This window comes from Mustela erminea, chromosome 7 (assembly GCF_009829155.1).
Source record: "Mustela erminea isolate mMusErm1 chromosome 7, mMusErm1.Pri, whole genome shotgun sequence".
NCBI classification, from domain to species: Eukaryota; Metazoa; Chordata; class Mammalia; order Carnivora; family Mustelidae; genus Mustela; species Mustela erminea.
Genome location: NC_045620.1, coordinates 88,285,140 through 88,397,466, shown reverse-complemented (window position 1 = coordinate 88,397,466; position 112,327 = coordinate 88,285,140). Strand labels below are relative to the sequence as shown.

Genomic DNA, 112,327 nt, shown 5'->3' with positions numbered 1-112,327 from the left:
TGGTGGGCCTTTTGGTCCTTGCCTCCTCCAGCTGATGACAGACACCTGGATGTCATAACATACTCTGTGTCCTCCTCTGTTATTCTCGGACACGGGCTGGGGAGGGTACCTGAGTGGGTCCCCTCTGACTGGGGCTGGACTTTCTTGCACCGTGGGCTGGCCTGTACCAGTCCCAGCGATGGATGCAGAAGGGTGAGGCACTGATCCTGCTCGTTGGGCAGGATGCTGGCAGGAGGGAGGGCTGAGCAAGGGCGGGGCTTCCAGAACAAAGGAAGAATGGGGAGCCCCGGGGGCCTAGGCTAGGCATCAAAAAGGCTCTGCCGATTGAGCAGGTCATAGTAGCTGCCTGCCTCCGTGCCCAGCAGTCAGTCCGACAGCTCGTGCCAGGCCCCCTCTGCCTGCCCCAGACGGGCAGCAAACAACACTCCGCTCCGAGAGGCCTTCTTCTCCAGCGTGATTGCGCCCACACTGCTCTGCGCTTTGCTCTACTTGGCGTGGGTCGGTGCTGCAGTTCCAGAGGAGGACAGAGGGATGGCGGGGAGCGGAGCCAGGAGCCGGGAGGGCCATCGGGAGCATGCCTTCGTTCCGGAGCCCTTTGATGGAGCCAACATAGCCCCACACCTCTGGCTGCACCGCTTCGAGGTCATCAACGACCTCAACCACTGGGACCACGTCACCAAACTCAGGTTCCTGAAAGAGTCTCTCAGGGGAGATGCCCTGGAGGTCTATAGTGGACTCAGCCCCAAGGACCAGGAAGACTACGGTGCTGTGAGAGAGACCCTCCTGAAAGCCTTCGGCGGGCCTGGGGCCACCCGCAGCCACCTGCCCAAGGAGATCGTCTTTGCCAACAGCATGGGTAAGGGCTACTACCTCAAGGGGAAAATTGGCAAGGTGCCTGTGAGGTTCCTGGTGGATTCCGGGGCTCAGGTGTCTGTGGTCCACCCCAGCTTGTGGGAGGAGGTCACGGATGGTGACTTGGACACCCTGCGGCCCTTTGAGAATGTGGTAAAAGTGGCCAATGGGGCTGAAATGAAGATCCTGGGCATCTGGGATACAGTGGTGTCCCTGGGGAAGCTGAAGCTGAAGGCAGAGTTCTTAGTGGCCGACGCCAGTGCCGAAGAAGCCATCATTGGTACTGACGTGCTCCAGGACCACAACGCCGTCCTGGACTTCGAGCATCGCACATGCACCCTGAAGGGGAAGAAGTTCCGCCTCCTGCCTGTTGGAGGGTCCCTGGAAGATGAGTTCGACCTGGAGCTCATAGAGGAGGAGCCCTCCTCGGGGGAGGGGGGACAGGAGCTCTCCTACTGAGAAGCCCCCTTTCCTTTACCCCCCAAACATCAGTGGGAGGACCCACCACAGTGGAAGGGAAGGGCAAATAGCCTCAGGGGTCACTGGGTTTTGCCAGCCTTCTGGAACCAACTCCCTCCTCCTCCATGTGCAGGGGCCGCCTTCTGTCCCTGGTCAGGGAGGCTTCCATCTGAGCAGGCACAGGTGAGGGAGAACAGGCTGGCTATCTCAGAGGGAGGGAAGAGTCCTCATAGTGGTCAAGCTGCTATTGGTGGCAAAGATTTAAGACCGGAAGGTTCCAAGATGACTAGAAATGACTGTCTTTCAGAGAGGACTGGGGTACCTCTTCAGATCCCCTGAGATGTGGCTCAGTCTCTTCCAGCTCCATGAGGTCCTTCTCAGCTGGGCTGGGTCTGGGCTACAAGGTCCTCACAAGCAAGACCCAGCCCTTGTGGGTGAGGGTCACAGCTGCCCTGGGAGTCTTCCCTGCTGGGTCTTCCCACCTACCTGTATGATGTAGTTTCCTTCTGTCATTTGCTCTGGAACTCATTGAGCCTTATGCCCATAATTCTTTACTTCAAAAACCAATAAAAATTGACTCATGGAAAAAAAAAACACCACATAATGTGTTGATTGGGGATGAATGGAATGGATGAGAGTGACTGGGTAAAACGGGGAGAAAATGTCAAAGAGAGGGAAGCTCCAAGGGCTCCAAGAGTGATTAGCCTGGAGATGTAAGACCATAGACACACAGTGCCTGTATATATGTCTCGGATTTTCTTAGCCTCGATTTCAAATATTTTTACTTATTTCTTCCATAATTCCTCTATAACTGAAAACTACAATATTTTCACACCCAAATTGCCTCTTCTACCCAAAAGTGACCCTAACGTTATTTGTGAGGTACTGATTGGGGATTGGAAATTGATGGTTCTTGTAAACAAGTGGGAAAGTAAGTGCATGGCAAATAGCTCTTACGGCAGCCTGGGAGACAGAGGCAGACCAGGCAGGGGGCAGGTATCCACCTGCACGGAGCAGCCCACGGGAGTCTGGAGGACAGAGTAGGGGTTTGGCCGTGGGTGCTCCGGCACCATGAGGGCAGCTTCTTCCTGGAGGGACGTGGAGCCTGAGACTAGAGAGATGGGATGGAGTGGTTAGGGCATTCCCAGATTTGGGAGTGGGGTGTTACTCTTTCTTTTTTTTTTTTTTTTTAAAGATTTTATTTATTCATTTGACAGACAGAGATCACAAGTATAGGCAGAGAGGCAGGCAGAGAGAGGAGGAAGCAGGCTCCCTGCCGAGCAGAGAGCCCCATGCGGGGCTCAATCCCAGGATCCTGGGATCATGACCTGAACCGAAGGCAGAGGCTTTAACCCACTGAGCCACCCAGGCGCCCGGGTGTTACTTTCTTAGGGGGCTTCCTCATACCCGCTCCTAAGTTCCTGTCCGTTTGGAACTCAGCAGGCCTGAGTAACGACGGAAACACTCAACCAAAAAGGATCTGCAGGGAAACGAGAGTGCAAAGCCTCAAGAGCTTTAATGGGAGGAAGGGGACATCTTCCTTTCCTGAGGGTGGGATGAGCCTCTCCTGGAAGTTTCCGCCTGGATGTCCCCAAAGGAGAGACAACTAGCTGGGCAGGCACCAGAGGCACGGTGGAGTCAGCTGCCTCAGAAGCCTCTGGGGACTTGAGGCTGGCTGTCCCGCAGCTGCTCTGAGTCCGGGTCCCTCGCTCCCCATTCCGACTCCAGCCGTGATTCTCCTGGAAACTGAGGCCCAGGCGCAGCCCCTCATCTTCATGATTACCGCAGCCCATTCCTAGGCAGCCAAGCACATTAAGAGGAATGAGCTCCAGCAGGCTCTGTGCACGGGGGCAGTGGGTGATGGGTGGTGGGTGGTGCTGGGTCACGAGGAAGTGTTTTTCAGGGCAAGTGAGGCCTGGAGAGGCCCAGCTGCGGCGGTGGGAGGAGCCGAGAAGGAGGTAGGAGAACCCTGCAGAAGGGGACGGTCTTCTTGTGCCTCCCAGGTCCCTTTCTCAAGCTCCAAACAAATTTAGGCTTCTCTCCTGCGCCAAACCCTCCCCTGAGGGGACAACCCTGGCAGCACCTCCCCGTGACCTATTTTCTCCACGTCCGAGGCACGCACGGAAGGAGGGAGGGTGGGGAGGCGGCCCGGCGATGGGGAATTGGGTGCCAGGCCAGAATTTCAGGGTGACACCGAGGTTGTCCCCTCTCTGCCCTTGCCCACATGTGGCAGGCTGCTGAGCCCTGTCCTATGGGAACAGGAACAGGGTGACCTGTGGCCCAGTGGCAGAGACGCTTGCTCCTCTGTTCTAAGCCCTGGGATGGGCCCGGTGGGGGTGGGGGCCCTGTGACTGCCTCAGCACAGGCCCCCAGGAGGAAGGAACCAAAGAGCGGCTCTCACGCGGGAGGGAGTGAGACCGGAGATCAGCACATGTGAGGTGGTTACAGGTGCAAATGGAGCCTGGGGTTCAGGGGGCTGAACAGCTCTGCTAGGAACGGAGCATCCAGGGGGGAGCCCTGGAGAGCAGCTGGGAAAAGAAGGTCTGGACCCATTGCGGAGGGACTGGTGCCTGGGGGAAGGGTTTGTGCATGACCTGTGTGCAAGTGCTTCAACCGAGGTGGTCGACCAGGAAGAGTCTTCCGGCTCCTGGGCGCCTGATGGATACAGCAGCAGCAGACAATGACGCTCTTCCGGAAGCCAGGGTGATATCCGGATGGAGGATCTCAATTTGAGATGATGGAAAGGCAGGAGTATCAAAGTAAGGAGTTAATCCCAGCTGCTAAGGAGAATCCGCTGGGAAGAGCAATGAAAGCCGGTTCCTCAGGGTCCCGCGGGGCAGCCAGGCTGGAGAACGTGTGGGCAGTGTCGCAGCTGTATTTACCCCCCGGTGTGACTCAAAGGGCAATACCGGGACCGGCAGGAAAGCAGCATCAGTGTCACCTGGAGCTTATTAGAAACGCAGGCTCTACCCCACCTAGAGCTGCAGGAGAGCCTCCACCAGGGCGCGTGGGTGTGTGTGGAAAGAACAAAACAACAGAAAGCCCTCTCCAGGTGAAGTTTGGAAAAGCTCTGGCGAAGAACATCTGATCATCTAGTTACGGGGCAACTCATGGCTCCCACAAGGCACCCATTTCTCTACGCATGACCGCCACACCCCCAAGAGCCGTTAACTCCCCAGACTACGCTGGATAATTCCTCATGCCCTTATCCCGCATTTATTTTATTTTATTTCTAAGTTTTTGTTTTGGAATAATTTTAGACTTTCAGAAAAGTTGCAAGAGCACTGCAAAGAATTTCCATCCGTTTTACCTAGTTCCCTAAATAGTCACTTTTTTTAAGAATTTTATTTATTTTATCTTAAATTTTTTTTTGAAGATTTTCATTTATTTGACAGACATCACAATTAAGTAGAGAGAAGGAAGCAGGCTCCCCACAGAGCAGAAAGCCCAACACGGGGCTCGATCCCAAGACTCTGGGACCATGACCTGAGCCGAAGGCAGAGGCTTTAACCCACTGAGCCACCCAGGTGCCCCTACGATTCTATTTCGTAGAGTGGGAGAGACAGATTACAAGCGGGGGGAGGGGCAGAGGGAGAGGCACAAGCAGACGCCCTGCTGAGCACAGAGCCCTCGGCATTAGATCTCATGACCCTGAATCAGGACCTGAGCTAAAATCAAGAGTCAGAAGTTCAACTGCCTGACCACCTAGGCAGCCCTACCCCCAAATAGTAACATTTTTATCAGTTAACCTTATTCTCTCATTCTCCCCTGGACTGTATCTACATGTATATGAACTGTTTGAAAATTGCAAATATGCATTTACTTCTAAAGACATTAGTGTTTATTTCCAAAAAGACAAGGAATTCTTTAAGAATAAAATCTTTTTTTTTTTAAAGATTTTATTTATTTACTTAGCAGACAGAGATCACAAGTAGACAGAGAGGCAGGCAGAGAGAGAGGAGGAAGCAGGCTCCCTGCGGAGCAGAGAGCCCGATGCGGGGCTCGATCCCAGGACCCTGGGATCATGACCTGAGCCGAAGGCAGAGGATTTAACCCACTGAGCCACCCAGGCACCCAAGAAAAAAATCTTTAAAATTTTTTTTATTTGAGAGAGAGTGAGAGAGGGAGAGCGAGCACAGAGGGAGTGGGAGAGGGAGAAGCAGACTCCCCAGGTGAGCAGGGAGCCTGAGTTGGGGCTTGATTCCAGGAACCCGGGATCATGACCTTAACTTAAGGCTTAACTGACTGAGCCTTAACTGACTGAGCCACCCAGATGCCCCAGGAATTCTCCTCTACAACCACAATACAGTGATCAAAATCGGGAAACTAACATCGGCATACTACTATTACCTGATCTGCAGACCTTATTACATTTTCCCAATCATCCCAATAGTGACCTTTAGAGCAAAAGAAACCACTGTTTTCCGTCCGGCATTCAGTCCAGCCACCTGCTGCATTTAGTTCCATGTCTCTTTGGCTTCCTTAACCTGAACAAGTCCTCAGTCTGTCTTTGTCTTTCACACCCTTGACATTGATGAAGAGGCCGGGTCAGTGACTTTGTAGAGTGTAAATCTACACTTGGGCGACTGACGCTTTCTTGTGACCAGATTCAGGCTCTGCATTTTTGGCAGTTCGCAGGACCGTGATGATGTATGTGTCCTCCTCTGTTCGCATCAGGCTGCCTGTTGGCTCCACTACTGGTGATGCTGACTTTCACCAGTTGGTCAAAGTGTCTGCCAGGTTTCTCTACCACAGACTGTTCTGTCGCGTGTAATTAGCCTTTTTGGAGTAGATGCTGTGGGACCGTACAAACAGTCTGTTTCTCGTCGGACTTACCCACTGGATCCATTGATGATCCTTGCCTGCCAATGGCGATTTTCTAGTTCTACTTCCCGTGTGTACTAACTGGCACTCAATTCTGAGCTTTCCCTTCCTGTTTATTAATTGGATTTAAATTAATTTACTTTCTTTTTTTTTTTTTTAAAGATTTTATTTATTTATTTGACAGAGAGAGATCACAAGTAGGCAGAGAGGCAGGCAGAGAGAGAGAGAGAGGAGGAAGCAGACTCCCTGCTGAGCAGAGAGCCTGATGCGGGACTCGATCCCAGGACCCTGAGATCATGACCTGAGCCGAAGGCAGCAGCTTAACCCACTGAGCCACCCAGGCGCCCTTAATTTACTTTCTTAAGTAGGCTCCACACCCCGCATAGAGTCCAATGCAAGGATGAAGTCACAACCCTGAGATCAAGACCTGAGCTGAGACCAAGAGTTGGACACTCCGCTGACTGAGCCAGCCAGGCCGCCCGCCTTCCTGCTGGTTATTTGTGTCCCTGTAGACTCGGTCTCTTGTTGTATTCAATGAGTGATCCTCTCTTACTACCATTATTTTGATACTGATGTTTTAGATTTGGTCTTGGGAGCCGCTTCAGACTGGCTTCGGTCTTCTTGGGCCATGTCGCCGTCATAATTTGAGCCCTTCCTTTCTGTCATGAGATGTTTCAGCTTCATCTGTATCTTCCTTGGACCAGTCTTGGGATCGGCCATTTCTCCAAGGAAACTGGTTCCTTCTAGTAGAATCTGATATTTAGAAACCAGGATCTGGTGTTTGGTGTGTTCATTGTTACTGGGGTGTCCTTACATCACTGGTGTGGTCAGATCTAAGAAAAAAACACCTGCTTCATCCATTTATGTTTCTACATCTGTCTCTCTGTGTATTAACAGTGAATTCATACTGATCCTTCCAACTCCAACCCAACTCCCTTTCCGTCTTCGCAGCTTTTTTCTCCAACGAGAAATCTAGCTCCAGGTGACTTATCTGCTCAGTCTCAGCATACCCAGAAAGTAGTTTCAGAATTGCTAACCCTGTGCCTATGAAACACAAACACACGAGCAACCACTTATTAATCACCTACTCAATGGGAAGTGTGGGTGGTCCTTGGCAGCAAATGAGAAGAAAAAGAAATGATGAAATCTGACCACAGTCATCTTAAGGAGAGCCAAGGCTCCCAGGTGTGTAAAGCCCTGGGTGCCAGCGTAAGGTTTTCTTTTGTCTTGAGGACACAAGGTACTCGTCAGGCGAGCAGCTGGAGTCAGAGAGACTCGAGGTCATAAATCTTTCTCCTGTGGCAGTGCTGAGACCGTGGCTGGCCTCTGTGCCCCATAGTGGTGACCTAGCCTGCCCACCTGGTCCTCCGCCACTGAAGAAACACCGAGGCGGCTGTCAGCTGATGCCACCACACGTTTTAGTCCCATCAGTGGCTGTGTGATTCAGGGCCCGCTCTTGCCAAGCAATCCCGGTAATGCAGGTGCCTTCGCTGGCAGGGCCACCAGGAAACTCTGGTCAGGTCTTCACCCCCTCTCCTGGCAGTTCTGGTCCTCACTGGGGGTTCGCATATTGGCTCTCAACTTCTGACTGCTCGGATACCATGGGCCAGCTTTCCTGAAGCCTGGACAGGGGCACTTCTCCAAGGTACAGGCTGTCGTGGGACTCGTCTGTGGCCAGCCTTGCCCTGCCTCATTTCTCCGGGCTCCTGTTAGAGCATCTTCCTGCCCTAGGAAGTGTGTGAGAGCTGAGCCGTGCCCTCTGGGGATCTGCAGTCTGAGGAAGGAGGCAGCCCAGCAAAGGGACCCCAGGTCTTAGAGCGGCCCAGCGCTGTGCCCCCTCCTCACTGCCCTCTGCACAGGGCCAGGAAGGGCTCCAGAGAGTGGATCTTTAAGCTGAAGACAAGTGGTTATTTCCCAAGAAGAAGCGGGGGACAGGGGGATAGGTAGGAAGGAGAGACCAGTGGGGCTGGCTAGTGAGGTGATTGGGGGTGGGGAGAGACAGAAGGCCAGTGTGGAGCGTCTTGTATGACTTTTGAGGTGACTCCAGAAGGCCAGAGATAATTGATGGTGGATTTTTTCAGCTTTAAGATGCACTCCATTAAAAAGTACACTATCAATTTATTTTAAAGTTTAAAGTTACAGGTTTATCTTCATGTGTATGAGGAAAAAATATACATATACTAATAGCTTGTCCTTTTGTGAACATTTTGGGTGCACTGGGCCTAAGGTAGATAAAACTGTGACTCCACCATCCATAAGCCAGAGGAAGAGGCAGTACGATGATCGGGCAATGGGCATATAGGCCAAAATTTTGGAAGCAGTATGCAAATGACTGAAACTTGGGAAATACGTTGACAGGTTTCTCCTCATTAGAATGTAAGTGCCAGAAAAGAGCTCTTTTGTACCCAACCCCCCAGCAGGCTTGGTGCATTCTCAGGGACTTGATAAACAGTTGTTGAAAGACTTGACAGGTGATTGAGCAAGGTAGTGACTCAACAGGTGTCCCTCCTAAGTGACATCAGGAGTGACCTCAGCCGTAGATCAGACAATATGACGGAAGGCTGAGATTTCTCTTGGAGATCATCCATACAGGCTCTCTGACACAGCACAGAAGCTTTGTGGAGAGAGGGGCGACAAGTCATGGACACCCCATGCACCGTTACCATGGAGAGGACCATGTCCCTGGTCACGTGATCCCTTTAGGCCACATGGCTGTGCTGCTTTATGCCACACGAAGGAGCACGAACAGGCAGGGCCTCAGGTCTTGCCTTCCAAGGGACACCAGGCAGCCCCTCCCTGGGATGTCTTGACACCTTCGGGGCCACTGAGCGGTGTGTCGGTGTCTATTCTCTCCAGGACTATCCAGCCACCGTGTCTTCCTCATCCCCTCCCTTACGTTGGAACCCACCCTACACTTCCCTAGCTGGGGCAGTCAAATAGATTTTTTTTTTTTAATTTGACAGAGAGAGAAGTCACAAGTAGGCAGAGAGGGGCAGGGAGGCAGGCTCCCTGCTGAGCAGAGAGGCCGATGCGGGGCTCGATCCCAGGACCCTGAGATCATGACCTGAACCGAAGGCAGAGGCTTAACCCACTGAGCCACCCTGGCGCCCCTTGAATAAAGTCTCATTGCGGGTTTAGGCAGATACAAAAGTCGAAGAAGTTAGGCAGGTACAAAAGTACCATGTCTTCTGGTCAATGCTGGCTGGTAGCCCAGGACCAGAAGCAAACCCTAAAGAGCTAAATTACTTGTCTGAAATGGAAGAGTCGGGGGAAGAATCTAGAGCAAAAGCCCACACGTTGGTGTTTTCGTGTCCCGCGCTGATGTGCATTCCAGTGTCCTGTGGACAGGGAACAGGCATAAGACTGGATGGGAAGGGGTTGTCTGCAGGGGAGGGGCATCTGCGCTGGCCGGGGTGCAGGCTGAAGAGCCTGACCAGCAGCCTCGGTGGTGAAGGGGGGCCAGTTCCCGAGGTAACAGGGGTGGTTTCGCCCCTCAGGGAACACTTGACAATGTCTGAAGACCTTTCTGGTTGTCACAGATTTCAGGGAGGTGGAGGGGAGAAGGGGGGTGCCACTGGTGTCTAGGGGGTAGAGAGAGGCCAGGGATGCAGCTCAGCCTCCCACAGTGCACGGGGCGGCCCCCCAACAGGGAACTCCCCAGCCCTGAATGTCAACAGCAGGTCAAGGCTGAGGAACTGGCCTGAGGTAACTCACAGTTTTCTGATTTGGCAATTTCTAGGTCTTAAAAAGCTTCTGGAATGTAGGTTTTATCTCCATTTAACAGGTGGGAAAACTGACATTAGGGGGGGTTGGTTGGCTCAGCCTTGTTCAATGGTCGATGGCTGAACTGGGAATGTAAGCCTGCCTGCCTTCAGAATGTGCAGTTCAGTCTGCTGGGGTAAGAATGATTTGTTTTCATCTATTATAAATAGACCCAGGAGGACAAAGTGGGTGGAAACGAATTTAGAAAGTGGAAATGTTCAACAAATGGGCCTTGGTGAACTAAGCAACATGTAAAGTATTTGTAAAACTTTTGAACGTGTCCACTGTGGTTGACCACCGTTCAATTTACAAAAATTAAAAATCTATAAAAATTACCAAATGAGTAGAAGAGACGTGATTGGCTGAGAATAAACTTGGGAGGTAGAACTTCCCGAAAACCTTCCCTGAAGGAGGAGGAGGACTCCCCCAGGGTCCTTTAGTTACTTCATTGCTTGGTTAATTTGTCATTGTTTACATTCCTTTTAGTAATTGTTGTTGTTGTTTTTACAAATGCAGCGTGTGCTCATTACAGGAAAACCAGAAAATTAGGTCAACCCAAAAATAGATAAAGAAACTTCTTGGGTACCTGGGTGGCTCAGTGGGTTAAGCCGCTGCCTTCGGCTCAGGTCATGATCTCAGGGTCCTGGGATCGAGTCCCGCATCGGGCTCTCTGCTCAGCAGGGAGCCTGCTTCCCTCTCTCTCTCTGCCTGCCTCTCCATCTACTTGTGATTTCTCTCTGTCAAATAAATAAACAAAATCTTTAAAAAAAAAAAAAAAAAGAAACTTCTTGAAGAACCTTCTAAAAAAGAAACTTCTTGAAGAACCTTCTACCTAGTCACCCTCCCGAGGTCAAATATGGCCCATTTTCCCAGGACCTTTCCTATGGACATTTATATGGGTGTCTTTTCCTTCATCCTTTCACTCCCTCTATTGTTTTTTCTTTCTTCCTTTTTAGCAAAAATTTCAGCAAAACTTTAGTCTTCTTCCTTTTTAGAAAAAAAAATTTTCTTTCTTCCTCTTTCGTGCTTTCTCCTCGCAAACTTCCATACTTTATGTAACTAATGCCCTATTTAGGACATGCGGATTGTTTCCAGCATGTTCCTGTTACGAGCCTCACCTTCCAGTGAGGAAAAGGAAGGGATTCCAGCCACACACACCACAGATCTCACAGCCATGATGTCAGATGAAAGAAGACAGACCCAAACATGGCCTGTGTGAGTCCACGCACATAACCTAAAACCAACGGCAAACTCAGCCACTGTGCGTAGAGATGCACAGTCAGGAGGCGAGGGAAGGGATGCGGTTATGACAGACGCGGGGCGGCCAGGAGGGTGCGTCGGGAAGGGCATCTGGGGACACGCGGGGGCCAGCAGTGTCTTGATTCGTGACTGGGTGGGGCTGGTGTGGGCATTTACTTTGCAATAACTCACTAGGCAGAATGTGCATGGTCTACGCAACTTCATCTGTGTGCATGGCATTTCACAAAACACTTTTAGAAATGAGCAGAATTAAGATAGGTGGCAGAAATATTAAGTAGAAATTTAAAAGAGGGCAAAACTATTCTGAAATGTAAGCAAAATCCTTGAGGCACAAAAAGATGCATTCTGCCTCCATACTACCTCAAAATCCCAATTTTTGAAAAATGTGGACCATATTTTTATTTTAATTTTATTTAAATTCAATTAGCCAGCATAGAGCACATCATGAGTTGCAGAGGTGGAGTTCAGCTAACCATCAGTTGCATAGAACACCCAGTGCTCCTCACATCATGTGCCCGCCTTCCTGCCTGTCACCCGGTCACCCCGCCTCCCTGCCCACCTCACCTCCAGTGACCCTTGGTTCGTTTCCAGTATCCAGAGTCTCTCACGGTTTGTCTCCCTCTCTGATTTCTTCCCATTCAGTTTTCCCTCCCTTTCCCTATGATCCTCTGCACAATTTCTTATTTTTGTGGACTGTATTTTTAGACCAAATTGTCCTTTGGGCTGAAGTGTGTCTCCTCCCCTGTTCTCATCCAGATTGTTTTCTATCAAATTGCTTTTGCTTGTGCCAAGTCATGTGGATTATTCTAAAGCCCAGGTATTTTTCGGGGCCCTCTGGCCTGCCTGCCGACAACTCTGCCAGTGTTCAGGTCCTTCATTTGTAATAAACGCCTCACTCGCTGGCTTTCACTGTCGGCCCTCTGGGGTACAGGACACTGGAGTCATCGTCCTGCCTCAGCTGTGAGCCTGAAGTCTGTCTCTGGCTTGTGTTCACTCATTTACTCACTTGTCCATCCGCCTACCAGTGTGGATGGCTGAACATCCCGTGTGCTGGGCACAGTTCTAGGTGCTGGGGCAACACTGTTCTGGAGAGTTCTGTCTCTGCTCTTACAGAGCCCCCTTTTAACATCAGACAGACAAAACAGAATGTCCTGTGATGAGAAGAAAAGGAGTCAGGATGAGAGGGAGAGTGGGTAGAAAGTGAGGAGGGTTGTGTCGTTTGTACAGATGGAGTCCTGGGGACCTTGTGGACATGGTGACCTCTATGCAGAGACCCGAGGGGAGCAAGGAAAAAGCCATGGAGGTGTTGGGGGAGGGCATTCTGGGCAGGAGTAGCAGCAAGTGCAAAGGCCCTGGGTGTTCAGGGAACAGTCCATGGGGTGAGGTGGTAGGACCTGAGGTGTAGGAGGGTGGCCAAGGCCAGCTCAGGTGGGGACTTGCCACTGAAGAGATCTAACATTGTGCTGAGAGATGGAGTTCCACAGGTAGATTTTTTCCTGAGGAAGGCTGGGGTCTGATGGCTGTTTAAAAAGGATAATAGAGGGAGGGGGGCCTGGGTGGCTCAGTTGGTTAAGCATCTGACTCTTGATCTCGGCTGAGGTGGTGACTTCAGGGTGGCAGGATCAAGCCCTGCACAGGGCTCCACTTTGGGTGTGGAGCCTGCTTAACACTCTTTCTTTCTCCCTTTGTCTCTGCCCCTCTCCCCCTCTAAAAAGATGGTGAGGGGTATTGGGGGGGCGGTTCCTGGGGACAGAGAGGGGAGAGACCAGCTTCCTGTGACCTAGGGGCTTCACTCTGTGGTGGCCCCTTCTTTCTCTGAGCCTTGGCAGTGGGTGGCACTCCCCTCTGGGACTGGCAGGTCCATAGCCAAGGACGGGGGCGTGTGCTCATCTCTGAAAAATGCATCTTGTCTGAGATGCCCCCTCACTTTAGCGGTCAAGAAGTTTTGGATCCTGATTCTGTTAGGCAATCAGGGTGTCATCTTACCACCTTGGGGTCACCCTCAGATGTGGGGAATGTGCCATCCATACCTCAGTCCAAATTAGTGTATTTATGTTGACTAGGACAGGATGCCTTCCTGTAGCTAGGCCAGTGTCCACTAGTCTAATCTCATGGGACCACAAGTTATTTATTTATTTATTTATTTATTTATAAAGATGTTACTTATTTTAGAATGAAAGAGAGAGCGAGCACAAGTGGGTGGCAGAAGGAAAGGGAGAAGCAGACTCCCCGCTGAGCAGAGAGTCCAATTCAGGGCTCAATCCCAGGGCCCTGGGATCATGACCTGAGCCGAAGGCCGATACTGAACAGACTGAGCCACCCAGGCGCCCCAGGGACCACAAGTAATTTATTAATACCGAAATTTGCAAGTGATTTTCTCTTTATACAACAGAGCAGAGTCCAGGCTAGTCCCGTGAAAATAATATTCTCATTTACTTACAATCTGATAAACTTTCTTGAGTTGAGGAGAAAGGGTGGTGTTCCTTCTGCTTCTGACAGGTGACTCAGACCCAGGCCAGCTCTGCTGCTGCCCCTGGTCTCTGTGGAAACCCCCAGAGGAGCCCCAGTTCCTCTAGACAAGTAGGGATTACTTTCAGCCCTGAGGCAGCTCCCTTCTATTCTTTGGCAAGTTTATTTCCACTGCTTTAAAATACCCCACACTCCCCTTCCTTCTCCATGCTTTCGACCCCAATTACCTTACCCTTGCTTAGCCAACCTCACTGCCCTCTGCTGCCAAAGAAGGGACCAGAGTGTTTTTTGTTTTAACACACAGGCTGCCCTCTTTATAATTGTGTTCTTGTTCTCGAAAAAGGTGATTCTGAAATGACTTCTAAAATTATATATCTTAAAATAGAAGAAATTTAAATAAAAATGAAGGTCAAGAAAAGGAGTAGGGGGAATTTATTTATTTTTTTTTTTTTATTTTTTTTTTTTTTAAAGATTTTATTTATTTATTTGACAGAGAGAGATCACAAGTAGGCAGAGAGGCAGGCAGGCAGAGAGAGAGGAGGAAGCAGGCTCCCCGCCGAGCAGAGAGCCTGACGTGGGACTCGATCCCAGGACCCTGAGATCATGACCTGAGCCGAAGGCAGCGGCTTAACCCACTGAGCCACACAGGCGCCCAGTAGGGGGAATTTAAATACACATAGACACACAGACACACACAGACACAAATCAGGGTCTCACATAGTTACTAACGGTGAGGTGTGAATTTGGCTCTGAGCTTCCTGGCAGCCTAAGCAATAAGAGAAAGGTGACCCATTTAATGATTCACTTTTTCCTGAGGAAACACACACCCATTCTTCAGGGAAAGCAATGGGATTCCTGCTCTGAGTTCCAGAGAAGTAGTTTCACCCACCATTGAGGGCTGTAAGTGTGGTAAAGAGGAAGCAGTGCCCCACCCGAGTCCTCTCCTGGTCGTCTGTCTCCACTGATGACTCTTCTGGGCCCCATGCTGTTCCATGTCCTGTGCTGGTCTGTGCTTGCCCCGTAGCTGCCTTAACCAATGATTTTAATTGCAAAGTTGAAGAGAATTGTCATAACCTCTTGGTTTATACTTGAAACGTGGGGTCTCTGTTGACTGGTCAGGGCTTTGGTGACTGTTGTTCTGAATTTGCTGTTGGAAAGACACGTGCAAATGCTGGGACCCAAGGCACTTCCTGCTCTTCTGAGGAGATGTCTACAAAATGGAGGCATTTTAGCTAGGGGGTCTCTGGCTTCGCCAGCCCTGTACTTCCTGGTTTCTCTTTGAGAGGCTCTGAGCTGCTTTGCCAGGCTGGAGGGGTTTTAGGATTTGTGTTTTCACTTTTTGAACAGCAAGCAAGTGAGGTGCCACCTGAACAAAACACCCCTTTCCCCACCTTTGACCACAGTCCATCCCTGAGTCACCCTCTTGTCTCTCCTCCTGTCATTTTAACCACTTCCTGCTTGCCCTTCGTTGTCTAAATAGCATGGTCAGAGTGACATATTTGAACACTTCCCTGCCATCTCATGTAATTTTCCCTTCCAGGCTGATTTCTTTTCTGAATGTTGGAATTTTGTCTTCTGGAGACCCAAGATACATTTCTGACCGTGGTATTAAAATAATGATCGCTCATATGTATTGAATGGTCCCGAAAGTCAGGCACACCGGGCTGGGCTCTTTCCATCTCCTCTCTCACTTAATCCTCCCAACAGCCCCAGGAGATAGATATTATTATTATTATTATCCTCCTTTTTCAAAATGGGGAAATGGAGCCCAAGACCAGTGGCCCCACGTCACCCGGAGTACAGTGGGTGGAGCTGGCACTGGGCCTTGGATCCATCCGACCAGAGTCTGTGTGCTTGACCGTCACCCAGGACCCCCTTTTGGGGGACCCCCGAGGATGTCTCATTCCACTGTCGATCAGGATCAGTGCCAGCGCCGTGATAAACAACTCCCTTCTGGGCGATGGGAATATTAGCAAGGCAAGAATTTATCAGACGTTTTTAAACTAGATGACCTTCTCAGCAGATGGTTTGGGTCTCTCAGCCCTACTGGCCACGAGGCAGGTTGAGGGACGGCCCCCAGATGTTATCCAGCCTGGCATCTGGGTGACCAACAGGGTTGGTTGGGCTGGTGTTTCTCCCTTTCCCTCTGTCCCCTAGGCCCTCCCAGGTGTCTCCTTGAAGGTAGACCTATTCCGGACACGGAGCTCCCTACCGTGGGTGTCCCCACTCACCTTTGCCCCCAGGTGAGGCTAAGAGAGTCCTAGGAAAGCTTCCTCTCTCTTCCCTCAGGGCCTTGGTTCCCTCAGAACCTCTCCAGCCCTGAGTCCCCAGTCCCCAGCTCCATCCTGGCCTTGGGGCCACACCATGTGCTCTGCACTGGCTCTGGCCTCCATTGTCCCACAAAATCCTCAGCCTGTCTTTACCAGAGATATTGTGTTCATGCACGGGGAGGGCAGACCCCAGAAGCTGCAGCCTGGCAGAGCCTGTCCTCCTGTCTGCTGAAAGCATGTCTGTCATTTGCCTCCATCACGTAGCTGCTTTTTCCCCTGGGCAAATGTCCACCCCTAGTCAGCTGTGAGAGGTCTTGTCTGCTTTGTGTAGTCTCTGAAAGAATGTTCCATGCATTCCACGTGGGGCAGAGTGGCCACCCGGTCAGTGCCAAGCCCAGAACAACACTTCCTGCGGCGTCCCTGCCTGGGGGGCCCTTGGCCACTGGAAGCCAGATGCCCTTCATGGATGTGAAGGCCCAAGTGGGCAACGGGAATGAAAGGCTGCTGTTCCAGAGACGCTTGGCAGACAGGCTTGCTATGTCCCTCCTTGTCTAGGTCTTGGTGACATCTAAGAAGTGGGCTGAAGTGTCACTGGATTCAAGGGAACGCCAAGGCTACGTGCAAGCGTGTTAAGGAAATACTGGCTGACTGAAATGGTGTCCCAGGGCCCCTAGCGCAGAAGACATGGTGGAGAGAGAATTTCTTCAAGTCCCGTAAGAAGGTCTTCCTCAGCAGCGTGCTGGGTTCTTGTCACCAGAGCCCCAGGAGGTTCAGGAGTCGCCCCCCCACCCCGAATGTACGGAGAGGAGCGTGGACGGAAGTGAGGATGGCGACTCAGCAGTGGTGACCCGCTGTTGTCTCATGTGTTCCCGGGTTCGGCCTCATCCCCTGGACTGTAAGGTCCCTTCACGGAAACTAGATCGCTGCGTCCAAAGGCTTGGAAAAGAAAAGATGCCAAATATGGAAAACCAACTGGGGTGGGCACCGCTCTTGCAAAAATGGAGGCGAAGGAGTGTGGGCTCTGGAGTCCGAGTCCCCCAGCGCCGCGGACTCAGGGCCAAACACCTCACCTCCCACTGCCCGTGTCCCCCATCCCCACAGATGGGGCTGATGACCGCAGTCACCCTCAGGGCTGACATTGGGACTCCTGGAGGTGCTGAGGCAGAGCCCCCAGCAGTCGTGAGCTGACCATCAGGGTGATGTGGACCCGGACGGCAGAAGCGAGGCCACTTCCTCGGGCTCCTGTGAACAAGCAATGTCAGGAAACCTTGGGAGTAAGATTTGTCACCGTGCGGGGGAGGCTGTCTGTGCGAGCTGCCTGGGTGATTATCTGCAGCCCGGAGCTTCCTGTCATCTGCTCAGCAAACGGGGGACCGGGACCGGCACCGGCCCCTTGTGCCGTCCACCCCTGCTGCGGACCGTGCGCTCTCCGGTGGGTTTGCTCTGGAGCCTGTCCACGGAGGTCCTCGACTGGCCTGGCACATGGCCCCTGCCTTTGAGACAAAGCAGAAGGGCAAAGCTACTTTTCCCAAGTAGGAGGACCAGAAAGACCCATTTTTTAATAAGCCCCACGGGCTGCAGACCATCCTAACTGAAACCACTTCTTAGGTGGTTTTAAGAATGAGCGGTCACTAGTCAAGGAGAAAGCCCCCCTTTCTCTCCTCTTGACTCTGAACAAGTGCTTTCTTGAGGGATCAAGAAGAGGCCATTGAGGGGGCTCTGAGCTCAGAGGCTTGCGGGGCAGGGTCTGAGGGGCAGAGCCAGTGGGTGACCCTAAAAAGTGGCATCAAAGGGCAGGGTTTTGTGATCTGTCCCTATGTGTGTCCCTCTGCCCTATGACAGAGCCAGGCTCAATTTTGTTAAATGAGTGAATGTAAATTAACCAAATGGGTTCACATGTGAAATAACCAACCCCCTAAAGCAGGTGCCTTCTCTCCTCTCGACCGCATGCATCCTTCACAGTTGGCTGTCCTCCCTGCACCTGTCCCATCACACACCACATGCTCTGTGCACCCCTGCCCCTGCCATACTCCAGCCCTGCGGGGCTGCCCTCTTTCCCTGCACGCTTGCTCCTGTCCTAGAAGACACCTGCTCTCTTCAGGGCCCATCTGGAAAGCTGCCACTGCTGTGATGGCTCATGTACGTCCCTGCCCAGCTTTAGTCCATAACTGACCACCTGGCGTTACACTGTGACTACATCTCTGTCTTTTCCAGCAGAGCGTGGGCATCAGCAGGGGTGTCAGCCCGGTGACCAGTGAGCCCGGGGCGAGTGCAGAGCAGGGACAGGTGAGAGCAGCAGCCGCACGATCCGTGCCCGAGCCACACCATCTCAACTCATCCGGGAACCCAAGAGCTGAGAACTTTTGGCCAGCGAACTTCCCATGAAATTAAAGAGTCTGCTCACCTCAGTTCTGTAAGTAAAACCATAAGAAGGTACAAAACATCAGGAAGACCAGAATTTCTTTAATAATGAAATAATTTATTTGTTAACGGTGGAACAGTACAGAAGTTTACATATACACAGCAAAGATTCTCTAAAACATGTAGTAGTTCTAAAAATGCATGTGCTAACTGTAGTAAAAAGCACCATTCTCTAGATCTTGACACAGGATTTACATTGGCTTCATTATTTACACCAAGAAATAAACATCTGGAAACAGAATTCCATACTCTCTCATCTGCTGCTCCCCTGTTTAGGCTGTGTTTACTAGAAAGATGGCCCCAACATTGATGGTTAACAGCAATATAATATTCCCAGAGCACCAATTCTAGGGACAAGGGGTAAAAGGCAAGTTTGGTTCTCAGGTAAATGCTAAAATGAGGAATGCCCCATCAACTTACCACCCTTCCCAGAATAAAAAATCAAAATAAAAAATTTTGGATAAACCTTAGAATCGGGTGCCTCACTAATTCTCATTTTATGATTTTGAGAGAAGACAAAGATACTCAATTTCTTCAGCCAGTCAAGAGCTGACTTCAGAAGTGCCAGTTATTTCTTCTTTCAGAAGAATTAAGAAAAGCGTCCATGGAACAAATATTGAGGAAATCATGATAAATCGCATATTGCACACACACCCCTCCCCATCCCCAGATAGCTTTGAGAACAAAACATCCCATAGTCACAGAGATCTGAATGAGAAAAACCACCCCGTCTGCAAGGGTCTTTGGGTCATCTTCTCCCAGAAAGGATTTGAAAACTCAGTAGCCAGCTACCTAAGCATGCCGTATCCAAGAGTTAGACACAGGAAAACAACGACAACAACCCCAAAAAACAAAACCCAAGTTGACCTGCAGGAAATCGCCTTGTGGCACTGGACTTCCTGGGGTTCTATACACAGCAGGTAGAGGAGGAAGGCAAAGAAGTTTGGGAAACAAGCAGAGAAGGAAGAGAAGACAGATTCAGGAACAGATTATAAAACACAAAGTGGTATTCTTGCTGATACAGTATGGTATAAAAACCTAAATGTGTATGTATATACTTTTCAAAAATAAGTTTTCTCTTTAAAGGATAGAGCAGAGGCAAGAAGAAAAAAAGCCCATAACACCCATTTGCAACCCCCCAAGACCCCGCTAGACAGTTATTTTGAGCACCACCATCCTACCTAGTTGACACTTTTTTTTTTTCACCCCACAGCCCAGGATCTGTTCTTGGCTACTCTGGGGAAGGATCAGAGAGGCCCAAGGGAAACCCAGGTAAGGACCCTTTGTTTCTTTTGAAAACAAGCAGAGGTTAAAGGACAACACTTTCCTTAGAAGAAACCTGCTCCACGGGCTGAATGCCAGGTCAGGGCCCTACCACAGTGCTCAATTTTGAATTGACCCTGAAATTGAGTCTGGGGTACACTGGGAGAGGAATTTAGATCCTGCTCAAAATAGTGATTCAAAGGGCATCACAAACTAGCATTAGGTCTGTGACTAGACACAGGAGTCAGCGGTCACTAGCAGCACCTTGAAGAATTCAAGATCTTTGCTCAGCAGCAGAAAACCCACACAATCCCCTGGGTGCTTTGCCGTGTTAAGCCAACAGGCGGAGAAAGCTAGGCTTTCTGGGCTGTTCACAGAAGCACACAGACGTAGTTTTCTCACTGCACAAAACTGGACTACATACTCTTCTTATCCCATCTGCATTGCAATGGTATCGGTGAGAGTATAGATTTCTCTTGTCTTTTAAAATCAATTTTACATAAAAATATGCATGTGCCTATATTTACACACATCTATAGTTAAGTACAATTGTCAAAGTCTTAAAGGCTGGGGTTTCTATCTTTGCCCATCCCCTCCCCCCAACAACCCTCATAGAAAGGTTTTTCCTTTTTCTTTAAAAAACCCTAAACAACCAAAAAGACTTTATAGCTCTGAACAGTCACGCTGGTGGATCAGTGAATGAGAGGACAGGTTGGCAAATCAGGGCCGCTGATAGCCGCGTGGGGAAGGGGAGTAGCTGCCTCGGGCTGAGTTTGCTGGTCCTGAAGGTTACAGTTTTGGTCAGAGAGAGGCCTGGCTGCCATGCCAATTCGGTCCACCTCGAGCTTTTGCAAAGTAAGGTCTAACCCTGGTGTCAGTTTATCACAAGTGCATTAAAAATATATTCATTTCCACATTATATATGCAGTCAAATTGAAAAGGACCAGACAAACAGTGCAAAGGTCAAATAATTACTGTTTTATATTGGGACAGTACATTTCAGATTTCAACCAAAAGACAAAAATGCAGTTTAACTTAAACACAGAAAATAACGGCATCTCTCAGATGCCTTATTTCTAAATCGAACAAATACACAAATTCTGTTCCCTTCCCTCCCCCAAAGCAAGCCCACCAGCTTTGCCCAAAGTCTTGAGTTTTCGATGCCATTTGGCATCCAGCATCTTGGCCTTGTGACGGGCTTCAATGTAGCAATTAAAACGCTTGAGAGGTCTAGCGAATGGCATTCGAAAGGGACCTCAAAGTGCAGATACATCTTTTCAAACATGTTACAGGCTGAGCTGGCTCTTTGAACACTATCACTCTGCTTAAATTCAGGAAGCAGGCTTTAAAAATGCGAAAGGCATACAAGTTGTATTTCAGTGCAAATCTTCAGCTGGTCATTGGAAAAGATTCCAAAAAAAAAAAAAAAAAAAAAATCCTTTGTGTCACCTACCCCGCCCTTCCCCCCCACAAAAGCTGAAATTCAGGAAAAAAAAAAAAAAAACCAGAACAAAACAAAAACAGAAGTACAGATGACTTTGGAATCATTTAAAGAATCGACTATTTCCAATTAAAAATTTTAATACATTAGAATCATTAAAATGAAAGAACAAAAACAATCTTGCTTTGTTTAGACCACTCTAATGAATGAGCTTCCGCGTGGAGCGCATTTGAACTCTGAGTCGTGTAGAAGTTGGAGGCGCTGGAGGCGAGGCGAGGCTGGGGGGCCAGAGACCACAGGCAGTGGGGGCTCAGGGTGGCCACCCGCCTGCCGCTGCTTCAGCCGTGGAGCCCTTAGGTTGCAGTGCGTCTGTGGATTTTAGGAATGTTCTTGTCACTTTGTGACACACACTCTGTTTCAGCATCACAGGTTTTACAAATGGTTCAAATTCAATGAAAAAGATTTGCCAGAGGCTGAAAACCTCGACCTCAAAAATATGAATGCAAAAATATTAAGGGGAATGAACCAATTTTGTAGATACCTACATACAAAGTTTCTAGAACATCTATAAAAGCACAAAGTCATAAGAATTTGTTTTCCATTACATTAGTTTATATAAAATGAATAAATAGTATTTATAGATTTAATGTGTCTTATGTACATATACATGTGCTCTGTTTTAGCTTAAATAAAAATGCTACAAAGTGGGATACCACTTTAGGGAGAAATCATAACCAAAAAGAAAGATCAGCCTTTTAAACTAGCAACCCCAGAAGCCTCCATAAAGAGGTTTCTGGGTGTATCCAAAAATAAGGAGAGGAATTCTAATAACACTGTACCATCCCCTCCTGTTCACCTGCAACACAGGGTAGAAATGTGGACTTTTCCTTTCACTGATGATGGACACTAGCTCAGCTAGTGCCAAAGCTCAGTTATTGCTGAAAGTTAAATAGGAAAATAGATTAGAGTTGGACCCAATGTCACTTATTTTGGGGTGAAAAAAAGGCATAATCACTTTGTGTTAAGTGGGAAATGGAGATCTCGTTTATCTCTGAGGTAGGAAAAAAAAATGTTCCAGAGACAAGTAGCATAACAAACTTTGAGGGGAAAACGTGCCTTGGGATAGCAGTATGCAGCGCAGTCCCAAGAACATCGCACACAAAGAGATTGTACCGTCCTGTTTGTGACAACAAACGCTGCTGGAGCTTGCATGAGCTGTGCGACCCCAAAGACGTGCTCTAGCACGGTGTCCACTTCCAGGCGAAAACTACTGCTCCCATCCACACGCGGCTGGGTGGGGGGCGGGGTGAGCAGGGGGAGCGGGTGAAGGGTGTGTTTTCTGGAGGTGTTCCTGACTCCTCACTGGGGTGAGGTCCACGGTGAAGTGCTCTTAAATGCCGCTTTCAAAGCTTACTTTGGAGTTCTGAGATCAGGATCTCAACTTTAAAAGTTTGTTTCCTTCCATTTCCTAAGCACAAGACACATTCGGACATTCCTGCTAGGTGAGTAACATAGCCAGAAAACTTTAAGACAGGTATGCTAGACTACCCGGGGACAGTAAATAAGGTGGGGGAGAGTGCTGGGTGGTGAAAGTTGCTTATTCGGTCTGAGAATTCTTGGGTGCTTCAGAGTGATTGGAATGTACAGTCTGGCAGACGGATTTTTATGGAGAGAAAGAGAAACTAGTGGATGCAATCAGAAACCCACCATCCTAAGCACTTCCTGGAAAACGTTTACAGAGCTGGTTCTGGTACAGGTGGTACACGGAGGCTGACGTGCAAGGGGACTGTGGTTGGGTCTGATACGCTACCTAATCCGCTCGGCCGGCAGAGCCCTCCGGGAGGCAGCCGCGGCGACGCCGCGCTCTCAGAGGCCCAGACACGTCTTGTGATTGTCCTGGAGCTTTATTCTCTTCATGCTGGAGCTGGAGTAGCCCTCGTCACTGCCCAGGCTCTGCATGCTGCCCCGCTCGTCCGAGTCGCTCACGCTGCTGCTGCTCCAGTCCAAGTCGCCCGTGAGATAGTCTGTGCTTTCAACATCCACGTCGATCTCTTCTGCGGGAAGGACAAGAGACACGGGTGGAGGCACGCCACAGGATGCTCAGGCCCAACCGCCAAGCCAGCCCCGCCAGGCCCTGCACTGGAGCCCCAGCCGGAGTGCGAGGAGGTAAGAGGGACTCGTCACTGGGGGTCCAGTGATTGGACATCGCGACAGCTCAAGGGGGCCAGGTCTCTGTTCCTCCCTGGTGTGGCCTCTGGGGACAGACAGATACACACACACACACACACACACACACACACACACACACACACACGGCAGGTGCTCACCCCTGTCGGAGTCTGAGCGCTCCGAGGAAACCGTGGAGCCGATGCTGTCCATCCGTATCCTCTCGATGCCCAGCTTCTCCAGCTGCCGCTTCAGGTGCCGCTGCTCTCGCTGAAGCTGGTCTATTTGGTGAATGGCTTTTCTGTCACAATCTTCAAGTTTCTGCAAGTCAAATGGGGAGCTGTTGGAGCCCGCAGGCCAACTTCCAAATGGGAAAGGACTCTGCATCTTGCCTTTGAGCCCCCTGACAGGCTGGTTTTCCTCAGAAGCCCTTCAGTGTCTCTCGTCTGACTTCTCCCAGGGCAGGATGGGGGCCTCCTGCCTTTGGCTATGCTCTGCGGCACCAACCTCGCTGTGGCTACCTGCACAGTCACAGGTAGGGATCTGGGGGCTGAGCTCGGCCCCTCTAATGCTGGGGAAGAGCTAGCAGCCCCCCAGGTCTGTGGGGAACACCCTGAGCACCGCTCTCTGAACTACAGCCCTCCTTGGGCTGGGAGCTGTGACACGGCCATGCAGAAGGAGGGTTCATCAGCTCCGTGTTCTAATGATATCAACACCTGAGTTATTCCAGATCTCAATTAACTTCTGTTCAGTAGCAGGAAACAGTCTTTGCAAGTCCTGATTCCAAACTGTCCAACATAAGAGCTTAAATGCATTTCCAAAGACCACTTGTTTTTATGAATCTGTTTAACTGTGGTTATGTTGCTCTAGACAGAGGTTCTTTTTCCCTCCAGAACTGTCATGAAGGCAGGTCACTAACCATAATTAAGGAGACATTTGTCCAACAGTGACTAAAGGGTTATTGCTAAACAGTGAGCTCCGGCTGTGGCTTGCGGCTGTCTGACTACCACTTTACTCTCTCACCTTTTGCTCTTCAAGCTACGTGCTACACACGGCCTGTTTCAGACCCTCTGGGAGGTGCTAGGGATACAAGGTGAGCATAAAGACCTCGTCCCCTCCTCCGACAATGGAGACAACCAAACAGTCACACAAACCATGGTCAGATGACAACTGTGATAAGTGCTGAGAGAGAGAAAGATATCCAATAATAGCTCAACTGTCGCAGGAAGGACGTAAGCAGGTCAAGAAAGGCTTCCCTGAGCTAGTGATACCTGTGTTGAGATCTAAAGGATGACAAGAAGTTAACTAGGTGAAGAAAGGAGGAGAAAACATACCAACCAGAGGGAACAGCACGTACAAAGGCCCTGTGGTTAGAGAGCATGACAAGTGCAAGGGGCTGAAAGGGCACAGGGCCCAAGATGCCACTGTACAGGCAGGTAAGGGCCAGGTCATGCAGCCTGGGGCAGGCCTGCTGACAGTCTGCCCTGAGCCACTGAAGAATTTTAAACAGGGTGACATGCTGACTTTGGCTTTGGAAGGATTACTCTTGGGAAGCACAGAGCTTAGCTCAGAGGCAGCTAGAGGAATACAGGGAGGCCTCTGAGGAGTTCACTGCAGTAGATGGTAGGGTGAAATGGGAGTTAGCCTGTGAAATATTTAGGTCTTGGAGAGGACTCAGATATGGCTAACAGAGCAAGGGATAGCAAGGCTGACCCTGAGTTTTTGGCTTAATCAAACGGACAATTAGAGGACCCTTTAACTGCTGCTACACAAGGGTGAGAAATACTGAGTTGGGTTCTGGACATGTTTGGTTTGGGATGCCTGAGATCATCAAAGAGGCAGGCTGGAGGATGATACACATTTGCTACCCCTCATCAACAGACAAATCCTTAATGGACAGGTAAAGCTAAAAACGAATCCCAAGGATCTTCTTACCTTTATGTGCAATTTGGCTTTTGTCAATAAACTCAATGTAGTGTGTCGGTTCGATTCCGGCCCAAGCGGAACCAGCCCCTTCAACTTCTCCAGGCACAAGCGAAGATGGGCCCGCCTAAAAAAACAAGGTCACGGTAGCATTGAGAATTTCACAGTGCGCCAGAAGGCCCTCTGGAAAAACAAGTTCTAAAAGAGTAGGAAGTTGCCCAGGCCCAGGCCCAACACCACCAATGACGTCTGGTCAAACAAACATCTTTGGACATTGGACAACTCTGGTGAAAGCCATAGAGAAGCCAAAACTGGGGTTTTCTCATCTCTTTATAATACAGGTGTGTTAGGGAAGGGACTAAGATCTACTCTTATTAGGCATATTTGTCAGGTTATCTCCAAGTTTCTGGGTTTGAATGTGACCTGACAGCACATGCCAGGGTTTGAATCCTTTCAATCCATACTTCTTCTTTTCCCATTCATGGGCCACTAGAACTCGAGCACTGCTATATGTAGCATTAACACACATGAATGGCCTTTGTGGTTACTCATTACAGCTTGCTTTAGAATAGTGAAGATAAAATCCACTTAAGTCACTAACATTGAGACCTGGTTAAAAAAATTATCGTGTAGCTATCCGGCGGAATACTATGCAGCTATGAAAAGAACCAGAATGTGCTCTACTTACTACCAGGAAAGAACTCTCAGATACATTGTGAAATGAAGAAAAGCAAGATACCATACCATGCATACAACATGCCATCTCTGGACAAAACAGAGGAAAATTAATTATGTTTTTTTCTATAGACATAAAATCTTGAACAATAAGTAAGAAACTAATCTAACAGCAAGGAGAGAGAAGTCAAGGAAGAGGTGAGAATAAGGTAATATTCACTGAATGACTTGTATCTTTTGGCTTTTCAACTATGTAAACTGTTCAAAAAGTACATTAAAGAAAATGAGGGGCGCCTGGGTGGCTCAGTGGGTTGAGCCTCTCTGCCTTCAGCTCGGGTCGTGATCTCAGTCCTGGAATCAAGCCCCGCATTGGGCTCTCTGCTCAGTGGGGAGCCTGCTTCCCCCTCTCTCTCTGCCTGCCTCTCTGCCTACTTGTGATCTCTGTCTGTCAAATAAATAAATCTTTTAAAAAGAGCAAGCACATCATAAGCATTGCTACACTACACAGCCATGCAGAACAGCTAGAGATAACCACATGTGGGCCCCGGAGGGGGCCCAGAGGCACAGTGGGACAGAGCGGGAAGAGAGAAAGCCCGGGGGAGGCAGAAGCTGCAGTGAGCCCCTCAAGAGAGATCTTTAGTCACCGACCGGAGTCCCTAAAGTTTTGGAAATTAACACTTCATTTCTTTGTGCTTTAGTCGGGAACCTAGCAGATCCCGCGAGTGGGAGAAACACCCAGGATTCAGAGTTTTTGCCTCAGCCTACCACATCCTAAAAGCCTTCACAGGCCATTCCAACCCACTGTGATTCCTCCACTTTCTGAGTACTTCCTGGTTTATACTAGTCAAGGGGACATTCACTGTTCTGCTGGAATCATTTGGTATTTGCTACTTAACCACTCATTCATTGCAAACTCCTCAGAAGGTTGGACTGCTGCTTAATCTCTGCTGAGTTACTATGGTGCCTCCCCCTCCCACTTCCTTAATAAATGTCTGCTGAGTGGGCTGTGTCACTATTCAACTAGACCATAAAAGTTTCTGGAGGACACAGTCCATCTCTCCTCCACCTCTGCTCCTTCAACAGTGCTCTGGCTCCTGGGGTTTTTGATACATGCCCACAGCCCACACACAACCACCCAGAGCGGAGTTCCTGGGGGCCTGGGAGGCTACCAGCTGAACTGGGAGACAACCTTAAAGCTTAATTTGCTCCCCTTACCACTTAAAATTTTTGACCATATTAGCGAAAGTAAAAATGGCTTCAGAAAGCTCCAAGCGGTCCATATGTATGATAACAACCAAGGAAGTCCCTTCACACCCTTCATACCAAGACTTCGGGATGTTCCTCCCAAGGCCAACCTAACAAATGGTACATTAGACATCCTGATGAGCCCGTGTCTCATCTGCTTCCAAGCCTCCTTCCTTGTCTAGCTCTCAGAGGAGCTGTCCTAGACTCTCCGAGGGCCCTTGAAGCCTGGACAGATTTGAAGAGCACAGCATTTGCTCTTGAGCTAGGAAGATTTAATGGCACAAAAATGCCTTACTCTTTGGTAAGACTTCCACTTGCCCTGAAACCCTGTCCGTGTGGAATGGCCACAAGCAAAGGGTCCCATTACAGGTATGCTCCACCTACCACTGCAGGCGGGAAAAAGCAAAGCAGAACCTGTGTGTAAAATGGACCTATTCACCTTGGATGATAACATTCAAGAAGAGTCATGAAAACAGATCATATAAGAAACACCATGAGAAGATAAAGTCAATTATACAGTTATCCAAATTATTTCTCCCAAAGTTTACAAACAAACTGTCAAGTGAGGAAAAAGAGTTCAAAAATTAGATGTAGACATTTTTCAGTTTAACTTGTTACCTGCAAAGACAGCATGATTCAGAACAGAGTCCTATTAGTCATTTTATGATGTGGGTTTATTGCAAATATGAGTATGTAAATTTTTTAGGAAGTTTGTCTACTGATAAAAATATAATAAAGTCATCTTTCCATGCATCGTCATTTCTAGTTCTATAGGGAGTCTAGCCCAGAAAAGTATAATTCTCACTACCCAAATGTGGGTTTTTCCAAAGAACACTTCAAGTTGTGAAACTAGAAATAAGCCATTTGACTAATTCAAGCTAAGGATAATACGTGTACATTGAGTGTGTTTTTTTGGCCTGGTTCTATGAAAATAAGACCAGAACTTTCCCCATAATTTTGTCGAGATCCAAAGCCAACTTCTGTCCTTAGTAGTGCCTGCCTTGGCCTCCTCAAGTGCCCAATGGCTGCCCTGCCCACCTGCCTGCAGACATCCCCAGGCTGGCACCTGGGCCAACCATAGGGGAGGGGTGAGGTCTACGGAGTGGGCTCAGTTCTGTCATGTAATAGCAAAATTCGACTCCCGAACCAGATAAACAAGCCAACAGACCCCTCTGTAAAAGCTGCCCTTGAGGCTCCTCAACCCTGAGACACACACGGGCATGCTGCACCCAGGATCTGGAACCCTTTAGCCGGCCTTGAGAGCACCCAGGAATCACGGGATCTAGAGCAAGTAACACAAGCACCTGCCTCAGCTCTTCCTCCCCAGTCCGGACAACTCCCCTGGCCAGGGCTGTGGTCCTCAAGGAGGGGGATCAGTATCCCGTTTTGAACCAGGTCTACCTCCCCCTTGGGGAACCAGCAGAGGTTCTACCACTCGTACTTAACAGGAAGCTACTCCATACCCCAGTCTGCTCCCCACTGAGACCTCCTCCCGTCCCATCTTCTTCAGCCAGTCCTCTACCAGTTGCCAAGAGCTGCCTCCCAGCTCCCCGCCCCCAGGAGAAGAGGGTTGTGCCGAGTCCTGGCTCCCTCCTGCTCCCAGCTGCCTCTTCTGTTTGTGCAGATCCAACTGCTTTGTTCCCAGGTCATAAACTTTGACAAACTTCATGTGCTGACTCTTCAGAAATACTGCTTTAATTATTCTGAAGGGACAGATACACCTTTGGTCTACAGTGGCATAAAGAGACCAATCTTTGATCTGAGCTATAATCAGTAATGCTTAGAATCCAGTGTGCCCTGTGACTAGGGATAACTAAACTAGATACAAACTACAGTTTTTCTTAAGATTTTGAAAAGGATCTCAAATTCTATTTTTGTTTTTAATTCTCTTAATAGTCACCATACAACCAAATGCCAGCGTCGTATGTAAGAAGAGCAAAGGTTTGGGACCTTGGCTTTGCCACTGACTTCCTGGGTGACCTTGAGCTAATCCCTTCCCTCCACGTGGCACCAACTTCCTCAGCAGCAGACAGGAACACCATGCCTGACAGCACCGGTATATTAACTGGGACAAGGTATGGAAGTCCCTGGCCAGAGTCTGACAGGAGTGTTCGCTATGTGGTAGCAGTTATTCTTTCAATTCTAGCTTCTTCTGTAGACCAACAATTACAGGGAACAAACAGATTTGGATAGCACTATAATATTCCTCTGAAAATCAAAAGGGGACTCAAAGTGTCTCACTAGGTAGATAGAGGCTATCTGGTAAAAATCCAAGTCTTCCTTAAAGTAAACACTTGTAACCTATTTTCTATGGCAATACAGATCTTGCTTATGCTAAAGATACTATTTTACATTAAAAAAAAATCAAGGACAGTGAAGGAGACCATCAACAAAAGCAACCTACTGAATGGGAGGAGATATTTGCAAATGCCATATCCAATAAAGGGTTAGTACCCAAAATATATAAAGAGCTGATATAACACCACCCCAAAAATATAATCAAATTAAAGATGGGGAGAAGACACGAATGGACATTTCTCCAAAGAAGACCTACAGATGGCCAAAAGACATATGAAAAGGTGCTTGACCTCACTCATCACCACCTCGTATCTCAGAATGGCTAAAATAAAAAACACAACAAGTGGGGGCAAAGACGTGGAGAAAAAGGAACCCTCTTACACTACTGGTGGAAATGCAAACTGGTGCAGCCACTGTGGCAAAGTGTGGAGGTTCTTCAAAAAGTTAACAATAGAGCTACCCTATGATCCAGCAATCGCACTACTGGAGCAAAACAACTAAACACTAATTCAAAACAACTTATAAACAACAGCATTCTCTCCAACAGCCCAAGTATGGCAGCAGCTCAAGTGTCTATGGACAGATGAACGGATAAGGAAGATGTGGTATAAATATACACACGACACAGTATTATTCTACCCTAAGAATGAAATCTTCCTTTGCAACGGCATGGATGGAGCTAGAAAAAGTCAAAGAAAGACAAATACTGTATGATTTCACTCACATGTGGAGTTTAAACAAAACAAACGAGCAAAGGCAAAAAAGAAAAAAGAGGCAAACCAAGAACCAGTCTCTTAACTAGAGAGAACCAACCTACAGTTACCAGAGGAGAGGCGGGTGGGGGAGGAGGGAAACCAGCAAGGGGCATTAAGGAGGGCACTTGGGACGGATACTGGGCAATGTGTGGAAGTGCTGAATCAGTCCTATTGTACACCTGAACCTAATTATTACACTAGGTTAACTATACTGGAATTTAAAAAATTCAAAAACTCAGCAAGGATCTTATAAAGCTAATGCATGCAATAGAAAAAACTTCTTGGCCACCCGTCATGTGGTGTTGGGTAGAAGGGAGCCCAAGGCTGGGGCGGGGGGCGCTGAAGAGCACCCGACCCTCCCTGCTCCCGCTGCCCTTCAACAGCCCAAAGAAAATACAGCTGCAAATACTGACCTTGGAAAGCCAAGCACATCTCTGGGTGTGCTGTCTATAGCCAAAGCACCTACAATCTCTCTCAAACAACAGCAAGAAGAAAGGAGAGCATATTTAAGAATGAACTTAAAACAGCTTTGGAAGGAAACTATAAAACGTTGCTGAGATACATAAGAAAATCTGAGTAAATGGAAAAAAGTGGCACCCTCCTAGATATGAAACTTAAAAGCAAAGAAGCCAATGTTGCCCAAGTCTGTCCACAAATTAAACCTAGTTCCAGGAAAAAAAAAAAATCCTAAATGTTCTTCTTAATGCTGGGACTCATGTAGAGTTTAGACTCCTGTAGATTCTACAGGAGTCTAAACTCCATCTAGAACAACACACGTATAAGGGAGTGCCAGATTTTTGAAAAAGAAGAATGAGGAGGAATGTGCTATACCAGATACTAAATTGTATTATAAAGCTTTAATAATTAAAAAATAAAGGAATGGGCAGACAAATCAAGTGAACAGAATAAAAAATTCCCAGAAACAGACTGAAGATATAGGTATGAATTTAACATATAACAGAGGTTAACACTGCAAATCCTTGGGAAAGGAATGAATTATTGAGAAAATAGAGAAGTAGGGAGACGGACATCAAAATAAATTCCAAATATATTAAAGATTTAAATATAAAATATTTATATTTCATATTTAGCACACTGTTGTCTGTTTGATAGCACACTGTTGTCCATTTTCCTTAAATCTTGTCAGCCATGAATTATGGAAAACTAAACACCCGAGTGAAAGGAAGTCATTAATGAGGCGGCTCTGGGCTGCTTGAGGCACTACCACATACCAGAGCTTGGGCACTGACAGAAGGCACCCGGGCCAGCCAGTGTGCTCTTAAGACAGTTCTGAATGTGGGGCGCCTGGGTGGCTCAGTCGGTTAAGCGTCTGCCTTTGGCTCAGGTCATCATCCCAGGGTCCTGGGATCGAGGCCCACATCGGGCTCTCTGCTCAGCGGAGAGCCTGCTTCTCCTTCTCCCTCTGCCTGCTGCTCTGCCTACTTGCGTTTTCTCTGTCAAAATAAATAAATACGATCTAAAAAAAAAAAAAAGAAAGTTCTGAAAGCTTCTCACTTTATTTCTGCCCCCAGACTTAAGCTCCCTCTAGTCTATCCATGTCTCTCTCCCTCTCAGGCCAACAGATTTGTCAACTGGGGAATAAACTGGGAAAAGAGTAAGATCAGAAGTAGACTGTGCCATCTGATAGTGCTCCTGAATCTGCCAGGTTACCCAAAAAGTTCTTCCTGACTTGAACATGGTCAGGAGTGGGAATGGTATCCAACAGGACATATGTGCGTGTCTGCGTGGTAAGGGAGGACTACTGTCAGAGATTTTTTTTTTTAAACTGAAGGTCTAACTGAATGCTTTCCTTTCATAGTCAAGTATAGGACAGGACAAAGAATTAGAAGGTGACAACAGAGTGTACAGGATGGCAGCCAGTGAAGGGGGTAGATAAGTAAGTTCACAGGTAGAAACATACACTTGACTCTTTCATTCATTTACTCCAACTACATTTCCCAGGGAGGATTACTGTGTACTGCTACTTTCACAGGTACTTGGATACAATGCTCAGTTAGATCAAGTCCCTGCCTTGGTGCTTCTTGAAATTTAGTTGGACAACAAAAGTAAACAAATTATTGAAGAATTATTGATCTGAACTACCTTCAGGCTATTAAAAATAGCAGCTCTCACCAAAAGTTCTAGAACAGGCTCCCCTTTGCCCTCTATAAAGCCTATTCTTTCTTTTCCCTCACCCATATCTTGACTTACAAGGTGTCAAGCTTCCACAGAACATCAGAACCTGTTTTTTTCCCTTTCCAAATAGATCACATTCATTTCTTCATTCATTCACACACAGACTTCCTACATAGCCAATTGTTCTTTCATTACCAAATAATAGGAAAGATCAAGACCTTCATTTCATGTTAATCCACTGGAGCCCAGAAATAACAATGTATCTGCAGTTGCTGATCTGAGAGTAGCATCTGGTATCTTAGGCAATCCATGTCCCTTCTCTTTGGGAAAATCCCTACCTAACAAAGATACACGGTACCTCACTGAGTACTACTTTTCATTAAAACTGGGCTTTATGGGGCGCCTGGGTGGCTCAGTGGGTTAAAGCCTCTGCCTTCGGCTCAGGTCATGGTCTCAGGGTCCTGGGATCGAGCCCCACATCAGGCTCTCTGCTCGGTGGGGAGCCTGCTTCCTCCTCTCTCTGCCTGCCTCTCTGCCTACTTGTGATCTCTCTCTCTGTCAAATAAATAAATAGATGTCTTAAAAAAAAAAAAAAGAAAAAGAAAACTGGGCTTCATATTCTTCACCAAAGGAAAAAAAGCAAACAATAAACAATAGCTGATTTAACTGTAAAGTTTCACCATCTTATTTCCTAGCTTTGTATAGGCACAGATTTAGCCAATTAAATAGCTTCATAAATTCTACAGGATAAATGGAGGTTTAATAAAAATTTCAGATATGCTACATATGAGCTGTATAGTGAGAAAAAAAGGTTTGGTATAGAATAAGAAGAAACAAGTCATCTCATGGGGTCAAAAATTACTCCCTAAAAGTGATTACAGGTCACAAGAGATCCTTTCTCCAGATTTGGGGTTAAGAACAGAGCCTTACCTGGTCAAACAAAAGGTCCGGGTGAAGACTACAAGTCATGCTTTGAGGGGAAAAAAAGGACTCTCCTCCTTTCCCGAAAATGATCCCTTTATAAATAATTGCCAGATGCATCACTATTACCAACTTAATTAGAACCTAGGAAGGTTTTGAAGATTTTTGATAATTGTGATAAGGAATCTTTATAAAAGATACAGAGATAGTTCTATATGCTAGCAGTATGGGAACAGGTCACTTGATGAACAAGGCATAAACAGCAATTCACGGTGGCTACATTTTGAAGTTATAAGATCACTTCTCCACTAAAAGTATGAAATCCATAGTATATTCATTAATATGTCCTTTCCAGAGACCAATTTTTAAAATGGACACAATATATATCATGGCTAGTACCTGCTAGCTTTCTCACCCTTTGACTATTAATGCTTATGACAAAAAGTCAGGCAGTGCCCCCAGTGCTCCAGCGGGGACTGGAAATTAGTTGAATAAGCAGCATAGGTCTTTTCTCCAAGTTTTTCCAAGGGCAGATGCCATCTATCCAAGAGGTATAGTCCAAGGAAAACAGATTCTAGAGGTACAAATCTGGGTGTTCTACCTTCAATGTAGACCAGATTTGCACACTGATAACTACATCCCTTCTTTGTAATAACCAGGCCATGCCCTTAGCCCCATGTGGCAACAAAGCAATGCAGATTCGTTACAACACTCTAGAGTGAAATCTGAATGTGGTCAAGAAAGTTCAGAAACAGTAGGAGTGGCGCAATGCCTACCACAACTTGGGCCCGATGCAAATGTTACACCCCTACCCTCTTCCGATAGGAGGAGCTTGGCCATTTGGAAAGTGGAAATAATGACAGGGACCTGCAATCAATTAGAATATCGCCAGAAGAGACCTGATTGCAGGGATTTCTCATTCCAGACCAGAGGCTACTGAAATACTGTTAGACCAAATGAAAATAATAGCTTAGATCAGGTTGCTGAGTCCTCCCCACAGAGCGCACACAAAAATCTTTTGTCATGGGGTCAGAAGACTCTAGCAGAGGTAATCTCTCTAGACCAGCTAGCTGCCTAATTCCAGCAAGGCCTGCAAATGTACCATTCCAGAAAAACGAGTGCCTATTATTAAAGAAGATTCCAGAGCCTTCTTTTGAAAAAAAGTCCAACCTAGCACCTGACTCCTGACCCACTGACTACAGCTTATATGCAGTCAGTGTCCATTTGCTAAAGTGCTATTGAAAGGCATTGAGACCAGAGGAATTCCCAGAAAACAGACAAATTATTATCAACAAAGCCATATAACAACAAGATTCAAAATTTTCCTATATTCCAATAAGAGTTAATTAGTAATTACAATGGGAATACAATAGTGATTTAAAAATTGGGGTGCCTGGTGCCTCAGTGAGTTAAAGCCTCTGCCTTTGGCTCAGGTCATGATCCCAGAGTCCTGGGATGGAGCCCCACATAGGGTTCTCTGCTCAGCAGGGAGCCTGCTTCCTCCCCTCTCTCTGCCTGCCTCTCTGCCTCCTTGTGATCTCTGTCAAATAAATAAATAAAATCTTAAAAATTTTTATATATATATATATGTATGTGTATGTGTATATGTGTGTGTATGTCTGAATACCTCTTAAAAGAAATATGCAAGATATACAGGGAAACACTATAAAACTTCAGAGAGAAAATGGATCTGAATAAATGAAGTCACATACCAAATCCTGGATGGAAAGAGCTAATACGTGAACATGAACTTTTATTTATTTATTTATTTTAAAATATTTTATTTATTTATTTCACAGACAGAGATCACAAGCAGGCAGAGAGGCAGGCAGAGAGCGAGGAGGAAGCAGGCACCCTGCTGAGCAGAGAGCCCAACGTGGGACTCATCCCAGGACCCTGAGATCATGACCTGAGCCGAAGGCAGAGGCTTTAACCCACTGAGCCACCCAGGCACTCCATGAACATGAATTTTTAAAAGGTTCATTTATACTAAAATTATTAGATTTTGATTTTGAAAGTCCCAAAAGGATTTGGATGTTGTGGAGATGGGTTGACCATACAATTCATAGGGAAAAATAAACTAGTGAAAACAGCTAACAACATGGTAAAATAAAAAAAAGAAATAAAAGGAGAAGGGAGTAGGGATTTGCTTTACCAGATCTCGAAGTTCATGGTAAAACCTCAATGACTGAAACAATATTCACTGGCAGAGGAAGAGCAGAGCAGATGATCAGCGGAACAGAAGAACCAGTCTAGAAACGGACTCAGCCACAAACATGAATTTAGTATACAATACAGGCAGCAAGTTCAGACAGTGAGAGAAAATGGATTCTGTTAAACGAGATGATAAACTGGACAATAATATGATACTCAAAGGGGCAATCTCTTTCATATATATCCTTCACATATAAAATCTTTTCAAAGTAAGGGGAAAAAGAATGCCCGAGTAGAAAATTGGGCAACGGTTATTAACAGGCAGCATAAACACAGAAAGGTAAGAAAATGATTTGATTATGCTAGTGACGTAAGAAATGCAAATTGAAACAAGTTGTCTGTTTTTACTTTTTACGTATCAACTTCATAAAGGTCTTCAATTATAATACCACCTTGTGAAGGTGTAAGGAAAATACAGCCGATAATCTGCCGGTGGGCAATCAGCAGTCACATCGAAAACCCTAACAATGTGTCTATCATTATTTCCACAACTGTAAGTTCACCTTACGGATGTAATTATGGTGGACAGTGGTTTATCTACGACGTCGTTTAAGGAAGTACTGTGTGTATTAGCCAAATACAGGAAAGAACCTAAAGCAGGGGACTGGTTATATGAGTTACCGCCCATCTGTAGGAGAGAACATTACTAAACATTACTAAAAGTAATGTTAGAGGAGACTTGACACTGGAAAATATTGATAATGTAGCTTGAAAAGAAGATAGATATTATTTACTGTGGGATCCCATGTTGATTAAAAAAAAAAAAGGCATGCACAAAACCTAGATGGGTACAGAACTTAGTAGGAATATTAGCAGCTGTTACTACTGCAAGACCTAGGACAGGCGATTTTTATATTTTTTGTGCTTTTTGGAACTTCCCAATTTTCTACCCTAAACTATATATATTTTTTTTAACAATTTTAGTTATTATGAGAGAGAGAGAGGCAGAGGCCGAGGGTGAAGCAGGCTCCCCACAGGGAGCCCGATGTGGGGCTCGATCCCAGGACCCCAAGATCATGACCTGAGCCAAAGGCAGATGCTTAACCATCTGAGCCACCCAGGCGCCCCCTAAACTATATTTTTAAGTCATTTTCCAAAAGCAACTTTGGTGATACACTTCAAAGTTCCACTGCTGTCTTCTGGCAGCTAGAATTATGGATGATTTAAATTGTTCTTAGACTCTCTATAGTTCTCAAAATTTTCGGTAAGATCGGTTTTTTTTTTCTTTTTTTTTAAAGATTACATTTATTTGAGAGAGAGAGAGCAAGTGTGAGAAAGATCACAGAAGGAGAGAGAGAAGCAGACTTGCCCCTGAGTGGAGAGCCTGAGATGGGACTCCATCCCAGGACCCCAGGATCATGACCCGAGCTGCAGGCAGATGCTTAACTGATGAGCCTCCCAGGTGTCCCTGTAAGATTAGTTTTTGTTTTTTTTAAAGATTTTATTTATTTATTTGACAGAGAGAGATCACAAGCAGGCAGAGAGGCAGGCAGATAGAGAGAGAGGAGGAAGCAGGCTCCCTACCGAGCAGAGAGTACGATGCGGGGCTCCATCCCAGGACCCTGAGATCATGACCTGAGCCGAAGGCAGCGGCTTAACCCACTGAGCCACCCAGGCGCCCCTGTAAGATTATTTTTTTTTTAAAATATTTTATTTATTATTTATTTGACAGAGAGAAATCACAAGTAGATGGAGAGGCAGGCAGAGAGAGAGAGAGGGAAGCAGGCTCCCTGCTGAGCAGAGAGCCCGATGTGGGACTCGATCCCAGGACCCTGAGATCATGACCTGAGCCGAAGGCAGTGGCTTAACCCACTGAGCCACCCAGGCGCCCAAGATTAGTTTTAAAAAGAAAAACCATGGGCACCCGGGTGGCTCAGTGGGTTAAAGCCCCTGCCCTCGGCTCAGGTCATGATCCCAGGGTCCTGAGATCCAGGCCCGCATTGGGCTTTCTGCTCAGCAGGGAGCCTGCTTCCTCTCTCTCTCTCTCTCTCTCTGCCTACTTGTGACCTCTTTCTCTGTTAAATAAATTTTTTTTAAAAATCTTTAAAAAGAAAAACCATACACTCAAAAGTGTTTCCTGAGGAGGCTGGATCCACAAGGCCTAGTCACAATTCTGGGAAGCACTGGCAGAGTGACAGCCGCTCCCATCTAAACTGATAAACTGAACCCTCCACCCCGGGAGCATGGGCTTCATCAGACTCTGTATTCCCAGCACCTTAGGACCCAGAATCTTCAGCCCTCCAGAATGCCTCATCTAGAGAACGGAAAATACAAGCCTTCTAGAATGGTGGAGGTGGGGTATTTTCCTACCAACACCAAGGATAGTGAAGTGGTAATGTTGAGTATATTGTCCTCATAGTGGAGTCCTGATGAAGACCAATTACTCAGAATCTCTAAAGTGCCACAGAAAAGGATTCTGTTTAAAAATCTAACCCAAGCATAATCAACTCTGCGGTATCAAAGAGGAAAACAAATTCCCATTGTTGAAAGCTCTTTTCCTAGGTTTTTGTTTTTTTTTAAGAGTCATGTCAATCTTTCTATGTGATGTTTTAAGGTAAAAAATGGCTAAAGTGCACATGCACTTGGCAAAGCAGGGTTCTCTTATGGGAACCAACTACTAAAACCAGGAGACGACCACAGTGGCTGCTCAGCCGTCTTCAAAACCAAAGATTCTTAAGCATCTACACTCATATGGGGAGAAAAACGGAGCAACTTTAAGTTCCTCTCCTGGACTGCAGCAACCAATGTTTGGTTAAATTAAGAAATTTGAGTCTTTACTTCCTTCTTTTCTGTTCACATGCTCTGGACTAGAGAAAGAATTATCAAGACCTTAAAAGACCGAATTCCAAAAAAGAAAGGACAGTAAGGAAACTAGATAAGTCTTCAGCAAGCAAAAGTGGACTGGTCACACGGAAGCTGTGTGAATTAGAAGCAGCTTGCTCAGTGGGGGCTCCAAATCTAGTTTTCTGGATTCTTTGCCTCTACAGCCTCTCATGTATACCTCAATCTGAGCACATAGTGTGTTCATTGAGATGGTCTCTCCGTCTTTCCCATTAGACAGACTACACTTCTCACGGATGGGGATCATGCTGATCTAATACCCCCAGTGTGAACTCATTTAATACCTAGTACTGAGCACAAGTTCTGGAGACACTGTAGGCAAAAAATAAACGCGGCTGAATGGCTAAAAAGGAAAACTGACATTGTGTGGCATTCTTGCATAGGTAAAAAGCATAAAGTAGTGGTAAGTGCAAAAGCCCTTACCACAAGGGGTAAAATTTTCATAACAAAATGACTGTCTAATGGAATAATAAAAAAGTAAATGCCTAAGTAAGGTGGGGGAGGAGAACTAGAAGACTTTTCAGCAGAAAGAGTCCCAGTTTACTCAGTTCACCCCCAAGGCCGAAAGCTGAGAATCCAAAGATGAGAAAGAGAGGCTACATGTGACTACCTTTCCACCTTAAAAGATACTTTTGAGTTCCCAATTCATGAGCCAGAAATCCCTAAAGCATAAAGGAAGCTCTGACTTCAAACACAGTCCCAATCACAGAATAATTAAAAGGGAAGAAGAGGGATGGGAGCACGTGTGCGGTGCGGCACACACGGAATTCTTCAGCGGAGTCACGCTACGGGTTCACCCTGTTCCAACCTTCTCCTTTCCAGTAAGTCAGGTCTGCCCTTTCCCAGTGGAACGGGTCATTCAGATCCTGACTTTCAGAGGCAAGCTCCCTCTTCAAAGAAGGTTTGCATGAAATAACCATATGTATTTGCAGAACCATCACTACCCATCATCATCTCGCTCACGCAGAGCACCGAGAAAGCCACTCAGTCTGAACGGGTAGCCTGTATTTCAAATTGATGGGCGCTCGGAGACCAGAATGAAGCTTGTTCAATGGTTCTCAGCCCTGGCAGCACATGAGAATCACCTGGGGAGCTTTTAAAAAAAATACTAGAGCAGAGTCTCAACCCAAACCAATTAAAGCAGAATTGCTAGGGGTGAGGTCTGAGCATTGGTTTCTTTCTTTCCTTTTTTAAAGCCCTGCAAGGAATGACTATTAATTCTCCCTCCCACCCCAGCATAGTAAAAGTGGTTATTTCTTTTTTTAAGTCTTTATTAGAGATAAAAGATTTGCTTTAAAATACTCTACGGACAGGCGTAGTTTTGATTATCTAAGATTGACAAAATGATAATGATGGTTGAAGCTGGGTAATGGATACACAGAACTCGATTACATTATTTGTTCTCATATATTTGAAGATTTCTAGAAGTTCTTTTATAAAATTGGCAGAAATAAAATCTGTTCCTTCTCCCCAAGTGAATAAATGTAATTTAATACAAAAATATTTTTAAGAAAACATTAAAATAAAAACTTCGCAAGTGACTAAGTACAACCAGAGTCAAGATCCACTAGGCTACATCATTGAAGGAGGGGCAAACCAAATTTAAAAACTAAAGATTCAAACAAACAGCAAGAGGCAATCCAGGTGAGAGAGATCAACTCAGGCTCAGCCAGATGGATCCCAGGGAGGGTGGCAGGCCTCCACTAGTGAATCACCATCTCCAATTTGTGCTATGCATATATTTGCCTGAATTTTGAGAATCTTTATTCTCAAGTAAACTGTAAATACACACACATATGTATGTATATTTATATATATCTGGGTGTGTACACGATTTAAGACAGAACTACCAATTATATTCAGCAGCATGTCATTTTTTTAAAAAACACTATTTGTGGAAACATGGCTCATGACCTAAAATGCTTTGGCCTGTGAAACAGTCACCCAGGAAGGCGCTCCTTAGGAGAAGCAGGTGGCAAGAGTGAGGGGTGGGGGTGTGGTTTCTGGAACCTTGCAAGCCCTTCGTCTACCTAAGTGATTTAGGGGCAGCGCTGCTCAACCGACTAGAGGAAACTCATATATCAGGTGTTGCTTGTGGGAAGAGCCAAGAAAAAACAGCCAAGTCTCCAAAATCAGAGGACATATCAAAGAGACCCCCATCCCACCCCCAAATCCCCAACTCACCTATTCTTCTCCATTTCATTGTGAGTTGATCTGAAAGAAGGAACAGTAAGAAAAGAGTGAGATTCTTCTGCTCTTAAAGGACTGCTTCAACACCAATACAGTTATTTTAACTTCTTTCTCTCCAGAGTTGGCAGGAGAGAAAACAGAAAGGGAAGGAAAACTCAGTGGGCTCTGCTACACAAATCAGTTCCTTTGAGGAGTTAGATAAACGTAAATGTGTAAAATAGAGTTCAAGGACAAGTGGCCAACTTAAGAGGCATGCAATCCCTGGTGGAAATGTAATCCATTTTAAGAAAGGAAATAAAAGGGGTCTATTTATACAAAGAGAAAAACAGCTGTGCCATGTGATGCGAATTCGGGTTCTAGAACAGTGAAGAAGCTTTCTTCAGGCTGAGGGTAGAAGAGTGGTGGTGTCACCCCCCTGAATCCTGCAGTTTTTCTAGATGAGTAGATACACCAAATTTTTATGCTAAGTTTCTTAACAATAGGATACAATTTTAAGTGGATAAAAATAATCCCTCATCCCTCAATCTTTCTACTCCCTGACGTAATTATCTGATCATGTCCACCCTCCTGAAAAACGCTACTGGTGAACAGCTCCCAGAGGATTTCGGGAAAGGGCTTCTAAAACTGAGCTCCATATAAAGACGATACGGATTGGTTTAAAGCTACGGTGAGGGTGAATTGTGAAGTCTAGCTTTGCCACTGACTGGTGCTGTAGAAGAAACAAAATCCTTTACCATCTTGTCCTTGATTAACCCCTCTGTAAAATGGGAGTAAAAATTAGTGTCAATTATCTACTCAACACACATAGATCAATGAGGTAGCAACTGTAAAAGTGATTAGAGAGCCTTGGACGAAAGCTGTGGTGGATGTGAAATCCTGTTATTAAAGTGTTTATAGCTGACCCTGAATATAAGGCCTGGTCTAAGAATTTATAGACAGATTTCCACAGAAGTCACAGGAAGCCAGTCAATATGGCCACTACAGTGTCCTCCTCACACAACTCCTCCCTAATTATAAATTTGAGGAACCTCCCAGCGTTATAAAGGAGCTGAATCTTGACTTTTCTTCATGGAAATTCTCTGGAATCTAAACAGTTCAGGAGACAGTGCCCTGGCTCAGGCCAGAATCTTCTGGGCCTACAGAGACATTCTCACGGTAATCACAGAGAAACAGGACCTCTGTGAATGCTCCACCACTCATTTATACCGGGGAGGCAATCACACCCAAGTTCATTCACACCAGAGAAGGCTGGTGGGGTGTGTGTAGGGGTTTGTAGTCTCAGAATGAGACATTTCCAATCCTGCAATAAAACTTCTCTTCCACAAGGCTCCTGGGACACCAATTTTTATTAATGAGGAAAACTGAGAAAATAATGACAGTATTTGTTTTCTAGGTAAAGGACCTCAAAATTGGTTACTGTAAAAGCTTTATATTGATTTGCTTGGTTTTCCCTTAGCCTTCTTCAGTTACATTTTTCTGAAGATTTACTTCCTGCAATGGCTGGCAGGATATCACAGTTAACAAGTTGGGCCCGCGCTACAAACCTTTGGCTTTAAAGCATGTGGCATTTTAGTTTTAACAGGGAATAACAAGTTCAAAGTCTGACAGATTTTTTAAATGCATGAAAGTATATGACAGCAGTTGGTCAGGATTTCCCTATTTAATTGTAGGCAAGGACCATCCCAGGAAGGTGGTGGAGGACAGAAGGCTGGGTATTTGAAAGCATATCATCTCTGATTACAGAGAATAGCATGCAGGGCACTCTTAGCTAAAATTTCTGGATTCTTTGAAGCTACATACAAGAAAAATTCTGAATCCCCAAGATAAACTTTTAAACAAATTCCATAGGAAGGGCAACTCCTTCTAGACTTTGAACAGTTTTGGAAACTACAGATCTTATCTGATTACTTAAGAGTCTTGAACACAGGGACCTAGGTGCCTCAGTCGGTTGAGTGTCTGCCTTCGGCTCAGGTCATGATCCTGGAGTCACAGGACGGAGTCCCACATCGGGCTCCCTGCTCCGTGGGGAGTCTGCTGCTCCCTCTGAACCTACCCCCCTCCATGCTCTAACTCTCTCTCTCAAATAAATAAATAAAATCTTAAAAGTACTGAACACATTATGATTTTTACAAGGGGACTTACATCTAATGTCACCATTTAAAAATATATTCTTACAAGGGGCACCTGGGTGGCTGAGTCAGTTAACATCTGACTCTTGATCTCAGTTCAGGTCTTGGTCTCAGGGTCGAGTTCAAGCCCCACACTGAGCTCCACGCTGGGCGTGGAGCCTACTTAAAAAAGAATATATGTATATATATATGCTCACAAAAAGATAACTAAGCCAAACTACAGAGTGTATGAGAATGGGGAAAGTTCTTGGGTTCAAAAAGAGTCTCCATGTCAGCTCAGCTATATACCCCTGTTGCATAGAAGAGCTAGGAGGCAGGTCCTGAACTTCCCGTTTCATGAGTGCCAAAGCTTGCTCTACAGTTTAACAAAACAGACCTTTAAAAACAACTCTGGATTTCAATTCTAAATGATTAGTAACTCATTTCAAAAATCAGTAGGAAAGAAAAAAAGATTTCACTCCCTGTATTCCAGTAGTTCTCTGGATGATTCTGAAGCGATCAATATTTAAATTTCATTTTTTTTTTTTTAAAGATTTTATTTATTTATTTGACAGAGAGAGATCACAAGTAGGCAGAGAGGCAGGCAGAGAGAGAGGAGGAAGCAGGCTCCCTGCTGAGCAGAGAGCCCGATGCGGGGCTCGATCCCAGGACTCTGAGATCATGACCTGAGCCGAAGGCAGCGGCTTAACCCACTGAGCCACCCAGGCGCCCCATCATTTTTGTTTTTTTAAACAAGCAACTAGAGAAACTGGATTAAAATCTGCATTTTTAGTTCCCAAGAAGTTGGATATGTGGCTAAATCTTATTTATTTTTTTATTGTCCAAGTAAAAGTAGTCCCCTGACACTACAACCAAAGAGCACAGCACTTGAACCTGAATTAACAAGAATAAACTATTATCTGGTGGTTATGTAAACCAGCAGTAATCTCGCCATCGCCCTTACCTCAGTGCAAAATCCTGACCATACATGGCCTTGGAGAGAAGTCTAATTCAAATCAAAGGGGTCAAACTGCATTCTCTGGGGCGATGTCTCACTGCTAAGGTAAGGGTCATTCCTTACCTGATCACATTTAAACAAAACCACCTACTCTTGCTTCATGTTTGCTTGGTGCCATGTCCAGGTTTAATTAAGGTCTCTCTCAGAGATCCTTGCACCACTGAGGATATGACACTAATTCTTTAATCGTCAAGAACATGGGAAACTGTGATAGCCTCTGGTCTGTAACCATGGAAAGCAAACCAAACCCATTAACAGAAGACAGCTTTTCCCAAACTCAGTAGTTATAGCTATTTCTTCCATAATAGCACTGGATAGTAAAGAGAAAGAATCTGTTTCTTGGCTTGCATTTCTCAACTATCATTATTTTTCTTTCCTAATCACCTTTGAGGACCAGCCTGCTTCTCTTTCAATATCCCTTTCTCTTCCTCTCCCCACCACTGAACCTCTTCCAACTTTCCTATGAAACTTAGGGAAAAATAAAGTGCTAAAGATTAAGCCTTGACTAGCAGAGTGGACAATTCCTTCCAAATCATGAGTGGACAAGAATTAAAGTAACAAATGGAGTACCCTTTTCAAGAAAAATAAACAAAGTTCTTCCAAACAAAATTCAAAGAATACTGTAACAAAATGCAACATAGCTAAATTGTCTTATCCCCCTGCATAATGCAAGTCAATATTAACATTCTTCTTATAGGCCCTTAATACCCACACACAGATCTATTAGCTACCACCTTCAGATAATGTGAAACATGGGAGGGAAAGGAAAAGCCACGAGGTTGTTAATTACCAGGTTCATCCCTCAGGTGCCTTCTTATTCAAGAGCTTAGCACATGTGTGCGGCTCACATCCTGTGGTTCTACCAACACTAAGTACAATGGGATGAGTCAAGGACAGAAGCAGCAGTAAGAGCAAGTGAGTTTTAGGTTTAAATGGGACCTCCTGGCTTTTAGTGGTCTGTATTATGCCACAGAGGCTAACCAAATACAGTTACCTGCAGCCAGGAATAAGGACTCTAAGTCAGTGATGAAAATGTGAATGATTATTGGAATGAAAGGTATAAGTAAATAGACCTAACAGATTTCCTAGCTAACTTATATTTTAAGGGCAAAGAAGGGAAAAAGGGGAAAGTAACATTAACAAGTACATCATAGGTAGCATGAACTATACTCAGGGTTTTAATGTGATTTCACTGATCATTAACCACATAATTCCCAGTGAAATTCACAGATTTTAAGAACTAGAAGGCTAACATAAAAGGGCTGTGGCATATTAATATTTTAATATTAATTTTCCATCACCAAAAAGGCAGGTCTTAACCTCCATCATTCCTCTTTGCCACTATAAACAGATTTAACAGTTTATGAGACAAACCACTGCATTTCATTTACATGTCAAATATGAAATCTTACCACCTACACTAAATTGAATACTTTAGCATGTTTATAAAATCTTCACTATGAAAAGTAAAAGAAATGGATAATGTCCAGCATTTTCAATTATAAAAAAAAACCTGCCTTTAATCTGATTTCTGAAGGCAACATATTGTCATTGTTCCTAATCTCACTGGAAGTTTCCATAGATTTTTGTTCCAAAAGGGAAGAAAAGCAAAATAAAGTTTAAAAGTTCATAAAGAAATGTAAAACACTTCCATTTCTCTCTTCTGTCTCAACTCAAACACAAGGGCTCCTTCCTCCAATGGCTTAAGACCATGTGTGCCTGACTCAATCATGATTGCTACTTAATGTATTTACTGGGTTATAATCACAACAGACAACTTCCATTCTGCAGTTTGTATCATCTGCAGTGTAATCTAAAAGAGAAAGAGAAATATTTACCAAATTACCTGCTACTGCTGTTATTCTTCTTGGATTTGTTCCTCCGTTTTAAGGCATCTCTGTCCTTGTTATTGTATGGTAACATGGAGGCATAACCATGTTCAGCTTCTAGAAAACCGAAGGATCCAGTTAATGAATGAGCCTAGAACATTCAATACTCTCTCCCCTCTACAGTATTTCCTTTTTAAATTTTATTTTTCATTAAAAGAATATTGTGTTAAGAAACAAACGATGCAAGGTGGAATTCTTAGAACAATGATTTTTTTTTTTTTAAATTGTGTGAATACCCTCAGTTCGGAGCAGGTGTAAGAAGCATTCCAGCTGCTCATTGTTGAGAAAGACACAGCAAGTCGCTGAGCTCATGGAGCTTGGGTTCCCCACTGGCAACGTCCAGCAGGTTGGCGTGCTTTAAGTGGGACCAGCCTCGGGCGAAGGTGCGGGGCAAACACCCGAAACCCAGAGGGCGGGGAAGGGGGCGCGCAGGGGAATCGCTGCTCCTCCAGCTGGGAGACGGGGCGCCAGGCCCAATTGGGGGCCGCTCCGGACAAGCCCCGGTGGGTAAACCAAGGGTCTGGCCGAGAGGACCCCAGGCACCCCATTTGCTTTGCGGTGGGGGGGCAGCGCTCGGGACTCCGGAGGCAGCGGCCCCTTTCCCCACCCTCATTCATTGCCTTTGGGGCAGCAGCGGCCTCCCTTCGGACCGCGCGTGGGGAGAGCTGGAGGGGTTGGGAGCGCTCGCGGTCGCGGTCTCTGCGCCTCCAACCACCCCCAGAGAGGCTGGGCGCCCCTACCCCGCGGCCGGGTCCCTCAGAGCCCCCGGCCCCGGCTCGGGATGGACCCCTCCCGTCCCCGTGCACCTCTCTCCCGCCGCTCCAGGTAGTCAGCCGCCTCCAGCAGCATCTGGATGTTCATCCGAACCGCCGCCGCCATTCTGCACCGGGGGCCGGAGCCACGGGACCAACCCCCACTGCCCACGGGCTCGCCGCCGCCGCCGGACACCCGCGCCCTGCTGTGGACCCCGCAGAGCAGGGTTGAGAGAGCCTCTCTGCCGACCACGCTCGCCGGAAGCGGCGAAGGGGGGCCGGTGAGCTGGGCACCGCCGACACCGTGACAGAACCCGAAGAAGAGCAGCAGCCGCCACCGCCGCGGAGTGTTTATCTCCGACTCACCATCCCCCCGCCCCCAGGCCCTTCTCTTGACAGGCCCGCTTCGGCTGCGTTCCTCATTGGGCACCCTAAAGAATTCCCCGCCCCTGGCCTTGTCCGATTGGGGAAAAGCATTACAGCCCCGCCCCCTAGAGTCCGCTCCTCTCTCCGGTTGGTCACGCTTGACAAGGCCCGGGCTCCACCCCCCCTTTCCAATTGGTGACAGGATTCGCAACTCCGCCTCGTGCTCCTTCCCTGTTTTCCATTGGTTCTATGCCGACAACCCCCTTTTGCTTTGTTAGTATTGGCCCAGAGCTACAGAAAGCGAGCCACTTTGCCTATCTCCCATTGGTGGAGCCGGCTGAAACCTCCCAGCTACGATGACGTCACCATCCTCCGGGCCCAGCGAGCCCTGAGTGGCTGGTGATCAGCGGCGCCGCCACTCCTCCCCTGATCTGGCATTGGCTGGGAGGGCTGACCTGGGCGCCGGCGCTGATTCACGGCCGCCGCTGGGCTCCGCTCCGTCCGGCCCATCCCGGCCCCGCCTCGGACCTGTTGCCCGGACCTGTCCCCGGGGAAAAGTTCCGAGAGCCTGCCGGTTATCCTTCGAGTGAAGGCTGGCACCGCGCGTCGCCTGGGCTCTTTGTCCTGCTCGGATTCCTGGCCGGAGCCCTTGGTCCGGCGGCCACAGTCCCAGAGGTTCCAGGCTTCCCAGCTCCCTGGCGGCTGTGGGCCCCGCTGCGAATCCCACTGAAGCGAGAGCGGCGCCGGCAACCTGGTGGGCCCGGGGCTTCCGCCGGCGCCACGTGGCTGTGGGGCTTGAAGGAAAAAGCTTGCCTTGCGTTGAATGCTCGCCGCCCAGCGTTTTTTCTCCTCAGAAAGCGGCGGAATGGGGCAGCCGTTTACAGCCCTGCGCGTCTCTGTTGGCACTCCCAGCCTTACCCCAAGTGCAGGCATAATCACTCCCTCAAAAACTTACTGCATCTACAGAATCCCCAGCGTTGGATCCCGAGATTTTTTGACCCAAATCTCGTTCAGGGTCTTTCCTTCCCTTTTAATTCTAGATGAAAACACTAAAAAACAAACAAACAAAAAAACCACAAAAAAACCCACGAACGAACAAACTTCCACTGTACAATATAAATGGTGTGTGTGGGGTGGGTACCAGTAGAAATACACAGAACTAAAAATTTAAGTATTATTCCCTAAGCCCATCAAGATTTATAACCCAAGTTATTGTTAATACATTGGCATCTCCATGTTAAAAAGGAGGAATAAATGTCTTCATAAGCTTGAACATATTTCACGAAGCTTTAAAAAAAAAAGCTTACTGTTGGCAATACATGAAAATAATAGCTTTGCTATATGTCACCTGCATTATCACTAATCCTTAATATGACTCCATTAGATAAATAATTACATTTTGAACACGAGGAAACAGACCCAGAGAAGCTAAATGACTTTCCTTGTCATCCATTTAGCCAGAGATGGAGACTGAACCTAGACTAGATCTGTTTCGCCTAGAGCCCATGCTACCAATGCCTTAAACAAGAGTTAAGAAAGAGATTTCCTGACTGAGTCACAAACACTGACACTCAAACACTTGGGGGGAGAGGAAGAAAAACATGTAATCATGGGAATTTTTTTCAAATGTGTCCTTCTTAGTGGTTGACAAATCCATTAAAATTAAAGTCAACAGAATTAACAAGTAGAATAAATGTAGTAAAGCATGCCTGACCTATAGGAAACATTTTCTGCTTTTAATGGTTAATTGAATCTAAAAGCCTATTTTTTTTATGAGTGCTAATACACTGAAGATAAATGTATTAAAGAAAGCACAAAGAGAAATGAGAATGGGGAAATGACATTTTTAACAAGTTTTTTTTTTCTTTTCAAGATTTCATTTATTTGAGAGAATGTGAGAGAGAATACTTGAGCAGTGGGAAGAGGGTGGGGAGAGGGAGAGGGAGAAGCAGACTCCCTGCTGAGCAAGGAGCCAGATGTGGGACTTGATCCCAGGACCCTAAGTCATGACCTAAGCCAAAGGCAGATGCTTAACCAACTGAGCCACCCAAGTGCCCCCATTTAATAAGCATTTTAAAATTGCAAGTTATTTGTAATACAAATTTGAAAGTCATAATGAAATGAGTACAATCCTACTAAAGTACTAAAACTAGTAATAGTAAAAACACTTATCTTAAATTTGGATTTTATATACTTTTATATTTTCTGTGACTTTATCATGAACATTCAGCATATTTCTTTATTCTTTGTCTTTTATCCTCAACTTTTTTTTTAGCCCAGTCTTATTTCAGTACCATGATCCTTCCCTTTGAATCAATGTGATTGAAAACCACTACATAAAAAGGGAAGAAAAGGTTGTCAGAAACAGAAAATTAATACTTTAAATATCAATGGGTTTATTTATTTATTTTTTTGAAGATTCTTAAGTAATATCTGCACCCAACATGGGACTTGAATTTACAACCTTGAGATCAAGAGTTTCATGCTTTTCCAACTGAGCCAGCCAGATGCCCACTAACAGGTTTATCTTAAACCATGGACAAGGGGTGCCTTGGTGGCTCAGTGTGGTTAAGGCCTCTGCCTTCGGCTCAGGTCATGATGGGGATCGAGCCCCGCATTGGGCTCTCTGCTCAGCAGGGAGCCTGCTTCCTCCTCTCTCTCTGCCTGCCTCTCTGCCTACTTGTGATCTGTGTCAAATAAATAAAATCTTAAAAAAAAAAAAAACACAAACATGGACAAAATACTAAGTCATATTACAATCACAGAATTAGATGGAACAATGGATTTTTTTTTTTATCCCGTGGTGGTGGTGGTGGTGGAAGAAATTATCAATTAGCCAGTACCACCACCTAGGAATTAGTATCATGAATTTTCAAGGGTATTTGGTGCCATCTACTGGAGATCAAGTAGTACAAAACAAAGACTTTGTTTTTCTAGAAATTATTTTACACAAATGTACACAATGTCTACTTAAGATAATCTAAAAGTATAGGTTTTGAAGAAAGAAGTAAAAATCCTAAAACAAAGTATAAGTGGTGACCCCAACACCTCGTCCCTCAAACACATTATAAAAAGCATTGATCACTAGACACAAACCCAAAAATAAAAAATGGGAATTCCAGAATGTTTCAACCTAAACTTTGTGACCAGGACTTTTAATAAAAAGTTATGCACGAATATGGGTTGTCGAACACTAGTTCACATTTTCAAGCAGGCATCAAGATAAACTAACAGACTTGGGAAAGAGAAAGAAAATGCTGAATATGGGGAAGCAAAAACACAGAAGGTATTATACTTGTTAGATAATCTTAACTGCATCTTTTAAAAGGCTAAGACCCAGCTTCCTTCCCTTGAGCGGCTTATGTTCCAGGACCTATGTTCCAGAACCGCATAGAATACTATGTAAACGCTAATGCCAAATGGCAGGTTCATTAAATGTTATGGTAATTGTGATAGTGATGCCTCTTCAGTGAATCCCTCAGAGTGGCAGCAAGATTACTGTGGTATTAAAATCCTTAAATATCTAAAAAGTTCCAAACTTTTGGGAGTTTGGGAGAGGGAATTAAAAAAACCCTACTTGTAACTGAGCTTAGGACCTAACCACTACGACATTAAAATAATTTTGTTTTTTATGTTTCTGAGGAACTGATTTTATTCTTTGAAGTATAAAAATGAATGAAATTTGCTAGTCCATAATATGAACATAATATGTCCATAATATGAACCCCTTCTTTGTGGCTACTTTGGATGCTCTGATATCATATTATGAGATGATCTAATATCATGATACAAGCTTTAAAAACCTTTACTGCTTTCCAAAAATTAGTTACTCCATGAATATTTGTGACTTTAAAAACAGAGTAATATCTTAACAAAGTGGTAGTACATTTTACAAAACACTGTGGTAGCAGTTGAAAAAAGCAGAGGTGTATATATATTGGCATGGAAAGATCTCCAAGGCGGTGTTGAGTAAATAGGCTGTAAAATTTTCCTGTAGCATATTATTTATGGGGAAAAAAAAAAAAAAGAACCCAAACTATGTACTTTCCTCCTTTGCAACTTTGTTACATATACAAGTATATAGTCAAAGGTCTGGAAGGATACACTGCAAAGGGGCAACAGGACCAGGACTGTTCAAAAGGGGTTTAGCTTTGTCTTAAAGTTTTAAAATTTTAACAGGAAAAAAATGTGTCCACTTATTACTTGGGTAACTAAAGGTTAACATAAAGATCAAAGGAAGTGGTTAAATGAAAAAAAGGTTTCTGAACTATTTTCATGGATTGAGCAGATATTTTTGGGTGCTTTACTCTGTGCCAAGCACTATGTGGTGCTGGGGCTACAGCAGCAAACAAGACAGAAGCCCTGATTCTCAGAGCTGGATGTCTGGTGTTTAAGAACCAGACTATAATAAATGAATTCAGTATGTCAAGCAGTGATAACTGCTACTAGGAAAAGGAAACTTTGCAGAACATATGAAGAAACTGGAAGCTTCACATATGCTGGTGGGAATGTAAAATAGTGCAGCTGCTTTTGAAAACAGTTTGACAGTGCCTCAAAAAGTCAAACATTAATATATGAGCCAACAATTCCACTCCTAGTTATACACCCAAAAGAACTGAAAATATGTTCATACAAAAATCTGTGTACTAATGTTCAAAGCATCACTACTTATAAAAGCCAGAAAGGGAAGTACAAATGCCCATCAACTGATGAATTGTAAAAATGTGGTAGATTCACAGACTATTAATTGACTTTAAAAAGGAATGAAGTAATGACACATGCTACAATGGGAACAAACCTTGAAAACATGTTAAATGAAAGAAACCAGATATAAAAGGCCAAATACTGTATGATTCAATTTATATGAAATGTACAGAAGAGGCACATCTTTAAGATTTTATTTATTTACTGGAGAGAGAGTGAGAGAGCATGAGAGGGGAGAGGGTCAGAGGTAGAAGCAGACTACTTGCTGAGCAGGGAGCCCGATGCAGGACTTGATCCCGAGACTCCAGGATCATGACCCAAGGCAAAGGCAGTTGCCCAAACTGAGCCACCCAGGTGCCCGTTTTGGGTGCCAGAGGCACATTTTTAGAGACAAAATGTACATTAGTGGTTTCAGGGGTGGTGGGAATGAGGGTGGCGGGGAAGGATGAAGAGCGACTGTTAATTGGGTATGGGATCTCTTTGGGGTGAAGAAAATATTTTGTAATTAGACAGTGATGATACATAACTGAATATACTAGGGAAGCCTGGGTGGCTCAAGTCATATTCCCCTATGTTGGGCTCCCTGCTCAGTGGCTCAGTGGGGATCCTGCTTCTCCTGTCCCTCAATCCCTCCTCCTGCTTGTGCTCTCTCTCAAGTAAATAAAATCTTAAAAAACACACAAAAAACCCCCAAACCCTGAATATGCTAAAACCCACTGAAATGGTACCACTGTAAAAGAGTGAATTTTTTGGTGTGTGAATTTCTCAATTTTTTTAAATGTTAAAGTAAGTAAAACAGGGTAAAGGAATAGAGAGGGAAGCAGGGTTGCTGTTTTGGATAGGATGGTCAGGAATGACCTTTTTGGGCAAAGACATAAAGCCACCCCTGCAAATCAGGGTGGAAGTCGGGGAGTAGAAAGGAACATTCCAGGAGGAAGAGCAAGTGGAAAGACTCTGAGTTACAGTCACACATGTTCTCAAGGAACAGCAAGGTCAGGAGCTTGGTTAAAGGAAGCAGCAAGGAGGTGAGACTGTGGGAAGCCAGGGTTCAGACTGTATAGGGTTGTACACTGCAGTAAGGACTGGACTTTATTTTTTAAGAAGATTTTATTTATTTATTTTAGTGAGAGACAGAGAGCAAGAGCAAGTGAGAGTGAGTGCGTGGGGGTGGGGGGATGGGGTAGGCATGACAGAGGGAGAGGAGAGAATCCCAAGCAGACTCTGCAGCATGGAACCTGACACTGGGCTTGGTCTCATGACACTGAGATCATGAATTGAGTTGAAATCATGGCCTGATGCACATTTTAAAAGGTTTGCCTCTGCTGCTTCAAGAGAAGCTATTGCAGTAATCCAAGCAAGAGAGATAATTTATGTTAGTCTAGATGGTAGGTGGTCAGATTCAATGTCTATCAAATCACCATGACGTATACTTTAAATAACTTAAAGTTTTGTATGTCAATTATACCTCAGTAAATCTGGGGGGAAAAAGCAACAGTTGAATGCAAAATATACTGAGGTTAGAGCCAAAAAGTTTGCTAATGAATGTGGGTATGTGCACAAATGTGGTCAGAAATAGTCCTTATTGTGGATAATTTAAAGACAAACAGCTCAGGTGGCAAAACTCCAAGCAAAATAATCTAACTACCTGGGGGCAGGAACATTCCTGCAATGGGTATTACAAACTGTGCAACTGATGCAGCGTAAATTGTAGTATTTCCTGCTTTTATGGTTTGAAGAGCCTCAGCTTTCTCATCTGGGAAATGGAAATAACAGTACCTGCTCTATCTCTTACGGATTAAATAAATAAATAAAACAAACCAAGGTGCTCTGTGCACTGTATTATGCAGTGCAGTCACACTACTATTATTTTCTTTGCAGGAAATGAATTTGCCAGGAAAATTTTTAAAGAACTACAACAGGTGATCAAATCTTAGATGTAATAATGATTTATAATCCAGCTAAAAATGCTTGTAAAATTATTTACATACAAGGATGGTGATCATAGAATCCTTTTTTAAAGGTTTTTTAAAAAGGTAATCTCTATACCTAATATGGGGCTCTAACTCGTAACCCTGAGTCACATGCTCCACTGAATGAGCCAGCCAAGTGCCCCCAAATTTTTAAAAACAGCGAAAGACTTAAAATATGGGTGCCCATCAATAGGGACTACTATAGTCCGTCCTATAATGAGCTGTGACTGCTGCCCTTACTAAACAGAGGCAATGTTACATGCACTGGTAAGAAACAATCCTGGGGCGCCTGGGTGGATCAGGTGGTTAAGTGCCAGACTCTTGATCTCAGTTCAGGTCTTGATCTCAGGGCTGTGAGTTCAAGCCTGCATTAGGCTCTATGCTAGACAGGAAGCCTACTTAAATAAAAGATAAAAGAAATAATTTTAGGAGGTACTAGTAAATAAAAAAAGGACAGGTGCAGAATAGTGTGTAGAGTCTGCTTATATTTGAATAACAAAGATATGTACACATATACGTTTGTGTATATATGGAATATCTCTAAAAGGATGCACAATTAGCTCTTCCCTATATACCCTTTGTTCTGTCTGAATTGTGTTCCATGTGTTTATATTACTTACTCAAAAATAAAGTAAAATAAAACTAACCACAGAACCTCAAATATCAGCAAGGTATGAAACAGAATGGGTAGTGGTTGTTATCTTTGGTATAAAAAGGGTTCCCCTCAACTAAGAAAAAGAAAAGCTTGCCAAAAGAAGCAGCTCCAAAGGGCGCATGGGTGGCTCAGTGGGTTAAACCGCTGCCTTCGGCTCAGGTCATAATCTCATGGTCCTGGGATCGAGTCCCGTATTGGGCTTTCTGCTCAGCAGGGAGACTGCTTCCCTCCTTTTCTCTGCCTGCCTCTCTGCCTACTTGTGATCTCTGTCAAACAAATTTTTTAAAAAATCTTTAAGAAAAAAAAAAAAAAAAAGAAGTGGCTCCAAGACTTGGAATAAGCATTTCACACGAATGTATGTATTTATATGTGTGTGTGTGTGTGTGTGTATGACCAACACATTTTTTAAATGTTCATCCTCCTTAGAAACTGAACAAATTAAAACCAAATACTATTTTACCAGATTGGAAATTAAAAAAGTATTACACCTGACACCGGTGCCCACATATGAAAATCGGAATGCTCATACTTTACTGGTGAGAGATGGTTGTTACCGTTCTAGCCATACATATATCAAAAGCCTTAAGACATGCACACACACCCCTTTATCTCACCCAGCAATGCCACATCTAAGAATGGAACCTAAGGAAATAATGCAACAAGTACAAAAAGATGTATGTAACAGGAATACTACTCACAGTTTTAATTAAAACAGCAAGTCATGGGAGGGAAGCCAATGTTTGCTCATAAAAGATCAGTTAATAAATTATGGTACAACTAAGTAGCTAAATTTAACTAAAAGTTAAGTTTCTAAATAACACATAAGTTTAGAAACTGTTCACAGTACATGGGAGAAAAAAGATCAGCAAAGGAGAACAGCATATAAATTCTGATATAACGGGTAGGGACAATAAATATATACCATAGGAGGCTGGAAAGACATATACCAAAATATTGTTTCTGGGGATAGATATAGGTGATTTTTGGCTCTTCTTTTTGCTTTTTGATTTCTCCCAAGTTTTTATATAATAAGCATATATGGTTTTTAAAATGGGAAAAACAATAAATGGAGGAAATAATTGGGGCAACCCCCCCCCCGTTATTTCTAAGTTACTAATGAAATCTAAATCTACGTAGCGGAAGAAAACTGTGTAGGGGGAAAATTTTATACAGCAATACAAATATTTATCAAATACAAAAGGGTAGAAATATTGCTTTATTTGAGAAACTTACATCCAAATTACTTTTATGTGTTTAAAAAAGTCCTAACGTGCACCCAAGAAAACATATACAGATTCCACAATAATAAGAACAAAAAAATGGGGCTGACTGCCTCAAATGATATTTCCTAAAAGAAAAATGATATTTCCTAAAAGAAAAAAATTCAGTATTTAACTTTCCTTTTTGTGAGTCAGGGTATGTGAACTGCATACATCATAAATAAAAATTTTCTTACTTTAGAAGGAGGAAGAACTGTGATCCTGTTTTTTATGCATATTAAATATGAAATACAAAATCCACTCTTCTGAACAAGGTAAAGGAAAAAAATCATTCTTTATCATTTCGGTTTTCATGCAATGAAATCCAAAGGTCTGTTGAATCCGCCTTTTCGATTCATGTATTGCCTATGATGAGAAGAGAAAACTCATTGTGTATTAAAAAAAATTCTGGACTCCTCTTATAAAAAAAAATAATATAAATCATCTTTAAATTGGCAAAGTCTAGGGCAAAAAGTATTCATGGTTATTTAATGCACATTAAGGATATTATGTCATTTTCAAAATAACCTAAAGCCTTTCAGATTTCTTTAAAATCCAAATAGAAGGATGGAAATATACTTCCAAAATTATTTGGAAAGGTTCTACAGACTTTAAAAAAAAAAAAAAAGGTTTAAAATCCTTATTTACAGGTATAATAAGGAAATAGAGAAGAGCTCTAAAATAGGTACCCATCATGTAAATCTGATTGCATATTGTACTAGTTCTCCTCATTAAGACTTTCTTTGAAAATAATTTTACAAAGGGCCGTTAATGATGATTCCCATCCTCACCTTAACTCACAGCATTCTTAGATCACATTATACATATTCTAAGCTAACTGGAATACTAATCTTTTATCATTGGTAAAGGCTGAGAGAAAGGCATTTGAAGATGTCATTATGAATTCAGTGAAATTTCAGGTATGGATTGTTTATTTCTGTGGTACTGATAAAATATGCCTTAATATACTTAATATATTCAACAGAAAAATACATTTGTAGCTGAAATCCTTACACAATCATTCTAGGTTAATAGTTTAGGAGGGATCCAATTTAAATCTGTAAATGTAGTAAAATTAAAGCCCAAAGACTTGAGAATATGTTGTTTTGAAAAAAGAACAATGCTGAGTTTTAAAAAATTTAAGCCAACAGCCTTCTCTGTAATAGAACTAATACTCTGTAATTAGTTCACATGTAAATTGGAAATTATTCTAACACACCAGAATATAAGCAAAGATCAAAACAAGGAACTATATGGAAACTGCTACATTTCCTATAAACACAACTATCTCATAAATAAATTCTTTCCCAAGTACCTAATTTTTATCATTAGTTCAAACATAGTCATGGGAGCTAAGCATACCTGTACTTCCTCTTCTGAGACACATTTATGGCATAGGCATTTACAGAACCATCCACCTTTTTCCCCTAGAGAAAAGCAATAAACAAATATAAAAAATGGGAAGGATATATTAAATGCCTCAAAGAGCTGGATCCTATAAACATACTCAAATGGCAAAATTCACTTAAGAATGGTGAAGCCCAATGAGGGAATTTTCAGATACTGATGATATTCCAAGAACTCCCATGTATTAAAACTGTTCCCATTTTTACAGTCACACATAATCTAACATATTCAAATATCCAAGCCAACAAACATTCATGGTATATATATATTTCTATGGAAGCATGCAGAGAAATAGGTTCTTAACCTTTTTTGGTCCAAGAATTCTTTGAAACCAAATACCACTTATGGATATTTTCTCTAGGAAAATTTAACTTGTAACCTTAGCTCACAGCTCAAATCAAGAGCTGGAACAGTCACCATTCATTCAGATCTCCTTTCTTGCACAGGCCTTGAAATTTTGATTTTTCAATCAAGAATCAGAATACAGGGGTGCCCAGGTGGCTCAGTCGATTGACTAAACATACAACTCTTGGTTTTGGCTCAGGTCATGATCTCAGGGTCATGAGATAGCCACACTCAGCTGGGGGTCTACTTGGGATTCTCTCCCTCGCCCTGTGCCCCTCTCCCTACCTCCCCTCTCTAAAATAAATAAATAAATAAATATTTTAAAAACCCAGAATGCAGAATAACAGGTGTTAATGTTAAGTGTCACTTTTATCTTAGCCCTTCTTATGTGGCATCTACCTTCTTTTTCACTAACTCCTCTATGGGTCTTTTGATCTGGCCAAGTTAACTCATCATTTGCTGTTTCTCATGTCTAAACTGCCTTCTCTGGGGTGCCTGGGTGGCTCAGTGGGTTAAAGCCTCTGCCTTCGGCTCAGGACATGATCCCAGGGTCCTGGGATCAAGGCCCGCATTGGGCTCTCTGCTCGGCAGGGAGCCTGCTTCCCTTCCTCTCTCTGCCTGCCTCTCTGCCTACTTGTGATCTCTGTCTGTCAAATAAACGGATAAAATCTTTAAAAAAATAAAATAAAATAAAATAAACTGCCTTCTCAACCGTCATCCAAGAACCCCAACCATCTAGTTCTTATCCACCATTCAAGGGCCAATTCCAGTGGTTCAGCTGACAGAAAGCACCCTCTACCCTTCCCCAGGCTGTTAACTGTGCTTCCCTCATTAATACCTTCCATTTTCTACCTTCCATTTTCATGATGTATATACATGTTACTTTCTCTGAGACTGAAAGCTTCTTGATGGAGAGATACGGATACAGTTACCTTTGCATTCTCACACCCCAGGCCACTGAACTTGCAGGTGCTCAGAAAATGACTGTTAAATATATGAACACCAGAAATCAATGCCATCTCTTTCATACACACGTGACCTCCAATTCCCTCCCTCCCTCCCCCACCATTACTCATGGGAGTATCCCCTATCTGCATAGCACACTTACTAGGTATCTCTGTTAGGATAAAAAAAGAATTCTTTTCCACTGCCCTAAAGGTATGCACAGGTCAGGTATATATTTGAGGTGGAGCTAAAGTAAATGCACTTGGGGCTCAGTTGATCAAGTGTCTGACTCTTGATGTCTGCTCAGGTCATGATCTGGGGGTGGTGGGATTGAGCCCTGTGTCAGGCTTCACACTCAGTGGAGGTTCTGTTGGAGATTCTCTCTCTCCCTTTGCCACTTTCCTGCTTGCACTCTCTTCAAAACTGAATAAATAAATCTTAAAAAATAATAAATACATGTATTTGGTCTTACTTTTCTATTCCTGTTTTCACTATATTCTTGGGAGGGTGCGGAGAGTACAATACTGGGTAAATTACTTGAGGTGTATAATTTTACCTTCCCAAAAAGAGGAAGCAGGCATGGTTTCGAAAGACTGGCTTAGAAAAGAAAGTAATGATTCTAGCTATTTTATTAAGTTCAATTCCTAAAGGATTATCGGTTTTTGAAAACTATTTGAAGAGTTGTATATTATTAGCGTGTTTTGATTTACATGCTGAAATAGAAAATTACCCATTAACAAACATAACCGAACTCAGAAACATTCCAGAATGTGAAAATTTAAGGGAAAGTAAGTGACCACACTGGTACATGAAAAAGTAGCATAGACCTATGATGAAATATCACAAGATACACCATTACTGAAAAGCAAATGAACAGAGAAGCTTTACAACTGATGGCCATGAAACTAACTGCATATAAACTAGATTAACATCCTTGTAGATGTCCTTAAGAAAACAAATGACATCATTTGTTCTCATGGTAAGCCTTTGTTTTTACGGGATGTATGAATTCTCACCTATTTTTTTCTTTTACTAAAGATTATTTATTTATTTATTTGACAGACAGAGATAGGCAGAGAGAGGAAGGGAAGAGCAGAGCACCTGATGTGGGGCTCGATCCCAGGACCCTGGGATCATGACCTGAGCCAAAGGCAGAGACTTTAACCCACTGAGCCACCCAGGCGCCCCTATTTTTTTTCTTTTATAAATAAACACCTTCAGCACAGACTACATTTAAAAGTATGGCTCCAGGGTCATGATCCCACGGTCCTGGGATTGAGGCCCATGGGGGGCTCCCTGCTCAGCTGAGAGCCTGCTCCTCCCTCTGCTCCTCCCCACGGCTCATGCTCTCTCTCAAATAAATAAATAAAATCTTTAAAAGAAAAAAGTATGGTTCCATTTTTACATCTGATTCTCAGAATTTCAAATTTAACATCAAACAATAGAAACCTCTGCTCCAGCCCCAGCCCCCCAAAAATAATTCTGATAGATTCCCCTCCCTATTCTTCTAACAACAGCAAAATTACAGTTGCTTTACTTTGGAGATATTTTTGTTCACTCAGTGTACACATTAATAAACCATTTCACTTATAAACTACTCTTTGGTAAAACAAATAAGGATTTGGTGTACTCAAGGAAAAAAAACAGATAAACTGCATTAAATTCCAAAATGGGGAATAACCATTTGTGAGAACAAGAGCTCCTAATTTTCTTACCTCAAAACAGTCATGCCTCGGTATTCCTCTTAGGTTATATATACACTGTCATTTTAAAAACTTATGAGCTCTAGGGGCACTTGGGTGACTCATTAAGCCTCTGCCTTTGGCTCAGGTCATGGTCCCCAGAGTTCTGGGATCAAGCCCCAAATCAGGCTCTCTGCTCGGCAGGGAGCCCGCTTCCCCTTCTCTCTGCCTACCTCTCTGCCTACTTGCGATTTCTGTCAAATAAATAAAATCTTAAAAATAAAAATTAAAATTAAAAAAGAAAAAAACATGGGGCACCTGGGTGGCTCAGTGGGTTAAGCCGCTGCCTTCGGCTCAGGTCATGATCTCGGGGTCCTGGGATCGAGCCTCGCATCGGGCTCTCTGCTCAGCAGGGAGCCTGCTTCCCCCTCTTTCTCTGCCTGCCTCTCTGCCTACTCGTGATCTTTCTCTCTGTCAAATAAATAAATAAAATCTTTAAAAAACAAACAAACAAACAAACATGTGAGCTCTACACAATCACAACCATTAGTAAGAAACTTTTACAGATTCTGAGATTATCCCAATCCATTCACAAGATTTGGATAATTTTTGACATTTTTTCTTAAGAACCTATTTCCATTTACAAAACTAAATGGACTTAAAATTCTAGAGAATGTTTTTAAATTATATTCTCAAAGAAAATATATATTCCTTCCACACATACTCTCTATTCTTACTAGCTCCTTCTCTCTCCTCTCCTCTTTCCACATCCTCTATCTCCCCTCCCCCCATTTCTTTCTTTCCCATCTCCCTATCTCTTTCTATGCTTTACCCCACTCCCCCAACCTATAATCCCTTCTCTTCATCATCTTCTTCAAAAACCCTCCCTCTTTTTCCTCCCCCAGTTCCTTATTCTCTTCAGTACTATGATCAAGGCTAGGAAATTTCCTAGTGATTGGAAAATCACTTTCCAATTCTCCCCTCTTCTGAGCTTTGAGATATATATACAGCTACCCAATGTCATCTTTCTCTGCAGCTGAATTTCATTCTTGTTTAACAGCATTTCTCTGTCCTAGAACCCTTTCTTGGTTAATCCCATTTCCTAGTGTTTCAGCCTGTCACTTTGGAGTCCTCAAAGACTACTCACTCCCACCACCACCACCAAATCTGGCTCCTGAGTAGACTCGATATTCAGGCCTCAGTTCAGGCCTTCATCATCTTTCATTTGCATGACCCAGCAGTTCTCCTTGCCTCCAACCTAACCTGTCTCCTATCTGTCCTCCATGTTGTCCTGGCTCATCTTTCTTTCTTTCTTTTTTTTTTAAGACTTTATTTATTTATTTGACAGAGAGGGATCACAAGTAAGCAGAGAAGCAGGCAGAGGGAGAGGGAGAAGCAGACTCCCTGCCGAGCAGAGAGCCCGATGCGGGGCTTGATCCCAGGACCCTGAGATCGTGACCTGAGCTGAAAGCAGAGGCTTAACCCACTGAGTCACTCAGGTGCCCCCTGGCTCATCTTTCTAAATGCACATATCATTGCTTCTGTTCCTCAGCACCTAAAGAATCAACTCTAAGTTTCTTAGCATGGCTGAGAGTATCAAAAGCTTCCACAATTTGCTCCCTATCCCACTTTTTTTTTTTTAAAGATTTTATTTATTTATTATCAGACAGAGATCACAAGTAGGCAGAGAGGCAGGCAGAGAGAGAGAGGAGGAAGCAGGCTCCCCGCTGAGCAGAGAGCCCGATGCAGGGCTCGATCCCAGGACCCTGGGATCATGACCTGAGCCAAAAGCAGAGGCTTAACCCACTGAGCCACCCAGGCGCCCCCCCATCCCACTTTCTAACCTCATTCCTAGCCCATCAGCACCTCTTACTAGTCACTGAATTTGATATTCCCACAACACACTATGCTCCTTCATGCCTACATACATTCTCATGAGCTCTTCCCTCTATTCAAATGATCTTCCTCCTCTTCATCTGATCACCCTGAAGATAAACATCAGGCAAACACTCCCCAAATTCTAATGGCAGCTTAGTGCTTCCTTCTCTATGCTCTCAATGCTCTTCACACAGATACTTCATGTCTTCTAAAGGAAAAAACTTGAGTGAATGGAAGAAATTATGAGCAACAGTAAAATAATATGGAAATTTGTGGCAGTATGAACGGATTAATTCGAATTGGAATGTTTAACTGGCTACATGTTTTACTTACTTTTGTGGAGTCAAAAGAGGCAAATCCCATTAATTTCATCATTTCTATTTCTTCCTCTGTTTTGCCCTCTAAGTCCTCCTCTGCAAAAAAATAACACAAAAATAAAATTTTTTTTTAACTCCTATCACTTTAGATATAGACATCCCACCTTCCCAAAGTTTGTGGTATACCACTTTGCTTTTAGAAAAGACCTACATTAGGGGCACCTGAGTGGCTTAGTCAGTTTTAGTCAGTTAAGCATCCAGTTCGTGGTTTTGACTCAGGTCATGATCTTGCAGTTGTACGATCGAGCACCATTTCGGGCTCTGCGTTCAGTGTGAAGTCTGCTTCAGATTCTTTCTCCCTTTCCCCTCCCTGCTTGTGCTTGCTTGCACACACACACTCTCTAAAATAAATACTTTAAAAGAAAAAAAAAAGACCTATGTTAGTACTTTTTTTGCTAACCAAAAGAAATGTGAAGAGGATTTTTATTTTTAAGAAAAAAGCAATTACTGTACTAATGTAGGTCTTATTTGTTTTTTCTTTAAAGATTTTATTTATTAATTTGACAGAGAGAGACACAGCAAGACAGGGAACACAAGCAGGGGGAGTGGGAAAGGGAGAAGCAGGGAGCCAGATGCAGGGCTCGATCCCAGGACCCTGGGATCATGACCTGAGGCGAAAGCAGCCGCTTAACAACTGAGTCAACCAGGCGCCCCCTAATGTAGGTCTTTTGTAAAAGCAAAGTGGTGTACCACAAACTTTCAGAAAGCATGACTCTTTGCTTTATGCCATTTCAGCTTAGGAAAGGTTTCATAGGAAGGTTCAACTTTTGTACCCAGGGGCAGGGGCCAATGACATGGGACATGACCTGTATAAAAAGGGTGGTGGCAACAGATTAACAGTTATTTCAAGGTGCCTGGGTGGCTCAGTTGGTTAAGCTTCTGCCTTCAGCTCAGATCATGGTCCTGGCAAGTTCCCTGCTAGGCGGGGAGTCTGCTTCTGCCTCTCCCCTGCCTCTCCTCTCTGCTCATATTCTTGCTTGCCCTCTCTCTCTCTCTCTCAAAATTTACATAATATCTTAAAAAAAAAAAGTTATTCCATCTCAGCAGCAGAGAACACACAAACAATTAGCTAAAGACTTGGAAATTGGAAAAAATTCCTCCTCAGTTTGGACCCAATGTAACTTAAGATGCCCAGAGGAAATATGCTCTCCATCCTCCATAAGAAGAGAATGCTTAAAAAAGGACATGCTTGGAGCGCCTGGGTGGCTCAGTGGGTTAAGGCCTCTGCCTTTGGCTCAGGTCATGGTGCCAGGGTTATGGGATAGAGCCCTGCATTGGGCTCTCTGCTCAGCAGGGAGCCTGCTTCCTCCTCTCTCTCTCTGCCTACGTGTGATCTCTGTCTGTCAAATAAATGAATAAAATATTAAAAAAAAAAAAAAAGACATGCTTGGAGCCTTTGGGCAGGACCACTTTTAATGTCAGATACAACGCTACTTTTGAAGGTACTTCCAAAATAGAATATTCTCATTTTTAACTGTCCTTCTTATATTAAGAGCACCACAGAAAACCAGTAACTCACTAAGGTACAATAATAACAAAATCTCAATACCATATGCAATGAACACTATAAAAAAACTAATACTTAAATGTCCCCAAATTATGCTTTTATAATCTTATCATGACTAAAGTTATATGAATACAGCTGTGTTTTTCCTACAGTTATTTATCTAATAACATTACCAGTAATCTGGCGTTCTTTGCTCTTTGTTTCTTTTGTTTCTTTCTTTTCCTCGTCTCTTCTTTCTTTCAGTCGAGAAGGGGAAGGAGATGTGGATCTATGTCGTCTTGGGGACCTAATATTCAATAAGTAAAGATATCAGAAGCAGAGATATAACTGATGACTTGTGTTGACTGGCAAACATGTACATGAGCTCCAAAAAGGTAAAGGCTGAACAAAAGCCAGGTTCCGAGAATTCCATTCCCCATAGCAGTACAAGGAAGAAGGTTCTGCCTAGGCCCTCACTGTTAACAAAAAGCCAAAAGTGTAATTTATTGCTTTAATCATCAGTCTCAGTGCAGCCAGGGCTGAAAAAATTTTCTATAAGGCAGAAAAATAAGTTTCCAACAATTACAAACACACAAAAAAGTTGACTTAAACAGCAATTGATACTTAAGAATCAACAGTCCATTTCTAAGGTTCTTTCAAGATGTCACATTCTTGTTTATATATTTGAGTAAACCATCATCACCAAAAAGTTAGTAAAAACGCAACAGGGACACCTGGCTGGTTCAGTCCATGGAACATGCGACTCCTGATCTCAGGACTGAGAGTTGGAGCCCACACTGGGTATAGAGATTACTTATAAAAATGAAATCTTAAACAAAACCAAAAAAATCCTAAAACCAAAAAACCCCAAAATACAAAACCTTTACTTCCTACTCCTGCCAAGCACCACGCTAGTGTTTTTTATGTATTATTTCTCATTGCCTCCTCAAGGCAACTCTATGGCATAGTGTGTGATTAACCCCGTCTTACCAATGTAAATGTTCAGTGTAAAATAAGGTGGGCTTAAGTTCCCCTCATTTCATCAAACTGTAAATTCCTTGTAAGTGATAAAAACAAAACTAAGGGTAGCGACTAGTTTCTTTGGGGCTGGTACAACTTCTGGCTTGTTTCTGCACTCACCTGGAGCGTCTTCTGTGTGGGGATCGAGAGCGGCTCCTTCGCCGATCTCTCTCCCGGGACCTGGACCTTTCTCGGCGCCTGCGTTCTCGCTCACGGGACGCGGACCGGGACCGCCTGCGCTCTAACACAAACACACAAAATCTTTTTTGCAGAGGCAAAACATTACTTCAAATTTCTAGAGCTGCGCCGTCCGATGGAAATATAATGCCAGCCATTTCTAGGAGTCATATTGAAAAAATTAAAGGACACAGGTAGCATTAATTTTAATATTGTTATTTGACCCAATATATCCCAACTATTCTCATTTCGTCATGTACGCGATATAAAAATTACTGAGATGACTTTTTTTTTTTTTTTTTGGTGTTTAATAGGAAATCTGGAGTGTATTCTACACTTAAAAACAGCAGTTCCTAATTCGGACTGAGCACATTTTAAGTGCTCAATAGCAGTATGTGGATCGTGGCCTCATTCAACTTTGGAGTCTTGACTAGTTGAAAGTGATAAAAAACCAACCAGACGAAGAAGAACAGAGGGTCTAAGTGAGATCTCCCGACCGAAGTCCTGTTCTTTACTTTCCACTGCCTTATTTATGGGGGTGGGTGCCAGAAGATATCACGAGAGACGCTCCCTGGACGCAAAATTCTAAATATCGCTTTCCCTATTACATAAGCTGGGAAGGAAACGAACGATGAGCATTCAAGAACTAGCCATTACCAGACGCTGAGTGTTATGGAATGTGACATTAATTCTCAGGCCAGTTTTTAAAGATAGGTAGTACTACCCCAATGTCTAATGACGGTCATTCGGCCTCAGAAGGGCCGGATGACTTGCACAAAGCCACCCAGAAATTAAGTGAGGGAACCATGGTCTGATTCTCAATCCTTCAAGTATAAACAGGTTATTGTATGAGTGTGACAGAGAGTCCGCGAAACTCTAACTCAGAGAAGGGAAAACTGCCTTCACACCGGAGGGCTGAAAAGTACAGGGTTCAAGTCTTCGTACCCCCACCTTCCAACCCCACTCTCCTCCTCCTCAGGAGAATAAGGCCTCCTCCGCTGCGCTCGTACTTGGGGTGAGAAAAGGTAAGGGGGGCCACACCTCTGACCAAGGGCCAGACCAGCCAAATTCTTTCTGGACTCACCCCTCCGTGGGGAGCGGCTGCGACTGCGACCCATTCGTAATCTTCCTTCGCCTCACCCTGCCCCGGAAGCGACTGCGCAACAACTTCCGGGAAGATTGGGTACTGAGCTTTTTATCGCCGACTGGAAAACGTAGACACGACTCTGGACAGTTCCGGTTGTAAAGGAGGGAGGCTGGGCTGAGCCCGCCTAGAATCGTGCAGTCTGCCGGACTGCCACGACGTCTGAGCGTGGACGTTGTCACCTGAGACTCTTCAACAAGCGCCGTACAAGCTCCATAGCCCAGTTTTTGAGTCCTGCTTGCAGATGCTGCTTGCCACCAGAAACTAAAGCCAGATACCAGAAGCCATAGACTCCAGACAAGACCCCATGACACAGTTTTCCACCGGTTTGGTTCAGTTCAGCCGCGTGCTAACCCTCCACATAGCCTGCGGCTCACTGACATCTAATTGTAGTAACAGAGAACACAGCTATCAGTGCCATGATAGATCTGACTGCACCCATTTTAAGGGAAGAAAAGATTGGCGCACTCATTCTGACACGTCTCCTCTCCACACCTCCCCCCACCCCAAGCCCCAAGGTCCACTTGCTTACCAGCCCCTTAAGTACCTTAACCCCATAAAACGCTGACCATGAGACCTAATAGGAAAAACGTGCCTATAGAACATGAGCTCCCCTTCTCTATTCTCTAGCTACTGAATAAATTACCTGCTTGCCCTCAAATACTGTTTCGTTATTTGGCAAACGGTATTGAGTAGGAAAAAGAAAGAACAAAACCTTCCATTTTGGTAACAAGATTCTGGTGAGAACAGAGTTATCATCTCTGCTCCTCTAGCCCCGCTTTCCCAGTGGATTCCCATCTTTGCGTCCATGATGGGCTTTAAAATGTGCTATTGAAGGACATTTGGGTGGCTCAGTTGGTTAAGCGTCTGTCTTGAGTCAGGTCATGCATGATCCCAGGGTCAAGGGATCAAAGCCCACATTGGGCTTGTTGCTCAGCAGGGAACCGGCTTCAGCCTCTGCCTGCTGTTCTCCTTGCTTGTGTTCATTTTCTTGTTCTCTCTCTGACAAAATCTTTAAAAAAATAAATAAAATGTGCTACTTGATATTATATAAAGGCCTGGTAAAAGCTGTATATCCTCCACCCTGATACAGTTCTCATTTTCCCATTTTTCTTTCTAGTTCTTGCCCACACCCATAAAATATTTTATACCAAACCAATTCTAGACATACCATACACAAAGTTTATGTCCATACAGGGAAGCGCTAGGATGGGTCAGGGGTCAGCAGGAGCAAGGGGAAAACATGGGTGAGAGCCTTTATTGTGGTTTTTGCATGCAGGAATAGCAGAGGCGGGGAAGCCTAAGAGGTTTTTTTGTTAGAGAGGGAGAGGGAGGGGTGGGGTAGAGGAAGAGGGGGACAGAGAATCTCAAGCAGGCTCCGTGCCCAGCCCTCAGCTGAGTCCGACGCAGGGCTGCATCTCATGGCACTGAGATTATGACCTGAGCCAAAATCGAGTTGGATGCTTAATTGACTGAGCCACTCAGGCACCCCAAGGTACGAGATTTAAGAGGTAAGAAAAATTTCAGTGCACTTTGGGACATAGGGGCTATCCCGAGTTGTTTGGTACCTGGTCCTGGGGTCATTAGAGCAGAGCAGTATTGCCTTGGCTTGTGAAACTTTGATAAAGAAGGTGGTTGCACACCTATATACCAGAGGATTAATCAGTGAAAAAAAACACAAGTCTGCTCCTGAGTAATTTGCAGTCCAGCGAGGGCTACACACACCTAAATAGCATGCAAGTGCATCTATAGGGAAAGACTTAGATACTGCAGGACAGGTCCCTAACGGTTTCGAGGGGGAGGATTGGCAAGAAGTCTCTATGAGGAAATAATGACCAAACAAGTCCTGAAGAAGGAGTAGAAATTAGCCAGGAGAATGGAGTGACATTTGTGGGGAGAGATGGAAGAGATTGTCCAGGTAGAGACTGAATGTGTGAAGACAAGAAGCAAGAAAAGGGAAATGTAAAGGCTGGAGTAGGTTTGTAAACTGGGGTTGTGGTGTAGAGTTATTGCGGGACAAAGGCACCAGGGAGTCTTTGAGGGCTTTTAAGGATGGGAGGGAATCAGATTTGAGTTTATTCAGAGAACTACTGATGTGGATACTTGACTAAAGGGGGGATATAATAGGAGGCTGGTAAAATAATCTAGATTGGAAATTACTGGCATGTTCTAAAATGGTATCCGTAGGTAAGGTGGAAAGTGGCTGTATTTGAGAAATAGTTGCTAAAATGGGAAAAACTTGATGATTTTGGATACAGATGATGGGAGAATTAGAAGATTCAAGAATGACATCCAGGTTTCTGGCTTGTTAAAATTGAATAGCTAGATGGTAGCATCACTTGCTAAGATTAAGACATACATGAAAAATTCAGGAGAAAGATGATGTCCAGATCTGGACATGCTAATTTGAGGTGCCTCTGTGAACACTCAGGAGGAGATGCCAACTAGATGTGTATCTGAAGCTCACTGGAGAGATCCAGGCTGGAACTACAGAAAAACAATCAATCAGAGGGGCGCCTGGGTGGCTCAGTCAGTTAAGTGTCTGCCTTGAGGTCAGGTCATGATCCCAGGGGTTTGGGATTGAGCCCCATGTTGGGCTTCTTGCTCAGTGCAGAGTCTGCTTCTCCCGGTCTTGTGTTTTCTCTCAAATAAATAAAATCTTTAAAAAAAAAAAAAAAAAGAAGGAAAGAAAATCATCAGAATACAGATGTTCATTTGAAGCCATTGGAGTACATGAAATCTCCTGGTGCAGGTTCAGGACAAAAAAGGGCCTGGAGACAGCCAGAAGAGACTAAGATGGGTCACCAAAAGAACACTAAGGAGTGGACAGAGAAACAGAATGAGCCAGGTGTGAAGTCAGAGAAGTTTAAGAGAAGGCTGCTTTTTTTTTTTTTTTTAAGATTTTATTCATTCATTCGACAGACAGAGATCGCAGGTAGGCAGAGAAGCAGGCAGAGAGGAGGAAGCAGGCTCCCCGCCAAGCAGAGAGCCCGATGTGGGGCTCGATCCCAGGACCCCGAGATCATGACCTGAGCCCAAGGCAGAGGCTTAACCCACTGAGCCACCCAGGCGCTCCAGAAGGCTGCTTTTTAAGGAGGAGAAAGTAGTAAAAAACAACAACAACAACAACAACCCTCATCTAACCTATAGAATTTAGCAACAAAGTCTTTGTTGACTCAAGTTTTAGTGGAGTTGAGTTGTGCATGGGTTTTTAAGTGGAGACAGAATTTGGAGAACCCTTATGAGTAGTTTAACTGACGCAGGGCAAAATATGGCAGTGGGTGGAAGTAAATGTTGGAAGGTTTTTCAAAGATGTTGAGAAACTTAACCACATTTAAATACTGGTATGAGGGGTGTCTGGGTGGCTCAGTGGGTTAAGCCACTCCCTTCAGCTCAGGTCATGATCTCAGGGTCCTGGGATCAAGCCCCGCATCAGGCTCTCTGCTCAGCAGGGAGCCTGCTTCCTCCTCTCTCTCTGCCTGCCTCTCTGCCTACTTGTGATCTTTGTCAAATAAATAAAATCTTAAAAAAAAAATACTGGTATGAATGAGTCAGCATAGAGAAAAGAAGTAAAGATACAGAAGAGAAAGGGAAAAACCAAAGGAGTAAGTTCCCTAAAGGAGATCAAACCTTATCTGAGGGAGCCTGGGTGGCTCAGTGGGTTAAGCCTCTACCTTTGGCTCAGGTCATGATCTCAGGGTCCTGGGATCGAGTCCCAAATCGGGCTCTCTGCTAAGTGGAGAGCCTGCTTCCCCCTCTCTGCCTGCCTCTCTGCCAACTTGTGATTTCTCTCTGTGTGTGTCAAATAGATAAACAAAATCTTTAAAAAAAAGAAACAAAAAACCAAAACCTTATCTGGGAAACGAAATGGTGTGTTTCCAAAAGTCTCCTTCCCCTTTAAATTGTGGGACAGAAATGGGTTGTGCTAGGGCTTCCTTACTTACTGATCAAACTGCCTTCTCTCAGGATGTAGGTTACCCAGCACTGTGTATCTCTCAGCACTGTACCTGGAAGAAAATCCTTATATTTCTGATAAACAGTCTGAGGTACCCTCATTCCATTTTAATGGAATTCAAGTGGAGTAGGATCAACACTTGTGACCACACTTGCTTTTAAGTTCCCTCCCCAACCAGACAGTAGTTTTCCAATAAAGGCAAAATGTATTTAAAGTATGTGTATACCTTACATAAGAACCAACATTAGTAATCTGTGACTGTCCGCAAATGTACTATTCTCTAGCCTTGGTTAAATTTTGTTTTACTTTGCTAGTCCTATTTTTAAAAAATCACCAGCTTTTACAAAAATATTGTACTTTATCATTACATGTGGGTGCATGCCGCTGAGTCAATAATCTTCCCCCTAAATTAGATGCAGTCAGACCTCTACTTAACAGTGATTGATGATGTTTGAGGCTTTTTGCTTTTATATCCCTGCATCTGGACCCTGGGAAAAATGTCAAACTCTCTGGCTGAGGAGGAATTGTACCAGGTCTTTTGTGTTTTTTAGGTTCACATTGCTTGAAATTATGAACCAACATTATCATTTCAAGTATTTGATCTACCATTGGCACCCCGGCTCTAATAGCTATTATTAACATGGGTTCGTCTTTAAGGGAATATAACTTTTGACATAGTTTCAACATAAATAGTTCAATATTCTGGACCAACTATTCAACAGAACTTTCTGCAACAACAGAAATATTCTATATCTATCCCATCTGATACTGTAGTCACTAGGTACATGTGGTTACTAAGCACAATGTACCTAGTATACTGAGGAAGTAAATTTTAACTTTTATTTAATTTTTATTAACTTAAATAGCCACAAGGGCTCCTGGGTGGCTCAGTCAGTCAAGCATCTGACTCTTAATCTCAGCTCAGGTCTTGATCTCAGGATCTTGAGTTCAAGCCCTTAAAAATGGGATGAGTGCTGCATGTTCTATTCAAGTGATGAATCACTATGTTCTGCTCCTGAAACCAGTACTATACTCTATGTTAGCAACTTGAATTTAAATAAATTTTTAAAAATAACCAGAGTGATCCTTGGTAACCTCACTTTTGCACTTGATACTGAAAATTATGGATATATACTGGTAATCCCATTGAAAGACTTAAAATGTGATAAAATGTGAGCCACGGAACAGTTACTAAAACTAGTGACTACCACTGTTCATTTAATTTTGACTGTACCTTGCTAAGTTTCAAGGGAAATCCATTTAAAGAAAGGTATTTTCATATTCCTCTTTGATAATTTAGCATGAGGCTCTAGAATGTTTTCTCTTAAGGACCGCTATTTTACTTTGAGTAAACTGATGCTAAAAACCAATTTACTGATAATAATTATTAATGGATAAATATCGTTTTCTAGCCTTAGTAACTTAAAAAAAAAAGATCTGGCAATGGCTATGAGACAAAAGGCAGTCAAACAAAAGCTTTCATATAATGGTTTATATGATACTTCAGCTGATACTATTAATACTTTATGGAAAATATGCCTATTGAAAAGAATGAAAAGTTGCTGCTAAGGAAATAAAAACAAAAGCAAATTTCTACTATCAGTAGCTGACAAATTATCAATTTCTCTGATGAGAACACAACCTACTTGTGACTGAAGAAATAGCTCTTATTTGTGGATAAAATTCAAATAACCACATAATTCAAATTAAGGTTCTTTATATTTTTTAGCAAGGAACCTCTGATGCTAGAATAAGACAGAAAAAAAGCATCTCATGAAAGATACGTTATAGCCAAATATAAAAACAAGAAAAGCAGCCTCTTGATATAGCTGAATTATTGTATTTAAAACATTTTTTTTTTTTTTAAAGATTTTATTTATTTATTTGACAGGCAGAGATCACAAGTAGGCAGAGCAGCAGGCAGAGAGAGGCGGGGAAGCAGGCTCCCTGCTGAGCAGAGAGCCCGATGCGGGACTCGATCCCAGGACCCTGAGATCATGACCTGAGCCGAAGGCAGCGGCTTAACCCACTGAGCCACCCAGGCGCCCTGTATTTAAAACATTTAAACTAAGGGGCACCTGGGTGGTTCAGTTGTTAAGCGTCTGTCTTCGGCTCAGGTCATGATCCCAGGGTTCTGGAATCAAGCCCCGCATTGGGCTCCCTGCTCAGCAAGAAGCCTGCTTCCCCCTCTCCCACTCCCCTTGCTTGTGTTCCCTCTCTCGCTGTGTCTCTGTCAAATAAATAAATAAAATCTTTTTAAAAAATAAAATAATAAAATAAAACATTTAAGCTACAGTTTGGGGGTGGGAGAGGGAGAGGCATTTAAAAGTTTTCTTTAAGTCAAAGAGGATTAATTTTGAAAGGAGAAAAGCAATTTATGAACCTATGGGCAAATTACTGAGGATGAAAAACTATCAAATTCTAGAAGTTAAATCTAATTGGGAAAAAAATCTAACTAGAAAGAGAAAAACTCTGTTTTCAACAGAAGTTTGTTTGTTTGTTTGTTTGTTTGTTTTTGGTCCATTTTATATAAGAGCTTATTTATTCTTTTTCCAAATGGGTATTTATTATTTGTACAGACACATAAAAATGATTCCCAATTTTAAAAACATACTACAAATATACATTAACCACAAAAAGCATTTACTCTCACTGGAAAGAAGAGGAGCATGGCTATTTGCAAAATAGCAGTGAACACAAGAAGGAAACATATAAATCATGACAAGTGTACATCCCATTTGTGACAAAAATAAGTTCTATTTTTACATTAATGCTTTACTGTAAGCTTCTATATGCGATCCTCTGACCTTATTTACATATACTCTGAAATTTCTATTAGCATGTATAACTCAAAGGCACTCAATTCAGAAGTTAAAAGGTCCTGAGCTTAAGTGGGAAATAGGATTCCCAACCAAAATTTGAACATAAATAATTCTGAAGATTAGAGAATATGAAAATGTTTAAAGTGTAGTATTTGATACATAAATAATCCATGACCTAAGAATAAAGTACAGAATGTCAAAAAAAAGACCATGTAAGGCAAAGAAATATCCTCAGGTTCCAACTGATTTTCTCCCCTATTCAAGTTCATTTGAAAGTCTAAAGCTGATTTTGTTAAAAATCCTATAAAACCTAAATTAAAAGCAAAATAAAATAGCATGAAAATGCTATGTTAAATAAAAAATTCCCCAGCTTTGTCTCCAAAACCACAAAAAAGTATTTAATGATTAAAAACAAGTACAGCTTGGAGGGATATCAGAATATGAGGAGGAATCATAAAGAGCATTTGAAAAAATTAAAGGACAGCTTTGAATGCACCAACTGAAAGAGGATTTATAATTTGCCATTCAATTGTTCCTTTAGCGTTCTTTTAGCCAAATAAAAATAAATTTACAGATAGGTAACTGACATTCACTAACATTAGGCAGGATCAAGGTTTAAACTAAAAATTAACCCTATATTAGGCTGCAATGTGAATTTACCTACAGCAATTTTCTACTGATGCTTAAAAATTAAAAGCATGAGTCAACATCTTTGTAACAAATGGTTCAACAGATATTTTCTTGGCTTTAAAATTTTTTTTCATGTATGCATAGAAATGTGATGAGCAAAAGAATAGTCTTCTGTATTATCTGTACAGTTCATAAGGCCTTTGTCATTGTTAGTCACCTTAGATGTGAATATCAGTAGGGCCATTAAATTAAAGCTGGCCAAAAAAGTTTTCAAAGTGCTACTGTTTCCAACTGATGAGATCCTCAGTTTTCTGCATTTTCTGGATGACGATTATTTTCAGTTCTTTTTTCTGGCGATATATACAAGAAGTTACAGCAGATGTATAAAGGGAAGATCAGAAGTCTGCTGTCCAAGTTCATCACTACTTGTTCCTATAAAACAAATGTATAGCTTTAATGACAAGACAAACAGAAAACAGAACACCAAACTGTTGAATTGAGTAAACTGTAGATCCCATGGTGGTTAAGAGCTTGCATCTCAAGTCTCAAAGTCATTGTTCTAATCTTGAAACTCCCATCAACTAGCTGTGACACTGGGCAAGTCAATGACTTGTCAACTGCAGCTTCCTTACTATAAAATAAATAAAACTACCCATCTCACATGATTATAGTGAGAATTAAATGAGACAATGCACATAGAGGACTCAGCAAAGCTGGCCAAGTATGAAATACTCAGTAATGGAAATTATTTTCACTACTGAAAAATTTCTATCAAGTACCTACATATTTTATGAACAGATATAGTCAAGAAATAAGTGGCAATTTGGCTTCATTTCCTGATGGCCTTTAGGTAGAGCAAATAAATGGAAAGAAGGTGGGAAGCCATTATTAGCACCAACAAGCATGGTTCCCATGTTCCCACTCTTGTCTGAGATTTTCCACTGTCTCTAATGCAAACATATGATTTGTCTCTTGGAATGTAAAATACATTATCCTGTAAAACTTTCAGGCTCAGTTACATCAGTGCACAAAAGAATGCCCTGAAATCTCACGGAGACAGGATTTGATCCTATATCTGAGAGCCACAAATATAACCATCTCTCATTCTACAGATCTCCATTTGGAACCCTGTATGAACAGCATTTGGTGAAAAGAGTGAGTCTTTAGAGTAAAAGGAGCAGCACTGGAACTTCTACTTTTTGAATCCTTAGATACATTTTCTGCAGTAATTTACATTAGTTTTGCCTTATTTTATGTATTTTGAAGAACACACTATTAAATATTAAACACTGTTTTTTATTTTTTACTACAGAAGATGCTCCTGCAATGGAGAGAGATTAACACACTGGAACATGTGAATGACTGATGTAGGCTTAATTGGACATGACTTCTGTATTGGGGGAAAAGCAAGAAAAATTGGATAAAGAAGGTAAGGAACACACACACATGTGCGTGTGGTATCTCCATATACAAGATAAGCTGGATAAAGAGGGGAAGGAACACGTGCGTGCACGCATACACACACACACGCGGTATCTCCATATACCCCCAAACAGGGAAAGTGGTGTTTAAAAAAAAATGTTAGTGAATGAAAAGGGTGAGATGATGGATCAAGTGAGGCAATCACCTGGGCTGATGGTATTAACAGGGTTAGCAGAGAGGAATGATGTCAAACATAGTTGGTCTTTAGAACCTTGAGTCAGCCTGGCCGAGACAAAGTCTGTAGCTACAACCCAGGTGAAGGCACACTTACAAAATTTGTTGAGGACATTTGTTTTGTCAATTTGTGTATTTGATGATAAAAACCAAGATTCAGTGTTACAAAAAAACAAAAACTCCTAGGAAGATTCTAGTATTTCAATATAGTTAGGGCTGGGGGTAGGGGTAGGTCTAAGTGCCAACTTTTGGATAAGAGGGGAGCCATGTGGACATTACTTGAGAGCTGGAAGGACAAACTGATTTCTGAGTATTGGGTTGTACTAATTCCCAATCCCTATCCCCAAACTAGACAGATTTAATCTTGGCTTTACTAAACCTTTAATTCCACGTGAGAGCTCAGTTTACATCTATGTTCGCACTGAAGCACCTTAAGTTCCATTTTCTTTCCTCCACGACAAAGTGGAAGCTGAGAAGCCCACAGACAACAGCATTAGACAGAGTGGCAGCATCTTCCTAGGTTTCCATTTCTACTTCCAGACTAATTACTTCTCCATCTTCACAAATCCCTGCTTCTCTGAGGCTCACCACCTCTTCTGTACTAGAGCTCTATTGCTGCTCCACATGCTTCATCTAGGTCTGAATTCCAGGATCTATGCATGTAACTCTCCACTGTAAGTCTTCACTTAGCTATAAAGCAGCTCCAATTCAAATCATCAGCTACTGGCTACTACCTCTTCTTTACGGGTCATCTCTACTTTCACTCTTGCAATTTGACTCTGACTCCCCATCCCAACTCTTGAATGTCTCACCAGGTTACTTTTTTTGCCCATCCCTCAAGTACCAGTGTCCCCTATGTTTCTGACCTGTTAGACGCCCTACATATTCCCTAGAAGGTATCTCATCCAGTCATTATTTCTTCCCCAGGCAATGCCTGTAAACCCCAGAAGCATTTATCCCCCACCCAACACACTTTTACCTCAATGCCCTCAAATTAAATATGGCTTAAACCGAATTCATCATCTTTTCACCCGTACTTGGAAATGTTCATTTTCCTTCCTATAATTCAAATCAAAGGAAAAACTACTATAAATCAAGACAGTAGGAACATTTTAAAAAATATATTTTATTTATTTATTTGTCAGAGAGAGAGCACAAGCAGGGGGCGCAGCAGAGGGAGAAGAAGACACCCAGTTGAGCAAAGAGCCCGATGTGGGACTCAATCCCAGGACCTTGGGATAACGACCCAAGCTGAAGGCAAACCCTTAACCAACCAAGCACCCAGGTGTCCCTAGGAACTATCTTTAACTACTCTCTTACCTTTACACAATTAGGCACCAAATTCTATCAACTGCACTGCTTTATTTCTAGAACCCATCAACATTTCTTCAGCCCCACTGCTACCTTCCTTAAATTAAGGTTTTCATCCTTTATCTGGATTATAGCAATAGCTTCAAATCACCTTTCACCTATTACCATGTCTCTAATCCTTCACACACATTGCTGAAATCCTTCATCTAATGCAAATCTAGTCTGCAAAGTTCTGTAAGACAGACAGCCATAAAATATACAAAAATCAGGGGTGCCTGGGTGGCACAGAGCCTAGCACCCAGCAGGGACTCCAATGTTTCTGAATGAACAACTCAAGAAACACTTGAAATACAACTATTATCTTGGCCTGGTGTTTCCAAGTCTCTAGCTGCTTTGAGCCATGACAGAACTTTTTATGAAGTTCCAGGTAGAAGTAAAGACAGCCATTGCTCATGCAGTTCCAGAGTGTGCCAAGGGGACCAACAGAGTTCTACTGAAGGCAGATTTGAATTTTTCTTATTATATATATCTACCTTCTCAAATATTATCTACCATGTGAGAGAGTCTGCTCTGTTGCTAGAATTGCAACAAGTGGAGGATCCGCTGTCAGAATGTGATTAAAGGAGTTCTTATACAGGCTATGTGAGGTTAGAACTATCACTTCAAGATTTCTTGCAGTGCTAAATTCTGATATTCTGTCAGAGGCTCTTTGGTCTAAAGAAAACAGCTAATTTCTAATAATTTATGTGAACTATGGGCTCTGAATGCCTTACTAAAACAGTATGTCCCTTGGAATAATGATTAGTTTTAATAGAAGTAAACTTCCTTAATATTTTTTAAAGATTATTTATTTAGGGGCACCTGGGTGGCTCAGTGCATTAAGCCTCTGCCTTCGGCTCAGGTCATGGTCTCAGGGTCCTGGGATCAAGCCCCGCATCAGGCTCTCTGCTCAGCGGGGAGCCTGCTTCATCCTCTCTCTCTGCCTGCCTCTCTGCCTACTTGTGATCTCTGTCAAATAAATAAAATCTTAAAAAAAAAAAAAAGATTATTTATTTACTTGGGGGGGGCGGGGAAACTTGCGAGAGCACTTGCTCATGTGAGCAAGACACAGCATGTGTTCCAGCGAGGAGCATCGGGGAGAAGCAGAGGGAGAAGGAGACAGCCCACCGAGCAGGGAGCCCATGCGGGGCTTGATCCCAGGACTGAGCTGAAGGTGTTTAACTGACTAAGCCACCCAGGTGCCCTTAAACTTCATTAATATTTTAACAGCTCTCACATTTCTTTTCAAAAATGGTTTCTTTTCTCATCATGACATTTTGGAACTTCAGCATGCATGTGATATATGAAGAAACAAATTAAATAAACAGCTTTAGAGTGTGTTTTGGGAACATTACAGATGCTTGCTACTTCAGAAATCTTTTGTGCTAGAGGACAATGTTCTCTTTAATATTCAGGAACTATTGCAGACATACTGGATTATCTTCAAAGTGTTTGCTATTAATCTATAAATAAATGCACTTATGAACACAATGGATAAAGCAATTAAGATTCCTAACTTTTTAAAGAATTATTTACCAATTATCAGCTTTTCCCTGCCCCTCAAATCATTTTTTGTTTTTTCTTTTTTTGTCTTAGCTCTACTTCTAATAAAATGGGGGCAAATTATGCATATGTGAACATGGTATTTCCATCTCTACCTTCAAAAAACGTTTCAATCAATCTTGGGGCACCTGGGTGGCTCAGTGGGTTAAGCCTCTGCCTCCGGCTCAGGTCATGGTCTCAGGATCCTGGGATAGAATCCCGCATCGGGCTCTCTGCTCAGCAGGGAGCCTGCTCCCCCACCCATCTCTGCCTGCCTCTCTGCCTACATGTGATCTCTCTCTCTGTCAAATAAATAAACAAATAAATAATCTTAAAAAACAAACAACAAAAAAACACTTTTCAATCTTTAAGTCAAATGTTAATTCTACTTAAGAATTTTTAAAAGAGGATTCGAAAGACAAATCTTATAACCATATAATAGAAAAGTAATCAAACATACCTGATCTTTTTCAAGTGTAAGTATTTGATAGCCAGTTGTTCTACTACATATTAATTTTCCACTACTATCAAAAGAGGCCAAACGTAATCTAGGATTTAAAAAAATACAAATTAAAAAACAGACATATGGGTTTTTTTTTAAGATTTGATTTTTAAGTAATTTCTACACCCAACCTGGAGCTCAAACCCACAACCTAAAGATCAAGAATCTCATACTCCTAAACATATGATTTTTGAACCACAGATTAATTTAAACAAGACCTCCCTCACTTTAATATTTACTTTTCTCTTCCATATACTTTAATTCGATAAAAGATTTTATAAGTCTCTTCCAATTCTAAACTGATCCCCTTAGAGATTTGTAAGGTGTGCTATTATACATATCTGGGATATAAATTAATTTATCTGTGTCTTTTTTATTGTGGTAGAATATACATAAAATTTACCCTTTTAACCATCTCTAAGTGTATAATTCCCAGCATTAAATACATCCACACTGTTCTAAAATCATCACTGCCATCCATCTCCAGAACTTTTTTATCTTCCCATCTGAAAGTCTGTACCCAGCAAACACAAACTCCCCATTACCCCGACCTTGGTCTGGGACAACCAACATTCTACTTTCTCTATGAACTTGTCTACCTGAGGTACTGCACGAGTGGAATCACGTAGCATCTATTCTTTTGTGACTGGCTTATTTCACTTAACATAATGTCATCAAGGCTCATGTTGGTGCATGTGTAAGAATTTCCTTCCATTTCAGGGCTGAATAAAATTCCACTGTAGGTACAGACAATATCTACATGGACATCCTTGATGGACAATTGGGTTGCTTTCAATTTCTGGCCATTAAATAAGGCTGCTGCAAAAATGAATGTACTAATAATATCTTTGTCAGTCCCTCCGTACAATTCTTTTATCTATCTATCTGTCTATCTATCTATCTATCTATCTATCTATCTATCTATTTATTTATTTAAAGATTTTATTATCTATTTAAGTGAGCAAGAGAGCACACAGGGAGAGGCACATCTATCTATCTATTTATTTAAAGATTTTATTATCTATTTAAGTGAGCAAGAGAGCACACAGGGAGAGGCACAAAGGCAGATGGAGAAGCAGACTCTCCACTGAGCGAGGGCCTGACATGGGGCTTGATTCTGGGACTCCAGGATCATGACCTGAGCTCAAGGTAGACACTTAAGTGACTAAGTCACCCAGGTGCCCCCCTTCTTACAATTCCTTTGGGTAATACCCAGAAGAGGAATTGCTGGATCATATAGTAATTCTATGTTTAATTTTTTGAGGAAATGCCATTTCATTTTCCACAAAAGATACACCATTTTACATTCTCACTAGCAACGAACAAAGGTCCAATTTCTCCACATCCTCATCAACACTTTTTGTTTTTTGTTTTTTTAAAAGATTTTATTTTTATTTATTTGTCAGAGAGAGAGAGACAGAGAGTGCACACAGGCAGGCAGAATGGCAGGCAGAGGCAGAGGGAGAAACAGGCATGCCGCCGGGCAAGGAGCCTGATGTGGGACTCGATCCCAGGACACCAGGATCATGACCTGAGCTTAAGGCAGTTGCTTAACTGACTGAGCCACCCAGGCATCCCTGTTTTGTTTTTTATAATAACCATTCTAATGGGTTTGAAGTGGCACCTCATTGTGACTTTGATCTGCGTTTCTCTAATGATTAGTGATGTTGAGTATCTTTTCAAGAACGATCCTTTCATGTTTGAAAAGATGTGTATTGGCCATCTGCAGATCTTCTTTGGAGAAATGTTTAAATCCCCTGCCTATGTTTGAATGAGGCTGTTTGCTTTTTTGTTGTGGAGTTTTAGGAGTTCTCCAGGTATACAGGATATTAGCTCCTTATCAGATACATGGTTAGCAAATAATTTCTCCCATTCTCTCCACTGCCTTTTTACTCTTGTTGATAGTGTCCTTTGATACACAAGAGTTTTAAAATTTTGATGAAATCCAATTCATTTTTTTCTTTTGTTGCCTATGCTTTGGTGTCATACTGAAGAAATCATTGCCAAATCCAACGTCAAGTTTTCCCCCGGGGTGGCTCCGTCATTAAGCATCTACCTTCGGTTCACATCATAATCCCTGGGTTGTGGGATCAAGCTCCACATCGGGCTCCCTGCTCGCAGGAAGCCTGCTTCTCCCTCTCCCACTTCCCCTGCTTACTGTCTCTGTCTCTCTGTGTCAAAGAAATAAATAAATAAAATCTTAAAAAAAAAAAAAAAAAGCTTCCCCCTATGTTTCTTCCAAGAGTTGTTTTATAGTCTCAGTTCTTATGTTTAGGTCTTTGATCAATTTTGAGTTAATTTTTGCATATGGTGTAAGGTAAGTATAAATAAATATATGACTTTAAAAAATCTCCTCATAAAGCTATTTTCCAACTTGTCAGCATCCTCTCCAGTAAGATAGCCAACTCAACCACCAGGCGAAGTTGGACAAATGAAATCCCACAGAAAGTGAAGAACAATCCCAGACATGTTTTCCTAGAAAAATATTTTGCTGTCTTTCCATTCTGGACCTTTAATTTGCAAGAACAGCACCAAGGCAACAGCTTCAAGCCTATTATCCATCTTATATCATTTATATTCAGCCTATTCTTTCTGACACACTAGATCCAGACTTTTTGATTTTGATTATTACTAACATTTCACAGGAAAAGAACCTTACTGTTTTCCTGCAATTTCACATATACTGTATCTTACCAAAACTCTACTGCTGCTGGCATAAATTATCAGCTTTTATTTTACTTCTTGTATTTTTTTCTGGAGTGAGGAGGCATGGGGCAGGGAAATTTCATCCTACCTAAATGCTATGCTCCTTCGAGGCTGTAAACTGACAGATCCACTACACGGCTGATTCAGCGTATTGCGTTTGAAAATGATATATCGATTGGTGTAAGTTACAAGCAGGTCAAAGCCGAAGTTAAAACCTGTCCACCGCCAGCAGTACTAAGAAATACAAAAGAGAAAGATTTACTTCAGTTTATCATACTAGTAAGTCATAGATAAAAAGTTCAAAATGTCTTCTCTTTCTTTAACTCACTTCAAATATTTCTCTTTCATGCTTACCTTTCCCATAGGGCTTGCTTACCAAAATATATTTGTGAATATATATAAAGGTTTACCACATGGGTACAGTACATTTCAGAGCCAGAAAAGCAGCCTTTATGATGGACATTCTTTAAGGTATTTTCCTATTATCACCTCTTTGTGATGTTTTGTTATGTCTTCACACCCAATTCTATCGTAAGTAATAAGGCTTTTCACTGCAACTCTAAGGAGGTATAACTTAGGGGGCTGGGAGTCTATAAGAAGGTAGGAAAGTCCCACTAAAACCCACCTTGCTTTAAAAATACTCTAAATTCCTTAAATAACTAACTGACACATACACATGGGTACTTTATTTTTTAAAGTTTATTTAGCAATCCCTATATCCAATGTGGGGCTCATGACTCTGAGATCAAGAGTTGCATGCTCTTCTGAGTCTGTGAGGCACCTAACAACTGAATTATTTTAAATACCAACATGGGGTCCACACGTTTGTTTCATCTATCACCCAATAGTTAATGGAATATTAAACAAGCCGGTATAGTATAGTAAAGGAAAGTTAGAGCTTCAAGAGTTTGGTCGACATTCTGAATTACAACATATGTGCCTAGTCCTGCTCTAGGCACAGAAGAACAGCAAGTTTCTGCCCTGGCAGAATGTGTATTTTAATATGTGTATATGTTTGTTTGGAAGGAATAGATGGAATGGAATGGAATGGAAGAGAACAAAACAGAATAAAATGTCAGAGAGATTGACAGGATAGGGAAAAAGGACCTAGCTAGGAAGCCTGCTGGTTCAGACAGGTGGTCAGGGAAAGCCTCTCCATGGAGATACTAGGTGAGCCGGGCACTGAGTCAACTAAGGGGCAGACCAGTAACTATCTGGGAAAAGGGTGACTTAGGCAAAGAGAACAATAAGAAGGGCTATGTGACTAGGGCAGTCACGTGGGTGGACAGAAGATGAGGATAAGTTCAGAGTCGGTCAGGGGTCAGAAAATGTTAAGGCCTAGAACTCCAAAGTAAGGAAGAGCATGCATTTCTTCTAAGTGCAGTAAGAGGCTGATGGAAAGTTTTAGGGAGGGAAGTAACATGATCTAACTTGCATTTTAAAAAGATGACTTGGCTGCTATATGGAAAACATGTAGGAGAGCAAAAGTGAAAACAGGGAGAGCATTATGAGGCTATTATCATAGCCCAGGCAAGAGAGAATGCTGGCTTGGACTTGGATGGTAGTGGCAGACAAGCTAAGAATAGATTTCACAAGTAGAGCCCGGAAGAATTTTTTATGAACACCAGTTGTGGTATTCAAGAAAGAAATATCCGAAGTTTGGAGCTTATTCAATGATTAACAGAGGGGCCATTTATGGGTTAGAGAATTACTTGGAAAGGAGAAAGTTTGGGGATGAAAATCAGAGTTCAGCTTGGGACTATTTTATTCAGGATGCCACTAGGATTCTAAGAAAGATGTTGAGTGAGTAGCTACATATGTGAATCTCGAGTTAGAAGTCATCAGTGTGAAGTCATGGGAACTAGATGATATCACTTTGGAGTGAGCTTCCACAAGGAAGAAGTCCAAGCACTGAGCTTCTAGTCATACTAACATTTGCTGAGAAAGAGAAGGATCTAGACAAAGACTTACAAGCCACTGAACTGGGAAGGAAACCAGCAGGATATGCTGTCCTGGAAGTCAAATGAAGAAAATCTCTAATAAAGAGTGAGTGCAGGGGCGCCTGGGTGGCTCAGTGGGTTAAGCCGCTGCCTTCGGCTCGGGTCATGATCTCAGGGTCCTGGGATTGAGCCCCGCATCGGGCTCTCTGCTCGGCAGGGAGCCTGCTTCCCTCTCTCTCTCTCTCTGCCTGCCTCTCTGCGTACTTGTGACCTCTGTCAAATAAATAAATAAAATCTTTAAAAAAAAAAAAAAAAAAAAGAGTGAGTACAGATGTATCACGTCACCAAGAAATTTTGGAAGACTAAAAGCTAACTACCTGACCTGGCAATGTGGAAATCACTGGTGACAACAGCATGGCAGTTTCACTGGAGTTTACTGTGATAAATGAATTAGAGTGAATTCAAGAGAGCATCAGAAAACAGGAAGTATAGACAAATATGGGTACCTTTTGCAATGAGTTTTTTTGCTTAAAAGAGATGCACAGAAATGGGAGTGGTAGCTAAAGAAGAACGTGGAGTCGGGGTGTGGTTCCAGATGGGTGGTGGTATGGTATGGTATATGCTCAATGAGAATGACCAAGTAGAAAAGAAAAACTGATGATGCAGGACAGGGAGGTGAAAACTGTAGGAACAAAGCTTCTGAATAGGTGAGAAGGGATGGAATTTTTTTATGAGGGGAGGGGATGGACTAGGACAGTAGCAGATGGTTCATCCATTCTAATAAGAGGAAGAGCATGACACACAGCTATAACTGCAGGTAGACTGGCAGAACTGCTGGGTAGAAGGATATGTAGATTCTCTTCGTATTGCTTCCATTTTCTGAGTGATGAAAGAAACAAGGTCATAGATAAGAATGAGGGTGGTGGCACTGCCCCTTTTAATGGTCTGAGAGGTACTCAAAGACTGGCCGATGAATTCACTAGGGAAATACAGGAGGATCCCCATGCAGCACCTGTTTGAAGTTTACAGTTACAAACATTCAAGTAACACCTGGTGGGGGGTACACTGTTTTTCTTTAGTCATAGCCATCTGTTTGGAAGCAGATGTGGAGTGCGTATCAAGTCAGGATTTAATAAGAATTGGAGTTTAGCTAGCTGAGCTTGATGAGAGTAAAAAGAGAAGTTAAGAGTATTAGCCAGGGACCAATTTTAAGATGGAACATAAAATATAAGTCAAGTAAAGAAAGAAGTAGCAAGGTGGTGAGAGGATAATGGGAAAATGGTAAGAACAACAATGTATTGTGCACCCCACTGGAGTTAAAAAATTGCTGGGAGTCCAGGTTCTAGAAAGAGAGTGCTAAAAGGAAAAAGAAGTAGAGTGTGAAAATGATGTGCTTGAAATGGTGATTCTGAAGGGGATGTATTATTTAGTAGAGCAAAAACTGAGGATCTGTGTCCAGGAAATGGGTACTGGAAGTAGGGTAGAGCAGAAGATCACTGTGGGGAGGAAGGTCAGGGAACAGAGATGCTGAAATCACCAAGATTGGTGACAAGAAGAGTGATAAATACAGATAGCCCTGTGAATGATGGCTACAATAAGGGTTATGACTGGTGTAGCAGAAGCATGTGCTTCAAAGGAGCTGTGGCTCAATGAAGGGTGAGGGAGGAACAAGTTGTGGAAGCAGCAACAAGACACCTACATATTCCCCTTTCAGATGCTGCTAACATTTATCACAATTATGAATGCAAACATAATTAACTTCTAAAAACAAAGAAGTTACAATAAGGGAAAACTTAGGAGAAAAATAATGGTTGTTTAAATTAGGCTGAATTATTATTATTTTTTAAAGGGATGGGGGGCAGAAGGAGAAGAGAGAGAGAACCTTAACAGTTTCCATGCCTAGTGCATGAGTCTGATGCGGGGCCTGATCTCACAATCCTGAGATCATGACCTAAGCTGAAATCAAGTCGGATATTTAACTGACTGAGCCACTCAGGCACCCCAGGCTGAATTATTTTTTAAGATGAAAACTACAATTAGAGTGGGATTTTAAAAAATGTAGTTCATGTCCCATTAAAATCAATTTAATGAGTCACAATAAGCTTTTTTAAAAAATTAAATACAAAATAGGACCTTTGGACACAGCAACAGTTAAGCACTATTTCACAGTACTTTTGTTTCACTTATATACATTTATATATGGTGATAATGAAAAACAGAAGTCTAAATGTAGGTAGCAAAGGGTTTGAATGTCTTTGATTTAAGGTAATTGTAAAATAGAATCATTTTTAACTATGTAATAGCTCCCATATAATTTCTTACTTATCTTAATTTCTGGATTGCTAAGGGATCTTCTTCTTCTTTCTCGTAGTGGGTCACAAAAAGTTCAACAGCCTCATGCAACACAACTGAGCACCTAACTTCCTGTCCAGGAGATCAAGCTATAGAAACTACCAAAAAAGCTCTTCTAAGGTATGGCAGGTGTCATGATTGTTACTGAAAGTGTATTTTGCACTAATAGTATTACAATTTGCATGAGAATGTTAAGAGTCATAACCCATACTTACTTCCCCATCTTTGGCAAGCTTTCTACCACACCTCATGCTATTTCCCTCTAGTTCTTCTTTATTGATTTCTTGAGGCCTAGAAATACACATAAAATGTGAAATCTCATAGAAAATAGGCAACTAATAGTTTAAAAATAATTAAGTTTAAAAGAACAGAAAAACTTGCTAATAGATTTAAAAATACCTTTTTGTGTTATAGATATAATACGAATACATGGATTAAATCTAGCCTATTGCCTTTGCTTAAAAAAAAATTAACGTTTCACTTATTGCCCTGACTTCTAGAATACTTTTTATTAGGGCTTGGCCAAACCAGAGAAGAGGGGAAAAATATCTATGAGAAACTGATCAAGGAAATAAAACACTCAAAATTCTAACTACTAAGTAACGTAAGTTAAAATCTATTATTTAAGATGTGACAGTTTCAATCTATTATTTAAGATGTGACAGTTTCATCTACCATTGGACATTACTGTTTCATATCCAAGCCATCTTTTACGTAGTATAACCATGCAAACTCAAGATTTAATAGAAACAGCTGTAGAACTGGTTCCCTACTTTAAAAATCTAGAAACCAATCTAGAAAAGCACTTTTGTTTCAAGTTATGAGAACAAAAAATGCATTATTATTATTATTATAGCTTGGAATTCCAAATGATAAAAACAATACAATATATTCATCATATACAACATTTATTAAGTGCCTAGATACTGGGGACATCATCATCACCAAACTAAAATACTGAAATACAATATATAAAAAATACATAAATGTATATAAAACTAATAAAACATGTCCTTGATACCCAAGAGTTTAGTCTAGTAGAGAACTAGACATATAAGTAATAATTAAAATAATGTGGAGAGTGTTGTGATGTTAGGAGCACAAAGAAGGCAGATTTACTGCCTGGGATTAGAGGGGGCTCATCACAGAGGAGGATTACTTGTGCCTGAAAAGGAGTTTGTTGTTGTAGAGGTCAAGGGTGGGATTCTATGCAGGTGAAGGGCATTCCAGATAGAAGGTATAGTAGGTAAGAAGAATCTGGAGCATAAAAAAATAATAATGTATGAAGAATTTAGTACAGCTAGAGCCTAAGATGAGCACGTGATGGGATGAAGTGAAAGACATTTGGGATGGACTATGGATGGGCCCCTCATGCTATGCTAATAAGAGTTTCAACTTTTCCTGTAGATGGTAGAGAGTTTCCAGGCATTAGTTCTGTTACTTTCACATTTTTTATTATGAAAAATTTCAAACCTAAAAGTGGATAAAACAGTATAATGGGCTTAATGTTCTAACTATCTAGCTTCATTAATCTTGTTTCAGTTTTATTCTAAGCCCACTTCTCCCCATATCCCTCCTGACTGTTTGGAGGCTAATTCTCCAGAAATATCCTTTAATCTGTAAATAGTTCAGTATGAATTTCTTAAGAATGAGGAATTTTTAAAAATGCTTAGATCACACACAAAGAATAACAACTGTCCCTATCATCAGATCCTGAGACACAGTTAAGCCAGGAAGTGACACAATTCTATTTCTGCTTCAGAAAGATAACCTGTTGGCAGTGTGGAAGAGCATGGAAGAGGAGAACCTTGGATGTAGACTTCACTACATTATAACCTAACACCCCAGAAACACACTTTCTCGCTTTAGTAGCCCTGCAGCAATGAGGAGGGGCTCAGTATCTATGAAACAGAGCACTTTGTCGCAGTGCTATAATCCTACATACACTTCTGAGGGGAGGAAACCCACTCAGTCCAGCTCAGTTTCTTAGTCAGATTCTATGTTCAGTTCATAGATACAGATGAGGGAAAGGTTAAAAAATAAGAACACCTAACATCTAAAAACTGAATATATAAAAGAATGAGGATGATTTTGAAAATATTTCATATATTACAAAAGGCTTCATATCTGAATTTCATTACATAATTAACTTTCTTTTTGTTGTTTTTTGATTTATTATTTCTATTTCAACAATCTTACTATATTTATGTAGGATAAGAGTGCTGTGAATATATTTGGAAAAAGATCGAAAATAAATTATCAATAAAGCAGAAACCAAGAATCCTGGAAAATAACCTCATAATCATTACCATGAGTTTATATAACACTTTCATACAGTCACTGTTTGGATATAAACATAACAGGTCATGTATTTTAGCAGGTCTTTTGGTGTATAAAAATGGGTTAAAAAGAGATTGGGGCAAAAATGTCAACCTTAAGGCCTCTTCCACATACACTCTCGGATGGACTGTCTGCTCACACGGTCTATACCAAGGAGCCAGTATATAGATCAAATAATAAGTGTGGAAGCACGTCTGTGACCTGCAAAGCACATCAAAAGAACAGATAATCTGCTTTCCCTTCAGATGAAAAAAAGCACAGAAATATTTTTTCGGGGGGGGCATCTATAACTGGATTATGTCAACACATTTCAGACTCAAAGGTCTTCAAAACACTTATTAGCTAATTAATAAGAATTAGAATTTTGTAATACTACCACAAATAAAAGTAGCTTTACCTACATAGAAATATGAAAATCAGGCTTGGCGGAAGCATTATTCTAAGTTGTATTTCCATATGTTGAAAGAAAATCATTATACAACATTAGGTGAAACAGTTTATGAATTACTCAATTTTTACAAATACAGCAAATGACTATTCAAATGTTCCATTAATTGACCAGAAAGATTATTAATAATACTGATCATGTTATAGAAATATAAGAATAAAAATTGATTAATGATCTTCTTTCTACTTTAACATCTGTTAATTTTTCAATATAATAAATGCATTTAAAAATTCACAGCAGAGGGATGCCTGGGTGGCTCAATGGGTTAAAGCCTCTGCCTTCGGCTCAGGTTATGATCCCAGAGTTCTAGGATCGAGCCCCACATCAGGCTCTCTGCTCCACAGGGAGCCTGCTTCCTCTTCTCTCTCTCTGCCCTCTCTGCCTACTTGTGATCTCTGTCTGTCAAATAAATAAATAAAATCTTTAAAAAAAAAAAAAAATTCACAGCAGAAAATCCCTGTTTGGGGTTTGTTTGCTTTTTACCAACAGTGTTATGATCGAACATACTTACCCCACCTCACTGTCTTGTTCTGCCCGGAGCATAGCAAGCCACTGCTGTTTGTACACTGAAGACAGCCATTCTAAAATAGAAAAATAAGCATAAAAGAATAATAATAAATATTGAAGAACATAAAGCATTTAAAAATTTTAAGAACTTGATAAAATTGTTCCCTTTTTTTAAAAAAAAAAGATTTTATTTACTTATTGGACAGACAGAGATCCTAAGTAGGCAGAGAGGCAGGCAGAGAGGGGGTGGGGAGGCTTCGAAGCAGGCTCCCGGCTAAGCAGAGAGCCCGATGTGGGGCTCGATCCCAGGACCCTGAGATCATGACCTGAGCCCGAAGGCAGAGACTTAACCCACTGAGCCACCCAGGCGCCCCGACCATTTCTAAACTCAAGTTTAAAATAGCAATAGGGACGCCTGGGTGGCTCAGTTGGTTGGACGACTACCTTCGGCTCAGGTCATGATCCCAGAATCCCGGGATTGAGTCCCGCATCGGGCTCCCAGCTCCATGGAGAGTCTGCTTCTCCCTCTGACCTTCTCCTCGTTCATGCTCTGTCTCTCTCTCAAGTAAATAAATAAAATCTTAAAAAAAAAAAGCAATAAATAAAGCTGGTAGTTTTTATTTTATAAAAATGCTATAACAATATGGGCTTAATGATTTTAGTGTGGTAAAGGCTATTTTGCTCTCCTTTAGGATAAACCGTACTTAGATTACATGCATTTATTATTTTCTAAAAGATTTTATTTATTTATTTATTTGACCAGGGGTGGGGTGGGGTAGAGAGTGTACAAGCAGGGAGAGCAACAGAGGGAGAAGGAGAAGCAGGCTCCTCACTGAGCAGGGAGCCCAATGTGGGGCTCGATCCTGGGAACTTAGGATCATGACCTTGGTCGAAGGCAGATGCTTAACCTACTCAGCCACCCAAGGTGCCCCAGATTCAAATTAGGACTTAAATTTTTAGTTAAAAGTAGATTCTTGCATTTCCTTTTCATAGATCATATTAATTTTTGTAAGAAACATACCTAAAGTAATATTTTCAGTTTTTATGTAACTTTTATAGAAAACTGAATAAATTGTTTTATTAAATTATCTAATTAGTGGGAGATAAATTATCAGATATATCATGCACACTCAAAATATAATTTTGGGGGGTGCCTGCATGGCACAGTTGGTTTAAGCATCCAACTCTTGGTTCCAGCTCAGGCTGTAATCTCAGGGTTGAGAGAGAGAGCTCTACCTTGGCACTCTGCGTGAAGTCTGCCTGAGATTCTCTCTTCCCCTCCCTTTGGCCCTCCTGCCTATTAGCTCACTCTCTAAAATAAATAAATCTTTAAAAAATAATTCTGGCATATTAGATTTAGGCAACATATTAAAAAGAGATTTTAATTCAGTCTAAATGGAATAAAAGTTATAATTTTTTTCCTTTAATAAAGCAAACCATTTTTTGCACAAGTCTATGTAAAACTGAAATTTTAGTTAAAGAAATTTATTAATAATATAGATAGACTTGGCTTAGTACCATATTTATTTATTTTATTTTTTAAAAAGATTTTATTTATTTATTTGACAGACATAGATCACAAGTACGCAGAGAGGCAGGCAGAGAGAGAGGAAGGGAAGCAGGCTCCCTGCTAAGCAGGGAGCCTGATGAGGGGCTCGAGCCCAGGACCCTGGGATCATGACCTGAGCTGAAGGCAGAGGCTTAACCCACTGAGCCACCCAGGTGCCCCAGTACCGTATTTATTTTTCTTCTTTTACTTATTCCCAACTAAATGTTGTATAAGTATACTTCAAATACTTCAACACTCTTTTTTTTTTTTAAGATTTTATTTATTTATTTGACAGAAAGCGATCACAAGTAGGCAGAGAGGCAGGCAGAGAGAGAGAGAGAGGGAAGCAGCCTCCCCGCTGAGCAGATAGCCTGACTCGGGACTCGATCGTAGGACCCTGAGATCATGATCCGAGCTGAAGGCAGAGGCTTTAACCCACTGAGCCACCCAGGCACCCCTCAACACTCATTTTTAAGTCTGGTCTAGAGGTAAAAATCCAGAAAAAATAATAGAAGGGAAAGTCAAGTTGGGTCCAAAACAATCCTAGTGAAGCATCTCAGAAAATAAATCAAACTTATTTTGCATATTAATAAACTGCATATGGCCCATTCAAAAAATAAAGTAAAAGTCTGGTCTAAAATAGTGTACTATTACACTTTAATCAGATTAAAGAACACCCATAATAATATATAAACTTGGTACATAGTATACTTTTGTTTTTATTTCAATGTATACATATTAATAAAGAGGACTAGAAGAATTCATCAAGATACTCACTCTAGATGATGGGATTAGTTTCTCTTTGCTCATATTTAAAACAAAACAAAACTGTATCACAAAAACTAGAGTCATTTAAATAGCCTCAGTAGTGCTTAAAGGGAAAATACTCAATATAGAATGTGAACACAGAAAATTACCTATGTAGTATGATTTCACTTTGGTACAAAAATGTGTAATCTTTTTGGGATTAAAGGTAATTTCTATTCTCTTTTTACTCTTTTCTATGACATGTATTACTATTATAATCAGAAAGATAATACTTAAAGTCATAATTAAGTCATGTTCTCTTACCTGAAGGTACTAGAGAATCTTGTTCAATAATTCTTGCAGAGGCCAAATCACTGATAATATACTGTAACCTTAAATGTCTGAATACTGACACAAATGGTTTTCCTTGTTCAGTTTCAAGGAAGGTCATACCTTCAAAATCTATTAAAAAACAGTTTAAATTCAATAGGCATTGTTTTCAAATCTATTTTATTCCTAAATGTTTTTATGGGCAGGGAGAGATACACACACAGACACATACAGACACACACACACACGTGCAAGCACATGCTCATACACACAGATATACACACATGTATGTCGATTAGAACACAAATAAACTAGTTTTCAAAGATTATATAAACCTGTGGTATATGGATAAAACTTAGAGATTTAGGAAGAAGCCCCAGGAAATTAATTTTGGTCCCAAGTGGCCTTTGGGCTAGGAATTCAGGTGTACACCTAGTTCTGGGGTTTGGAGCTTCCAGTGCCGCAGGGTTTGGGAAAGGATGGTTTGAGAACAGTAGTTACGATTACAGTATCTCTCTAGAAACCCTCTTCCCAGGCACTGAACACTCCAGTGAAACTCCAGGGCTCAAATGCCAAACATAATGGTCTTCATAAGATTACGCAGGACATGGATTTGTCTCTTGGGGTTCATCTAATTTTTGTTTTATTTATGATAAACACTACTAGCTAATACATTAATTCTCTTAAAATACAAAATAAGATGCAAAGACACTATAGCCATTGATCTGCAACATATGTATTGAAATAGCAACTAAAATATACCAACTAAAATCGAATGATATACTGTCTAATGGTATGCTGGAGATGGATTGCACTGGCTTATAGGAGCTGATGGGTGCATTTCATCTCTCAACTAGGCATTCAGTGCCAATAATGTCATAGTGGTAGCATGGAACTGGCCACACTGTGAGAATTTGTATCATGGAAATTTTAAAACGCTGCAAATCAGGGATTATTATAGACCAGTATATTAAGACATACATTCGTTATGCAATAACATTTTTTTTTTTAAGGGAATAATAAACACAAAATTCAAGATAGTGGTTGGGAAAGTCAGAGACACAACAGGAAAGAAGCACAGGAGTAGACTGAAGTTACAAATGTTCTAGTCCTTGAAGATGAGTTTGTGGGGGTTCAATATATTACTAAAAATAATCAAAAAATGTGGCCATGCATGGGCTAAAAATGACCGTGAACTAAGAAAATCATGAACTAAGGATTATGATTTACCCACTTCTTTGCACCTGAAGTTCCTTCCCTATTATCTGTTTTAGCAAAGTAAAAAATAAATACATTGCATGTTCCACCTCTATCCCAGTAAGAATTTAATGGCAGTAGATCTTTATGAATTTATTCAGATCAGTCTTCTCCGAGAATCTGACAAAAATTATGGAAGTTCTCACCTTGCAAAACAGATGCAACACAAGCATACACATAAAGTTCTGCATACACTTTTGGGGGTTAGTTACAAACTGAAGCCTGTAGATGGGACCCCCCCTTTGTTAAGAACTGTTGCCTGATAGACAGGGTTAATGTGTTACAGAAAATTCAGTGTGGTCAAACAAAAGACAAATGTAATCACCAAGACCTGTTGGTGATAAAATAGGAAAGGTGATACTTTGGGGAGTCAAACTATGGTGTTAGTTCAAGGAATAATAATTCAGTTAATACATGCAAGGTATTTTTTCTTATCCAGCTTTACTTTTCTCAATTTAAATTAGCGGCTGAATTAGATAACTGCTTGAAGTCTTCACCAGATCTAAAATTCTCTAGGTCTACCAATAAGTTAGGACCTGATTTTAATAAATTTCAATTAAAAAGACTCTCAAAATAAGTGCTTAATAAAAATTTCAAGCATACCTTTTCTCCTCTTAGAAAACCAGACATCTGTCTCAGTCAAAAGTTGTTTTAAAGATCCATTCCATGAAGGCACAAGTTGAAGGAACATCCACTACGTTAAAAAAGCAAATTTAAGAAAGAAATTATAAGATTTCATCATGTTACGATTTTACATTCATACTGCTTCCACCTTAAAACGTAATATCTAAAAAATTTAATTTCTAGTACATGAAACTGAAAGAAGTAGAACTGTTATATGAATGCTTACAAGCTTTAAATTCATCATAGCTCTGGGGCACCTGGGTGGCTCTGTTGGTTAAGCATCCGACTCTTGACTTCGGCTCAGGTCATGATCTTAGGGTTGTGAAACTGAGCCCTACATTGGGCTCCACACTGTATTGAGCCTGCTTAAGATTCTCTCTCTTCCTCGCTCCTTCTCCCTCGCTCTCCCTTTGCCCCTCACTCCCTTTCATCATGGTCCAAAGGTCCACAGTCCTTTAGTCGTGGTCCAATGATAAAAACTAAAACAGTGTGTGATAAAGAATAAATGAATTCCTGAAGTATTTAAGGCCTCAAACGCAGTATAGTTACACAATTAAAATGCTAAAGGTTTAATATATATTACATTAGTGATTTTACACTCATTTATTCTACTCATCTATTAACTCAATTTTGCTAAGTATCATTAAGGTTATAAAATAATCCTAATTACTTAATATTAATTTAATAAATAATTTGATAATAATTTATTTAAAAAGGAAAAAGGAGTTTCTTATTGTTTTATTACTGTTGAGGTAGTATACAGACCAGTTAGGGGCATGGGTTTTTAAATCCTTCCCCTGCCAATTACAGCTGGGCAAATTACTTGATTTTTCTGGGCCTTAATTTCTTCATTTATAAAATGAACATGATACCTCATAGGACATTAAAAGAATTATTATGTGTAACTTACTTTGATCGTGCCTGGCACACAGTAAGCACTTATCACTACTGGCATAAGAGCAATTACAACAATAGGAAACAATGAATGCTACCACTGGCTCAGAGACAGAAATGGCCTGTCTACCCCTCCAACTCAGTTACTAAACTCCCCTGCGGCGGGGGTGGGGGTGGGATGTGACGAACACAACCTTTTTTTTCTTTTTTTTAAAGATTTTATTTATTTATTTGACAGAGATCACAAGAGGGCAGTGAGGCAGCGGGTGGGGGGCGGGGGCGGGGGCGGGGGAGCAGGCTCCCGCTGAGCAGAGAGCCCGATGCAGGGTTTGATCCCAGGACCCTGAAATCATGACCTGAGTCGAGGACGGAGACTTAACCCACTGAGCCACCCAGGTGCCCCAAAACACAACATTAATAAAATGTCATCTCAACCACAAAATAAGCAATTGCAATGATACAACTTAGAACGTGTCTCATTCTCAGTTTTTTTTTTTAAAGATTTTATTTATTTATTTATTTATTTGACAGAGTATATCACAAGTAGGCAGAGAGGCAGGCAAAGAAAGGAGGAAGCAGGCTCCCTGCTGAGCAGAGAGCCAGCCGACACTCGGGGCTTGATCCCAAGACCCTGGGATCATGACCTAAGCCGAAGGCAGAGGTTTTAACCCACTGAGCCACCGAGGTGTCCCTCATTCTCAGATTTTGAAGCTGTGTTAAATGGAGACTCTGTTGCTGGTGACAAAAGGCTAAAAGCAAAATTATTCAGTGGGAAAAGCAATGAACTAGGACTCACAAACCTGGGTTCTACCTCAAGTCTGCCACTTAGTAACTGTAAGAGTTCTAAGTCCTATCATCTACAGAACAAGAAAGCTGATTTGTCACTTCAGAGTTGTGAAAATAAAATCACTTTAAAGATGTTAAAACCTTTCAGACAATTATCATATGATCTCTCTGATATGAGGAATTTGAGAGGCAGGGCAGGGGGTTGCGGGGGGCAGGGAAGGAAAAAATGAAACAAGATGGGATTGGGAGGGAGACAAACCATAAGAGACTCTTAATCTCATGAAACAAACTGAGGGTTGCTGGGGGGTTGGGGTTAGGGACAGGGTGGTTGGGTTATGGACACTGGGGAGGGTATGTGCTATGGTGAATGCTGTGAAATGTGTAAGCCTGATGATTCACAGACCTGTAACCCCTGGGGCAAACAATACATTATATGTTAATAAAAATAATTTATAAAAAAGAAAAAAAAAAGGATGATTCAAAAGTATGAAATGAAACATATGCCTGAAGCGCAAATAAGGTCTTTAAAGAATTTTACCATTTTCTAGAAAAAGTGAAAATTTCATCATGAAGTCATTAATTCAACTTTGAAAACATTTCTGAAAACCATATAAAACATTTAACATTTCTGACTATGTAAATAACATAACAGCATGCTTGTTGTTGAAAAACATGTGGGAAAAAAACAGAAACATACTTCTAGAATAGAAAAGTATGTAAAACCAAGCAAAGGAAATAGGATGCAAGCTCTCACGGCCCACAGCTTGATATCAACTGCAGACCCAACAGTAAGAGAGGTACCTTGCATTCCCAATAGGAAGAAGCCAACTCTACCATTCTAGCAGGAGAAAGGAAGAATTTCTTCTTGGCCAGCAACAAGCTCAGTCAATAAGAAGATACAGGCAACACGCAACTCTAGCTTTTCTCCAAGGGATTTTGATTCATTCAAAGCAGCCCCTCCCAACTTCCTCTTTCTCTTGATAAAGTAGTGTCTCTCTCCCTTGAGGTCTGGACTTGCTTATGGTTTGTTACAGCTTACATGTCCCAAAGTCCAACTGCTCTACTATTCCCAAATAAATCCATTTTGCTGGTAAAATAACTGGCTATTGTACTTTAAAGGTTGACAAGTTTAAAGAATGAAATTAAAATCACTCATGTTAGCAAACAAAGTTTTTTTTTAACATTTTGGCATATTTCCTTTAGCATTTCTTATATTTACACCATTCCTTTATCACTGGACACCAGCTGTGTCCAGTTTTTCACTATTATAAGTAATGCTGAGGTGATGCCCTTACATACTATTATGTCAATACCTTTTTAAGAGCTGTGTACACATCCATCTCCACTTGCATCACAAATAAGTTAGATGAACCAATGAGCTGTTTCATGACATTTATACTAGAAAAGAAAAAGAGAGGTATAGTGAGTTTATCCTCATGCACAGCTAAAACATCTTGGTGGAACTAAAAAATTTAAGTCTTTCTTATGAAAAGAAAATGACATCAGTCTTTTTGCCCAACACAAAGAATCTTAGACAGAAATAACCTATCTGAGCACAAGGATATTTTAATTCAGAGAGAATCCTCTGAAAGGTCTTTCTTTGAACTGACAGGAAAACAAAGAACTTTGATCTGCTGATTAATCAAGTTAAAAAAAGGTCTCAATGAGGTATCTTTTGTTATGCCCTGATAGAGTGGCAGTGTTCCTATTTTGCCTTTCCGGCCCATTCATTGTTTAAAAAAAAAAAAAAAAAAAAAAAAGGCATTCATCAAAATTCACTGAAACATCTGTATGTTCAAAGTAACCTTTAACATTGAGGGTTAAGAGAATTGCTTAGTCTTAAAGCATGTTTTCATCACTATTAAAGAGCAATATCAAGAAATATGTATTAGTTTAAATTTGGAGTGGAACATATATCACCAGCTGTTTCTCCCCCTTCCTTTAAGCCGTAAAAACCAGAAGAACCTCTAGGTTTTTAAGATGGCCACTACAATTTATCTTCTTTTTGAAAGACCTCAATGAGAAATTTAAAAAAGGAAAAAAGATTAAACTGTTCCTAATTCTTTTCTTTTCTTTCTTTCTTTCTTTCTTTTTTTTTTTTTTTTAAGATTTTATTTATTTGACAGAGAGAGAGATGGAGAACAACCTGGGAGAGAGGCAGGCAGAGGGAGAAGGAGAAGCAGCCTCCCCTACTGAGCAAGGAGCCAGATGTGGGGCTTGATCCTAGGACTCTGAGATCATGACCTGAGCTGAAAGCAGACACTTAACCAACTGAACCACCCAGGTACCCTGATGATTTTCAAACCAAACATAATGCAGAGCTTTGTTTATACCTTGCCATTATTAGGTAATGATTTTTTTTGCAGAAAAATACTTCTCAAACTTTTCTACCCGTTACCTCGTAAGGGCAGAGTAAAGGAAAGGACCCAGGAATCCAGGAAATGGGTCTTAGCCAAAAAAATAACATTTCTATGATTTCTTGTATTTCATCTTTAAAGCTCAAAGAAACTTGAATTCTCTCTATTCCATATTGTATTTAAATGTAAAAATGTTTATCTTTTCCCCCACCACTTCCCTACCCACCCTTGCAAGAAAAACAACAACAAAAAAAACAACCCACAAAAAAAACCCCCAACAAATCAGTGAAGTTGACATCACAGGACTCATCTCTTCGAGAGCAGAAACCATGACATAATCACCTCTGCATCCTTCACAGCACCTAACAGAGTACCTTCGTATATAGCGGACATTCAAGAAGTGTTTGTTGAAGGAAGGCAGGAAGGAATTATCAGCCGATGTTATTCAAAAGGCCAACCTGATTGTGAATTTGACTTCATCAGGCCTAGCAGAAAGTTTAAAACAACTTCCTTAATTTTGCAGGGGTGCCTGGCTGGCTCAGTTGGAGCATGCAACTCTTGATCTCAGGGCTCTGAGTTCAAGCCCCACACTGGGTCTGATTACTAAAAATAAAATCTTTAAAACTTAAATTTTGAAATGGTAAAGAAGGTTTTTAAATCAACTTTTCGATTCTCAGGGCACCTGGGTGGCTCAGTCATTAAGCAGCTGCCTTCATATCAGGTCATAATCCCAGGGTCCGAGATTGAGCCCTGAGTTGGGCTCCCTGCTCTGCAGGAAGCCTGCTTGTCCCTCTCCCACTTCCCCTGCTTGTGTTCCCTCTCTGGCTGTCTCTCTTGCTCTCTGTCAAATAAATAAATCTTTAAAAAAACAAAAGAAAACACACAAAAAACAAACTTTTAGATTCTCTCAGAGCATAGCAAAGGTAAGGTAACACTTGACATTTTTCTATAGTTTTATAGTAACAGTGAATTATTCAATCAAAATTAGTTAAAATAGTAGACATAATACACATATGATTTATGACAAATTCGTGAAGCATTTCTTCAGTTCATAGATGTCAAGATACCTTTCATTAAATTATTCACTTTTCGTAAGTAATATATTTTTGTATAAAGCAAATGCATACTTTAACAAATAACCATTATTTTAGGGTGATTAATTACAATGTTATTTAAAATTAAAATACCTGAGTTCCTTAAAAAGTTCAACATTCTGGTGAGTCATCAAATTGTTGAGAAGCCATTCAAGGCACCTGAAATTAAAACATGGCATTATTTATTACATGATACATAAAAAAAAATCCTGTGTTTATGTCTTATGTAGTAGGACTTACAGTTAAAATAAAAACAATTAGTCTTGCCAGAACATGCTCAAATTTTTAAATTTAACAACCAAAAATCTAGTATTGTTTTTGTCAGCAGTTATTAAGGAAATATTCTCTTTATATTAATAAGAGCATTTCTAATTAAGAAAACCTCATTTCAAGTTGGTGTTACATCATTTATGCAGGGGCCTTCACACTTCTATTACCTTCTTTCTAATTTGAAAATGGGTACTATAATACTCAGGAGTTAAAACCATTGCCAGCAGGTGTGCTGATAAATATGTCTATGATGCCTATTACTTAAAAACTATTAATAGAAAATGCAAGGAGTGACCAGAGTTTTTCTAAGCCACGTATAAGCATGTATAACCCACCCATGGTCATTTACAAAGACAACACTTTCAAGGAATTTACTAATTCATCCAAGTGTAAAAAAGAACTTTTTATAACAAAATTCTAGTCCCCTATTTTTTTTTTCTTTCTTACAGCTATACATTCTCTTAAGAAACCAAAGCAGCCAAATTCCCACAAGTGGGATGGGAGGAAAAATAAAAAAGGTAACTCACTTTTTCTTTACAGAATCTAATCCATAGGTCCCTGCTGATGTGTAATAGCCACATACAGTTTTCACATTAATTGTTTCCTTCATTGTCTCACCACACTGCTGTATTAAACCATCCTGTAAATATAAATAAGCACTGGAAAGGCCCATTTCACGTGGGAAAAATTAGCTCTGAATATGTGCTTTTACATATTAAAAAGTAAAAAAAAAAGGAAGAAGGAAAGAAAAGAAAGAAAACTCATTAAGTGCAGCAAGCCTAAATTTTTAAGTCCAATAAAAATACTGAAAAAAAAAATCCAGCAAGTATTCAACTAAATACTTGGAATTGAAAAACAGAATGGAGGGAGTAAAAGCAGTAAGGCAGTAAAGTAGAGCTGAATATTGCTATTCTCTTTCTTTTTTATTCTTCCCCTCTCTGGGAACTTTGCAAATTTAAGCAGCATTATGTCTGGTTTCCTGTTCTTTTCAAATTAAGATCTTTTAACATACTCAGGTGACCATGTGATAGACAAGTAAACAGTATGAATCATCAGAAAGTGTTTATTAAAGTATAAAACACTTATCAACTTCTAAGAGATGCACCTAAAACAAATACATTACTATTTACACTAAAATATTAATCTGAAATGTTTATATGTAAGATTTCAAATGAACTAATTTTATTCAATATATGGAAAGAATGTCACTTTTTACCTAAACTTCTGAAACATATTCATCATGCAAGTGTATTATTAAGTTAGTACGTTAAGTCATAAAGATGATGCAGAAAATGGGTTTACGACAAAACCAAAAGGACTAAAGTTAGAAAATAAAGTGTACTTGTTGAAAATAAGTACTGAAAGGATGACAAATTTAAAAAATTAAATGATCCCAGCTAAGTATATTGAGCAAGCTATTTACTAATACTTCAAATAAATAAGTATACAAATGTCACAGAAAAGGAAACTTAGTGAACTTTTTCTAAAGATCAAATAAAATACTGACCTTCCTTAAGGATTTTAAACTTACCTGAAAGTTATTTGAGACTACTCCCCTCTTAACCTCCTCCGCTTTCCTCTTAACACCTTGTCACCAAGTCCAGTGGATTATCCTTGATTAATCTTTCTTTGATCCTGTTTTTCCTCCCCATGCTTATTGCTACTGCCCTACTTTAGACGCTCACTTGGACTTCTGCAATAAGATTTTGTCTCTAATCTACTAATTTTTTCTTCAATACATCCTTTACGTTATTTCTGCACTCTTTCTAAAACTTCTTAAGTAAACTTTCTAAAACTTTTTGATTTGATCTAAAACTTTTGATTGTTCCCCTTTAAGGGGAACATGGGTGGCTCAGTTGGTTGGGTGTCCAACTCTTGGTTTCAGTTCAGGTCATGGTCTCATGGGTCATGGGACCAAGCCCCATGGGGTCCTGTGCTTAGAAGAGAGTCCGCTTGAGGATTCTCTCCCTCTGTCCCATCCCTCACTTGCATACCTACATATAAAGTCTAAGGTATAGAGGGATTTTCACAGTCTGGCCTCTGTTATGCTCCCTGCAACCCTTCTTTGATTGTGCTGGAGCTTCTTATCTCTGTGCTAGAGACATGTTCCACTCAGATTCTCTGATCCTCTACTGTTTCACATCTCTGAGTATTAATTTGCTCTGTAGAAAATGCTACCTTCCCCTCTTTTTTGCAAGATAAATAAGTTTTCAGTTTTCAAAACTCAACCTCCTCCTTTGTACCACCAAGCTAAACTAACCACTCCCTCTGTTCATCTGCTAAATCCTACAGAATGTTTATTATCGTATCTATAATAGTGGGCAGTTCTCACTTTATCTCTGGGTCTATTTATCAACCCTCCCTCCCCCATTCCACACACACATTATATTGTGAGTTTCCAGAAGGCGGGTACTATGTCTTAATTTACCTTTAAATTCCTATGCCTAGTTTGACACATTGCTCAATATACTTCTGTTGAAAGAACAAATCTGTCATTCTACCAATGGATTATATATATTTATGTGGTTTACCACAATTATTTCATAATTAAGAAAAAGTTGACAAAGTGGGCACTCAATGTTTTTCAAACCCATGACCTAAATAAATTTGTAATCGTAAGTGATCTGCTTAATAACAGTCAAGATAAATCATTAATGAATAGAGATCTATAAATGGACTTAGACAAGTAAACTCTTACATTTTAGTAATTCTAAGGTATCTACACTGAAATAGCTTGCATTCATCTTACACAGACGGGATGACCCCCTGAGTTATAATAAATCGGTTTTCACTGAGCATTTTACTTTATATTTTTTTGGGTTAAGCATTTTAAGTGACTTATCACAAATGACATATTTACACATTTCATTTTTATTTTTAAAAATTATAAAAAGCTAAGCTTTTTGTTTTTAGAATAGATACTTTTTTTTTTTAAAGATTTTTATTTATTTATTTGACACAGAGAAAGATCACAAGTAGGCAGAGACACAGGCAGAGAGAGAGGAAGGGAAGCAGGCTCCCTGCTGAGCAGAGAGCCCGACACGGGGCTTGATCCCAGGACCCCAGGATCATGACCTGAGCCAAAAGCAGGGGCTTTAACCCACTGAGCCACCCAGGTGCCCCTAGAATATATACTTTGAAACAAAGATCCAACTGTGATCCTTTCTTTGAAGAATGTGCATACTCACCAACTGCAACATACAAGCTGCTGCCAAAATGGCAATAACTCGACTGGGCTTTATTAAGACATCATCTCTATATAGCGACCCAAAGGCAACCTGCAGTGCTGAAAGCCAAAGTAGACCCAGGGAATGAAATAACAGTGACATCTATAAAAGTATTACAAAAATAACAATAATGACCATCTTTATACTTGAAGACATATATCAAAATGTAGTATGTACATAAAAGGTTAAGAGAAGTATCACTATTTAAAATGCTAGTAATGGTAACTGATTAATGGTGCTAATTTAATAACAATGTTACAAATTGCCATTTATTCTACCTAACAGAGCTGAATTCTTCTACAACTAATCTTGATATTAAGATACTCTTGGAAAAAGTTTTATAAAGATACCCTGAGTAGACCAATCATTAAGCAACACAGACCCCATGATGATCTTAACCCTGATGCTTTCAGTGCTTCCTTCTTGGGGAGTGGGGAATAGCACCTGGTCCACTCCATGAAACACTCTCCCTGAGCCACCACAGCTATCTAGGCCTGTCCTTCCTTCTCTCCACTGTCACTCTTGCATGTGTTTTATAAATATCCTTAACTTTTCTCTTTGCCTATGTTGTGAGTACTGGGTACTTACACTTGGGCAATCAAAGAGGGGAGCAGAGAACGAGAAGTGGAACAGGAATTAGGAGAGTGACAGGACCACTGAGGCTCACTAAACGGCTGAGGCCTAAAATAAGTCCCTAAATCCTCTGGGCCTCTCAGCTTCCTCATCTAAGAACTCAGAGCTCTTAAACACTGATTACATGATTCATACCCTCTTGTTCCCAGAGAAAGTCTTCATACATGGGAAATAATCAATAAACACTATATACCAGCTTTTCTTTTCTTTCCTTTTTTTTTTTAACCAGCTTTTCTATGTGTTTTTTTAAAAGAGTCATACTCTTCCCTCCTTCACCCTACATCCTCCGTATCCCAGGCAGATATAATTATGAACAGTAAACAGATTGATAAGGTCTACAAGTAGATTAGGAACAGATAGAACAGAATTGGTAAAAACTATGGAGCTGAGAAAATGAATACAAAGCTGACACTCTGGGGTATTAAATGAAGCTTTCTTCTAGCCTATAAGGTTGGAAGAAAATATTTATTTTCTACCAAAAGCATAAAAAGGTTATGTTATAATTTTTAAATAATAGTAATTATGGTGATGGTTACCTTCTATATCAATATTCTGGTCCGGAATCTCCAGTTCAATAATATTCATGCTGGATTCTTTCCAAGAACCACTGAACATACTAGAAAAGTAGCCAGACTTAAAAAACAAAACAAAACACCCAATTATCCAGTACTTTCTGTGTCTTCCAAATTATTCTCCCATTTCTAATTCCAAGTAATTCTTCTAACAAAATGAATCCATATTATTTTAGGAGAAAAAGAATAGCTAAATTTGTCTATAGGATAATGAAATTAAGGATATTTTAGGTATGTCAAAATACTTTGTTTAGTATCAATTTAATGAAAATTAAACCAAATTCTCATATTACTATCTGAACTGAATTCCTATATTACTTTTGAACCTTACATTAGTTTTTTTACTTAGTTCAAACAATTTCTAGGTCTATTACAGGTACGTTTTCCTTCTCAATGGCATTCTAAATTTAAGCTTAGAAAATACAGCATATATTGGGTGCCTGGGTGGCTCAGTTGGTTGGACGACTGCCTTCGGCTCAGGTCATGATCCCGGAGTCCCGGGATCGAGTCCCGCATCGGACTCCCAGCTCCATGGGGAGTCTGCTTCTCCCTCTGACCTTCTCCTCGCTCATGCTCTCTCTCACTGTCTCTCTCTCAAATAAATAAATAAAATCTTTAAAAAAAAAAAAAAAAACAAGAAAATACAGCATATATTTAAGACTCTCATAAACCTATGACAACACATAAGGTAAATACAAGATCATGCACTGAGAACAAGTGAAGACTAAGAACCTTCCTACTGTTAAATCCTTACTGTTGGTGGCTATAAATGGGATGACCCCCAGAAATCAGGATTAATCTAAAGTTGAATCTAGTCAGAAAATTCCAGAATGGACCTAAATTCTTGGAAAGGTACCAGAATGGATGAAGCCTTTAGTTACCTTCTAGATAGCACCTTCCATAATTTGAATACTTTGGAATACATCAAAGAGTAACTAATTTTACTGAATACTTAGTATGTATAAGGCACTGTGAATATAGCAGTAAACAAAACAGACATTGTTTCTGTCCTTAGGGGCTTACTATATTTCAGCATATGGTTTATACTATAATGAATATAGTTGTTCTTGAGAGGGAAAGCCTTCACTGAGGCATTCTCATCCTTAAATCCACAAAACTGCTTTTAGTGATTAAAAAAAAAAGTTATGGACCCTATCCTCAAGTTGAGACCAATATTCTGATATATTCCCTGAACTATATATTTCAAGCCAAAGTAAACTTGTTCAAAAAAATTAAATAAAAACCGCTATGATTAAATTGTTATAGAAAAAGTTCTTTTAAAATATTTCTACTGAAAATCTTATACTATACTGTCTTACCAGTAATTACTGTCAAACGGTGAAGAAGAGAGAAATTATAAACTCCATAGGATAAAAACTGAATTGTTCACTGTTCTATTCCCAGTGCCTAGAACAATGATTTGAAGAAAGAATAGATAGATTTGATGAAAGAATAAATGAGTAAAATATTTGAGCCATTAGAGCAACATTTTCTTTCATTCTCAGAGTTCTGAATCTTTAAATTGGGGCGACAATATTACCAAAGATGGTAATATTTTCAGCACACAAACCAAATAGGTATATCAGCTAAATGAATTACTCTGTATTTGCTAGGTCTTTAATTTAACTGCATTTTCCAGAAGGAAAGAAGAGTAAGTGTCAAGAACTTTCTATTCATTTTCAACCATATCTACAAAATAATATTTTGGCTAAGTTCATCTAGTTTAAATAATTACATTAAAAAAAATTCAGCAATCTTAACTTTAGACATTTTTCCCTAACTTTTTTCCCTTTGTCAACAAAAGGTACCAAAATAAGAACCTTACTGTAGTAATGATCAAAAGATATTTGCTGGTCTGGTTGACAAGGAAAATTCAAAATCTGTTTTCTAGACTATACTAACTGTGTGCTGTATTTCTGATAAAACAAGACTTTGGAATCAGATGACAGGACTTAAACAACTACTGTCCGTACAAAGAGACTGCTATGAAATGCAATTAGAAAGAACATGACTTGAAAGAGTTTGAGCTATTTTTAAGTAACTACCTTGTTTACTCAAACAGAAAAATAAAATACTTACTTGACATAAATATATTTTGTGTAAGTTCCACTCTTCTCCTAGAGCACAAATCTTAATGTCACTATTTTCACCATTCAAAAATAATGTCTGATAAATGTACTTGGATGTACTCTTTAATTTTTTCCTGTTAAAAGAAAAGCAAATTTTATATATGTGTAAAACTGAATGTTTTACTGATTTTGCATAAAACTCAAAATATTCCTTTTGTTCAATTTCTAAGAAATAGAGCCAACTTATCCACTGCGTAAAAGGACAGAAGCATGTAATATTCAAATTTACATTAGTACCTAAGAAACTAATAACAGTAGTTATCTAATAGGGTACTCTATTCCTAAGAGGGTTAATAGTGGCTAGATGGGACCTTTCATTGTGCATCATTTTTGCAAATCGTGATTGTTGAACTAAGTGAATTACCTGTAGATCAGCACAGTGATTTTTGCTTACTTCCTCGTTTAGAGAATAGTACTATGGAGGATCTCAATACAACTGCAATGATACTTCTATGCAACTACAAAACTAAGAACAAAAGTAAAAATTTTACCTACCCAAGTAATTTTTAGAATAATTTAGATTTAATCTTATTTTGGTACCAAACCATTTTAAACTAAACAACATTTTTTTCCCCCGTTAGATCAATGATTTGCAGCCTTACATAAAAGGTTTTCAAAACTATGCTCAATGGAGAAGTGTCTTCAGGGCCACCAGAGAGAGCTGGGGAACAAACCCTGGGCATCCTCACCTAACTTCAACTAGAACAGCATCACAACTTAGGGATTTCTGCGTTAAGATTTAATTTAAAAGATGATTTATATATTTTTTAAAGTCTGATAATCATTGTTCAAGATGGTCTAATGAATAAGAAAAGCCCTAGGCAGAGGCCGAGGAACACCTTTTTATAATCCTGACAAGTTTTCTTGGTAGTTAAAAAATTTTAATCTTTAAGAAAATGAAGTGTTTCAGATGATGTTTTGAACCAATGTGTTTGACAAGTCTTCCCAACAGACAGTAAAAAGAGCACGTGCTTTGGTGGTGGAGAGACTTGGGTTTGAGTCCCAGCTCCACCACAGCTCAGTTACCCCAGATATAAAGACGATATTAGTAGTAACCACCTTACTGGGTTACTTTGAGAAATAAATGGGGCAATATAGTTTCCAATCCCTGATGGCACCATCCCCAAATTACATAAAAGATTAAAAGTACAGAAAGGATTAAGCCCATAACAGCAGAAAGTAAGGGTGGGCTTATCACCTGATGAGAGAATTCGATGGATCTGGAGGTTAGAAAATAAAATGGCATAGAAAAGAGCAGCAGAAGCCACAGCCTGGAATGCATCATGAAGGTCTAGGATGGAGGCTGAAGCCCATCTGCCCTTCAGAAGCCTGTGTGGGTTGAGGGGAGGGGTCTTAGGAGAAGCAAAAGGGTAAAAGTGAGGCTGAAAATGGCCTCTTCCACAGTGTATGAACAAAGAATACAGACAACCAGAGTACAGATAATTCAGACATAAAGATTCCAAGGCTCTTCTAAGAAGGAGAGGACAAATCTCTCAGGAAAAGCCAAGATTTTAGTGTAGGTGTTGGCACCCGACAAAGCAATCCTCATTCTGGTGTTTGAGAAATCTGTAGCCTGTGAGCTCTTAACACATTCACCCTGAATCATGGTCCCCAAACTATGTGTTGAAGCACCTGGAGCACCACACCAAACTCAGGGATGCGTGTAGAATATTTTATATTCGAGGGCAGCAACGCTTTTTTCAGATACCATGCTATCTACTACATCTTTCAGATACCATGCTATCTACTACTATTAAGCAGTAGTTTGAACCTAACTATGAGATACTTCTTTAGGACCAGAGGAACCATGGAAAAAACTGCTGTGCTGTGAACAAAAAAAGTTTGGGAATCTCTGCTCTAAACAAACTCACTCACCCCATCATCCAATTTTGTAGTCAGTCTTCCTACTTAAAGGGAAGGCTTAGTAGAAATAGGTTTACTCAATTAAAACACACACACACACACACACACACACACACACACACACACACACAGGTTTTTCATTCTTAAATATAAAAAGACAAGCAAGGATGACACAACATGAAGAGAATTAGGAGCACTAAGGACTATTAAAAAGAGAGAAACTGGCCCCAGAGGAAATATATTAATTCAGGGAAGAGAGAACTTAAAACACTCTAAAATTAGTGTAGCTAAATATCTGAGATTACTACATTTATAAAGGAAACAAGGGAAAAAAGAGCTCTTAGAGACTAAAAACATGGTTTTTACGATAAAGGAAACAAGGGAAAAAAGAGCTCTTAGAGACTAAAAACATGGTTACTGAAATTACAAAGCCAAAACAGAGGCTGACTGAGAAAGTTAAGGAAATTTCCCAGAATATAAAACAACAACAACAAAAACTAAAAAGGAAAACAAAACAAAACAAAAACGAAAAGAGAAAGAGGTAGAATTCAAGAAACCCAGAATCTGGTTAAGAGGAGTCCAAGAAAGAAAAAACAAAGATAACAGGAAAAAGGAAATCATGGAAGAGATTAATGGAAGAAAATTTCTCCAAACTAGTGTCCAGATTTTAAGGATCAACCAAGTATTGAGGCATTAAAAAACCCACACTTAAGCACATTCTAGTTAAATTCCAAAATACCAAAGAAAAAAATCCCAAAATTTCCAGAGAAAAAAAGGTCACCTACAAAAAAAAAAAAGAATTAGACCAGAATCCAATTTTTCATCCACACTGTAGGCTAGAAGACAATGAAGTAATGTCCTCAAAGGTATGAAGTTATATATGAAGTTATTTTAAATATCTGTATTCAAAGGATGAATAAGGTAAAAGTCTAAATTTACATTTAGATAAGCCCGAATTACCTCCTTTTGCATCCTTCTGAGGAAGATACAGGCGGATGCACTTCTCTAAAATGAGCGAGAAAGAAAAGACGCAGAAAAGAAAAGACTACAGAAAAAAAAGACTACAGAAAACAGTAGATCCAATCCTAGAGATGTGGTAAAATTAAGTCCCAGGATAAGCTCAGACCTGGAGAGCAATGGATCCAGAATGGAACAGGAAGATGAAGGGACTCAAGAGCAGGGGTCTTGGGTTTGGAGGAGAACACCATGAAACTATGTTTGGAAAGATAGGAAAACCTGAATATATTATGAAGGAATATTACTCTTTTGTCAATGGTGAGAAGGGGGGAGGCAGTTAGAAACTAGGAAAATGAAAAAGCAAACAAAAAAGGGAACTATTGCAATAAGATACAAATGAAAACAGGGCCTGAATTTGAGCACTTGATGGAACATAGAAAAAAGATGGCACTTAAACGTGAGGTTAGAAAATGTCTCCAATAGAAAAACAAGGAGTTGTGACACTGCACCCAGGAAGTATCATTTATAATCCTATCACACTATTTGACTTTGAGGTGAACAGTATTTACATAATTCTAACAACAAATACTGTTTACTGGTTTCAAAATTTTAAAGACAGTCTAGGCACAGCAAACACAGAAAATCTGGGTACAGAACAGCTGAGTGTTAATAGTTATCTAACATAAAAGTAAAAAATACAGTTGTCAAAAGGTGTGAACGAAGTGGAAGTTTGGCTTGGAAGCCACAGTTTTTCATGGTGTAGTTGGTTGAGATGGCAGAGTGCATCAGACAACCTCAGGGAGCATAACTGGTGCCAACATACATATTTCTAGGTCTTAATATTTTCTTACACTCCTCATCCATGCCAGGCTGAATAACCAGGCATCTTCCACTGATAACAAAACATACTAAATTCTCCATGTATTTTCTAATAAGCATTTGCTTTAAAGACTTTCCATTCTAGCCAACTCGCGTAGTTCAGGGGTTGGCAAAGCTTTTCTATAAAGGTCTGGAGAGTAAATATTTTTGGCTCTGTGGGCTAGACAGGCTCCAGGCAAGTTTGTTGGCAACCCAACAGGCAGCTGCCTGCTTTCTCACCTTGGCCTACCACATCACAGCAAACTTCTCTACCGTCTAGTGTGGACTATAGCCATACCATCTCCAGGATCTGAATCTCAGGTGGGGAAAGATGGCTATATTCCAAATTTGTTTCTTTCTTGGGTATTCTGTTTCAGTCTGAGAAGTTGTGATTGCACCTTTAAATCCTCTATTCCTGTATATTTTTAGAGATCTCTTTACCTCAATACTTTACCTTCACTAGTTAATTCCCCATTACTTGCAAATAATGGTTATATTAATATTTCCCTGTTCAAATTACAGCATAATTTCTCTTTTGAATGGACCCTGACATAGATTTCAATAATGACATTAAATATAAGTGGTCTAAAAAAATAATTAAATGGCAGAGATTATCCTAAAGGATTAAAAAAAAAAACCCAATTACATGCTCTCTCCAAGATATCTATTAAAAGATATAAAAGGAAAATGGAAAAGATGTACCTTTTAAACACTTATCAAAAGAAAGTAATAATGGAAATTTACTAGGGACAAAGAGAGACATTTTGTAATGATAAAGGGTGCCAAATTATCAAGGAGACATAATATTTACTGAGTGCTTCAACATCAGGCACCGCGCATTATACACAATCAAGTATTCGTCAAACCCTAAAAGCCAAGTATTATCAACTCCACTTTACTTATGAGGAATTAAAGCTATTAAGCACAGAATCCAGACTAGAACTCAGAATCTGAGCTCCTTATATTAGACTGACTCTCCACAAAGGTGGTGGGGGTGAAAAGGGAGGGGGGAGGTGAAGGTGGTGTTCATTTTTGTAAATAAATACAAGCATTCATATATAAAACTTATGAAAGATTGCTTAGATATCAAACTATTAACAGACATAATCCATAATACTTTTATTTTACAATAATTAAGTTACACTTGTGTAGCAAACTTTTTAAAAATATTTTTCTAAAATTTCATTTAATAAATTACATTTATGTGACCCCAATGATTATCTTAAAAAAAAAAAAAGGCAACCAGATTGCTTTATGTGAAAACATTCTACGCATAAGCTACATTCTGATTTTCTAATTCACAAGTAAACACCCTGTTTTTCAACTCTTTGAAAAAAGGTTAAGCAAGTTGCAGCACTGACTGACACACACCCACGGTCAGCGTTCAAGTACTAGAGACTCTGAAAGACTTTGTTCGTGGTAAGAAACACATGTACAGTATTGATAAACTTCGCCTTTACAGTTAAAGAGAACTCCTCGTGTATGTGATCACTTCCCTTTACACTGGTGGAAGACAGCGGGGGGGGGGGGTGGGGAGGCTTAAGGTAACCGGATGCAAAACAACTCATTCTCCTGCCACCCACTCAGGACAAAGGCCAGCCAGCCGTTCCAGTCTGAGGTTTAATGAGGCTTGGCGTTTACCAGTCTCATCCTGGGGCTGTAATGCCACTCGGGCAGCGTCTGTGGTTTATAATCCAGAACGCCAGGCGTCTCCTAAGGCGCTCCCCATCCGCCGCGCATCGGGCTGGCTCCCACGCTTCCCGGTCAAGGGCGCATATGGTCCTCACCCGCTGGCCAGCACCGCACCCCGAAGTGCAGCCGGCGCCGGGATTGTCCGCAGGCGCGGCCCTGGAACCGCCCAACAGGTGCGGACGCGTCCCTGCACTTACCTGCGCGGGGTGTTGAGGAGCCGCTGCTGCTCGTCCCCTTCCTCCTCATCCTCGTCTGTCTCGGAGTCGGGGTGACAGTAGCAGAAGGCCCCGCTGCTCCGCTTGCGCTTGCGGCTGCCCGGGCAGTAACAGAAGCCGTGGCCGGCCGCATCGCCGCCAGCCTCCGGCCTGCGAGTCGAGCCCCCCGCCCCAGAACCCGGCTCCTGCTGGGCTCGGGCTCGTCCCGGGTGGCGCAGCACTCGGCTGCTCAGCGAGCCCATGGACCACGGCTCCCCGGGACTTCAGGGAGCGCACCTCAGGGAGCCCAACGGAGACCGTCTCCCGCCATGCCCCGGCCGTCGCCGGCCTCCAACCAGCCCGGGCGCCTATACCGCCACCTTCTCACGCGCAGCCCCAACCGTTGCAGCGGACGCTACCGCCTCCATCCTCCGCCCCGCCCGCCGCGCCTATGCGCGCGGCGCGCCGGGACCGCAGGACCTCGCCCCCTTGCTTTCGCAACAAAGCGCGGACGGGAGGGCGCGTGCGCGCGGCGAGCCTCCGGAAGGGGCGGGGAAAGGCGAGCGTGCGTGGTGGGTGGGGCTGAGCCAAAAAGTACCCGGCGCGCTAGAACCGGGAATCGCGTAGGCCCTTGCTGTGGTGCTGTCAGCTTGGGACTCACACTACCGGGAACTTTGGGGCCAACCTAGAGGTTCGCCTTATTCCACACACCCCATTGTATTCGCCCGACCGGGAGCCCCTCCCCCCCTCATTGATTCACTCTGCAAAAGTTCCTTGAGTTCCGAATACCTAACCTAGTAGGTTCTGCGCTAGGCAAGGGACAAAACGGACGGTGCTGTTCGGACTCTTCCTTAGAAGGGCTCACCACTCGCTAGGATCACGCCTTGCAGAGATTTGGCAGGCTTCCTCAGGGAGGAGGCCCTGTAATGGGGAGTTTGCTAGGCTGTTGTGTTTCTTAAACATCAGCCTTCTGCTGCCCTAGACGGGTTATGGCAAGTGTTCCCTGCACTCCTTACCTTCTCTCCTAGCGGCAGTGGAACGTCTTGGGTAGGGTCTGGTACCGGCACCCGCAGGGCTTACAGTGCCTTCGGGAGGCCCGAGCAAAATTTTACAGCTGTCTGTCGGGAGTGTACAGCCGTTGCTATGGACTCTGGACAGCCAGCTTTCACTCCCTGACTCCCTTCTGCTACTTTTTAAATAAAGTATTTTCAGTGAATTACTCAGAGTAACACGGTAAACACCTATGGACCCACAAGTATGATGGAATTTAAAATTAAAACTGCATTCTTTTAAATAGAATAGAGAACGAGATCCTCCTCCATCCCAGTCGGCCTCTCCTCCGCTGTAACCACACCCTAAGGAAAGTGTGTATCATTTTTCCCATGCATTGTTCTTATACCGGTAAGTAAATGCGTTCCTTAGAACATTTAGGCATGTAATTAAATGGAATCATACTGTACCTATCATTCTGCACCTTTCTCCTTTCTCAAAATTATACTTTCAAGACTTATCCAGTTGACAAATCTCCAGTTAATCTTCACTGTTCGTTGTGTCACTAACCCATAATTTGGAAGTTAGGTTGCTTCTACTTTAATGTTCTTACAGAGTAGCAATTAACACCATGTGCAAAGATTCACCAAATAAATCCTTAGAAGTGGATTTTCTAGGAACTTTACAACTTTATTAGCTATTGCCAAATTGTTCTCTGAAATGATTCTGCCAATTTATACTCCCATCAGCAGTGTGTGTAGTTGGGGCCCCAGTGCACGGGTGTCTGACTTATTCCTGAGAAATCTGAAAGGTAGAGGCTGGTTGAGGCAAGTTGGTGGGAGGTGGGGAGGAGAGGGACAGAGAATGTCCGCAGCAAGGGGATCAGTGTTTGTGCCCAGAATTTGTCGGCATAAAGGATGTGCAAGTGTCTCCCATGTTACAAGTGTGGGCCACCAGAAGATAGCCAGCCTCGGATCATCTTGGATT

The 112,327-nt window shown here is 42.1% G+C and overlaps 4 protein-coding genes across 5 annotated transcripts; 1 reads left to right on the top strand and 3 right to left on the bottom strand.

Annotated features, from left to right (window-relative positions):
* The first annotated feature begins 345 nt into the window (after nucleotides 1-345).
* Nucleotides 346-1,905, top strand: ASPRV1 (aspartic peptidase retroviral like 1). The gene has a single exon (XM_032352357.1). It carries the CDS (start codon nucleotides 532-534, stop codon nucleotides 1,309-1,311), a length of 780 nt encoding a protein of 259 aa, XP_032208248.1. The 5' UTR covers nucleotides 346-531; the 3' UTR covers nucleotides 1,312-1,905.
* Nucleotides 1,906-20,537: 18,632 nt separating this feature from the next.
* MXD1 (MAX dimerization protein 1) lies at nucleotides 20,538-46,520 on the bottom strand. Of its 2 annotated transcripts, none has more exons than XM_032352355.1 (6): nucleotides 46,207-46,520; nucleotides 45,358-45,457; nucleotides 40,380-40,409; nucleotides 25,123-25,237; nucleotides 23,349-23,508; nucleotides 20,538-23,072 (listed from the first exon to the last, which is right to left on the bottom strand). In XM_032352355.1, the coding sequence occupies exons 1-6, from the start codon at nucleotides 46,277-46,279 to the stop codon at nucleotides 22,888-22,890; spliced, it is 663 nt and encodes a 220-aa protein (XP_032208246.1). In that variant the 5' UTR covers nucleotides 46,280-46,520; the 3' UTR covers nucleotides 20,538-22,887. The 2 variants fall into 2 exon arrangements, with proteins under 2 accessions (XP_032208246.1, XP_032208244.1); XM_032352353.1 differs by having other exon boundaries at nucleotides 20,538-23,075; nucleotides 46,207-46,514.
* An 8,000-nt stretch (nucleotides 46,521-54,520) lies between these two features.
* On the bottom strand, nucleotides 54,521-65,616 carry SNRNP27 (small nuclear ribonucleoprotein U4/U6.U5 subunit 27). The gene is made up of 6 exons (XM_032352352.1): nucleotides 65,508-65,616; nucleotides 64,367-64,487; nucleotides 63,421-63,533; nucleotides 61,697-61,776; nucleotides 56,469-56,533; nucleotides 54,521-55,472 (listed from the first exon to the last, which is right to left on the bottom strand). Exons 1-6 carry the CDS (start codon nucleotides 65,539-65,541, stop codon nucleotides 55,418-55,420), a joined length of 468 nt encoding a protein of 155 aa, XP_032208243.1. The 5' UTR covers nucleotides 65,542-65,616; the 3' UTR covers nucleotides 54,521-55,417.
* Nucleotides 65,617-72,144: 6,528 nt separating this feature from the next.
* GMCL1 (germ cell-less 1, spermatogenesis associated) lies at nucleotides 72,145-110,867 on the bottom strand. Its single transcript, XM_032352347.1, has 14 exons — nucleotides 110,354-110,867; nucleotides 104,737-104,860; nucleotides 102,622-102,718; nucleotides 101,414-101,511; nucleotides 98,753-98,865; nucleotides 98,049-98,114; nucleotides 95,818-95,902; nucleotides 92,804-92,894; nucleotides 90,938-91,075; nucleotides 88,322-88,391; nucleotides 85,238-85,313; nucleotides 80,819-80,964; nucleotides 77,983-78,070; nucleotides 72,145-73,406 (listed from the first exon to the last, which is right to left on the bottom strand). The coding sequence occupies exons 1-14, from the start codon at nucleotides 110,611-110,613 to the stop codon at nucleotides 73,278-73,280; spliced, it is 1,581 nt and encodes a 526-aa protein (XP_032208238.1). The 5' UTR covers nucleotides 110,614-110,867; the 3' UTR covers nucleotides 72,145-73,277.
* Between the last annotated feature and the right edge of the window lie 1,460 nt (nucleotides 110,868-112,327).

Coding starts and splice junctions, on each gene's coding strand:
- ASPRV1 (XM_032352357.1), top strand. CDS start 532: ATGGCGGGGAGCGGAGCCAGGAGCCGGGAGGGCCATCGGGAGCATGCC.
- MXD1 (XM_032352353.1), bottom strand. CDS start 46,279: ATGGCGGCGGCGGTTCGGATGAACATCCAGATGCTGCTGGAGGCGGCT. Junction 40,410..45,357: donor AAGAATAACAGCAGTAGCAG/GTAATTTGGTAA, acceptor TCCTTCTTTCAG/ATCAACTCACAATGAAATGG. Junction 23,509..25,122: donor AAGCCAAATTGCACATAAAG/GTAAGAAGATCC, acceptor TTTGACTTGCAG/AAACTTGAAGATTGTGACAG.
- SNRNP27 (XM_032352352.1), bottom strand. CDS start 65,541: ATGGGTCGCAGTCGCAGCCGCTCCCCACGGAGGG. Junction 61,777..63,420: donor CAAAGAACGCCAGATTACTG/GTAATGTTATTA, acceptor ATTTTTTTGCAG/AGGAGGACTTAGAGGGCAAA. Junction 56,534..61,696: donor CCTCTTTTGACTCCACAAAA/GTAAGTAAAACA, acceptor GCTTTTCTCTAG/GGGAAAAAGGTGGATGGTTC.
- GMCL1 (XM_032352347.1), bottom strand. CDS start 110,613: ATGGGCTCGCTGAGCAGCCGAGTGCTGCGCCACCCGGGACGAGCCCGA. Junction 102,719..104,736: donor ACAAAATATATTTATGTCAA/GTAAGTATTTTA, acceptor TTGTTTTTTAAG/TCTGGCTACTTTTCTAGTAT. Junction 73,407..77,982: donor TTACACTTGAAAAAGATCAG/GTATGTTTGATT, acceptor TTTGTTTTATAG/GAACAAGTAGTGATGAACTT.